Source organism: Erithacus rubecula (genome assembly GCF_903797595.1).
Source record: "Erithacus rubecula genome assembly, chromosome: 3".
NCBI classification, from domain to species: domain Eukaryota; kingdom Metazoa; phylum Chordata; class Aves; order Passeriformes; family Muscicapidae; genus Erithacus; species Erithacus rubecula.
This window is the reverse complement of record NC_136689.1, coordinates 84,316,748-84,460,926: the sequence shown is the minus strand read 5'-3', so window position 1 is coordinate 84,460,926 and position 144,179 is coordinate 84,316,748. Positions and strand designations below refer to the sequence as shown.

The window sequence follows — 144,179 nt, the reverse complement described above, 5'->3', positions numbered from 1 at the left end:
CAGGAGTGCCACTCAAGAGGTCTACTGATACCCCATTCAAAAGTGTTGTTATCTCACAGATTATCTCACAGTGAGATGCTTTTGTAGTCTTTGTGCAAGGTGGGTAAGTTATTCCTCTGCCTGCTTAGGAAATGACAGCTATTAATTAAAACAGCCCCCTTGAGAGAGGCAGGAGTTTGTTACTCTTATTTTAATACAAGTTTCCAATGTCAGTATGTTGTTTAGAGTAAAGTTTAACTTGTTTCTTTTTTTTTTTTTTTTTTTTTTTTTAAGAAAAGAGATTGACACATCTTCAAACCATCAGGAATACATCCTAATTTTGTGGTGCTGAGGCTTTGTGGCAGTGAAGTGTATTATCTGCCTGTAGAAGATAAAAACCTGATGAAAAAGGCAGCCTATAGTGTAGGAAGGACAAGGAAATGGAGAGTAAGATTTGGAAAGTTACACAGTCAAGGACTTTAATTCCAAAATCTCAGCTGACCTCGTAGAGCTGAGATAGATACCATACCACACTGCTTAAAAATAGTCTGCACAGAACAGAGGAGAAAATTTGATGCAAAATCCATTCTCAGTAAAGGGTTACCTTCAAAACTTTATTTTAAACTTGATTTCTGAGATAATTGCAAAACTAAAAGTGTCTATTTTTAATATAATTCCTCCTACCAAAGAAATCCCTAAAGAATGAGAAGTAGTACCTGTTTATAGGCAAAATTGGTGCTTATTGCAGTTATGCTGCATGCAAAAACTGCTACACAAAGCTTGCTCAAGTGTCACAAACTGATTGCTATTTGCAACACGGTGGCCTCTGAAAGTCTCCAAAGTGACACTCACCATTATAGCAGAATTACCAAAGTGTCCTCAAATTTCTTGGTATGAGAAAGAGCAAAAAATTAAATTATTCTCCACTATGTCTGACTTACAACATTTCAGATAATGGTACATGATTTTTATTATGAAGTGTTGATTGTGAGCCAATCAAGCTGCATTATGCTGTACTGGGCACCAGCATGTACAAGATACTGCAGAAAAGGTTCAGGATAAAGGAATGCAAACTGACATGCAAAAGGAAAAGAGGAACAATTATGGGGCATGGAGAAACAAAGCATATACAGCAGCAATTTCTAGAAATCTGCTGGTCTTACAGAGTTTGTAAGAGAGAACATCCTGAGCCAGTGCCTATCTCTGGGTCACACTGAAAGCTGTGGGGTTAAAAATAAGGCACTAGATGCTTCTGGTTTTTTCTATTAAGATTTACTTTTGTCAATTAAAAGAAACAAAACAACAACCTGACCTGATTTTCCTGGGCACCTGCTGTTTTCATGGACAGTGGCATCCTGGCCTGTATTGGAAACAGCATGTCCATCAGGACCAGGGAATTGATTCTTCTCCTGCACTCAGCACTCAAACCCTCTATTCAATTCTTCTTTCTTGTAGGGCCCTTCCCTACAAGAAAGATGTTAAGGTGCCAAAGCGTGTCAAAGGTGCTGAAGGGTCTGGAGCACAAGCCTGATGAGGAGTGGCTAAGGGAGTAGGGGTTGTTCAGCCTGGAGAAGAGGAAGGATTGGGGGACCTGATTGAGCTATAACTACTGGAAGAAGATTGTGGCCAAGTGGGAGTCAGTTTCTTCTCCCATATCTGAAGTGAAAGGATGAGAGGAAGTGGCCTCAAGTTGTGGCAGAGGAGGTTTAGATTAAATATTAGGGAAAAATTCTTCACAGAAGAGTTTGTCAAGCATTGGCACAGGCTGCCCAAGGAAGAGGTTGAGTCACCATCCCTGGAGGTGTTTAAAAGATGTAGATGTGGCAAAGAGGGACATGGCATAGTGACATGAACTTGGCAGAACTGGGTTGATGGTTGGACTTGATGACCTTAGAGCTCTCTTCCAAACTCAACCATTCTATTATTCCACCACACCAGGATTCACGTTGGAAGGGAATTTTATGTGGAAGGATGCCCAGCCACCTCCCAGGAGTTACTGCATGCCAGCTAAGGCAGCAGAGCAGTGAGCACCCCTGCTCCTCATCTGCTGCAGTTTGTTGCTAAAAATATGTGAACAAGCTTAAATCAGCAGTGGTTTGGGGTTTTGAACTGCTGGAGCTCTGGAAAAGTGGCACTGCCTCTGTCACTGGGACAGTAATGTCTAGTGGAAGTGCCAGCAAAGATACCAATACAGCATTAAATCACAATGACCAGAAGGCAGAACCTGAATTCTCATGTATTATACAGCACAGGCCTAAAACCCACAGAGATCATTAAAAGTGACCAAGCTGGGGATCAGGGTGTGAGAAGAACATCTCAAGGTATTATAACTAGATTGGAAACCAAAGCCCCCAGGGCAGGAACACATGGACACAAACATATACTCTCCTTGCATGATATGTGGATGTGCTGGCTTTGCCAATGAACCCTGGACAGCAAACCCATGCCCAGGGAAAGCAAGCAGACATGGCACAGGTTATCTGGATGAATGGCAAGTGCTATGCTGTTCCTGAAAGTGCCCTGCAGTCCTCCAGCAATTTACGTTCATTTTGTTCATTTATTCTGTATTATGCGACCAAAGCAGCACTGCTGCCTGTAAGCAGCTGTGTATTGCCATACAGAAAACCTCTGACTGGAGCTGGCATGGCAACAGGGAAGTCAGCAGGATACAGCCACAGCTGCAACAGACTGGGGAGGCAGAAGATAGGGAACTGCAGAAGTTTTGGGTTCTTCTCCATAGGTGTTCAAGGTAGCCACAACACTCACAGCAAATCTGGCTGTGCTGCTTGCCCTGTATTTCTCCAAAACCGCAAGCTGATTGTAAAGCCAGCACTTGGGAAACAACTTGTGGTCATGTGAGATTAAAAGGAACAGTAGTTTGTGCATTCATGAATACCAACAGTGGAGGAAATGGTGCATGCATGCCCTGAACTGTTTATTTTTCTTACAGTAACATGTATTGATCATTCCCTACTTGGAGAAACAAAGGAGCAAACTCCCCCAAACTGCAAAGCATGGCAGTTCTATAAGAATACTGTCTTCATAGATGGTCCTTGAACAACCCCTGGAGATATGCCTGAGAGAGGGAGTTCTTGCAGTATCTGAGGACAGGGTGGGAAATCTCACAAAACATGCACTGTGCTCCCTTGATCTTGATTTCATGGAGCCTCAGACCCTTATACCAGTGGGGTGGTCACAAATATTCTCATCATGAGGCTATTTGTCTGTGTAGCTGTTCTGTCTCTTAGTCAGCAGCACTGAAATACTGCTTCTGCATTCAGCTCCAAAGTGAGATCAGCAGTCTGATATGTATTGCAGCAAGATGCTTTAGCACAAACTCCTCTTTTCTGTCTTCTGAAGAGAAGAGCTGAGTGAAGTTAGCTCATGGCACATTTTTCTGAGCCAAGGATTGCCTTCAGCTTTGTTACTTTGACTTTGAGTCCTTCTCCTGTGCGAGACATTTTCCAGCAACAAACAGCTAAGTGCTCCCTATGCATGAAGATGGTAGGACTGTGCTTCTTTCAACTACAAGCCCAAATGATTTTCATTTAATGATTCTAGGTAGACATTAAAACAAAGACAATTCTAGAGGTAAAAATCAGCATACAATTGCTATTATGAAGACAGGCAAATCTCTAGCTGAATTATCTTCTCCTCCACAGAACATATCAATTTCTTGCAGCTTGATCCATCAGGGAAGAGGACTGAGGGCAGCTCATCTTAACCAGGCTGTCTTTGCCCTGGAATCAACAGAATGGTGGTAGTTCAGCTGCTGTGGTGGAAACAAAGAGTCCTTTCATAACCTGCAGAGCTTTGCACATATATCTTCTACATATGCCTGACTCTACTTTAAAGTCAGGTTTCTTTATAGTACTGCAATTTGCTTGCAGAGAACTTAAATTTCACTTTTAAGGTAGATTTGAGCTTCCAGAGAGGCCCCAGAGATTGGTAGCAGCAGGACCAAAAGCTAAATGTGACCTTCCCAGCATCTAATTTATGAGAAGCTCTCTGCCTCCAAGGAGAGATTTGCATGCCCATTCTTCCCATCTTGTTGAGTTACTAGCACTAGTTTCTAACCTGACTGGGGAGCTGCAAGTCACCTGCAATCAGCCAAATTTGCATCCTGCTGCAGCAGTCATGTCAGGCAATGCCTTAGGCACTTATCAAGGGCTACAGGGCAGAAGCTCCACCTGCCATCCAGAACATTATCATGGGGGAAGATGGCACCTTAGATCTTGTTGTTTTCTTGTTAAAGAAAACCCAGAGCAGAGGAGGAGTTTCTCACTAGCAGAGTTTTGTTTGATTTGGTACATATGTTTATTTTTGCAGCTTCTGCATAAAATCCAGTCGTAGTCTTGGGAGTTCTCATGAATTCTCAGCTGAACGCCCAGTTGACACACCAGGCATTCACATCCTCCCTGTTCTTATTAAACTCTTTTCCAGCAAGGTGGCACAGCTTCCACAGGGAGATGCAGCCTGCTGATTTCTTGTTGGAAACCATCCCTGAGAGCAGTTGTCCCACTGCAAAGACAACACTGCACCTTGGAAGGGTGCAGGGACGTGGAAACTGAGAGTGCAACAGTTGCCATCACTGTTCCAAATGCCTGTGAACAGCTGGATTTTGTTCTGTGCTCTGTCCTTCAGTCCAGCAGGCTCAGGCATTGATTACTGGAGGCGCTCACCCCTTTTCATGGGCAGAAGCATCCTCATCTCCTAAATGGTACTAAGTTTTAACAGATTGCACAATCACATAGCCCAGCTGGGAGAGGAGCACCTTACTGCATGGGATGATGCCCAGTGCATGAGCAAGTTTTCAGTCAGACACAGTGAACCTAGACACCTTCAAGGCACTGACAATCAAGCTGTGAGAGACATCCTTTTGGGTCTTGTTGGAATTTTGCTGAAGCCTAAGTCCATTTTTGTTTGTTGGATAAACTGCAAACCCAGTCACATTGAATAACCTGCAAACCCAGCCCCTGTTCCATTTCAGATAAACACGTATCAAAGCACTGTCTTGCAAGTACTCGGAATTTTGTGTGAAATATCTTCACAAAATATGAGTGGCAAACTGCATGACTATGAACCAAAGCAGTGGAAGTGCCCTGTAGGCACAGCTTAAAAAGAGCTACACCACCCCCTCCTCCCCAGTAATGGCTGAATGCACATAATCAGGTATTCTTCTTTTTCTGTTACAAGATTTCCCTGGTTTAATTTTCTCTTTGCTGTTGAAACCTATTAAAAGAAAATGATGGAGCAAGCAACTAGAACTTATAGGTGTAGTGTTCAGTTGTTTCCATAATCACAAGAAAATAAAGTCTGAAGGATCATGTAATAGGAAAATGAAGAAAATCTGAGCACCAGCTCAAGCAGTGTTTGCTTAATGAATATAAGACAGTGTTGACAACAGTATTTCTTGTTGGTGGTACTTTATCATGTGATGAGGACCACATTATGCAGCTCTAATTCTGGTTTGTGTTTTTTAATATACTTTTAATGAAGAAAAATAGATCTCAGGGCACTTAATGAGTGTGCTTTTCACTTGTAGGTAGAAGGAAGGGGAAGGAAATAGCTTTGGGAAAAAAAGAAAAAAAAAAAGAAACATCTATCAGAACAGGAAGAGAATAAGGGGGTCTTTCATGGAATGGTACATTTGGACTTCCCATGTCCTTTTCCACCAGCCATACAGATCTCTGTGTAACCAACCCAGTTTCACAAGAAAAGCGCCTCCAGTCTTGAAATCTAGTTTCAAATTCTTATTAGTGAGAACACATTTAGCAACTGTTGCTTTTCAAAAGGCACTCTTCCAGATGTTTTTACAACTGTATCATCTTTTGGTAACATTCCCACAGACCTAGGGCTCTCATGTGAATGCAGATGCCCAAGGACATTTATATGCATAAGGTATGCATATAAGCATAAGCTTCTAACTTATGCCTTTGGGCTGACATAAGTCAGAAACTGAAGCAAAAACCTTTGTTTAAATTTCTTAATAAGGTTCAGAGGGATTTTAGTAATGAATGGTATTTTGAATGCACAAACCAAAAGTTGTTCTTTTTGAGTAGCTTCTTTGTCATTGGTATGAACTTTACCACAGGGGGTAGATACGCAGAAGTGGAAAATTCATAGTACATTGCCCTCTCTGCTGGAACTATTGTTTTTCATTATATAAATAACTGAAATGAACTGTTGAAAGATTGGGTGAGTAGAGAAAGATATCTTTTTCTTTTAATGCAATTCTTTTTCTTTTAGTTCCTGTTACACATCAAAACGATGTAGGTTAAAATCCTTTCTGAACCTCTTCCCAGAAACATCAATGAGAATTTGCTTTTAAGTGCCTTGGCCAGCCCAGCTGTGGAATAAAGCAGGAGTTTGCTGCAATTCATATGCTCTAACATCTTATGCTAATTAATCCCAACCCCAAACAAAGCTAAGGGGAGAGAGAGGGGGAGAAGCAATGAGATAATAAAACTAATGCTTATGCAATTAGGAAAGAATATTCCTTGGTGGTTAGCAGGGTGAGCATTCAGCTCATTTTTATCTCCTCTGTATGTCCCTTTTTGCTTCTCTGTTTTATCTGTCTTCTCATTTCTTGCAGTAATCCTGGATGGAGGAGCAAAGCACAAGGTAAACCCTATGCTCCTATAAGAATACTTCATTATGCCCTGGTATGGGATGATGCATGCCTATATCAGTAGGAAACCCCTAGCCAGAAAGTTGTTTTGATACAAACAAATGTGTGAATGATCAAACCAAACTATATCTGTGAGTCTTCCCTGGGAAGGAAAAATGAAATTCCTGCCTTTACTGTTTTTTTCACTTTTACAGACCCAAGTGACTCTGAAGGTGAAAGCACAAAAGTTCTTACTGGAGTAGACAGCACAAACTTAGGAGATCAAAATAATGTTCCCATACCTCAAGGAGACTCCTCAACACCCTGTCTTCATGGTAATCCCATCTTGATCTCCCTCCTTCCTCCACCGTTTATGTAGGGATTTAAGGGTGTTTAGGCAGCTTATGAACACTTTCTACACTGAGATTTCTTATTGCAAACCTATCCAAGGCACCGTATCTGCAAACTTGTGTAATGTATCTTGCCTGGTTAAAAAATGTGATGACACCCTGTGTGAATGAAGGGCGACTTGTCTTAAGGATGGAGAAAACTGGATACCAGAATTTTAAATAAACCATAATAGAAGTGTGCAACACTTTGAATTCTGAGTACTACCTTTTGAATCAGATGATCCAAGAAGGTAATCTGTAGCCAGGATACACTGTGACTGGAAAGTCCCTGCCCTAAAAACCCCAATGCAGAGCCAGTGTCCTCAGCCTGGCTGTGGTGCAGGGAGCGTGGGGTCCTGCCCACAGCTGCTGGCACTGCAGCACAGCACCTAAAAACCACTTGGAGCAGGTTCCTTCTGCATAACTGCTCAGTTCTGCTGTGCCATCCCATCACAGGAACCAGGAGCTAGTGCTGAATTGAAGAAGCAAGTGGAACAGAAGAAATTTTTTGCCATGCAATTTTTGGGAACACAGAACACCTTGTTTCTCCTATCTTGCAAGCGACAGACAAGACATTTCCAAATATAATGGACTTCAAATGTCAGGTGTCATCAAGAGTGAGACTGTGAATGCAAATGAACTGTTTTCATAGGTGCAATCCAAAACCCAAAACCAAATTACAGCTTCCCTGTCCTGGCAGTTCTGCTGTGTGAGGTGAAAGCAGCACAAAGTCCTGGGATGTGAGCAGAGGATGTGCATTTTCTCACTGCACTTGGGCACAGGCACCCCTTGAGACCTGGGGGAGCAGAGGGGTGTCTTTAGGTGTGGTTAGCCAAGAAATGATGGAAAGCTGTGATGAAAGTACAGGGCAGTTGAACGGGAAATAAACAAAAAACCAAGCAATTTCCTGATGTTTTCTTTAATTACTGCTTCTGTCTTCTATCTGAAGGACAAATTGGTGGTCCAAAATCCCACAAGAGAAGGTCTGCTACAGAAGCAGGCTATCTGGTCCTTCAAATGCCATCTATTCCTTGGTACCTGCCTGTTTCTTTTTGGGCATCACCGAATTACTCAAGCTGTGATTTGGAGACCTGCCTTCTTCTCTACTACCACTTTGAAATTACTAATATTTTATTTTACTTTAGAAAGACAATCTTTCATGAGAGCTGAAATGAAGATTTTAAGATTACTCAACCACTCTATGCAAATAATAACTAATTTTTGCAATGCCCTGGTGAGGTAGGTAATTATATGTTATCCTTTCTGACAGGCAAAGACATTAGTTTGAATTGGCCCCAGACCAGAGGAGATTTTTGAACTCATTTTTCCTAGGCTGAGGAGAAATTTTGAAAAAAGCTCTAGTTTGATCAGATGCAGGTTTTCATTTTCCGTTCTGTATCCTCAAGAAACAGAGTTTGGAAGAATATCCCTTGGCTGAGTTGCCAGAATATGTTCATAAATGATTCACTTGAACCTTTTGCAGTCAAAAATGACACTGAGAGTACCATGGAAATAAATTTTTGAGAGTAGATGAGTCACCTGGGTTGCATTGCAAGTAATGACAAAAGCTGATTCTGTTACTCACATGAGTTTTATCTTCATTGCCTAAAATGCTTTTGCTACATAGTGCTCTGGCTGGATTGCTCCAGCTACCTTTGCAGTTTGGGGTCTTGTCATAGATGAGGGAGTGTGGTTTGGTTGTGCTAAAACTCTGTCAACCTGAAGTGAACAGCACCCATGTTAGGTGTAGGCCCTCAGTAATCCAAAACTGGCTTGTGGTCTGAAACAGGTTTTGTATCTCTTCCAGAATCTGCCACCTACAACAGCTCAATTATCTTACAAATGACTCACTGAGTTCTTGTGGCAGTGAGCTCCTGTCCTCATTAAAGGAACAGCCACCTGAGCTCCTTCCTTGCACAGCTTTCCTGCTCCCCTTTTATCTCCTCTCTGCCATTCTGTAACTCACTTTGCTGTGACCTGTCCCCAGCTCTGTGCCCATGCTTACCTTTCCCACTCACCACATTTACATGCTCAGCATCACTCAGAACCTCTTATGCATGAATTTAGGTCACCAGAAGGGTTCACAGAGCCCCAGAGGCAGAAATATGGGGCAACAGGGCAACAGCACTGTGAAAAAAACACCATTTCTTCTCCATAATTACAACTTGCTCAGCTCCTGATCTTTGGGCCATAGGTGGGCTCTCAGTGGAGATGTCAGACTGCACTTGCTGGTGAAGGACATCAGCCATGCTATTTGATCTCTGAGTACCCTGAGATAGCCACAGTGTTCATCCCTGAGCACATCCTACTCTGACATTAAATTACCACTACCACTATCCTCTTTAGCTTCAGAACAAAGTCATGAGGAGATATGGGAACTTCTGCAACTTTTTCTGCACAGCACAATATCTGGCTCCTGTAAAGTACTCCTAGTCCCATCCTCACAATCCAGCACAGCCTCTTGAGAGAGGCACCACATATGACAACAGAACTCATTTATCTGGTTTTGCTGCAACCACCTCAACACAATTGCTGATTTAATAAACACTCTTTGCTCCTGGTGGCTGGATTCAGTGCTCACCACAGGTATTAATTACCTCTGAAATGCATGATGACTACCAATCAGGCTCAGGGAGAGGCACATTTTTCAATAATAGATTGGTGTCTGAACACGTCAGAAGCACATGCCATACCTAAGGCTGGTAATGCTAACACTGAAAACAAAGGTTCATAAGTTCAGGACTTAGCTAAGACAAGCAGGAGCACATCAACCAAGTGCAACACTGCCATGTTAGACAAGGGTTCATTAGCTCTTGGAAGGTGTTTGTCCCCAGTAGTGCAGGTTCTTTCCATTACTCTGTTTACTCATTTTGTTTTCAGATGCATTGTCTCACATGTGCTGCCAACACCTGGGCATCCCTGTCACTGTGCACTTTCTACAGGAGCTCTCTCTGGACATGTGTCCCAGGGCCACATGTGATACTGGGAGCATCAGACGTGGGAAAAGATCATAGAGCCCTGATTCTCATTGTCAGCAGCTTTCATCCTGGCCAGACAATAAATGAAAGCAATACACAAAATTTCTGTGAGTACTGAGGAGCAGCCGAAAGTGAGATAACCCAAGTATTATGTAAGAGACAGAAATCCCATTTTAAGCACATGTATAGGTTTGATAGGTCCAGGCTTGAGCAGGGGTACATCAGCCGAACGTGTTATTCTTGCAGCTTTAGCCATTTACACAGATCTAACTTGGCTTGGGCCAGAAAACTGAGAAGATTTGCTTTTTGTTTAAAAAATTGGGAATCTGAAATCTCCATTCTGAACAGAGTGAGAAGAAAATCACCTTGCTCAGAAAAGAGAACACAGATAAGAGAGTCCAAACAATAATCTGAAAATTACTCTGTGGACAGAAATTGGCTGAATGTGATGGTCACAGGAGTAAGTCTGCCTGCATTTACCATGATTCAAGCAGTTTCTTGGACAAACAGATTTCTGAAGAAATAGCTTTATCTCCCAAATCAAACTACCATGTTTTATATCTTTAGCCAAATAATTACCAGCCTAAAAAGAGGAGGTAAGAATTTCAGTTTGTGCCTCATGCATCTCAGGAGAATGCTTTAATCATTAACTACTGGTTGGTGTGAATCTCAGTCACTTTCACCTCCTAGAATCAATCTGGGGCTTAGTAAGCCTTCTGGATCAATATACCAAGTTAATTGAACCTTTTAATGGAAAAGTTCTGTTTTACCTTACCAACATTTTCTCTTGGGAAAGACAAATAGCTCCATATCAGTGTTGCTTCATATACTGTGCATGAAAATGCTGTCTGCTTTAGCAGCCTATTTTAGTAGAGATATTTGGGTGGACAACAGTATTTTTTTCCAATTGCTTTATCTGATTTTGTTTATATTCTATACACAAGGGGTGGCTGAGAAATTATTTTTGCTATATTTCTCCTCTAGAGAGAATTTTTTCCAACTCAGAGCTGCTGCTGAATTCAGATGAGCATCAAAGCCTGGAAAACACTTAAATTTTGTCCCTAAAAGAGAAGGATCATCTACTACAAAAACCCCAGCCTGAAATATCAGAAAATCTCTCAAAACAACTATATAGTGTCCTGATGAGTGCACCTGACTTAGCACAGAATTGGAAAATGACAAGCAGGAACAGACAGTGTCATCACTCTGCCATAAGTACTACTGTATTATGAGCTCTGTTTTAGAGTGGCTTTGTCACATCAACAAACACCACACTGGATGCTTTCTAATACACAAATAAAAATAAGACAACATAAATGTGATGGTGGTCTTGAGGTGGCATTCATCAATAATATGTAGGATGCCCAAAAAGATGACTTCCACATACTCCCCACAAATTCAAAGTTTTCCACTCTATTTATGTTTTTAATTGTTGAGCCCAGAAGGCAGCTTCATTATCCTAAAGAATAGATTTGGACATAATGGAGATAATAGCTGGTGGGTGCAGGGTATAAGAAACATGATAAAGAAGAGAGGAAATAACTTTGAAAAATAGTAGAACTATTTGAGCAGTCAAAGTGCAAGTAGCCCTGGAAGAATAGTAAAAATTATAAGAACTGCAGAAATTCAGAGACATCAGCTTTGGAGTAAGCTCTAAAATCCTCTTTGTCTAAAGCAGATAAAGTGCTTGAAGATGATATTTCACAATATCTTTGCAGCTCTTGGTCTCAGATCTCAGGAGCAGAAGGAAGGCATCTATTCACATATAAAATGGATGGAGCTGAAAGGATTGTAGTAAATAAGGAACAGCCCCTCAGCCATGTGGAGGGGCTGCTGGTCAGGCAGCAAAATAAATTAAAATAGACTGTTCACCACCTATGCAATAATAGAAGTTAGGATTAAATCTTACATAGAAGTCAAGGCTCAGATATTTCAACTCTGCAGCTGTGGCAGATGATGCAGAATTAGAATGTGCTTGTAGAGAAACTAACAACAATTACCAACCTTGTCAAAGCTCTCTCTCCCCTTCTCTTTCATGAATTTTTCTTAATTAGACTACTTTTCAAATGTGGTTACTATTTAATAAGAATCTTCAAAAGAAAACAGAGCTAATTGACAAAGATTGTAAAAAAATGCCTAATTTCTTTGGGTTTAAACCTTTGTGCCAAATAAACTGTTGTTTTCTCAAATTTCATAACTTATTTTAGAAAATTTAATTGTCTGAGAATGAGTTTCTGCAGACAAACAAGAAGGCAAAGTTTGGTATAAATGCACCCATGCCCAGTCAAGCTTTCATTCTCAGCCCCTCAGAGAGAGTACATTAGTGCAGGAAAAAAAGCAAATCCTATGGTAGCCAGAGTTCATTAGTCAGTATTTATCACATGTTCCTTTATTCACACTTTCCCAAGAATGCAAGTGCAGAGCTACTTCTAACCTTGTATTTGCTGGTCTGCATTTCTATGGAAAAGATGATGCTCTTGCTCATATGAATGACTTAAATTTCTTCAAGCAGATGTGGGTTGGAGCTTTACTGACTAAAGTTCACAGAGCAGTGAAGAGAAGCCATTTCCCTTGCAGACACTTTGACCAAAGGAAGCCCATGAGATATAATGCTGAGAGTCACAGGAGAGGGACAGTTTCTGTCACAGGAATACACCCCAAGGCAAGTGGATTTACAAGAATCAGGAGAGGAAAAGGGGAAAAAAGGTAAGATACATGGCAGGAGTTAATTTTAACTGCCAATGTAAGAAATGGCAAGGAAGAGCAGGACATCTGTGAGAAGTCAGAAAAGCCCAGAACAAACATGGAGAACTGGCAAGGTAGAGAAGAAGACAAGCACAGAAACTTAATTGGATGCTTTGAAGGTATATTGAATGCTAGATAGAGAAAGGAAACTAGTCTGTGGGCCTAAAATTACTCTCAAAATGAAATGGAAAAATCAGTGATGGGAAAGGAAGCAAATCCTTGATGCAAATCCCTCAAATACCTGAGGGATAAAGCAGGGAAGTAGTAGAAAAGGCTGCAGGTTCCAAAAATGCATGTTCACCTATGTTTCTTTGGGTATATGTTTGGGTTTTTTTCTTCTTTCTAAAAATTCTAAATGGGGAGGGCTGTTACTACTTCACAGTTCAAAGTTTCTAGACTTCACCTGGCTCGGCCAAAAGTGCCAGGATCCTCCAGATTCCTGACACTGCTGAGAGCCCCACTGGTGGCACACATGGGGAGCTGATGTCACAAAACCTTGTCACATAAACCCACCAGTGACTTGCATGGCTACTGTGCAGCAGTGCAGCTGATGCAACACTCCCAGAAAACCAGAACTGCAGCCCAGCAAGCAGCAACTCCACAGCACATGTGCTGTTTTAGGTCCTCAGAGTAGTCAAGGTGGAAACTGGGATTGCTTTGATCACAAGTAAAGCAGAAGAAAAGGAGAAAGCAGGTATTGCCTCAACTGTATTTGCAGCACTCTGACACTACTGCTTATATAATAATTGGGGTAGAACCCAAAAGCATCACAGAGTGCATGTGTCTCACTGTCTGCCCCAAGTGGTGGGGCACAGTTATTAGAATTCTTTGAGGAACTCAAGATTTTGACTTGTTAACTTGGCATGCAGAGGCAGGCATTTGAGTGCAAGAGAAATTATGATGGCAAAATACAGGAAGGGAAAAATACACATTAGTCATAAGGTAAGACAAATTATGTCTGTCAACTTGATGCTTTTCTTTGCTTTCTTACATATATATATGTATACATAGATATTTAAGTAACCTCTGAAATGCTTAGTTATAATTCAACGATGTATAAGAAAGTATCTTCCCTGGTACTTTGCATGTTTTATTCCCAAGACAAGAGAAAAGAGGTGGAAACAAAACTGTTCTCAATACAAATCTGATCAGCCCCTTCAGTTTCTTTGTTATGATAATTGGTAATTACAGGGGGAAAAAAAAAAATCTTCATTTAACATGAAGATTGCTTCAAATGTCTTCCCTACACATGATCTATCACAGCCCACCTCTGGATGACATGTGTACTGAAGGTTAGGCCAGGTCACACAAACTCTCTGAACAGCCACTGCTCTCTGCTCCCCCATTCCCCAGCACCTAGAGAAACACCTAGGGCAGGACCAAGATCTGGATATTTGAAATGGGTTCCCACATGAGGCAGCTGTTTGAGATACTACATTTCCCTCCCTGTTTAGCCCAGTGGGTGGAAATTTACCTGGTGCCAGTGAAGCCATCAGGGAAGCTTTGGGGCAAAATCAGAAGCATAAAGAGAATTAACCCCATTCTGAGAAGAGTCATTGCCTAGTCATCCTCTGGTCGGGCCAGACAAATCCTTGCTCCCTGAGGATGACTGTGGCTACAGGCATCTGATGCTGGGTCACTGCACGTACCCTCATGAACTGGACCTTTCCAGCAAAAACCTACCCAGCTTCATGCCCAACTGCTGCACTACATGGGGATGCATCCCAAGTGATGACAGGTGAGTCCTGTCCTTCAAAGTCAGCTTCTGTGCATGCCACAGAATCACAGAATCACAGAACCACAGAACCAAAGAATCACAGAATCACAGAATCAGAGAACCACAGAACCACAGAATCACAGAATCACAGAGTCACAGAATCACAGAACCACAGAATTGTCTGAGCTGGAAGGGACCCACAAGGATCATTGATTCCAATGTTTAAATGAATGGCCAGCACGGGGATCAAACCCTTGATCTTGGTGTTATTAGCACCCCTAAAAGGCACTCAGTTTCCAAGGACCAGTTTTTGACCAGCTTTAGGTTGTGGCACTCACAGTAACCAGCAGATTCAGACCTGGATTTCATAACCAGTTTCTGCTTACATCCTGGCTTTAACCCTTCATCTGAGGTTCACTGTGGGCTTCCTGTCACAGGTCCTGACACTGCCCCAGCCTGGAGGTGAGTTTTCCTGGCAGTCTGTGGTAGATAAGCTGTGCTCACAGCAATGTGGGGGAACTGCTCTGACGAGTCCTCAGGGGCTCTGGTGGCAGTGGGGAGGGTGATGAGAAATGGCAAAGGGCTGACTAAGGACTGTTAGACCTATTTCCCCAGCTGCTTGATTATCCTGCCCCCTTGCCTACACACAAGCACATGTGTGGGTCTGCACACACACACACACACACACACACACAGAGCCTTTCCAAGTTCAGAGTTCTGCTGTGCACAACTTGCACTTATTTATTTTTTTTCCTGAAGCAAACACATGACATCTGTGATATGGAGATTAGATCTGGATAAATTAGATGCAGTATCAGGCAATTTTCAGAGCAGAACTGAACGTTTTTAACTGGTCCTGGAAAGGGGGAAATATTCATACTTCGGAAAAGTATTTGCTAACACTGCTGAAAGGGGTTGCAGTTTGATTCAAGGGTAGCCTTGTCTCTTTGCTTCCTTCTGAATGCTTTTGGGAGTTTGCTTTCTACTCTTGACTAGATACACGTGCTTATGTATGCCAATTTTATACTGCTGTGCTCTTGTGGATTTTTCTGAAGTATTATAAAAAAAATGAAATAGAAAAACCCACTGATGTGAAAGAAATTTCCAGCTGAATTTGGGTGCTTGACAGTGTGTACAGGTGTGCTAAAATAAATACACAGCCTATCAGAAAATGTATAACAGGCACACTTGCACAGTACACTGCAAACAAATCATTACCAACAGGTAATGAGGAAAAAATGTTGGTGATTACTGAACCTCAAACAAATATATTCCACTGTTATCCAGGGAATGTGTCAACTCAGATGTAGTCATAGATTCTACAATACAGTTTTATGGGACGTTGTCTTTATCAATAACACCTTTAAATGTAAAGGTAGAAGGAACTGACTGTGTGTATTCAGGAAAAAAATACCTAGCAATCATTCAACATCAATGGGAGACACTATTGTTTGGAACAAAGCAAAATCAGCTTCAAGCCTTGCTTCCAATAAGAAGCTGAGCAGTATTGTATATAGATAATGTGAGAAGGGCTGACAAAATCTGTTGTTGTCTGGGTTTTCTGGCTTGCAGCAAGCACTTCTTTGTTGTTTATTGGTAATTTCTCAGTGTAATGGAGTTAAACTGGAATTACATTGGTGTTATCACTAACGATTTTCAATCTGGTTTGCTTTATGAGACTTTTAAAGAGTGTTTTGGTGTTCCTATTACTTCTTTCCTTTATTGTAAAGCCAGTTTCAGGATTGCCCTGTCTCACTGTATAGATTTGGTGCATGCTGTGTTTGTGTAATATGTTTCATCAGAGCAAAGTAATGACTTGCAGTAAAGGAACTCATATGTGAACTTCTTCAAAAGTGCACTGCTCATTAAAACATACCCTCTACATTAAAAATAATGTTTATCCCACAGAAACACAGCAGTTTTCAACTCTGAGACACATGTTCCCCATTTTTTTAGCTTTTGGCCATTTGAACCCTAGATCAGAGAAACCACCACCTGTAAACCCGAGAGTTGACTCCCTCAGCACTGAACTGCCAAGGGTTTTGCTGAAGCCAAGTCATCCACTGTGGATGGGGAGCTACCAAGAAGGACATCAGTATTTTCCACAGAAAAAAACCTTAGATCTTTCAGCTGCAGTTAGGAAAGCAGGAGGAGTGTGAAGGAGCTTCCCTTGGGAGCCTCATTTCCATGTCTGTGTCCTCCCTCTGTCCAGGGTTGTACCTGATACCCTGCCATTGCTGTATTTTTGCAAAATACCAAGAGCTCAACCCTCTGAAGGGGCAGGTAGCTGTTGCTGTGCCCTGCCTGCAGAGGTCCAGAGGCACCCTCTGCCTGTGCCCATCAGCTCACAGGGCTGCTCTGGGGCATTTGGAATGCAATGAGTGGCCTTACAGCAGCCCCATTTCTGTGCCCTTGCTCCCTAGATTTGCCTGTTGCAACAGGATCCCAGTGGGCCTTGGCTGTGTTTTCTGTGCAAAGCTTTATGATGCTTTTAAGGTACAAACAAATGTCATGCATTAAATCATTACTTTTATAGACTCATTTAGTGCGAAATCACATTCACACTTCATTTACCAGATCCCAAACCTCCAGAGAAATCAGGCTCATTTGTTCCTAACCAGGCCGATATAACTGAGAACAGCAACAGAGAACAGCTGTGAGGGGTTATCCAGGTGTATCTTAAAGCCAGTTTACAGGTCAATAAATACAGGTATATTCATTATAGCTGTATCCAGAGGCTGCACAGAGATGAGTTCATGATTGCAGACCATAAAGCTTTCTAACGTTGTTCCAGAAGGATAACACTGAAATCGATGCTCCTGCCCACCATGAAGATGGGGTGTAATGAGCAGCAGAAGAAAGCCACTGCCTTTGCTCAGAGACAGCTTGCACTTTCTCAGTGGCCTCTGAGCAGGTGAAGTAAACCAGCTCATGCCAATGAGAGCAGAATTAATGCACACAACAATATTAATTTAGCTGGGGAGACTGGAACTGGAGGTGAACAAAGCAATGGCATAGTTTGATGGGAACCTGGTTATCTTTTACAAGGACAATCCTGCCATTTTATACAAGGGGGAAAATCCTTCTAAACTGGAACCAGGGTATAAGAAAATCCAAATTTTACATTACCCAGAATTTCTGGGAAATGTTGACTTGGTGCTTAATAATTTTCTCACGAGTAATATGCGAGCAATTTATTTCAACATGATAAAGACCTTTCTCTTTCTTTACATTTGTGGTTAGTTTCATTTACAGCTATGCCATATGAAATGTAATGTAAATTCCCATAAATCACTCAGTGAGAATCTCTCCTGCCTCGACATTGTGACTTGTTGCAAACAGTGTCTACTTAAGAAGTCATCACATTCCCAAAGGCTGTATAGCAAGAGTTACACTTGGGGCTTTCTGTGTAGTTTATAGTCAGAAAGGAATCCTGCACTTGTTAGATTGCAGTAGAAGGTCAGATTATTTCTCTGTTGGAGCACATCTTGGGAGAGATAGGAAAGACTTATTGGAGTGCCCTCCGTCCTCTTTATTTTCATCAGCATTAATTTGCAGCTTCCTTGGTCCCTCTTGCTTCCATATTTTTTCTTTAATGAGCATGGGGAGAACTGGTCTGTTGTGAAACACCAGTAAGCTACAGATGAAAGTATATCAATACACATAGTTTTAATCAAGACAGCAAGAAAACCTCAAGTTCTACTCCCACTCTTCCCATACCTTAAAATCATAAGAAATTTGACAGCACTGTCACTGGAACTGGAACTTGTTTCTGTAAGATGAATGAGGACAGGCTGTACATAGGGCTGGCATATCCCAATACATAAGAAATGGTCAAAAAGACCAACAAAATAATTCCTGCCACACAGCTTACAAAATCTGGGTCTCTGCTGGAAGGGCAGAGGTGCATCAGAAAATATCTCAGCAAATGTGTTTGCTATGCAGAATTCACTGTATTTCCCACTCAATTTATTTGAAGTGTCTCACAATGGATAATAGTACATTACAAAAACACATTTTATTTTTTATTTCTTTATATATATATACACAAATATATTTTTGTGTCTGTGTTTATAGAAACAAAATTCAGAGCAGTTTTGGCAATAATTCATTGCATTTTTGCCCTTCATCCTTCAAAGTTTAGATGCATGAATCTGTTGGGATTTCTCTGAGTTTCCCTTGAGTTAATTGCCTAACATGGGGCTGGGAGGCTCTTGGAGATGCTCTGTGCTCTCCCACCTGGCCTCCAGTGGCTGCCCCAGGGACCTGCCAGTGCTGTGCAAACTTCCCTGCAACCTGAGGGTGCCCAAAATGGCACTGCACACCTAAAGAACTGAATCCCACTTTGCAACCCTTTCAGTAAGAGAAATTATGGAGGGAGAGAAGCCTGAGATGCTGACATGCAAACTCATGTTTCCAACTGCTGCTGCCTACATTGCAGCTCTTGCAGGCTGGCAGCTTCTTTTAAAGAGCTGCTACAGGATGGATTTGCTGTTTCCCTCTGATTACACTGCTGTTAGAGCTGCCTGGCAGAGCTGCAGCCCTTCTGTTTCCTGACTGGGCGTGTTTGTGTGGGGATGGATTGAGTGAGGCTCCCTGTGGGAATGGCTTCTGTGTGTTCTTGGTTCCCTTCCCAGCCTGGTTTCTCTCCATGCTGCAGACACTGAGATCCAGATGCTGAGGGGTGGAATTACATGCAGTGCATCCCTGCAATCTATGCAGAGCAGGATTTGGGATGTTTAATGGGGGCAAAGAGCCCTGTCTCTCCAGCTCACCAGCAGCAGCGTGGCCTGGCAGGAAATGCTGTTCTGGTTGCCCAGAGCTCATCACTCAGGATGACTCCCCATCCTAACCCATCTCCAACACCTTGCTTTTTTCACTTGTCTCCCTTCCCATTTGCTACTCAGGATGGAGCTGCATTTTGTTCACTCAATTTGAGAAAGCCTAATGCTTTGGAAACACTTGTGTTCCAAAAGGACTTGGTCCTTTCTGTTTACTTACATGAGGTAATTAGCACTGGCTCAGGCAGAAAGGACCTCCCAAATATTTTTGGGGACAGAAACGGAGGTGTATGAACCATGGGACTTGTCAAACTGGTTATAACCTCTGCTCCCACTTCTGCCATTTCCTGAGTCCAGTGATGAGGCATTCCAGTGATGCTGGTGCTCCTTTCCAAACAGGAAAATGCATCTTAGCCTCCTCAGAAGGGGATTATTTTGTGCCCTGAAACATGAAACCTTAATTCCTCCTACAACCACATTTCATTTCTGTGAACAGTTGAGCCTTCTTCAATATTTTTTGTACCTGGAAGAAAAGGAGAATTATTAGAAGTAAAATATGTTATTAAATGAGAGCTGACATGTGTCAGGCTTATTGATGGGAACTTGCATAAAATGTGATATTACTTCATTCCTACCTTAATTGAAGATATTTTCAGCCTAAGTGATGTGTAACTGCTCGGTGATTTAGCTCTCTTTTATGAATAATTATATTACATGTATTCTCTGGGTATTTCCATTGATACATAGGATAAGTGTCTCTCAGAATAGCCTGTAAAGGGGTCAGGCAGATCTCACTTCATTGAATCCCTTTAAAAATAGCATATTTTTCCTTCTTAAAAATCAATGGTTAAATTAATAAACACAATGAGAAACCTTCCAAATGAGAGGAATATTCCCTCTGCTTATGATCTAATTCCCTGGACACCCACTTACTAAAGATTTGACAGGAGTAACATGAAGCTACAGCATTCACTATGTGGTTCGTTTTTTATCAAACAAGACAGAAAGAATGAGGCCTTGTCTGTGTTTGAAAGCTGTATCATGTTTCTGCCATTTCTTTAGGCATTCTTACAGAAACCTTTTAGTTCTCCCTTTCTCATCTACTGCAGGCTACTGTATTAGCAACAACATTTCAGTGATTAACAAAATAATGGTGATTTTTGCATGAAGCATAGGAAGAGCCTAATTCTTACCCGTGTTCTCATGAAATAGCCAATTTCAAACTGAAATGAGAACAGAAATAATTATAAACACTTCAGAAAATAAAGAAATCTTCAAGAGCTATATTTAATATTAAACACCACACAGAAAATTTCCCAGGCAACAGGCCAAGCTGAGATTAACTGGATCTTCTTTAAGAGGTGTTTGTAATGTAAATTTAAAGCCAAATAATAAAAAAACACTTTGACAAACCTTTACATCATTGCCATAATCTGCACCTAGACCCAATAAAATAATAGACAGGAAAGCTGCCAGCATCCAAGACAGGAGTATAAAAATGCCATATTCTGCAGCTCACTGATAGCAGCTGGAGAGCTGAATTTAACAGCACCACTTCAAGTCTTTCCTAGGAAATAATTGAACACTTAATGAATTTAAAGTTCCAAGATAGGTCTAATGCCATGTTTATTTAAATTAATTTACCTAGCAAATGATCAACACGTGTCTGGAAGATGCTTACCTCTGTGTGTGTGTTTGCAGCTCTGCCACAGTGGTGAGTAGAATGAGAAATGCAGTGGGAGATGCATCTTGTCCCAGGACACTGGGGTAAGCTGGATAGGAAGTTGGTTCTGGATGAGGTGAAAAATCCACCTTTCAGACCACAACATTCCTTTTATGTATTTGTTTATTTACAGCATTTATTTGCTGCCAACTGGGTCTGCTTCTAAGGCAAACTTTGCAGGGCATCTTTCAAAATGCCACAGAAGACTCAGACTTGCCTAGGGCAAAGAAGCAATGGATTTTTTTAAGGCATTTCTGTGTTATGTTGGTGTTTCAGTACCAGCTAAGTTGGCTTCTGTCAGCTTGAAGTAGAGAAGAGAGGGAGATCAACCAGCAAAGCCATGACAGGACAAGTAGAGGAACTTCTCCCTGTCCTTGTTCTCAGAGTGCTGAGGGGCGCCCCTTAAAAATGAAGAGGCAGCACACACTTAACACAGAAACAATGCTGTTCCACACCACTTCTAATTGAAATGTGGCCTTCATCACCATGGTATGTGCACCTGCATTACCTGAGGCCAAGGTTGTCATGTGTTCCTCTTGTTCCTGCTTACTTGCCACGTCCCAGGCACACTTCATTTGCACCACCTCTGGGTGCCTGTACTACATTTGGCATGATTCTCCACCTTTGCTCATTACCTCTTTTGGTCCCAAGACTTGCTGTAACCTTGTCTGCCCTTCTACAGGTCAAGCTCAAAGTATGCTGAAGGGTTACTGCAAAGTTCTTCATAGGGCCAAGGGCAAAATAGAACTTGCCTTGTGGATAAATAGGAATTTTCAGCTCTCAGGTTTCTGAATTAAAATACATGGCCTCAAAAGGCTGTGAGATAAGTTAATGAAAAGTGCTGTGTGGAAAAATGTTTAAGAGTCTTACAGCATGAAAAGGAGAAAGAGAAACTCCTACCAGCCTGGTCTTGCAACGGGTTTAATCCTTCTTTATAAATTAGCCTCTTTGTACCAATGAAACATGTTTGATCAGATTCCAAATCATGGTAGTGATTTGTGCCAGCTGGGAAGCTGAAGAGTAGAGGAATGTTGGATATTTAAATATTTTACCAGCCCTTCATCTGGGTTAATATTTTATTAGCAGCAAATACGCTTTTCTGCTAAGGAGTCTACAACTGCTGCTTGCCATGCTGAGGCGTGGGTACTTTTGCCTTGCACAAAGGCAGTATGAAAGACAAGAGTTGAGGGAAAAATTGGTGCCACTAATTTCTCTTTCCTAAGGGTGCACCAAATGCATCCATATTGATTAGTGTTTGCATTCCTGAGTCTCCCAGTTCAGCCTTTTTTCCATTCACATTGCTTTCTGCAATACATACCAGCCACTGTGTAGCTGCACCATGCAAAGCACACCAGATCCTTGGGTCCGTGTCTGCAATGATGTCTGGAAGCTGCAATGATAATTAAACCATCCATAAAAAAATCCCTGATATATTGAAATGTTGATAGAGTAAACTTTGTGGGAATTCACCTGATTTTGTAATGCTACAAAGTCTTGAAACTTTATTTTTATGCATATTGAGCTAAAAAATTACTCCCAGTCTTGCTGGTTGGTCAACTCATAGTGGACTATTTATTCTACCAAAAAATACTATAATTATTTTCTCCCAGTATTTTGGTTGAGTTATTGTGCCAGGGAATACCTGGAATTCACATTAAATTTAGTATTTTTGGAGATGATGGTAGTGACTAGGACCACCCTGCTTTGTATTCTTCATCCATTCTTTCATACTATATATTCTATTAAATTAATTAAAAAATTGGGGAGCCCTCCAGTGGCTAAAATTATAGAACCTAAATTACCAGTGTATTAAAGAGGTATCCAAGCATCTGATGGTGTCATCCAGCTTCACAAAAATCCATACAATTTTAATATAGACTTTATAAGGTGTTATCTTTCTACTGAAGGCACAATTTTTGAAAGGTCAATCCTGTTAATTACCTGTTAATTACTTGAGGAAAAATTACCCTAATTTTTTTTTTAGAAAATACCCACAAATTCAACATGTAAAATATCAACTTAGAGATTTCCTTTTAAAGATAAATGTCAGGAATTTAAGAATGTTCTGCATTTGGTAATACAATTGTTCTCCTACTCCTCCGACTTTTACTTGGTATTCTGCTTTCATTTAAAAAAAGAAAACTAAAACAAGCCAACCATCCCCTGTATGTGTTGGAAATCACAGCTCTTGACTCTGACAATCTCTATATTGATTCCTTAAAAGTCTGTATATTGCAGGTTTATCCAGAAAATGTGCCAACAAGGTGTTCTGTTAAAAGAAGAGAGAAAAGTAACCCAGGCTTACAGCCCAGCTGAGGTAAACAAAAAGTGTTGAGGGACTCTGCTCTGGATCCTCCTTGATCTCACTTCGAAAATGCTCATTGATTCCCATGAGAAGAGATTTGGACTACAAATCCATGGGGAGATGATGCCAAAAAAAAAAAAAAAAAAATTTTTTACTTGAGGCAGTAGCTATCTCCTACTACATGCTTGGGATTTCTGTTAGATCATGGAACTAAGCATAGACGGAACATAAGTAGGACTCTCATAAATGAGGAAGTTTGGCACAATTTAATGTGTATCTCATCGCAACAAATTGGAAACCTAAGGCAAAGCCCATTTAAGTCAAAAGCTTTTGGCTTGGGCTTTTGGAGAAGAATAAATGGACCAAACTAAGAAAAATGGCAGATCTCTCTTTGAGCTGGGAGAAAATCTTTGCACAGGAGGTGACTGCTGAACTGCTGGGTGGCTTTGCCACCAAGTGGGGTGGTGACACCCAGCCCAAAGCCTGAGCTCCCACTCATCTGTGGCTTGCTGCTGCTTGCTGGCAGCCATGAAGCAGAGCCAGTCTGGTCACTAGCCCAGAAAGAGACTCCTGCCCTCTAATTAGCTGTGAACTGACCTCGCTGACTTGAAACACCTCACAGTTTGTTTTTTTCTCTCTTCCTCTCAAATATTGCAACAGATCTCCATCACCTTGCATACTCTTCCACATCTGACTGGTGATCACAGCTTTGTAGGCAGTCTCTGCCAATATCCCAGAGCCTGCACAGTGGCTCTGTAACCCAGTAACTAACCCACCTTTGCACACCAGCTCTTGACACAGAGGTAGACAAAAAGTGTTGAGGGACTCTGCTCTGGATCCTCCTCAATCTCACTTCTAAAATTCTCATTGATTTCCATGAGAAGAGATTTGGACTAAAACTCTGTTGGGTGTCACAGGAGGATAGTTCCATCACACAGGCTTATCTCAGGGTACAATCACCGACCTTGGCAGTGCTGGGCTGCAGGGAATGACAGCCACTGTGAGAAAGTTGGAGCATCAGCATCAGCCTGATGGGAAACCTTGCTTCCCAAGGACGAGGATGGCCAAATTCTGCACTGCACTGTGACCACTGCCCCGGAAGCATTGGCTGATGCTGTTGGTGAAGGGCAGTCTCAAAGCCCCCTCCCGACTGCCACAGCACTACAAGTCCAAGAGAAGAAGGTGCACAGTGCAGCCATCCATCATCTGCAGAAGCACAAAAATAGCATGGGGTGCTACAAATTGAAAACGGTCTGTGTCAAGAGCTGTCAAAAGCTGTGGTTGCCACAGGGATAATTGGTTTGTGCCAGCTGTAGTTGATGGGTACCAAGCTGATGAAAGGAGACAGGATAATATGCCTTCTGTTGTTTAATTAAAGATTTTCTAAATCTGTATAAACTGAAAGCTCTGGATGTTGAACACCACCCAAATGCACCCCAATATTTGTAGCAATGCCAGAATCCTGGGGAAACAGGGTTTCTCCTAAAAAGTGCATGCACTCAAAAAATGCCATCCCTGTGCAGGAACAGGCTATTTGGTGATGCTCTTGCCCTTTATTTTCCACCAAATTGCTCCCTTCAGATTAATGCTTTTCAGAATCTTCCCTTATCACAGGGCTTGCAATCTTTACTTAATACCCTGAGGGAGGAACATCTTGGGTTATTTTGCACAGAACAAGTGATTGAAATACGACAGCAAACCGTTAACATGATCCCAAAACTACTGGCTCCTGGCCCAATATTTTTTCTACAGTCATTTCAAAGAAGGTGATTAATGGCATGTCAGAGAGCTGCTCTGTATACCAAACATTACTTGAAGGAGTGTAAATAGATAAAACTGAACAATCAACAACTGTATACTGAAATAAGGCCAGGTACCCAAAGGGTTCTGGGAATCTCAGTTGTGATTTCTACTTTTATTGTTGTAAATGGTAGGTATCAAGAGGAGATGAATAGCTCTCAAATTAAATTTGAAGCTAATCTCATAGTAGGTGGCAAAAACTCTATCATAGAGGCAGAAGCCTTATCTGGAGGATATAGTAATAAAATCCAACCTGAACAACACAAGTTAATACACCCAGAAGAAATGAAGAAACACATGTAGTTATTTGATGGGGCTGGAAGTGTTTAGAAAGAAGCAGTGCTGGAAAAGTGCTGGGTGAGATGATGTGCAGCAAATCCATGAAACTGGCTGCAAGCTCCCAGCATGGCATGGCAATTGGGCTGGACAGCCTGTAAAAGCAAAGTTCATTATTGCTGTGAGTCTGGGCAACATGAAAAGAATGACATTCATTTCACAGGACTGGCATGCTGGGGGAAAAAATACTGTTATGCCATCAAGTATTAAATTTGCGAGAAAAATGCTGGTGATCTCAGAAGTGTTTATCCTTCAAACATCTCCCTCTCTGAATTCTCTCCCTGTACCCAGATTGCCCAGTTTTGCAAGGATCTGCATCAACTCTGAATCAGGAAGAGCAGGGGTGGCACAACTGTTCCCCTCTGCCAAAAATCACTGCTGGGGGCTGGTGAGTGCCCTGTAGTCCAGCTGTGCTCTGGTTCTCTGCTGCAGAGGTGGTGGGCACCTTCAGAAGAGTGACTAGTATTGGGTAAAAGTCTGGTCCCAGCAACAGAGGTAGTGCTGGCACTTCATAAATGCAGTATTGCTCCACAAAGGGCACATCTGTCCTCATCCTAAAAGTAAGAGGACGGGAAAATATTCAGAGATGGGTTAACCAGGATATTGTGTGGAATGGCTTCTACACCAGGGGCAGCCAGAGACCAGAACTCTCCAGCCCAGGAAAGGCCATGTCCAGGCTGATGTGCTCTAGGTACACCAAGCATCATGGAAGGGTGGGTAGGGAGTAACTGTTGCTGTCCCAGGTGAGTTTGATGCCCCACCAGGGTACAGTGACACCAGAGAGCGGCTAGGGCAGAATTGGAAAAAGGAAAAAAGTTCTTCACAGAGACAGAGCAATATATTCACATTGGACCAAAAAACAACTGGGTGAATTCAAACATCCACTACAGCTTCTAAATACTGGAATAGCTTTTCTGGATTGGGAGCTGCAAATTTGCTAAGACTCGAGATTATTCTGGGGGAACAGACCTAACCGTTCTTGCACACTTGCTTGCGTGTCCACTATGACTGTGGGCAGAGACTCAATACTGGGTCAAATTGGCAAATAGTTTGACTCAGTATGGCCCTTCTGATGTCCCTGGTGATGTGTACATGCCACAGGTTTCCCTGTGTATTTCCTCTTGCCATAGCACAACAGCTGCACCAGGCCAACCCTGATGTCTCACTTCTCTGTATTTACTGTGGCAGTGGATATACGATCAAACTACACATTTCTGTGCCTTCAGTAACCATCTCTTTCAGTGGTCACTATCTTCTCCAAGGCAGGACAGGCAATAACAGAGAGGAGTATCTAAATTGGGGAAGACGGGTTTTCAAAATCCTCCTGAAGAGTGAATTTTAGGTTTGTATATTGAAGTCACTTTTACCACTTTCAGGTCTTGTCCATGCTACGTTTGGCTGTAGTTCCAACAGTCCCAGACTTCACCAGGGCAAAGCAAGCCACAGCTGGATCAGGCTTCAGGGATCTCTCTACAATTTCCAGGTGATTAGTTGCTTCAGGTCCTAGACACTCATCCTTGTCTTAAAGAAATGTCTCTTGCAGCAGCTCATCTTGTAGAAACCCCCAAACCCCCCGTCCCCAAAGCAAACATACCCTGTTTGACACTGCTACCCTGATCAGGGTATCAGGTTAATACCACTTGCCTCTCCCAGGTCCAGTAGGCTTGGAGCAACCCCTTGTTACCTTACAGGTAGAATTGGCAGCTCTCCAGAGTATGCATTGCACGTACAGCTTCTCCATTTCTGCCCTGAAATACAATCTGGCTGCTCCTGAAGACTGTAAAAGTAATCAATAATAGGTTAAGCTGCACATTTTCTCCAGGCACTGGGTCTCCTTACATGTAATAAGTGTTTATGAACTGAGAAAGGCATCCCAAATTTACAGAAATGCTTTGGTAATCCTGAAGCTAGATTTTTTTTTTTTTTTTTTTTGGTGCCTGTATACTCTGTGATACCAATTTTATTGTGCTTAGGGGATAAATTTTTACTCACTAACACAGATTTGGATGGGTTTGTTTTCATCACATTTAAAAATAGGAGGTTAGTCCGTTCCCCCCCACTTCTTACACTATTATTTTTTAATGATGTGCTTTTGTCAGTGAAGATGAGTTGGTAAAGACATGAGGATTACATTCAAATTCAGCTGTATTTGTAGTTCAAACACGCGGGAAATGAGATGAGGGGAGGAAGAGCTTATGCTAATCCAGACAAATGGAAGAGCTTGTTTTCAAATGGTTTATTTGAAGTCACATTAAATTCTGTTTGTAACAAGATGCATCTGCAAAACTGAGACTGCCAAAATACATATGCTTACCTGTTGTCATACAAGCACTCTAGGGTTTTTAATGAACTGACATGGAGATGCTTAAATCATGTGCTGCATATGCAAAGCACAGTATAATTTATTAGACAACTAATCCACAAAAGACCATCTTTTAATTAATTCAGGTGGGCAAATGAAGGCAAAAGGACAGAAATGACCAGCTTATGGCCTCACAGAAAACCTGCCCAGAGCTGGGATAACAGTATGGGAATCTGGCATTACTCTCCCAAACCCTAGCTCCTCCCAAGGCTGTAGTGAGCCTGTACCTTGCTGTCCCAAATGACTGATTAAGCAGCAGGAGCAGTGTGTCTCCCAGCTCCAAAGAAGAGCCTGTTTTACAGAGGAAAACAATGCTTCCTGGGCAGCTGAATAATCACCCCTCTCATTATTGAAAGGCAGTGTTGGCCCTTCTTCACACCACTGAAAATGTGCTCATGTGTCCCTTGGGCTTGGCTGCTTCTGGGAGATGGTGCTGGCTCCCTATGCCAACTGCTCCATCAGCCTGAGTCATAGCTCCTCCCAGGTGAATGGGATAGCTGGTCTTGGAGCCATCAAGGAGATGAAAGACACAGAGCCCCTTCACCGTGAGCCAAAGGTTTGACTTTTCTAGTGGTGAGGCTGGCCAGAGCAGTATTTCTGCAAATGGAATCGACTGATTTAAGCTAATTTCATCTTTCATGCACAAGGTAGAAGAAAACAGATAGAATAGAGGTACTAGAAGAGAGGTACTGTCAGGGTTTGGTGGGGTGTCACTCTAAATGGTGAGCTGCTTTCAGTCAGACTCCACAGATGCTGCCCAGATCTACAGAAAGAGGACATACCCTGCCTGTACAACCTTTCCAGTTGGTCTACTGATCATTTCTGTGAAGAATCAGAGAGGGCAGCTCACCACCAGCTCGCTCATGGGTGGTTTCCACTGCTCCTTGGAAAGCCACCCTGGCTCAAGACACCAAAATGACACTATGCATGTGTCCCTCATGCAGCCATTCAACCTGTGCCTGCCAAATCCTTCTTCTGAACAGAGAGTGCATCATCCTCTCCATCATCATGTGTGCTAAACTGATTGCTTCCCTAAAAAATAGAGACACATTTTGGGTTTTTGGAAACTTTTTGTGCACTTTTGTTTCTATTCCTCCCCCTTACTCCTTTAAAGTAGGTCTGATGGCCTACATTTGCAATGCTGAAGAAGGTGTTAACAACATTTCCAATGTTCAATATTTTTGTTGAAACCATCTTGAGAAAATAATATTTAATTAAACACATTTACTATTTCTCATCTCTGTGTGATCTGTCTGATTTCCTAACTCCTTAAAATGATAAAAAACATTTGTCTGTTCATAGATGCTGGCCCAAAGCCCATCACACCCACAGGCTGTAGTTTTATGATATGAAATGTTTGCCTAATTCTACGTACCATGGAATTATAACCTTAGTTTAAGGAAGAAAAAAAAATCTGTTACATAAGCAATCCCACCAGAACATGGAATTAAAGCACAAATTCCAATCTAGACAACTCAGAGGAGTGGACATGTATTTACTCTCTGAGATTACTTTTCAGCAAGTGCTAAGATACCACAGAGAGAGGTGCTTTTATAAAAAGCAAACACAGATTGCTGGAGCTAAAGCTCAACCTCTCCAGAGAATACCAGAAAATACCTCTTCCTCTGCTTTCTAGCACTTGCTCTTAGCAGGTACCCTGCACAGCAAGGGGGAAAACACCACAAAAAACAAAACAACAAAACCCAAAAAACCAAAACCCAAAGCCTCACAGTACCTTATTTTGCAAGGAGCAAAATATTTCAGGTAGATGTTAAATAACCCCAGCTCTTGATTTCAGTGAAAGCTAAACATGCTTTTCTGTGCCACCAGGCAAGGCAAGAGAAGGAGGAGGATGGCTCAGTACTTTCATCAAGAAGCTCTACACATGCCAGCTTTCTTCTCCTACGGATGGGATGAGACACAGGCAGTATTTCTTGGTGAGTTGTGTGTATTTCTGCAAATCACTTTCATCACGTTGCAGCAATTCCAGCAGATAACATGACATTTTTCTCCCCTTTTGCATGACACCTTTCTCCCCTTTCTTTTATAAAGCACTCATTTGTGTCTTGTAGGTTTAGGAATATAATCATCACTCAGTCACATGGCTCAGTACAACATTCTGTTTCTTACATCTAATAATGCTCAAACACTTCTTGGTATCACTGTATCTACTTTGTATTTACTGATACCACAAACTGCTCACAAACAATAGATGAATTGTTTTTGTAGCATCCCTCTCCCCCAAAACTGACACAGCAACTTCATTTTGAATACATCAGTATTTCCCAAACTTGCATTTTTCAGGGTTGTCACGTTCTGCTTCTCAGCATGCCCTGACATGCTCCTGCCTTGATGATGCTGAGCAGCACAAGGGCCAGTCCCTTACCACTCATCTCCCTCCCCTGGGAGTCCCAGGACAGGTGCTCCTCTGTCTGTGCCACCAGCACAGCCTGACCCAAGGGCAATGGCAAACTCCTGCCCAGGATGTGCCACAAGAGCTGGATGTCTGCAACTGCTTTCTCCAGGAACAGGGCCCTGTTTATGCTGTTCCCCTTTGCATAGGATAATAAATGCTCACTGAGGGCAAGAAAGAGCACAAGACGAATTTGCCTCTGCACAGCCATGGTTATGGGTGGTGAGTTTGGTATGGAGAGGCAGGATCTGAGATGTGCTCAAGAGGAAAGGCATGGAGTGCAGACCATCCCCTCTAACCAGGGGAATGCTGAGACCAAGCTGGCCTTGGGCTACCTGTGATCTCTACTGTCTTCCAGCTGGTGCTCAGCAATGCCATGGAAAGACAGACAGCTCCCCCAGGAGAAGCATGAGTGCCCCAATTCCACCTTCCCTTGTGTTACAGCCTGCTGAGGTGAGAGACATCGGCCTTTGTCACCTGGTACTGACATATAACACTGAAATACTTCAAAAATACCAAAGGCAGGAAAACACAAGAATTTTAGGTGTCAGTTTCCAGGTGACAGCAAGGACCTGCATGTTTTTAAGAGAGAAGTGGCTCCTGGTACTCTGCCCTGAGATGGACATGCTTAAGGGACAACCTTACCCTCAATGTGTTCTCTGGGCTGCTTACAAGCTCCTGTGCAGCTCCAGCACAGGTCAAAAAGTCAACATTTTTAATGTGAATGACCATAGCTGCCAGTCAGAGAGGATCCTAAAGTAGAGAAGAGCAGCTGACCACACAGTGACGAGCACTGGCCATGGATCCTGAGTCCATGAGGGTGGCAGCCAACACAGACAGAATAATGCTGCCTGGCTTTGGCCCACTTGTGCTGTCTCTTTTCCAGCCTGTGGTGAGCATATCTGTGACTGGGGGCCCTGCCAGCAGCACAAGCTAGGCATAGCACATAAAGAGCCCAGGAGCCATGCCATGGGATGTACCCTGCTGAAGGAGGAGACATCACTGTCTCAGGACCCTTCACCTGAGCCAGCCAGTCAGTCAGTGGTGGCTGCTTGGCCAGCAAGAAGCCAGAAGGATGCTGCTGCTGCTTTCTGGGAGAAGGGAAGCCCAAGCATGCAGCCAGCCTGGGGTGAAGAGCTGCCCTTGGCAAAGGTGTGCAGGCTAATGAGAGGCAGATCCAATTCAGCAGGTCTGGCGTGTGCCACCGAGTGCACTGCAAGATCAGGCACCTGTGCTCTGCTGATGCTGCAGCTGGCCCGAGCTGCTCCTCTCTGCTGGGCTGCTGCTGCTTGCTCCTGCTTGCTCCTGCATGGCTTCCTCCTCAAACCCTACCAAGAACATACACAGCTTATGCAGCAGGTAACCAACCAACTCCTGGGAACATGAGAATCAGCTTTTAGAAATGGCAGTAACGTCTTTCACTTGTTTCTTTTATCCGCTTGAGTAGCTGGAACAAATTAGCTATGCATGCTGCCTTAAGTCACTGATTAACTTCAAGAGAGTCCATATTTTTGTCATCTGAGGTTTGCAGGCAAAAGTAGTATTGCTAGTTAAATCAACTGGTATACTTTGAAAAGTAGCCAAAGTTTGGGACATATGGTTTCTTTTTTAGGTCTGAAGTGGAAGGAGCAGAACTAATACATTTCTTTGCAATACAAGTGAATCAAAGCAGATTCTTCTCTTGTTTTGACAAAACTTCATTTTTTTTGCACCTGATTTTCACATCAAATAAATATTGGGAAAAAACCCAACTCACAATGCTCTCAGTTTTTATTAAAAATGGAATAAACATAGTCAAAAGAAACATACACAACTACAACTCATTTTGCAATGAAGATTTTGTACTCATGACAGAAAAAGTTCATGTTCCAGACTGGAATCAGTTAATGAAATCACTTTGTTCAAAGAATATGCAGTCATACACTCATAACCATATCAAGACCTGTTGAACTATTAAAATCTACTGGCCTATTGAAATCAAAAGTGATATGTCAATAAGATCCAAATGACCTTTGAATATCTCCATTTTAAAAACAAAAGAAAACCTGGACTTATCAGAGTAAGTTTCCCCTTTCCTAGCTTGATTAACAATGATTGCAAACACTCGACTCCTTTGCATACTCTTCTTCATTGGCTTTTGCAAGGAGCACAGCAAAAGTGACCAAGAATATTAACTCTGCATTCTAGAAGTTCAAGAGATGGGTTACCAGGTACTCCAGGTTGAACTGTAAGGGCTCCAAGCAGCTCTGGAAGAGGGATCAGAAATGCAATTGATTCTCACCCACTGCTGTAAATTCATTGTTTCTCTCCTGTCAGTCACTGTCAGAGGTAGTGTAGGAGAATGACTGAGAAGCAGATGGCTCCATCTAATAAATTTTGCAGGCTCATTTTTAAACAAGTGAGGCAGTCAGCACTGACAGTGCTTCACAAAAACCCTTCTGCCTGTCCCAGTGTCAGCAGCAGCACTGAAGATGGGCTGCAGTCCCTGCTGGTTAGTAGGCTGGTCCTGCCTGTTTCTCAGCTTCCTCTGCAGTGGCACAAGCTCTCTCTCACTAGCAGAACTCTCCTGGGGGTGGGAGCTGAGTAGAAACCTGGTGGATGGGAAGAAGTTAGAATATATTCTTATATAAGGAGGATGTTTTTTACAATAGTGGTGGTGAAACACTGGAACAGGTTGCCCAGAGAGGTGGTAGGTAGCCCGTCCGTGGAAACATTTAAGGCCAGGCTGTAGCAGTGTCCTTGCTCATTGGAGGGGGCTGGACCAGGGGACTTTCAAAAGTCTCTTCCAACCCAAACAATTCTATAATTCCATTACACTATGATTATATGACTCTTCAAAGTATCAGCTTGCACTTATTTTGATGCTCACTGATACAATGGTTTATAGGATTGTCAAATCCTCTTCAGTAAGCATAAGCAAGGAGGACTAATTGGTAAATGGTGCTGGTGGTGGTGGTGTCATTCTCACTGGGGCTCTTTTTCACTTCCTCACATCTCCAGCAGCTATTCTCAGCACTAGGTCAGCTTGGCCCAAGCTAAATGCAGAATATGTCTCCAGTAGCTTTTCCCAGCAATGGAACTTTAGCATGTGTATACACTCACATATGCATTATCTGTGTAGGCAAGAATATTAGGCAGACCCTCTTTGCAGCTGCACCAAGCACCTTTTCTCTAAGGAGAGTGCAGCAAACCGATTCCTGTTGTCAGTACAATCCAAAGGAGAAAAAAAATCAGTCTTCATGGATTCCTGTAAGTGAAATGTTTAACATCTTCTGAAGCCATAAGTTAGTTTTCTCACATTTCTCCCATTTTGCGAAGAAAGTAGTAGTGCATGCATATTCATGAGTATATGAAATTGATGGGGAATAATTATGCTATTCCGGGTAGTAGTAAAAATGGTTACATTTTAGTCACTTTTAGCTTGAGAACCTCTGTGGAAATAGTCACTCAAATGTTTAGAAAATAGATTCCTAAAGAATAGAGGATTCCTGAAGTTTCTGTGTATCATAACAGTCTCCCCTTTAGGAAGGTCAGCAAAAAGTAGATTAGATTGTCAAAAGATGCTTTGTTTTATATAGAATCTAGAATTTACTCTCAATATTACAGACAGTATATTTAATTATATAATACATCTTATATATAACAGTTTATATTTTTTTGAAAAACCTGCAGTGAAGCAGGTAAATGATTATTACATTTGTTTTGCCTTAGGTCAGAAAATCCCAAGCAGTTCTGTGTTTTGGGTTACTGCAGATGTGTTGCCGTAGACTTGCCAGAATAACAAGGCAGCTCTCATGCAGGACTTCACAGTTATTCACGGGGAAAAGGAACCATTTCAAAGAACTGCTAACCAAGAAAACTGCTGCAGAGAAAAATCACTTCAAGATTTCTTTTTCAGTTCATATTGTAATTATATGAAAATTTTGATTGATATTTAACAACAGCTTCCGGACTAAATCTAAAATTCTCTTGGTTTGGTCTCTGTGTATATTCTTGTATAAAAGCAAATCATTTGGCTGAACATTCTTAAAAAGCTATTTTTGGTATGTATAACTAACCACAACTTGCAAATCTTACATATAAAAATGCACCTCAGCATTTCAAACATCATTTGAATACCATGAAACATATAATCACTTTCAGGTTGCAGAATGCTCTCATGCAATGCTAAAGGCTTTAAACGGAGAAACTTTGCTGTGAAAAACCTGGCTATTGGACACCTGATTAAAAACTCTCTGTTCAAGGACAGAAAGTCCAATTCACTGGCAGACAAAGCTACACTCTTGATACAAATATGGCATTTCTCATTTGCTTAGAGAAGCCTAGGCTGATTTAATGGCTACAGACATAATTAATGCAAATGATGCACTTCTGTCAGAAGACAGAGTTTCTAGACCACGTGTTCATTGACCTCTGCTTCTTCATGCTGCACCCATTTGGGGAAATATTAAGCATCTATTAAAAATGTCCTTTATACTATGTCATTTGTTTCTGAGTTTTCCTGTTAAAGAGCAAAGGCAGACAATACCTCTCACCTTCAAAGAGCAATGAAATAGATGGCAATTTTGGGACATGGAAAGGGAAAAGACAGAAATCACCTTTCTCAGACCTCATTTTTTGGAACCTATTACAGCGAACTGGACACTATTACAGTGTCACAGAGGTTGTTTTGTGATAGAAACCTCTATTGATAACTGACTCCCCATGTACTCTTTCCTCACACTGAAGAATCTGTAACTTCAATGACCAAAAGTGCCTAATACATCCTACATACCCCAGCACTCTGGAGTTACAGGTACAGGCACTTTCTTACACAAATCTTTTTTCCTAACTAAAAGTATTTCACCACAAATATAAATATAATGTATAACCAGAATAATTATTTTAGTAAAATAGCAGTGTTCTGTGTTCTGTGGCCCATTCTGTGTTCTCCTATTACAGTAAAAAATGCTTCCATTTTTTTTATGGAAAGATAATCAAGATATGCCACTGTGTAATCTGCTTTCTTTCAATATACATCTTAGGGACTAAGAGTTCCTTTCATTACTGGTTATGGAACAAACCTCTGGGAACTGGAACATTTCTAGCCTTATCCTAAGCAGAAGGTACAGGGATTTTCCTGATTCTTTTGTGTATTTTTCCTACAGCAGGTATTAGGTTTATGAAAATAGGGCAGGGCATGAAAACAGGCATGTGGGCCTTCTTCCAGTTTTAAGAAATTTGGTCTATTATTGTGATTTCAGCACATGCAGAATATTCAGTTATGCTCACAAAAATGCAAATACTCAATCCTGGCTCCAGAAGAAATATGCTTCAAGGTCCTGATCCAATTTATGGATCTGGGCAATTTCATCCTTGCAGGTGATTCTATTGAAATAAGGGAAAGTTTTCTGCTGATGCAGTTTTTATCAGCTGGAGATCTGCTTTTTGGATTTGGGCCCTTTAATATTATTTGAAACATCTTGTGATGCATTGACTTGTGGTGGGTTACACATTACTCTGCATGGACTCCCACTGACTTCAAGTGCCAGGACCCAGTCAGAAGTCAAAACCTGGCCTCAGGCCCAACATATATTAACTGATCAAAAATTCATTTTGAGTTCTCTTTGGGGAAAGCCCTGTGCACCCCAGTGGGTGACAGCCATCAGTGTGTTTGGTGCTGCTTTCTAGCTATCCTTAGTGCAGGAGAGAGAAAATTCACCAACTCTGAGGCTACATGAATCACCAAGTGCTCTGGCACAGCATTTCTGACTAGTCAGCATGTTTACTGCTCCCACCCTGCAGACTTTGGGGTTTCTATCAGCATGTTACCCTGCCCTTTTATGAGCATTAGTGAAGTTATTTCTGTGCTTTCAGTTCATTTTGGACTCTGGAATGAGATGCCAGGGACAGCAGAATGAACCTTCTAGCACAAATAAGATCCTCACAGCTAAATTCAGGGGAAACTCCACAATACTCTATTGATATTTTTTTCTTCTCAGTGCTTAATAAAATTTCACTTCACTCTAGAAGTGTAAAAAATGATAGGATTGCATGTCCCGTTTACCAGGATGTCATTCCTAAACATTATAGGCCTGCTTTTAAATGGACACAGGTTCTCCAGGTTCCCCTTGACCATTTTGTCCGAAGAGGGTACAAGCACAAAACCAGGTAGAATTTCTGTATTGAATTTCAGTAAAATACTAGTGGTTATATGGCTGGTTCACTGCAGAACTTTGAACACTAAGCAATGATGTTGTGTTTACAAATGAAGGAACTTCATCCTACTGAGTTATTTGTCAACTTCTGTCCAACTATAGACAGGTATTTTTCACATCAGACACTTTCATGAGGAAATCACCTGAGTGTTCAAAATAAGGGTAGCAGAAACCAAACAAAATCTTTCTGTTGGCGAGGGAGGAGAGAATAAAGGGCATGAGAATAAGACCCTCTTATTGTGTCTTAATCATCTTGGTGAGAAATAAAGGAGTGCAGTCCCATGGCTAAGACTGAGCTATAAATAATTGTCACTTTTGGCCTCGAGTAAAACATACCATATGTCTACACTGCAGCCACTGTAGGTCACATGAGCAAACCTGAGTTAGGCTTGAGCTCTCTCCCAGGCCTGACTTGGCAGCAGGGACATCCGTGCAAATTCACCTCTCTGACCAGCCAGCTTCTTTGGCAGCATCACTGGGGCACCTATGGTCTGAGCAGTGCCTGTGCCAGCTCATGGCTTTGTCTCTCTGATTCCCAGCTAGGTGCAAAAGAGTGAAAACAGGAAAAGAAAAATAAAAAAAAGGGTTGTGGGTGAAAGGAATGGTGAAAACTACAAAAGTCAATATTCTCCAGAACAATTCATGACAGCTGCCCTGCATTAACCATGGAGCCACAGAGGGAGAAAAAAGATAGTGACAGCAACCAGGAACTCAGGAGGGAGGAGTAGGCAGAGCAAGGTCCTGTATGACTCACAGTGGGGTTTCAGCACTCACCAGGAAATGTGGCCACTGATTACTACGCTTCCATTTGCAGTCTGAGGTGTAGGAGGCATGGGCCTCAATATGCATGAGCAAATGGCAGTGTCTGAAGGCTGAACCACTACAGCTCTAGCATAGTACCCCTCAGTATTGCATTCCATGGGAAGGACCCTTTCATTAACTTCCTGCCAGAAGATACTCATGGCAGAACAGCCTGGCATCACTTTTGGGACTCCTGCATCTGTTACATCCAGCTCCTCACTCTGCTCCATCAATCTCTGAGACACTCCCTGCTACATTTCTGGTGGCTGCCTGACAAAGGAATACTCATCCATGGAGTAAGTCTGACTGGAAGGTGGGTGCAGTAACTCCTGCCCACTGAGCAAAGCAAACACAGCAGAATATTTCACAGCTATGCCATACACATTTACAGGCACAACCAGATACATGTCAGGCTTACTCCAACACAGGATTATGGTGTGGTCTGTCACAACAAGCCAAATGCGATCCATGCTACTTCCCTCATTCCCATGGCACACACAGTTCCTGGCTTTGGTGTATATATAATTACTGAGTAGTGATTCAGGTGAAGTTTAGATCCTGCACTACGCATTTTGCTGCCCCCTTCCCCCAAGTCACAGAAATAAATATAAAAATATCTTCACAAGAAAATTAGTATTATGTTTCTATAAAAGACTTTCAAGAAAGTAACAGGTGACTAATATTACTGATGTAACAATAATATAATAGGTGAATTTCAGCAGTAAATCTCAATCATGTTACCTATGCCTTAGGGTATTAAGACGTGATGCAGACTTGAGAGCTTTAGAGACCTCTGATCTGTATTCTATTACAGTGACATGAAAGCACTGTCTCTTAAAAACAAGTGGGGGAAATGAAATAGCACTGGAGTTTTTAAAAAGTTGGTCTGTTTTTTCACATAAAAATAAGACATATTCTTATTATACTTCTAATGTCATCACGGGCCTTCAGCTTGAGATCTTGACACAGTGTTGCTGTACTAAAATCCATACTGAAAAGTTTCCATGGTTTCTTTTCTAAATAAATTAATTTAATTTTTTTTTTTTTTTTTTTTTTTTTTAAGGCACAGCTTTAAACAAAGGAAAAAAATTCTGGAAGTAGCCACAGGTGAAACAATGCATTACTTTCTAGGACACCAGTCCAACTGGTTCCAGCTGGATATAAGGAAAAACAAATCATCAGGAGGAAAAATTAGGCATTAGAGCAGGTCGCCCAGGGTCATTGTGCAATTTCTATCATTGGAGATTTTCAAGACACACCTGGATAAAACACTGAGTACCCTGGTCTGATTTCAGAGCTGACCCTGCTTTGATTAGGAAGCAGGACTAGAGACATCCTGAGGTGCCTTTTGACACTTTTAAGCTCAGCTGAGTAGCAAGTAATGATTCTGCTTTGCGGTGAAGCATTTTTTAACATGTAGAACGGGGGTTTTCCTTTCTTATTAGGAAAAAATGAAGCCTTCTGAATATTTACATGAAAATAGGAGGTGTAGGAGTGTCAGCTGCATACATCTGAGCTTTCTGGCTAGAGTGGTGGCTCAAAAGGTGGGGGACCCAGCTTCATATCTCTGCTGCATGACTCAGAGTAGAAGTTTGTCCCCATGCACCACTCCAGATGGGTTGCCAGTGTCACACCATTTGGATCCACGTTTGCCTCAGCTTTCCTGTAGATGTCTTGGATATGTTTGTGATCACCATTACGTTTCTGGCTCAGCAAGGCAGCATGGTTTGGGGATTAAGTCCTGAGCCCTCTGGAATCCAGCAGCGGTCAAAGGTGGTACAGTGCCTGCTGTGGCTTGGCCAGCCTCAGACTGCTCTAAGTTGTTTGTGGCCCCTCTTTGTTCACAGAGCAGCTCTCTGAGACTCCACAATAGCCCACAAAAGAAGGTCATGTTGCTGATTTTCTCCTTCTCAGCACATGACTATCGTGGCCTAGTTCTGCAAGGTAAATATGGACTAACAAAGGCCAGCACCCAGATCCCAGACCAGTCCCCTTTGTCACCTTACAGAGAGCACACGGATTGCAAAGGAGCCCGAGGGGAAGCACAATGTTTTCAACATCTCTGAGAGCCCATTCAGTGGCCTTGGAGGCTGGCTATGCTGCACAGAGCCAAAAGTTCCCAGTGGCTAATCCTGCCCCTAAAACTGTCTCTTTCTGTGCCCTCAAGCACAGCATTTCACCTCTCTGTTGCAATTTTTTCATCTGTAAAATTGGGATAATGACATTTTGCTAACTCACAGGACTGCTGTGAACTTTAATTAAGGTAGGTTTTGTAAAATGCTGTAATGAGGGAAAGCACTAAGAACAAGTAGATTATTTTGTTAAGCTGGCTGAAGTGGTGCTGACAGGCTCTCCTGAATTAACTCAGGATCTGTATGTGCACACCAGAGATTGCTATTCTGTACACCTTCAAAGATAAGCATTGCAGGGCAGTCTTGGGCAGGCAGGATTCATTTTGGGGGTGCCTCTCCTTAAGAAGACTGGTGTGCAGCACTTGCTGAGAGTGACAGAATGGGTCAGGTTGAAGGGACCACAGTGGTCATCTGGTCCAACCTCCCTGATCAAGCAGGGTCATCCTAGAGCATGTGGCACAGGACTGTTCAGATGGCTTTTCAATATCTTCAGAGAGAGGGACTCCACAGCCTCTCTGGAGAATCTTTCCCAGTGCTTGGTCAACCACATATGAAAGAGTTCCTCATGTTCAGGTGGAACTTCCTCTGTTCCACTTTCTGCCTGCTACCTCTTCTCCTATTTCTCAGAACCATTGAGAAGAGCCTGGATCTATCCCCATTACACCCTCATTTCAGATAACCAGAGACATTGATGAAATCCCATATTTACCTTTACTTCCCACCTTCTTTTTCTTTATTCTGCAGACAGCAAACAACTCTGCTTTACCAAGATCCACTTTAAAATGGAGTACAAATGCACTCAGGCTTTATGTTACTATTTTCTCTACACTGGATAGCCAGACAGCAAGCCCTTGGATACCTGGCAGCACTCAGCAGAGGGGTGGCTATCACATAAATCCATGCAAATGCCACGCATCCATACCAGTGTCTCACAGGTATGTGTCCATCTGAAGACTCTCTTTCATTGTGCACCTTATGGCATCCAGCAGGCCATGACCATCATCCTCACATCTTTCTTCCAGTTCCTTTGCTACTTCCTGGGCCAGGAAAGAATTTACTGCTGTGAGCTACACCAAACAATTGGGCATGTGAATGGAGAAAGGCAGCACCAAGACAGGGAGGACTGGGAGCCAAGCTGTGCCTCTGGTCGCTCAGAGAGCAGGAATCAGGCACTCCAAGGGACAATGCAGGGACATTGTGCCTCTCTGTGGGGATCTTTCACTGTCCTTCTACACCAGCAGAGGTAGGTGTCACCACAGCCTTGCCCAAGGAACATGGCCCTGCTCTGCTTCTTCTCACATACTGCCTGGTTGCATCCCTTGCATGAGAAAAGACCAGTCCCTCCAGTCAGTTCATCTGGAGCAGTGGTGAGGTCTGGGACTCCATATTCTTCTCTGAGGAAGATTTAATCTGTCTGGCTCTTAATACCACCCTGTTGCTCTTTGATCAAAGATTATTTAAGCTATTATTGAAATATTGTGCTCAGACTTCTATTATGGCTGGTATTCACAGAAACAATGCTCCTCACTAGCTGAACAAATAATGTTGAGCTGTTTGTTTTAGACAGAATTCCACATATTCACTTTATGTTATTTCCACACTGCTGGTCACGAACAATGACACTTTTCCAGGGCTACAAATAATTACTGGGAATCATATTTCGGCGACATTTCCAGCAAGCTTGCTTCTACAGTGAAAATTCATTTGCAGCACTTCCAAGTCCTAGGCATTTCTTTAAGAACCAGACATCAGATTGGCTTTGGGGTTTTGTATTCTGATGAGTGCCAGACTTCCTCAGTGTGATTCCGTTCTTTACATTTTAACTGTGTTTGTAAAATGTTAAACATCTAAATCAGTTTGTCTTTTGTCAGATACGGAAGATTATTGTCTGTAATGATCAGCAGCCACTAACCTGGCTGAATCCAGGCTGCTTGTTTGGTAGTTCTGCTATGGACACCTTGCTCCCAGGTTGAGGCAAGCTTCTCAGTCTTGAGCATTAGCACAGTATCTTTCTTATTACAAGGTTGTTTAGAGTAGCAAATACAGAGTCTGAGCAATGACCACAGACCAAGACTAAATGTTTGATGCTGTTGCTCAGTTTAGATACTTGACATAGCATATATGGACATGTATTTTCCAAGCAGAGTTATTTAGTCCAAATTGAAATATTAAGCTGTGGATGTGAGCTGTAGATCAAGCTTATGAAATTAGTAGATGCTATTGACAGTCCTGGAACTTTGCCAAAAAAGTTCCTGTCAATCTTTTTCTTTTTGTTGTTGTTGTTGTTGCTTCAATTTAGTTTGTTTTTTCAAGTGCTCCTGAGAATCATAGGATGGTTTGGGTTGAAAGGGATCCTAAAGATCATCTAGACCAATCCCCCTGCCATGGCAGGGACACCTTCCACTACACCTATTACCATAACAGGTGGTGGCTCAAAGCCCCATCCAAGCTGGCCTTGAACACTTTCAGAGATGGGACACCCTGCTCCCCTTTTTTGTTTGTTACTTTTTTAATAAAGATTTAATAAAGTTGTTTCCAAGCTATATTTTGGAACAATTAGTGCATTTCAACTGCTGCCCCACTTAACAGAGAGAATTTGCATTGTTGAGATTCATCATGCATTTCAAAACTGTTGTACGGCAAGTCTAATAATCCAAATTATTGTTTGCTAATCCAATTAGGCATTTTAATTAAACTGTGCAAAGTTCAGTGCTACTGTGAGGTTTTATATCTTCTTCTTGGTTCATTTTATTTTATAATTTTTAGGAGTTATCAGATGACAGAGCTCTAGCTCAGAAAAACAAAGGTGAGGTGTCTGCATATTGGCACACTGAGTGGGTAGCTCTCAAACACTCCCGTCACTCTTTCCTGAACAGTCAAGTCAGATAAAATTGCAGATCCTATCATTAGCAAAGGCATACAGTCCATTCCTCTGCCACTGGCTCACTTCTGGCTGTATATTTACTTCTGTTTCCTTGTGACCATCACCTAGATTTCAAATCTGCTCAGAATACTTTAATGGGATCTGGGCCCAAACTGATTTGTTACATAAACCAGAAAAGCACAGAAATAGACTGAGGGAGTGCACATGAACTCTGTTAACTCCACCTAAAAAAGGCAAACTAAAGTATATCTGAGCTGGAGGTGCTTTGTACTTGACAAAAGAGCCCCACTGTTTAAGCACACTCCTCATAACATGTCTTGTTACATCTCTTCTCATTCTTCTGGAACAGAAGGAAGAGGAGAACAATAACTCCTATGTGTTATGGGTTCCCAGATATGGGAATCCTTTCCCTTCATATGAGAGAGTGACCCACACAATACTCTCTTCTTCCTAAGCAAAGCTGGAGGGAGGCAGAAAACCAGCCTTCCCAAGTGGAGAGGTCTGATGAGCTGTTACATTCCAGTGTGCTGCTTCCAGCTTTGAGCTAGCAACCAACTCTGCTCCAAGAGTGCAATCTTCCCTTTTCTCTATGTACAAACAGTGCTGGTTCTGAACAAACAAAAAGTGACTGACCATCCTCTTAGGCAAGCAATATGACCATGACTACTCCTCCTCTGCTTGTAGATGGGATATCAGATCTTGCCTCCACTGGGTGAATGGAAACAAAAGCAGTACAACTCACTACAAGCACAAATCTGTTTCAGGAAGACTAGAAAAGGCCATTTTCCTGCTGTGGTGTGGGATGTTAGACAACCCTGCTGCTTGATGGGTGAAGAGCCAGTTCTGTGCTGGCAATGGGATTCTCATCAACTGCTGATTGGGATTTGTAAAATTATACACAGGCTGATAGCTGAGATCTGTAATTGTGCTATTAACTATGACTGCCAAAGGAGGCAGTAGGAAGATTCTAGCCAGCAGGCCACCACTCCTGATAGCATGATCATTAGCTCTGTCCTGCATCAGCATTTAGGATGTGCTTTACCTGGGATTGGACTCCAAGGCCACCCACTGCCACCACAGCCCAGCTACCTGTCTGTCACGATGTATTCCTGCTGTGGAAAGCTTGGTGTTGGTGTAGCACAGCTGGCAGTGTCTGCTTAGTGGCTTCACCTCATGCTAAAGGTTATTTAAATCTGAGTGTGGCTATCTCCCTTGTACCCCAGCTCCAGCAGAAGCAGCCAGGGATCTCTTCTCACCCTTTCTGTTGCATCCTCTGTCTATCAGAAATAGAGACTCTACCCCTGCACAGCCCCCAGCTCTCCCAGTTGGCTGGGCAGAACTCCAGTTTGGGATTCAGTTTGGGATTGCAGCCAGGCTTATCTTATCTGCAGAGGTTTTTGCCTGCAACCAGGCCTGAAGGGTTTTCAGTCCTCACAAATGAGGGGGATTTTTTGTCTGACTTTTTACCAGAGGAGGCTATACTGCTCTGGGTTTCATTCCTTTTAGGTAAACAACTCTCCAGTCTGTGTAGATGTGCCTCCAGGCAGGTATAGATACATTTTCGGATCTGAATAAATACCTCAGCTACACATTTGATCTTGGCAAGCAGAGAGCTATTTCACCATGCAGAATGAAGATGGCCCTTGTAACACAGGTAGATAAGAGGTAACTTTCCAGAGATACACTTCTGCTCTAACTTATACATGGCACAGTTCCTTTCTGGGCTATCTGAAGCTACTAAAGTGATTTCTTTCTATCCAATGTACTTTAAAGGTTCATAGTTTTCACCCTTAAAAACCCCAAAATTTTCATGATTGGGTCAGAAAAACAATAAAATGCATGCTTAGTTTCTGAGTTTGGGGGAAGGGTGATAAGCATGACAGTCAGAGAGAGCACATGGTGATTCCAAGCACTAGGCATGGCTGGGTAGAGTTCCATTTCTTCTGTTGCTTTTGGAAAATAAAAAGGGATCACCTTTCTCCCCATGCCTAAGCAGGTGTTTCACAGAAACTATCTGACTGGCTGAGAGGGCTGGCCATATTCATCCAAAACATAATTTTCTGAGAAGCTGGTCTTGGAAAGAATAAATGCATCAATAAGAAAGCACTTTCTCCATCTTTTTTTTTTTTTTTTTTTTTTTTTTTTTTTTTTTTTTTTTTTAAACCTGAGAGGTGAGTCCTACTCCCACAGTGAAAGCACTCGGTAAACTCCAGCTTGGGAGCCCAGCCACTCCTAATATTAGCTTGCACCATTATGCAAATGCAGGCCTGGTGTTCCCACAGTCTGGGAGAGACCCAATCCCAGCTTCCCACCGCATCCAACAGCTGCCTACAGCCCGGGCTCTGCCACCATTGAAGACTGCAGCATTTGCCTACACTTCAGTTCTGACTTGGGTTTTGCCAGCTCCTGCCACTGGGTGTACTTGTTGAAGCTCTGTGCTTGAGAGTCTCCCTCTGCTTTAGTTTTCCAATGCAATAAAACATTAATTGCTGAGAATACACAACTTCAGCTGCTAACATTTAGAAAGACAGTGAAAGCAAGATTTCAATCATAATGCTTTATCTCAATGTCTACATGTAAACCTAATCCAGTAACTTTCTGTTTACCTTTTCTGGATAACTGTATAAACCTGCTCAGCAATTTCAAAAGACATCGAAAAACCACAAAACCCTGTGGTTTTTTTTTATTTTAAAATTTAATCTCCCAAGAAGCCTGAGAAAACATTAGACCTCCTGACAAAGAGTAAGCAGTCCACACTCAGGAGCTATTCTGGTAGTGCACTGAAACTCTTTTTCACTCAGGGCAAGCAAACTATATTGATTCCATTTCTCCACTAAGTAAGATCCTACTCTGGACACAATGGAACTCTAATGTTACGGGGTTCCAAGCTGATAGCTGCAAGTGTTTGGCTCAATGGTTCTGGGATATGTTTTGAGCCCTGGATGAGATGGTAACATGCTGGTATGCCCCTGTGGAGAACCAGGTCCAGAAGAGTTGAAATCCCTTTTCATCCCACCTCTCCTCAAAAGACCCCTGGAGCACAGGAGAAGAGCAACCAGTACCCCTCACCCTATCACTGATCCTCTTGCATCAAGCAAGGCAACCTCAGTGGACAAATGTTTACAGCCCAGTCTATTCTCCCATTTAATTTTGCTCATCTATGATGGTGAGAATACTTAAATATCCAAACAGAGAATACTTATGGTTGCCTGCCTGTTAGCACAATTTTTTTTACGCCTGCCTCTAAAACTGTAAACATGGGAATCAAACATCTGTTGTGCTTTCAGCAGGAAAAGAGATTACAGTGAGGTACAACTACTAACACTATTTCTGGCTCAGATTTTTTTTTTTTTAATTGCTAAGAGTTTTAACAAAATGCTCTTATACACAATATAAAAGAACTTACTAAACAGGCTTACAATTATTTTCACTACATCTTAATAATTTGAATGACACATGCCTTACTCTTTTATGAGCTGCCAAAGTAAAAAAATCCTGTCTAGCACAGCAAAACTTTCTCTGCATGGCTTCACAGCAGTGAACAGGAAAGGAACACTCCACGAATCTCCAGTCATCATCTAAAGTTGCCCCCTGACTTTCAGGTCTGGAAGTGGTCTTATTGTCAGGGGGTAAGACAGATATCTTCTCTGCTGCAAATGCTAGAAGAGTTCATACATCCAAACTTGTAAAGGAGTCAGAATCATGGCATTGCTTTTGAAAGAAATCTGCATCCAGTCAACTGAGTTAGTGTGGCTGAAGGTACATCAAGTATTTTGGAGAAAATAACTATGGGGATTGTTATTCACATAAAAATGATGCTATGTGAATTCATTTGTTCATTTCAGGCAGAACTCTCTGTATCAGTCTTTTTTAAAATTTTTTTAGAATGACTTGATTTTTAGACAGATTTCTTCTGTACTGTAACTTGGATTACACTTAAGGGAAATAGAGCTAAACAAAGAAATATCTGTTTCCATCTCTTCAGCAATGTGTTGTAATACTGCCAAAGCTATCAAACTTTCTTGTGAAAATATAAAAACATGCCTTTATAATTAAATCATAGGATACATGAAAGGAAACTTATTATATTATTAATTTATACTTTTTTTAAACTTCTCTGGCTCAAGATGTAGTAGCCAGCACTGTGCTGTGTGTCATTATGCAGCCCGGTCTTCTAAGCAGAAGCAGCTCTTCATGTTTGTATTTTAGAGGAAACATATCTTTCTGTATCACTGCCTTTAGAAAGATGAGAAGAATAAATTTACTTCTCAGCATGTTTGGAATTCACTGTGTTTCCTCCTGATAAATTTGAAGGATACAATTTCCTCCCAGTCATATAAGGAGGATCTTTCTGTATACTCCAGCCCATCTACATGACTTAACTTTTGTTATTGGGAAAGGGCTTCTGAAAACCTGACAGAAGTTTTGTCCAGTGATTCCAACTGGAATCGCCACAGGCGTGAGAATTTCTCAAGACAAAGATGATATCAAGGCCATTTCCTACCCTTTGGCAGCATCACAACCCTTCCTGTGGTCTAAGTGTCTCTCCACCTTACACTGCTATCATCCAACAGAGGACCCAGAGACTAAAAATACCGTTAAATAAAAATGTGTTTATGTGACAAGAGAGAGAACAGACTCAGAAGAATGTTAGAGTGTTCTGATGCTGTCACTGAAAGATGGCATAGGACAGTGTGTGCACAGCACAGTGCCTGGCAATAAAGGATAAAAATGCTGGGCAAGGAGGAGCCTCTGTTGACAGTACATATATATTATTAACATTTGATGGAGAAGGGGATGGAGAGGAGAAGGATTCTGAATAGATTTCCTTCACCTGGTGCTGTAGTTCTTAGGAAATGTAAACCCCACAAACTCAGTAGGAAAGTAGCATGTCAGGAGACTTTAATGATCAAGTAGATGTTAAGTCACAAAAATCTCGAAAAGATTTTCCCCTCCAGGTCACATATTATGAAGAGACATTGCTTTCCAATCCTGTAATAGATTTTACTCTTTTTTGCTGGGATAAATTTGCATTGTGTCTGACAATCAATCTGGGAAGCTAAAGTTCATACACACACATGGGAGGACTGTACACTTCCCCCTAGTTATGCCATACAACAGAAATGAAAAGCCATGCTGTAGGGTGAGTAAGTGATTCAGTCCTCCTACTATTTTCCTCTTTTGAACACCAATGCAGTTTTACTAGTGCAGCAGATTCCTTCATTTGGAAGTAGATGGTGTTTCATTCTATACTCAGGTTATCAGTCAGACATAGATAACATTTTAATTAAGATATATTTCACATCCTAGAAGGAGCTGCTTGCTGTTTAGGAAAATGCAGTTTCTGAAAAAAAGGGTTACAGAACATTTCTACTTTATGAAACAACTTTGTAATATGTCAACAGTTTGGTTCCACATCCCTCAACAAAACCTGTGCTAGATAATACAAGATTAGAAATAAAAATTGAATTTTTTAAAGAATATTTTTGTTTAAACTATTGGCACTGATGGTTCAGTATTTCAGTTTGGATTTTTCCTTCCTGTTTTCTTGCTACTGGTAGGCACAGGACAAATAAACTGACTCAGGAGCCTTGTCAGTGCCTTCATCTTTTGTTGCTTTTCCATTATTGTTCCCTCAGAAATATTTACTTTCATTGACTCATCTCTTCATTTGTTGACTAGTTTGCCTCCAAAAAGCTCCCCCTCTTGAAGTACAGTGCCCTGGCTGCCTCCTGTTCCTGTTTCTTTCAAACAGTTCAACAAGTGATCAAGTCTCCAAATGAGGAGGGGATCTCCCTTCTGCCACCAGCCTAACATCCAGTAGATTGGAGAGGAGTGCCCAGAGTATCTGACCTATGCTTCTTTTAATTAACCAAATCTAATGTGATGCTTGCTCATTACAACCTTCACCTTTGTTTTATTGCTCAGTAGATTTTTGATATATATTGAAGGTTTCCAGCAGCTCTCATAAGTGGTTTATTGCCCCATCAGACCTACACAAGGTATCATTCAGCATTGCAGTGTCAGTCAAAGGTATTTTTGTTGCAAATTTTAGACCTTATTAATTCATGCACAGCACAAGAAGCCATGGATATCTATTTTCAGTAGAGATATAATTAAAAGATGCATAATTATGGTTAGAAAATATTCCTAGAAAACTTTATTCTTTCAGCATGTGATGTTTCCTTATAGGTAACATTCTGAGAAGTCTTCTAGGCTCACCAAAGATTAATATCAAAACAGTTCACCACTGGAAAGATGCCTCAATTTTTCAGCTGAGCATCTGTCACCTTTGCAAATTTAACAAAGCATTGTTAAATAAAAACTTTTTTCATTAATGAATCCAAATCTAATCATAATTTTGAATATAAATAATATTCAGTACTATTTATATGCACTGAAATCAGTAAAACCTGATAAAATTCTCACTAAAGGAAAGAACATATGATTAAGACATATCAAACCTGCTTATTAGATGGACGGGAGTCATTGCAAAGTGCTCACTCATCAAGAAACGTTTTCTTTTTGTAGATTTTCTAATGGAAAGGTTTTTGTTCTTCCATGTTTATGAACAAACCTCTATGGATATATACAAGGAAAGCTCTTTGAGTGGACCCATTTATTCTTCAGTAAGTTACTGTTTTATTTATTCTGACAAAAAAAAAGAAATTTCCTTTATGTATATATGGATTAACAGGAACAGCAATAGCTGCCAAAATTCATGCCTATTGAAACACTGATATTCTAAATGGAGAAATATTAATTTTTTTTTTCTTAATGGAGGACTTTTGAAACACTGTTCTACTACTTAGAGTAGAACATGATAAAGGAAAGTCCTGACTACCTATGATCATGTGGTACCTTTAACAGGAATTTATCCACCAGCTCCAGCTTTGTGGCTCTATGATTTCTGCAACTTTCTGCCTATTCAAACACATATTTCCATCACAATTGCATGACAGAGATTTTTAGTATTTTTCTCTGCTGTTAAACTGCTGCTGCCTTTCAGTGTTGGTAAAATAGTTCTACACATAATTTTCCTTTTTTTTTTTTTTTTTAATGAAAGTGCTTTGGGATCTCTCCAGCTGAAAGATGGACTAGAAATGCAAATTATCCTTAGCCACGTAACTCAGAATTACCTTTGCATTTTATTCTAAATGTGTATCTGGATATATAAAAACCCTGAAAACCAGTGGCATTAGACCTGCTCATATAACTGACATGCTTTTGGGGAAATAAAACTGACAGAACTGCCAGCTGCTGCATGAACATTGTAATGGAATGAATGCTAATGCTGAAAAGTATCTCCTTTAATAAAATTTTTAATAAAAAATTAAATTTAATTTACGTGTTTAGAAAAAAAGCCCCAGAAAATTAATATCCAAAAGCTTGAGTGAATTTATGTCGTAACATCTCAAGTTTCTTTTTCCCCACAGTTTTATTAACATAGACATTTGGGTTTGCACCAAAACTCTTTGTTTATGTAAGTTTCCTCCAAGTAATGACTGGAACAAAACATACTCTGGCAGAACCTTGCAAAATATAAGCCTGTTTAAGTTACTTGGGTAAAGATAACATTTCTTTAAAAATGCAGAAAAAGAAACTCTAGCTGCATGTAAATTAAATTTAGAACACTCCTTTGCATAGAGTGAAAGTCTGTCAGGCCAGGAAAAATCCACAAATGTGATTGCAGTGACAGAAGGTAAACCAAGAAAGAGGACTCTGATGTCCAGGCAGCACATGCATGCCCTGTGCAGAAGTCTCTTCACAGAACTGTCAATGGCTTTGCTCCCCCATCCCCATGACATGGTTGCCTCCCTTTCCAAGCTTTCCAAAAGTTTCCAAGCAAGATTTGAACAAAACCAAAACACTGAAGGAAAGAGCAAGAATAAAGTGCCCATCAAAATTTTATGCAGTTATTCAGCTACAAGCAGCAACAGGGGCTCCAACAGTTAGAGATTCCCCAACTTGCTGCTGCTCCACCAATGTCAGGAAGGATTTTGGTAAATGCTCAGCACCATGGCAAAGCCATAGGTAAGACTGGTCACTTGCTACCAGAATTTTGATATGGGTTAGGAAAAGTGGCTTGCCTAGGTCACCACCTTTCCAGTGGTGGCAGAAATCAAATCATGGCTTCCAGTGGAGACTGGAGTATTCCATGGCAGGTCAATGCTGCAGTGGAAGGCTATTTTGATAGAGATTTAAAGGAAATGCCCTTAACTGCAGTACAGGTGAGGACCATGGCAGTTTTGGCTTCTGTCTCTCACTGGAAAGCAAGCAAGTAGCAGGTAGTCTGAGGAAGGGCTGCAGGACAGGTGCCAGCAAACCAAACCCCTTCAGGGCTTGTCCATCTGAAAATGGAGAGAGGAAGTAGATGGATAAAACATACATGGACAAATCTGAATATAAATGCTAGCTAAATACTTCTCAAGGCATCCTCAGTACCACTGCTGCTCAAGGGTTTTGTTTCACGGCTAAAGATAGCTCTGCTGGTAACATGAGACAAAATAACGGTGGAATTGTTTTACTCCAAGAGAAGCTGGGTACTAAGAAACCAGCTTTATTTCCTCCCACCAGCAGCTTCTTCTAAAAGATCCTTTACTGTGAGCATTATCTTGTATTTCTTAACATGAGCCTTAATGGGACCCCAGCATCCCTATGGCAGTTCTGTAAGGGCAGGACTGACTGCCTCTGGATGCAGCCATTGGCCTGTATCAGGTGTGCTGCTAATGTAAGTCAAGCAAGCCTACGTTTATGCATTTTAAAACACCAGACTTCTGTTTCCATGACAGAAGTTGAAAGAGACAAAGGCCTGAAATCTCACAGCTTCAGAGTAAAAAAGATTTTCAGCATGGAAAAAGATTTGCTCGGTTTTCTGCCAGTCCAGTCCCAAGTGATGCAAGACCTCTCTTCCACCCCACTCTACTTTGCTCCAGAATTGCTGTAGCTCCCTCAAGAGACAAGAGTATTTCTGCTGAATTTCCAACTCTTCAGGTAATTTGTGCTGCTTGTGGCATGCAAACGAGCTTTATGAGACTGAGATCATCACTGTGTTTAAAGCAGTGAAAGAACCCCAAGGTACGCTGCACCATTCAGGATCTGAAAGAAAATTGAAATTCTGCTCCCAGTTCAAGGAAAAAAAACTGAAAAAAGACTCCATAATCTGTAATAAGTGTCTGCTTTTGATTATGAACATTAGCAGGCAGAGATTAGCACCTTTCCACTCTGTTTCTATAAAAACTCTTTTCTTTTAAGCAGCCATAAAGTGCAGAAGGGCTGCGGGCAGATCTCTGCCAAAGATCATGCAGTTTAGTGACGGCCTTGGCTGATGAGACACTTCAAGACCTGATCCAGGGCATTGAAGGAACATGGGAAAGGATGCAGAAGCAGCAGGCAGTTACCTAATACTATCAAGTCTCAATAAAAAATGACAAGCTGAGACATCTTGGCAGGCTTTTTGAATACCAAATAGGACAATGCTTGTGCAAACGGGCCTGGAAGTGAGGTTAAGAGAAATTCACAGCAGAAAAAAAAAACCCCAAAGCCACACTTAAGAAGCAGCAAATTATTTCAGTTCAAAGCTCTTCAGATCACATCTGACCATAGGGCGACAGAATTATCCTCACTGCAAGCCGTGATTCACGTCCAGTATTTTATACGTAGCAATCGAGTAAAAACGCTCCCACCCGAACCAGAATGCATTTTCAGCAGAGCGACCGTGAGAGTATTTGTACCTATGGATTTGCTGTGACAGATAAACAAACCCCTACTCCTTCCTCACAGCTACAGAAGCGATAGGCAGCAGAACCCCAGGACGTCGGGAGGGTCTGTTTTTTCCACGGGCCAAGTTCTCAGAGCGGCTTCCTTAAACCAGCAGACCGCGCCGATGGCAAAGGCAAACGCGGGGCATTCCCACGCACCGGGCAGACGGGCGTGTGCGCAGGGATGGAGGCGGCGGGAGAGGCGGTGCGGAGCCCTCCTCCTCCTCCTCCTCCCGGCCCGATCCGCCGCTTCGGCCACCTCCAGCACAGCCGAGACCCGTCCTTCTGCCCGCGTCCAGTTCTCCATCCTCCCCTTGTCTTTTTCTATTTCTAACTAACTTCGCCCGTCCCCTCTCCCGCCCGTCCGAAGGGGCGGAAGCGGGAGGGACGCGGAGCGGGCAGCGCGGAGAGCTCGGCACGGAGCCGGGTCCACCCGGGCAAAGAAGCACCCCTGCTCTGCCCTGCCCTGCCCGGGGTGGGTGACGAGCGGCTGCCGGGGCAGTTTTTGGAGGCGAGGAGCAGCGCGGCCCGGCTCGGCTCGGCTCTTCCCCAGCCGCGCCGCGGGGCGCTCGGCCCGGCCTCCCCCACAGGTGCCGGCCGCCCGCCTCAGCAGCTCCCCCTGCCCGCCGGTGCCGGCGGCGGGAGGGGCCGCGTCCCGGCCCGCCCCGCCCCGCCGTGCCGCTGCCGGGCGGCGCTGCAGAGGGCGGAGCGGGCGGCGGGGCGGTGCGGCCGGCGCCCGGCGCGGGCTGGCTCCCGGCGGGCGGCGCTGCTGCGTTGCTCTGGGAGGCGCCGCGGGGCCGGGCGCGGAGCTGCGGGCTCGGGGGTGTGAGCGGCCGGGCAGGGCGCCCCCAGGATGCTGCGGTTCCTGCGCAGGACCTTTGGCCGGCGGTCGATGCAGCGCTACGGGCGAGGAGCCGGGCGCGGTGGGCTCGGCGGCGAGGGGGACGAGCGGGACGGGGGGCTGCGAGGAGCGGCCGCCGCCGCCGTCGGCTCGGGAGGCTTCCCCTCTTCGCCGCTCCCCGGAGGGGTCGTGCACAGCGCCGGAGCGCCCGTCCACATCCCGGCGGCCGGCGGCAGCAAGCCGGTGCTGCAGTGCCGCGTCCTTCTCCTGGACGGCACCGAAGTCAACGTGGAGCTGCCGGTGAGTAGCGTGCGCTTACCTCCGCCGCCTGCAGAACGGCGCCTGCAGCTACCCTCTCCCCTCCTCCGCATCGTCCCCCCCCTCCCTGGCGACGGGCACCTGCGAGTGCCCCCCCCCGGCCGCACAACAGGCGCCGTTCGCCGGAGAAACCTCGCTAGTTTCGTCTTTTCCTCCGCGGGCGCCCTGGCCGCCGTCCCCGCCTGCATGCACCTGCTGCCAGGTGCGCGGCGCGCCTCCCCGCCATGACCGCCGCCCGCCCCCGTCCTGCCTGCCAGAGCCGTCTGCGCCCTTCTTCCCTCTCCGCGGAGCCGGCGGGGAGGTGGGCACCGCTCTCCTCCTCCCCTGCGCCGCCGAAAACAGCCCCTCGCAGCGCTGCCTTCCGCGGCGCCTCTCCCGCCGGGAGGGGCCGCCCCGCGGTGCGGGCGCTACCTGTGCCTTTCCCCGGCTGCTGCGGGGGGCTGAGCCCGCCCGACGGCACCGCCGGCCGTGGGGGCATCCCGGTGTGCCAGGCGGGGGGAACGGAGCCTCTGCGGGGCGGCGGTGCCTTTGCCTCGCTGCCCCGTGGCTTGCAGCCTCCGGCTCCGAGCACCTGTGGCGGCGCGGGGAGGGCGAGGCGCGGCCGCGCTGCCCCCGCCGCGGCGCGGTCTCCGGGGGTCGCCGCCTCCTGCTTCTCCTCTGTTCGTGTTTCTTACCGCCCCCGCTGCCGGCTAAAGCCCTTCCAGGATGCCCGGGGCGCTCTGCCCGTCCCGTGGCGCCCGGGTGCGGGGCCGGGGCCGGGGGTGAGGCCGGGCGGCTCCGGGGTGCAGCCCGAGCCGGGCCGCGGGTGTACGGACGGTGCCGGCGCTGAACTTTCTCCCCTCGGCCGCTGTACAGGAGGAATGAGGAAGGGATGGTGCTGGCCTGCGGGGCTGTGCTGTGTTGTTTGTGCCTGCTCGCTGGGGTTGGGCCGCCTTTGTAGGTGTTTCAGCATCCCCAAAGCCCGTTTTGTGTCCTTCTGTCCCTCTTAGAGGCAGTTGCACGGTGTGGATCGGTGACTTGTAGTTTTGGTTTTTTCATTCCTCACAGCGCCTAAATAACGCTCATCCTCTTTTACTGACCTTTTCTGTTCGTTTTGAAACCCAGGTTTCCCATGAACTAGTCTGGAAGTTTATTGTGTTTGAAAAACATTTAATCTTCTTTCCATTTCAACTCAAATGGTCACTAGCCAAAAACAGGTGGGAGAAGTTAGTGAGTGTAACAACCTGAGAAATTGTGCCCTGCTTTCATCTCCAGTAGTATAAAAGAGAAGATTTCTTTCAGAGTAACTTTAGACTCTTGTTAGGTGCCTTTCATATTAGCTGTCATCTGTATATATTGGCATCATTTCACTAAAACATGGAATTTGGCAACTGTTTTGGCAATTGTTTCTGCTTAAAAGAAACAGAAGAGATTGAGTAAGACTCTTACAAGTGAGCACAGAAGTATGTGAACGGAGCCACCTAGAGATACTTGCTGCAGCATTATCAGGCCTCCCTTGCCTACGGACTACATCGCACATTTCCAGATATTTGAAATGCTAATATATTTCCTCTCCTCACATCTTCTTCACAACTTGCTGCACTCCTCCTAGCATCTCAGCACAAATCTTTTATGAAGTAGACTTGATGATTGTTATCAGCGTGCTAAGGGTTTACTTATAGAGGTCTATGTCAATAAGCTTGGTAAATATTTTGTTTAAGGTTATATGCTGATTTATCAAAGGTCAGATATTTCTGTTAAGCCCATTTAAGATGGTCTGAGGATTTGTAGGATCAGAAGGTGAGTTAATGACACTCTTAGTCCTTGAGTGCTGAAAACATATGAACATACCTGCTTGCCCTAGTAAAGAAGCTGTGGAGCACTCTTCTTGAACTGATCTGCAAATGAAGCTTAGACTTCCCAGTGCTCTCAGAATGTGAGCTGCACATGTTCTGGTTGTAGCTCAGCTGTCCAAAGACAGAGTAATAAGTTGGCTTTTTTTTTTCCCAAAGTCCCTAGACTGATGGAGGACTTTGGAGCATATAATAGCTGTCAGTGTTTTGAGGATTAAAAACTGTTCTGTTGAATTACATATCTGTTCCTCATGTTTTTTTTCCATTCTTTCACAGAAAGTAACACCCACACTGAGAGTTACAAAAACTGCAAGAGGCATTGCACCATTTATAGAAGTTGATCAGTAAAGTTTTTTTGAGCTTTGCAGGTCTAGATTTTATGGGAATAGAGCATGAAACAAAGTGCTTTAATACTCAGGAGATGAGGTATGGGACTGGTTAAGCTGAATGAATTGAGTAGCATCTTTTAAAAAAAGTGTATGGTGCTTTCTTTCATTTCAGCTCAAATTTTATCAAAAGGAGGGAGTGTGGGCTTCATCACCAATCAGCAGCTTACTCATGAAGTCAAGTACAGAGATGATTGCAGAGGGTTTCGCTGTGGTGCTGATTGTGTTTGCAGACACTTATTTCAGGAGATACTGGTATCTATAAAATGTGTTATTCCTGCTGGCATTGCACCCCTCTTGCCTTTCTAGTTGAAAAAGGAACTTAGAACACAATACTCTTGCAAGTACAACTTTTTAGGCTATCTCTTAGACTTTGTTTAGAAGTAATTGAAAGGTTTATTAGATTTCAAAGACTACAGGGTTTATTTGCTTGTGTGGAGGAATGATAGTAAAGACATGACTGGAGGAGTCACTAGCTATTACACAGAAAAAAAGGTTCAGCATTGCTGCTAGCTATTACACAAAAAAAAAAAAGGTTCAGGTTTGTTTGTTTTTTTTCAGTTATTGTTTCATTTTTTAAAAAAAATTCCAATAAAACTGAAATTTTTGTCCAAGTTAAATGTGCCATGTTCTGCCACAGTGTTTTCTTGTAGGTGGGGACTGTTAGAAAAATAAATTCTGCATCAGTAAGTTGATTACTGTCTGTGTGGTTAATGTTATAATTTGTGTGTCTGCATCAGAAAGTACATGTCTTGTAAACCCTTGTCAGTTTATGATGGTAACAGAAGCAGAGATCTACTCTGATCTCCAAGTTCTTCCTTAGCTCGTTCTTCTCTAGGCTGTATAGCAGTAGTGAACTTGAGTAATCTTTATCTGTGCTTCCACACCCTCTTTCTACTGGAACATTTGCACTTTATTCTTTTTACTGGATGTGCTCTGCCCTTGGACTGCCCCTTCTGCTGACCTGCCCTTCTATGTGCTGTGTATTCTTTCATTTGTAGGTGTTCTCTGGCTTTCACAAACTTGTTTCATACCCAGCTGCCCCCACACAAATGTCAACATGAGATTATTCTAAGCACTGCAGATACCCCTGGATAATGGTTTCTATACTCGGCTTCTTGCATGAAATTTCAAGGATTGTTTAATGATGCTGGCTTTTTTCTTCACTCTTAAGGCAAGAATCATGTACTTTAAAAGTATTCTTTCCAAACAGAATAATGCATTGGATGGCTTTTTAAACCCACAAGCTCCTCGGGGCCCTGTATTGAATGTGAGATGCTATTAAGGTTGGATCTGTTGTACAGGAGTGAGTGGCATTTGACCAGTTCTGTTGCTGTGGGGTGATTTCCCATGGAAAGGGAAACATAAATCGTGTCATTACTTCTTCTTGACCTGACACCACGTGTCTGTACATCTGAAATCCAGTGATGAGAACTGATTCAAGAAGAAAAACACTTCCATTAGAAGCCATCCCTCCTTTTCACACATGGTCTCTGTATTTCTTTTTACCATTGGGACCCTGCTCAGTGTTGCACTTTCACTTACACTGGAGGCTATTAGCTGGTCAGAGTTTGCAACTTGGTTGTAGGTAGGTGGAAGGCCCACTTGCTCACTGTTGCCAAAACAGTCCTGCCTCTGTTTTTCTGGAAGACTCGTGACTTTAATGAAAGAAAAACTGGTTGTAGGTAATGCTGTGTTCTTGCAGAAAGAATGCAAGGAGAGAGCATTGACATTTAGGTAGTGATGGTGCCTGCCAGGTAGTACATAGATGGCTCTCAGATAAAGCCAAAAGCCAAATTTTTCTTAACTCTAAGGCATGATGGCTGACATTTCTAAAAACGGAGCCTTTGATTTTTAATTAGGTGCATCTTATGAAAGCTTAAAGGGCAGATATGAAAGATACCTATTCAGTAGGACTGTCCAGAGTAGCAGGAATTAATGTCACTTAATGGTGTTGAAAACAGTATTTTCTGATAAATTGTGGGAGGGCAGGAGGAGAATGAACATGTGTAGATTGTTCTTGGCTTTCTGTAGTCTTAAGTGGGATAAAAGAAGCAGCAAATGGTAAGCTTCCTCCACTATGAAAATCCTCATCCTACAAAGCAGATCTAAGATACCTTATGTTTTCTGTGATGTGAATCCACAGCAGTCAACATGCTGTTATAAATACTTCTCTCTAAAAATCTTGTTGCTCTGATAAATTCCTCTGCTGCTGTGAGCACCATTACACAGACTTGTGTGATGTATTAGAAAGTATGTAATGTTCAAGGGTTAAATTAATCAACAACTCAAGATGAATAGCTTTCATATTATTTCTTTGGCTTCCTTTTGGTGTATCTGTTTTAATAATTGTTTTGGCTGCTATGGAAACACTTCAGGATAGGAATAGTAAATGTTCTTCAATACTGTTTTTAATCTCTGATCTGCTACATGTTGTATTCTTATTGGGACAACATGAACATAGCAGAAATTGCTGTCTAGCCTCTATGCTTACATAAAATATAAATGTTAATTTAACTCTTGAGTAGTCATCTCAGTTTTATTGATTAGTGTGTTTTTCTTGATAAAGTTATAAATATCAGAAGAGAAGTGCAACTCAGTTTTTCTTTCTTTCATATCACTCATGACTTCCAAATAATGTTTCATGAATATTAACTCTAGAGAAATGCAGTAATATCCATGTAGACAGTTGGATTCAGGTCATACACCCCCTCCAACAGATATATTACATCACTTGGATGATGGGATTTTTAATAAATTTTTTAAAGCTTTTATCAGTTATAAAATTGGTAATATGCCTTCTTTATGCAGAAGTTTCCTTTCAACAACATAAAACTAGAGTACTTGCTGGAAAATGTTAAAAGCATATTTGCAACACCAGAAAGGCCTCTCACATTCATGAGCTCCTGTGGGCACCAGCAGCAGTAATTTCCTTCATAAACTGATCAGGCTCTGTTGGTAGAAGAGATTGGATATTTTTGCTTCTTCAGTTCACGTTGAAATGCCTTTTGAGTACCTTACAGCTCTGATTAAGCAGCTGTAGCTAGAACTCAATGTGTTGTCTGCTGGTAATAACCTTTAATTATGTTATCCCTGTTCCATATGCTTTGATGCATTGCTGCAGTGTTTACTGAAGGTGTGTGAAAGGCATTCACAGTACAATCACATACAGGATCAGGAACATACACAGCCCCAGAGAGAGAGAAATGAGATGGGATGTACACACATGACTGCAGCCATGCTTCAGAAATGCAGGATGTTAGGCTCTTGAGAGAGAAGAGGGGATTTTTGGCCCTTGATGTGCTTGCCAAACATCCCCAATAAATCTACAGTAGATGAAAGAAACATAGTAGAAAAAGGAGTACATAGTAGAAAAAGGAGACAAAAGCAGTGTTTTGTTTTGGCAAATGTAAGAGAAATTCTGCTTGTGAGTTCCATTAGTTATTAATGAAAATCAATACCATTTTTCAATGTAATACAGCTAAACAGGATGACAGGAGTGCTGCTGCAAGGAGCTGACAACCAGGGAGGGGGAGAAATCACTGCCAGTGATAAGAGCTGTGTAATGCAAAAGCAAGAGCACCTGATACTAATTTTGATGGAGAGCTTATGTGTTTGGGGAGATGGGGAGAAGATAAGGTTGTTGTATGCACTCGGTCAGAAGCTTTTTTGCAGTGGACTAGAAGACAGCTATGCTTAGAAGAGTAACCATGTGAAATGTCAGTGTGGCTCTTGTTTATTAGCACAAAAATGCATTTCATAGCAGATGTTTGCACTGGGCTTACCTATAGCAAACCTTGGAGAAACTTTGGAGACCTCCATGGATTTGAAGGGGGAGGATCGGTAAGAAGGAAACTTACAGAACAGTTTGGTAATGCAGGAACTTTCTTGTCAACAGTATACATCTAATATGTTTTTGGGGTTTTGTTCCAGTTATTCTGCTGTAGCCTAAAGTGCTGGTTGGCAAGCCTGTAGCTTCAGGCTCTTAGTAGGAGTCCTGAAGAGGAGAAGGAACATCTGGGTTCCTATGAGGCAAGAAATTGGAGGAAAGAGACTTTGGAAGTGCGGTACATATATAAGAGGAAGCAGAGGGCTAGTTTTGTTTACATTGCAGACAATGGTCCAGGAAGAAAAAACCTGAAGAGACTATAAATATAACTGTACAGCTCTATATAAAGGGTTGTATTGTTCATCTGTTTCTTTTCTGAAACCAGAAGGGGACAGCTATCTCCTGCTTCTCTGCACCTGCTTGTCTTTATGCACTTCCTTGTGCTCCTATTTGTAGTGCCTCTGTAAATACCCTTTTTATATAACTTTCTCCAGGAGGCTGGTCTTGTTTAGTGTCTCACCTTCTTCAGGCATCAGTCCATTTTGCAATTCAAGGCTTCTGTTGTTAAATTTCCAGGTATTTCAACTCTCCCTTTTCATTTACAGTCTCCTCCTTGAGCAATTATCTATACTTTCTCTGTGTGGGTATGATCTGTATTACTAACATGATACCTAATGAATTTTCTTTTCAATAAGAGCAGATTTCTTTTAATTTTATGGGTTTTCCTTTACTTGAGTCTGTTTTCCTAGTCTGTAAAAGTAGTTTTATATTCCTCCCTGGAGTAGCTAGCTACACAAGCTGTGAGGGATCTCTCCTGGGAGGCACTTTAAAGAACATTAGAGACCTGCTTCCTTCTGGTTTGGAGCTTAAGCATAGTTCTCTGTCCTATTCCCACTTAGTATTTAGAAAACATCTTTGGTTTTCTGCAGTTGTCAGAAATTGGAAACGCTTCTCAGTCCTGTTGCTTCCCTAGGAAAATTCAATTTCCTGGCTGTGGCCATGAGTCTCTGGCTGGCTTGGCAGCTCATCCAGCCAGCTTGACTTCCCTAAGTGCCCTGTCTGCCAGGACACAAATGGTGCAGGCTGAGGACAGCTCGTTGTGAACCTTGCAGAGCTGACATTAGGGAAACACTGGTAGGTATCAGTGAAATAATTAATTCAAAGGTTAAGCCTCCATGCTTAAAAAATGTACGGTTTCATGATGGAAGTAAAAAAGGAACTGAAAACTCAATTGATGTGGGCAGAAGGTGGAGAGAAGAGGGGAGAGCATACACATCATTGAGTTTGCAGGGTCTTTGCAAAAAAAATAGAAGGATAAGGATAAGTACAGATAATTTCCTTTTTTGTTAGAAAGAGGAACTCAACAGCTGCTACCAGTATGTACAGTGTTTTTGGGTTAGTATTTTAAATACTTGAGAAATGGGGCTTTTAGTGCTTGTTTTCCAGTGTAGACTATGGTAAATGTTCTTTTTTCTGCATTAGAAATAAATGAGTTGGAGGGCAATGAAGTGTTTAGAGTGACCATCTGTTCTTCATTTGACTTACTATTTCCATTTATTTCTATGCATCAGTTTCAGTGTGTCCTGGACCATTAACTATATTGTGATGAGATTATTTTGAAATATTTGTTGAAGTTACAGACTCAGGCTCTGGCTATGAAGTATGAAAAATATTAAGAGTTAATTTATGTTGGCTGTTTGGTTTTGATCTGTACAGATGCAGATTGTTTCCTTTCCTTGTTGTTATGGAACCACAGATAGTTTATCTAAACAAATACCAAATGTTGTCTTTTCTTTTTCTTTTCCCCTTCCCTTTTTTTCTTTAAGTATGCCAACAAACACATGGAATTTATTCTACATTTCCTTATCTTAATATGTGTGGTGTAGTTTGTATTATAAGAGACGACTGGAAATCCTAATAGAAGAGCCAGTTTATTGTTTGGGAAATATTACAAATAACTCTACACATATATGTAGAGAATGGTACTTTCTTTTGAAGAACTTCACTTTATATGAACATTGTGCTATCAAATATACATCTTAGAAAAACAGTGTCACCATTCATGGATTGTGACCTGTAATTAAATTATTCTAGCCTGCAGCATTATTTCGAAGGAGAACTTACATGAGGATTAATTCTTTTGTGGCTGTTTCAAAATAATGATTTTCTCAGTAGTTCTTTGTAGCACTAGTAATTGATTCTATGTATTATTTTCATTGGAATGTTATATATATATGTATATTTTTTAAATAAATGTAGATTTGAGAGGATTTTTGTAATTTAGTGGTCTTGACTGGGAAAACACCTGTTTCTTTTTTGTCCTCAACTGAGACTAAACAAGGATAGTGCTTCCCATTTTTAAGTTTAAAATTCTCTATTTTGCGAGGTCCTGTATATTATATATTGGATGATAAATAATTTCAGTTTTCTTTGTTAAATTATCCTGGGTTTTGAACAAGTTCTCACTTTAATTTTCTTCAATGATATTAACAGCCTAACTCTATGACATCTCTCTTGTTTCTATGAGGTCCAAAGGTTACCTGCTTTAAGTGTACAAGTAAATATTTTCCAAAATTTCTGAGAAAAGAAGCAGTCCTATGAAATTTTTTCCTTCTTCTCCCTTGTTTCCATCCAGAACTGGTCAAGGCTGATTTTTGTCATTTAAACAAATCTCTCTCCTATCTTGTAAATGGTTCCTGGATCTGTGATACTGGTATGATTTTAAATTAAGAGCTTACATCTATGTAAAAAGACCAAACTCAAGAACTTCCATTTTCATAAGCAGGTCTGAGCACACCAGTGTTCAGTGCAATCATTGTGTTGCAATAAAGATCACTATTCAGTAGAGATGCTGATCTCAGTGTGGAGGTTTTATATTCAAGCTACTTACTGAGTAGAAATTCTTCCCGAATAATGAACCTTCCATGAGTGCTTTGCTTTGAGAGATGATGAATGATGAGTCTGTTATCTCTTTGAATTAAGCAAATAAGTGAAGAGTGGTGGTATTCTTCAAAGTAGGTCGTATCGCTAGGAAAGGCAGCACCCTGCAAGTGTAAAGTCCAGTGGGCAGTATCCACTTCTCTCTCATTTTTTGGTCTTTGGATGCCGATGTAAATTGCTATGAATTCAGACATCCTGCTGTAGCTCTGTGGAGGAATGAACTGCTTTAATAGTGTAACAATATAACTCTGTTGTGCAAAAGACTTGATTTCTTTTCCTCCCTCTTCCCCGTTTCATGTTACTGGCTTGGGTTTAGTTTCTTTCCCTGCTGTTCAGGAGTGAAGAGAGGGTGGCAGGAAATGTTCTTTTTTGTGGCTGGCATCCTCTTTCCCTGAGGAGGAGCATTTCCAGCCCTGCTCCTGTCCCAGGTGGGGCAGGGGTCTCATGTGCCAAGGCCGGGCTGTGAGCACCCAGCTGCAGGGTGGGTGTCCGTGTGCCCAGCATCTCTGGCACTGCTGATTCTGCATGCTCTCTGCAGCACACTGCTGTTTGCTTCTTGACTGCCAGTTAATTAAGATGTTAGTTTCTATGGGTTTTCTTTTTAATGGGGGAACTTGCTTGCTAAGACAGCAGAGACCCCTGGTTCCTTTTACAGAGGCAGTGAAGCCATTGAATGTTGGCTGTAACACTTTTCTGTTTCTTCTTTAAGCTGGTTGCTTAAGCTGTTATCAGCCTATATGTGTGTTCTGTCTCCCTTCATTCCCATCTTCTCATATAATATTTCACATTTTACTTTTTTTCTGCTCTATGAGCTGTTTCAAAACTTATAAAATCAACCCCCTTGTTTTTAGATGTGAAAATCGGGGAGCCTTTGGGGCATCAAAACTCAAACTCTTGCAAACAGTAGGCACTTGGATATGAATTTTTCTTTTAATTGAAGAGATTTAGTTCGTGAAAGCTGTGTAATATATTTTGGAAGGTCAATCTATGAGGAAATAATCTCAACAAGAAATGTTTTATACAGTGTTTTTAAACTTAGAATGGAAAACAAGATAAGGTTATTTACCTATTATGCCTTCATGTTTTCCCTTGAATTCTCCAAGCCATCCCCTCTTTTGTTGGTATTGCATACAATTGAGTTTTGGGTTTTTTTCTGTGTAGCAGAAAATGTTGATGCATTATAATTTGTCCTATAGTAAAACTTTCCTGATGTGTCATTTCTAGCTTTAGAAAATAAAGACATTTACTTTAAAGAGGGAAAAAATGAGGAAGGAGTTGAAGCATTCGTCTGTATATTAGCAAAATAATAGGCCTAAGTTGATGACTGCATTTCTCAGAAGGGAGTGGGAATAGAAAAATTCAGTGCTGTGAAACAAAAACAAGTGGGTTTTGTTTGCTGCTATTGAAATTTGCCAACAAATATTCTCATTTTACAGTTCATAAGCTTGGATTTTGATGTATTTTCGCGTTATACACCCTGACTATTTTGGTCTGTGATTTGATCATAAAATATATCTTGTAAAAAAAAAAGTTAATCTGTTTCAGCAAAGGTTTTGCTTTAACAACATTGTTATGGTCAGGAAAGCGGACCATGATTTCATCCCCCTATATGATATTATATTAGCTACAGATAGAATGGTTTCTTCTTGAAGAATTTCATCTCACTTTGACAGAGCAAAACAGATCATCTGATAGCATTTCCAGTGTGATCTGAATCTTGAAAAATTGTTGAACAAAGCAGAAAGATATGCTCTTACATAAATAGAAAATACTGTTCATCCAAATTCTGTTTCAGAAAGCAGATTTTTCCCTGTAAAAGCTGCCAGTTTCTCAGCATTTGTGTAATGCCAGGAGAGGAGAACTTTCCCAGCTGTTTCAGTAAGCTGCGTGCTGGAAGCTTTCTAGGAAGAGGAAATAGTCTGAAGAACCTCTGTGTGACACCTCTCTGTGAGCTTGCTGTGACTTTCAGCAGCTGTTGAGAGTGGGAAAGCTGCAGTGCAAGTGCTGGCTTGAAGGATAGCACTCAAAATGAACTTTGTTTCTTTTGCATTCTGTAAGGCACCTTAACTGTTTACTGAAATCAAAAATTACTTCTTAATTTAAGGCAGAGCTTTTATTACATAATACTAAAATCTTCAGTAAGGTGTTTGGAAAAGTCATTTCTTGCAAGCTACAGGGCAGGTGACGGGTTAGGTTGTGAGCGAGGGAAACATTTAAAGAATATGAATTCCTCTTTATTGCATATGCACTAACCTCATTAGCAAGATAAGGCTTTCAAGGCTGGGGCAGCATTAAATGACTTGTGGGAGCCAGCAAATATAGATCCTGTGAAAAGCCTCAGGCCTGAGGAGCTCTTCCTACAGACAGCAGCTCACTGAGCAGCACTGCCTGCTTTCCTTGCACACATTTTGGATTAGACTCCAAGACCCTGGGAAGGTCTGCATGGGGAGGAAGATTTTCTATCAGTTTTCCTTTTGGGTCTTGGAAAACTACAAATTCTTTTGTACTGCTTTCTTAAATGGTGCAGTTGTCTGTCTGCATTGCAGAGCTGATACAGGTGAGGTGGAGGGTGAAGTTCTTTTGTTTCTGTTGTCTTCTGCATGATGTGGAAGTGCTCACTTTAAACAGCAGATAGTTGGCTGACCCTGTGTGATCCAACTCTAGCTTGTGGTGCTGAAGAAAAGTCTCTGGAAGCAAAACATGAATTCAGTGCAGTTCTGGAGGGACAAAATGTCACCACTTCCTCTGCTTCCGAGACTGTTGTCTGCTTTGCTTGGAAAGTATCTTCTGTGAAATGCCAAACTTGGGTAATCTCTGCCTCTGCACAGATGGCAGTGGAAGCTCCCTGAGAGGCGGACCAGGGCGTGGGAGGCTGGATGCAGGGCTGATGTTCTAGGAGATTCAGGGGGGACCCTACAGCTCCACAGCTGCCTGAAAGGAGGGTGCAGTTGGGGGTCAGTCTATTCTTCCAGGTAACAAGCTATAGGACAAGAGGAAATGGCCTCAAGCTGTGCCAGGAAATGTTTAGATTTGATGTTAGGAAATATCTTCACTGAAAGGGTTGTCAAGCATTGTAGTGGGCTGCCCGGGGAAGTGGTGCAATCACATCCCAGATGTGATGCTTAGATATGTGTTTTAGTGATGGACCTGGCAGTGTTAGGTTAGTGTTTGGACTTGATCTCAGAGATCTTTTCCAACCTTAATGACTCTGTGGTTCTACAATGAAAATGTATGCTTGGTGTTCCTGTCTTGTACATGGACATAACCCGCAGTACTAATGAATTTGGGGTGCTAAAGGATGGCACCAAAGACAAGCCTGCAGCTTTGGTTTCAGATCTAAATGAATTTGTGGTGTTACTTAGAGTGCCTTTTGTATCTCAAAAGCCACTGTGAGGCTGTTGGTTCCTGATGGCAGTAAGAATTGGAATTTATGTTTGAGGTAGCTGTGATTAATGATGCACATTTTCCTTTTGTGTTGAAACAGGGTGGAGGGCAATGTTCTTAAGGCCTGACTAAATGAATATAAACTTACATATACTGACAAAACTTCTTGTTTTTACAAATAATTATTTTTCAAAGGGAGTTATTAGGATGAAATATGTGCAAAAAATCACTGATTGTTGTTACCTGCTTTTATTTCCATCCCGCTCAACCCAAAAAACTGTCTACTTCACTGCTACTGCATTTGCTAAGAAAATTTACTTTGCATTAGTGGTAAACAGATGTTCCAGCTCTCTGTGTTCCATTTTTTTCCTCCTTTTAACATGTTTTGTTCAGGTGCTTAGGATGATGTTAAATTGAAGTCAACTGACCATTCTCCTAGACATAATTTCTTCTATCACTCTTTATATTGGAGAGAGTCATATGGATGGCTTGTAAATAAATAGGATCTGAGCGGTCGATTTGTTTCAGGTCAGAAAGGGTCATTGTGAACACAATCTGTGCCACTTCCCTGATCAGTCTCTAGAACTTCTTGCAAGACTTTTAAGCGTGTCACTTTTTTTACCATCAGTGCTCTCCTTGGATCTCATTAATTTATCTGTCTTTAAGAGTCTTTAATGAGAAGCAGTTACTTATTCATGTTGTGTGTAGCCTTAGCAGTATAATAATTTGTCTTTTATTGTATCTGATATTTTTATGGTCCCTGTTGTCCCCTGTCTTGGTACTTGAGCAAGAAGGCAACAAAAAGTCATGGAACTATGGGGAAAAATATTCTCCACATGCAGGTAGTGAAATTTATAAACATGCCACCCTTAGTCTTGTCTATGACTAAGTAGATAAAAAAATATTTACAGATGCTTTTCAGGCTCAGAAATATTGTTTATAGTTTTTTTCTGACTTTGTGAATAATGTGCAGACATTTGAGCTGGGCACAGCAATGTAGTGTTATAATGGTTTGCTGAATGTTATATGAAATGACATTGCTTCTTGCTTAATGCTCCCTTGTTTGTTTTCTTGGCTGTAACATTATACTGAGAGGTCACAGCCCATTGTTTTTCTCTTGTTTTCTATACCAAGGTTCTTTCAGTGCTGCTGAAAGTCAGGGCACTGTCTTTGACCTAGTGAGTGTGAGTGAAACTCACATTCCTCTCTGTGTGACGTATGATTTCACTGAATTCAACATGTTGATGAAGTTCTGCATCCCCAGGATTTGCAAATCAGTATGTTCAATCAACAAGACCCATCATCTGCTACTGTGACAGTTTTGTTCAGCAGGAGTAATTTTTTTAGCTCCCTCTCAGGGAAAACTAGTGAGTGACTGTGAGAAGAACACTTTGGGGTTGCACTGACAGTGCTTTTTGCTGGCTGCTCTCCTCCTTTCCCTTCGTGATTATTTTTTTTTTTTAATCTGCCTCTTGTGAACTACACACATCTATTTTAGGAATGCTTATACTTGCTTCTGTCAGACTCATCAGCTGTGTTTTGAGAATATGGGTGTTTTGTGGTCAGTTTAATTTGAAACAGTTCTTGGCTTCTCATCTCATCGTGGTGCTGTAGACAGACACCTGTGCTTTCAGCTGTTTGTGCTGAAAGCCAGGTCAGGGATCAAACCCAGGGATATTTCAAAAATAAAGGAAATAAAACAAAAAGCATTTGCAGCATTGAATGTCAGAAATTTTTTAAAAGTGTGGCATAAGTAAAGGGCCAAGCAGTAGACAGAGGGCACAGGAGCTCTTTAAAATTGAAGTTCTGCAGCAGCCTGTGTTGTTGGGTTGGGCCATGAGGCTCTAAGCAATCACTTTAGGAATGGATTGATTCATGTACTTGGTGCTCTCATAGCTTGGTCATGTGAGTGCTTCTGGTCTGCCCCACCAAAGACAGGTTAGTGTGGAGAAGAAATAAGTGCTTGGTTGCTGCAGTCACATTGTTCAGTGACAGAAATGGTGGAAAATAGCTGAAGCTAGATCTGCAAGAACTGGTCTGCTCCAAAGTCAGAGGTCTTGCAGAAATTTACCTAAGGTTTGTTATGGCTGGAATCAAATAATAGTGTAGTTTTATGGAGGAAGAATTTAGACTTGTTTTATGAGACAATTTTCCTGAGATCATGATGAGTGGTACAATTTATGCTGCTGTTATCTAATCCATTGCTGACTGGACCCAGCTGTCTCTAGTTTTTATTTTCAGAATCTAACAGGGAGCTAGAGTTGATAAGAATAACAAAGCTGATACTGAATTTGGAAAGACAGTAGGAATTTTAAAGAAAGTCACCTTTGTCTAGGCTTCATCAGTGGAGTTTCAAATGGAACCAGGACTGAAAAGGTGGTCTAAGAGTTGTTACTTGATCTGGATATCCTGTGATGGAGTGCATCCCTGGTCTCTTTAAGGCTGGCTGCAGGTGAGGTGGAGGGAAATTCTGCTCTTCAGGGAAAATGACTGCTGCATTGAGCAGAGCCTGGGTTCCTAATCTATTAGGAATCCATAAAATTCAAGTGGTCTGAGTTTAATTTTAGATCTCAATTTGTAGATATTACAGAAATGGGTCTTGCTACTACAAATTCAGTAATTCTTGATTGTGAATAAATGTCAATTAAATTTTATCTTTCCGTTTCTAATACCTCAATTATTTTATGTTTAGTCTCTCACTTGGAAAGTAGACTATGGATGAATTTGACTTCATGTTACATTTTCCAAATTAGGCTTTTAAGGTTTACTATTAAATTACTGCATTTATGGAAGGAAGCTTTGTTTAAGAGCATGATCTAAATCAATTTTAAGAAGCAGGTGGAAGATTAGTCTTGAAAGAACAAATGGATGGCTCTGAATCATGCTGAAAATGTTCCAATAGAAAATATGCTTTTACTTCCAAATACACAAGTTACATTAGAATGACAAGTTTCTACTAAAATGACAACTATTTTAAACATTTGAATAAACATACTTTTTTTTTTTTGTAAAGGGAAAATCACAGAAAAGAAGTTTTGCTTCAGGATTTTCTTTCTTATGACTAAGTAGTTGTGTTCTTTTGATGGCTTGTGGGATAAATCCTGTTTTCAAAATGCTAAAGAAAAAACAGAGTTCCCAGGCCATCTGGTGCTTCTTTGTGTACATGCATGCCTGCATCCATTTACAGTCAGGGCTGCTGTGCTGCAGCTTTGGGGTGAGGGAGGATCTGGGAAACTTAAGGGATGATGCCAACCAGTGCTGGGAAGTGTTGGTTTTAGTGTTCATGGGGTGAAGGTTTCCAATTTAATTGTTTAAAATCATTATTTATTTATTTTAAGGTGCAGGCATTTGCTACTCCTCTTATGATATTCCTAAAGCATCTTTGGAGGTGTTATACTGTCTGGGTAGTAAGGTGACAATGTCTGTTATCCCCATCTGGACAGGAGACTTGAGACTGCAGGAAGGATTAGCAGAGATTGTCTAAGATATTATGGCCTTCAGCTGTCTTGCTCTGACTGAGCTGTCAGAAGGGTCTGCTGAACAACCAGATATGAGTGTAAACGATGAGAGACTGAGCTGCAGTGAGATAAAGGTGTTGTGCAGGAATCTCTGGCAGAGTAATAGGTTTGGTAGAGTACCGATGTATTCAACAGCTTTGCTAAGGTTGCCCTGTCAGGCTTCTTGGTATGGTTCTGGATTGCTCTTCTGTACCCACAGTATTCTGTACAGATTTTTGTTTGAAAAGCCCTGCAAACTATTGCCACTGTACTTTGGGAGTAAATTTTTGAATTCTGCACTGGCCAAAGGAGGATCTGAAACACTGCTGGAGAGAGAAATGACATTGTTATATTCTGAGTACTTAAGAGATATTCTGTAAATGCAATGCCCCTTCACTCTGTGAGACTGAGGAAACAGGTTTAGCTGTAGTGCCTCTTTATCTGGACTTTGTTCTAGAAGCAAAATTTCACCTTACACAAATAGTGGGAGCTGACTAAAGGTATTGCAGTGTTACAGTACAAAGTTCTTTTTGCTTTGACAGTCTTTGTTGAATTGAGGTGACTGTCTTGTGATAACCTTGCAGGGTAGAAGATATGAACTTTATTTGTAGAACACCCAATAAGCCTAAATTAAACGCACCTCTTTTTGCATGAAACTGAAAATAAAGAATTTGGTTAAGAGCAGTGATAAAGCATAAAGCTGATAATTTGCTAAAATACAAATCTGTCTGTGCTACAGCTAATCTAGATAGATTATAAGGATTATAATTATTTATTAGTGACTTGTTAGATAGTTGAAATCATAGAAAAAGTATGTGTTCATCATAAGCTTTTCAAATTACTGAAGAAAATTTGTTTTGAAGTTCCCCCAGCCCTAGTACTTTTGATTAACAGGGTGGAAGAGAGAGGTTGAAGAGGCAGTTTCAAATTTATGAAGCTAAGACCTCTGATTTCTTTTGAGACTTTTGTTAAATAGGTCTCCTGATTCTGAGAGGGAGAGAGAACCGATTTGCCTGTTAAAAATGTATCAGAATAGAACTTGAGATTTTGAACATGTTACCTGTTAGACTTTTCTTACATAATTTTATGACTTGTCTAAACACACAAATTACTAGTTCACTGTCAGTGTAAAACAAATCAAAACCAGTTAAGTTTAAACATGATACTCTTACCTTGTGCATCATCTAAAATCCAAGCTAGCAGACTTCTGTTAAATTGTTTTCATTCTGCGAGATTCATGGTTTTCTTAGTGTCTCTAGTTGGTGGGTTTTTTTTTCCCATGTGTTCCTGACCAGTACTTAAAAGATGTGGATGTTCTATTCTTTTGGTAGGTAAATGTCTAAGAATCTGCCTGGTGACCACTGCAGTTTCTCTGAACTTCATGCTGCTGATACCAAGGGCATCTATTTTACCATTGTAGTCCTTTCCCATCTGATTCAATTGCCTCGGCCAATGTATCAAAAATTGCCATGAATGTGACTGGTGCTGTAGCTGAATTTTTTTGTGTTACTATGCCCAATGATTTTCCTTCTCAGGCCACTTCTGTTCACTTTGTTTCATTCTCTGAATCTGAAATACTCTGTTCTGGTGTGCCAGGCTCATAGCATATTGTTTTTCAGCCTGGTGGACAGCATGTATACTTCCATAAGTGCTGTGGGTCATGAGTTAAAGATAATTATCTCTTAATGTCTGCAGGAGCCTACTCTTTCCTCTTGATGTTGTGTCTTGAACTTCATCTTTTGCTAGAAGTTTCAAGGCTAGAATTTGTTCATTATGACATGAAGTATGGTTTTGGTACTTGATGAGAATATGTTGAAGTCTTTACTGCTTATGTCTTAATTTCATCTAGATTTTGACAAGTGTGTCTCCTTCAAAAAGTAAAACAATGGTGGAAATCTCATTTCTTTGGAAGGCATACCTAGTGGCTATTTGTAAAAGTGTGTCTTAAGAATAAGGCAGGAGAGTGATGCTGCCAACCTCAGACTGCTAATGCAATTTTAGACAATAAGCGAAGTAGGACTACTGTATTTGTTTTGATTAGGTGAGGACTAATGTTGTAAACTGGCTTTTATGGAGGCTTTGCAAAGGAAGTATTCCTCAGGCAGTCAAGTAGGGTGCTCTGGAGTTTGCTGCTTCAGTGGGCAAAAGATTTGACAAGTTGTTCTGCTTAGGCCTTCTAGTGACCTACAAGACCATGTCTTGTAGCTCAGTAAAAAAATAACAGTCAAAAGATGGGTTAAACTGGCTCTTAGAACCTTAGTGATATTTGGATTTAGTTAAATGGAATGTTAAGCATTAACACATGAAAAGATTATTGGCAAAATTCTGAAGTTAGAAACTGAAGAGCTTATAGCAATCCATTCAAAGTGCATTTTTCTAAACAATTATAAACTCTTATATTTTTGTGTTAAAGGAGAAATTGCATTAACTACTGCAAGCTTGTGTAATTTATCATAATTTGTTTATAACAGGAAGAAGGAATGTAACAAACCATGCAACTCAGCGTAATCATTCTTCCTTTTGACATGCTGAATTTGCATGCTCACATAAGTTTTGACAGAAATAACGTGTCTTCAGTTTGCTGCACATTTTTAAGGAAAAAAAATCAACCTGAGATTGTCAAGTATGGGTATACCATCCTTCATAATTTGAAAGTTTTTGTTAACTTGCATAGAAATAGGTGCAAATATGAAATGATGTTAGTTGAGAAAAGGCCAGGGGGTTTTAAATGCATAAACACTTGGTATATTTGAATAAAATCTACTGCATTCCTCAGTGATCTTATGCTCATAGAACGTAGTAACTTGGTGGTTTTGCTCTAATAATGCTAAAGTGCACCTGGTTGTTCAAATAAACTTCATTATGTATGCTTTGTGATTCTAATGATCTTTGTTTTGAGTAGCTGTGACTCATCTGGGGATGGTTTGTGGTGACAAACTCATGCACTTAACAACTTTCAGGTTTTGCTTCCTGAAACTGTTGTGTTCTTCACATGAATTTTGGATGATTGTTGCCTGACTTCCTATTTTAATTGTATGTTGGTTCACTCTGCACTTGCTTTGGGCAAAGGAAACTCAAAATACAGCTCTGGGACCCAAAGATCTAGCAAGTGATAAAAGCTTATAAATCAGTAGATAAATTAACTGGCAGCAGGACTTGGCACAGTGTTGGAGAAACTGTCATCTTGATATAAAAGCAAACCTGAACTTGGGAAGATAAATAATGAGTTTACCAAGAAAATAAGAAAAATACCTGTTGCCTTTGTTCTTCCAGCATTGAGGATGTTCTTGTTTAGTTTGAGGAGAGAAGTGGAGGAATGAAGAAGAAGTTTGTGGGTAAAGTCAGACTTGTATTCCTCTAGAAAATGATTCTTTGATAGAATAGGGGAAGACTTACCTACTGTCATTAGGATAATCATCTTCTATAGTCAGGTAGTAGTTAAATGATTTCTGGTTATTACAGAGTTTCTGTCATAGTGAGCCAAAGGATCTTTTCTTTGTATAAATTAGGTTGAACTGTCATGCTTGCATTTTCTGGTGTTGGATTTCTTTTCCTTAAAATTTTTATGCTGACATAGTTTTTAAATCAGGGTTAACATAAGGTTTCTGGAAACTAATGAGACTAGAACCTCTTCTGTGGAAGGTGTGGTGTAAAGGTTGAGAACCTTGTGTTAATTCAAAATGTCACATGAATAGAAGTAGAATAGAGAGGAAGGGCAAAGGCAGTAAGAATGTGACTTTGTTGTTGACTGGGTCATGTGCACACCTTGAGCCGTTGCAGATCACAAACTCTCTTTTTTGATAGTCATCACCTCCACATGTCTGCCAGTCACTGAATGGAGTAGGACTCTTGCTTCCTCACTAAACACACTCAATGTTTGTGCACTTTGCTAATAACAAATGCAGGCAAGGGACACATCTGTAACATACTCCAATCCTAATTCTTCTTGCTTCCTCCCTCATGCACTCAATGTTCTTTATAGTAATAAATGTTTTACCATCCCTTTGTGCAATTTAAAGGTCTAGGCAAGATAAAGTACAGATTATGATGTTATTTTGTTGAGAAATTGAGATGACTGTGCCATCTTTCTTTTGAAATTAAGAATTCTGGCAGCCTGAGATGAGCAAGAAGTATTCAGTAGGATGAAATATATGAGAAAGATCCTTACTTAAAAAATACAGTTCTCTAAGAGTAATTTGGAAAAGTAGAGGAGCTTATCCAGCAAACAACAATCACTAAATGCTGTTATTTATGTTGTCCATTTAGCATGAGTGCCAATTTTCAGATAAAGGAAGTTGATGGGAACAGATTCAGGTCAACAGAGTTGGTACTATTCCTGTTGTTTAAGGGATTATGTTTTTTAGTTCATGTTATTAGAAGCTTTTTGCCAGAAAAATGCATGAAAGACGAAATTAATCAACAGTATGAACTCTATTCAGTAGCTGAAACATCCTTGGCCACAATATTTATGTATTAAAGTTGAATGCTTGTCTACTTTGCACAGGTCTTTCAAAGTAATTAACATGTATATATTGCTACATAGTAATTTGAACAACAGTAATTTAAAAGGCTTCATTAAAGCTAAAAAATGCCAGGCTCGAGGAAGCCATGTGTATGTGTGGTTACTGGAGTGATTTGTCATTTGACTTGAGAATGAAGCCCCTATTTAAAGCAAATGAACTAGGAATGAACTGATCCAACTGTATTGTAAATGAGCCTTAGAAATGAGTATAAGACCAGTGTTTATTCATACTGAAAAATGTAAGATAGCTGCCTGTCACACTGGAAGGATGTTTAACTGTTGCAGGATGATTTTATTTTCCCTATGGTTGTGATGTAAGGAGGTGGGAGGTGTTTGTGGCAGGGAGCAAAGCACTGAAGGAAAGGTTGTAGTGTGTCTCCTTAATTAAGGGCTCTGAGGAAGCTGATAAGGTGACATACTATCAGTCTTGGTACTAAATGTGAACTGTCTTAGTACTTATTTAAATAGGGGCTTGTGCTGAAAGTATGTCACTGGTAATATCAGTGAATTCTAGTAATTTGTAACTGAGTATTTTTACCTGTATGGATCCATTATTTTATGATGTACACTTTGGGCATACTGAGATTGTATTATTTTTGTCCAGTAACATCACAGATATAGCCTATATGCTCTTTCATTTCCCTCCTTGAAGCCATGTTTCAGGTCCTGTTTCACTCTAGATCTTTGTCTCAGAGAGCCATTTGACTCCACAACACTGTACTCGAAACTCAGGAAGGCACAACTACAGTTTTTTTTTGAAAGAACCAGAGCAAGATGAGTATTTCTCAGCTTATTGTAGTGCCAGCAAGCTGGGACCTGCTTATACCAGTGCTCCACCCTTGTCAGGAGACAATTAGGCAGTGCAAACAGTGATATCTCAATAGTCCTTTCACCTGCCCAGAACAAACACTGCTCTGGTAGACACTCTTTGGAGATGATGAATTCGTCTTTCCTAGTTCAGATTTGGTGTAGATCTGTTTTTCTGTACAGAAAATATCATGCTTTGAAGCAGTTGTCAAGCTTCAGACTGCCTTTTTTCCTCTATATTCTCTATGCTTGCTTCTTTCTAAGTATGGTTTTCAGGGTGGGGATTTGAGAAAGCAGAGGTTTGAAGGAAATCTAGCAGTCAACAGCATTTAGATACCCCTCAGATGTGCTGTCTTCCATTTAAGAAAGTGGTTTTCTTAAGAAAATAGGACTGGTCCATCATGTATCAGAAACCTTTTGCAAGACTGTGTTATTGCTAAAAGTAAGTGTTTTCCACTGGAGCTCATCTCTTGCATTTCATTATTAAAAAATTCTAGTGGTGTGTTTTATGTTAGCCCTAGTTCCCATGTATTCAGCAATTTTGCCTTTCCAGTGTTACAGTGTATCATAAGCCATTTTTGAGCCCTGATAATGTGCTTGTTTTCAGATGCTGATTCTTGAAGCTTACCCCCTGGAACAATTTAGTCTGAATACCTATGTCAGCCCAGCTCTGTCTGCTTTAGTTAACTTGAGCTAAGGTGCTGCTGTGGTCCTCCTACCTACTTTTCCTATTCCTGCTGCTTAGCATGTTGGGTTTTTTCAGTTAAACTGGAATATTAGTTCCACTCATTTTTCCCAAAATCACTTTTACACCTGGAAGATCTTTAGGTCCATTAGTTTTGCTGGTGGGGAAAAAGTGAGGACTTTATTCCTGGTTTGCCCAAGGAAACCTCTAGCTAACAGAGATGCTTTTTTCCACTTCAAAAAAAAAGTCATGGCAGCTTCTGTCTGTGTGGAAAAGTATTTGTGTATTGGATGTCTGTAGGACTGTTGCTTCATCCTGGGTGTACCTTTCCCCGAAATAATTCAGCAGGAGCCCAGTTCTTTTGTTCTTGTTTAGGTGGCTAAATGTAGCTAAGACTCAGATTCTTATCTTGCAGACTTTGAGGATTTACTTTTTTGTTGCCACAAGTGGGATGAGAGCAGGCAGAATGTGAGGAAATTGAGGGAGCAGATTATACACAACTTGTGGTTGTTTGGACTCTGTGCCAGTCTTACTTGAGTTGCATTCCTCCTCAGCCCCCTTCGTTGATGATGAGACATTAGCCAGGAAAGTGGTACAGCAGAGGCTAAGCTGACTTTCTCTAGAAACTGCACACATCTGGGGTTATTGGGAAATTCCAGAGTCTGTGCACTGCATAGATGAGCAGTCTCCATGCACTGTGCCAGTTGGATGCACTCTGAAAAATTTGAGATGCTTGCCTGGGAGATCTGGAATCCACAGGGATATGTTTTCTTTATAGAGACCCAGTTACTGAATCACAGAACCATTTAGGTTTGAAAAGAGCTTTAAAGAGAAATAATGCTGGAGAGCTTTTTTCCTTTGTGCAAACTGGGACCGTATTCTGGCCTTCTCAAGAGTGAGAGAGGGCAGAGGAGAAGCTCAGAAAAGAGGAATGTTTCTGGGCACTGAATGAAAATGAGGGTATAATTTCCTTGTCTCCTGCCTGCCTTCTGATAAACATAGAAATTGCAGTGAAATTTTGCAGTTCTAACCTCTGGTATATGGCTTTTCTTGTTGTATTGTAATCTACTATTGTATGATAATTAGCTATCCAGAAGATAACAGAAGCCCATAATGATGTCTATGCTAATTCTCCTGTAGGCCTAATTTTATTTTCTGATTAACTGTATAGTTACATTACCTATGTAACATGCCATGAATAATATCTCTTAGGAAGAGGAAAAGAAGAAAATCAGCAGCACCATCCACACAAATTGATACATTGATTGCAGATGTCTTTACAACCCTGCCTGGTCATCCCAAAAGACCTCTGGCAAGAACTTTTGTAATTTGCCCAGTTACCATGCTTGCCTGTGCTAGTGAGATAGTTTCAGAACCTGCATGTGCAGGGAGGATTTTGCTCTTTTTCAAGCTAAGCCAGAGATTTCTAGTGGTGTTCTATTTCTGTTGTACTCTGACAAGGCTCCTGTATGTTTGCTGTGCACTTGTACTGTGAGCTACTTAAAGGAGCTAATAGTACTAACATTTATGTCCTTTTTTAATCTATTGTCATATAAAGAAAATTTTGCTGAAAGAATCCAAAAATGTTTTTGTTTCCTTTTGTGAATGCATGCCTCAATCTTGTTCTGTATTACAGATATGTATGTCTTGTTGTTCATTTGCTGAATGAAAAGGTAGAAGAATTAACATTCCCTTGGAGAGATAATCAGTTTTCTTGGAATAGCTGCTTGAATAAATGAAATACTGTGTTTTACCCTTTCTTCCTTTCAAAAAAAGGCTGAATTAACAGATGTTTTCAAAACAGCCTTTAGGTACTCTGAATCTTAATTTAAATGTGAATGAGGCTGGAATGTTGTTTGTTCTTGTGTATGTGTGTGCAATTTGAAAAAGACATTTATGCTACAGCTTTTACTATGGACATCTGTTTTGACTGTTCTCTTTTTCTAGTCTTAAATGACATACATGCTAAAAAGAATTGCTTAATTTTTTTACATAACTTAGAAGAAAACTCAGATTAATTTCTTGTTGTACTTCTCCTCCAAGATGTTAAGGTATTACACCCTTAGAATAAAGGACCCTTAATCGTATTGCACAGAAACATTTACATGCCAGTTGATTTTCTGAATAAAGTAAATATTTTCCTGAAAGCTGCTAACATTTAAAAAATAAAATAAAACTCAGGTTCTTTTGGTTGTTTGTTTTTTTTTTTTTTTTTTTATGTTTTCTGTTTTTGGGGGTTTTTTGGTGTTGTGTTTTTTGTGGGTGGTTTTTTTTTTTTTTGTTTTTGTTCACATATGAGAATGGATTAATGAGACAATTAGAGCCATGGGAATAATGACAGTAAATACTTTTTTTTCCCCATTTTTTTCCCCAAGAGCAAACTGTTAGGGCATGGAACACTTTTCTGCCAGTAAAGATGAAAAAATCCCAGATAGGAGAGAATTTCTAAGTTTCAGTAAGTTAAAGCATTTTGAGTATGCAGAAACCAGCCTAATTGTTTGCAATAAAGCAGCAGTGCTTCAGGTGAAAGCTGAACCTGCGTTCCTGGATTATCTGATGTGTAGTATCAAGAAGTGTTCCTCATATGTTGGAGGAAATATGAACTCAGTGCTATTAAATAGCCTGGAATAAAGCAAGCTTCTGCCAGTCATAGCTTGCTTGTTGCAGAGTGCAATTCAGAGGAGAAACTTATGTAGAAAGAATCATTAGAGACCATCTCTCCATCTGAGTTTTGGGTGTTGAAATAGCTGACTGGTAAGTGAGGGTTTGCTTCTGTACTTTGAAGCAGACAAGTGCACAATGACTCTGAGTAGAACACTCTTATTCACAATATTGTTTGGAACAAATTTCGTTTTTTATAAACTATGTTTCCAATTAAATTACTTGGACTTTGTGCAGGCTTAATTTAAAGCAATATCATCCTTTGCTTATGTCTCAAAACTTCAAAGACATCTGTTTAACAAATTGAAGAAACAAGGGACTGGAGCACTAACAAAATCTAAGGAAGTCTGCCTCCCAGCGCTGAGTTATTTCTGTTGGTTACTGCCTTGATTGGTTTGATTTTTTTTAAACTTATTTGTTCTTCATTTGAACCTGAAGTATAGCTGAAGGTTATGTGCCTTGGAGGGTGGTGCAGTGGGCCTGAATTTCATTTCATTTTAGTTGGGTGCACACTCCTTTGGGCTGCTTTGTAAATACAAACCTCTGTGTATGTGTGTTTCTTCTTAATCTTGATGGCATTTGTTTTGTTCTGTTTGATCTTGGCATGCATATATATTAGCCCCTGGTGGAGATGAGTCACATCTGAGACATGGTACATGTGCAGTGCTGTTTATCAAGCAATAATTTCAGAGTTCATTTAAATATATTTCGTTTAGCTTGAAGGTGTGTGCGCCCTGAAGAACAGGCTTGACAAGATCTTGAAGTGTAAGTAGTAGCAAGGCAAATGGGATCTGTAAGGAGCTTATAGCTCTGAATAGTTGTCAAAATGTTGCAGGGAACAGAAGAAAGATTTGGTAGAAGATGGAAAAATATGAAAGAATACAGGGAATAGAGAGAGTATGAAATAAGTTGGTTGGGAAACAGGTTGCTTGAACCGGTCTTGAAAGGAAGGATTGAAATCTTACTTTTACATTCCTGTCCCTTAGTGAAGGTAAGTACCAAGTGCTGCACCAAGGGAGGAGCAAACCCAGGCACCAGCAGATGCTGGGTTGGAGGAAAGCTGCTTTGCACAAAAAGGCCCTGGGGGTCCTGGTGGGCAGCAAGTGGCACCTGAGCCAGCAGTGTGCCCTTGTCACAGAGGAGGAGACTGCCACCCTGGACCATGCTGGATGGAGTGTCACCAGCAGGCTGAGGGTGGTGGTCCCTGCCTTCTGCTCTGCATTGCTGATGCCACAGCTGGAGTGCTGGGCCCAGTTCTGAGCTCCTGGTTTTGGAGAGACACGGAGAGAGCTGAATGAAGGGCTGCTAAAGTCATTGAGGGGCTGGAGCATTTCATAGGAGCAAAGGCTGAGGGAGCTGGGGCTGTTTAGCCTGTACGGTGTGGAGAGACACACGGATGACACACACAGCTTATCAGTGTGTTTAAATACCTGAAGTGTGGGTGCAGAGACAGAGACAGGCTCTGTTCAGTGGCACCGAGTGACAGGACAGGATTAATGGGCACAGACTGAAACACAGGAGGCTCCATCTGAATATCAGGAAAAGTTTTACTGTGAGAATGACCAGGCATTGGAATAGGTTGTTCAGAGAGGTCATGGAGTCTCCATCCATGGATGGTGAAGCAGTTTGGACACAGTCCAGGACAGAGTTCTCTAGCTGACCCTGTTGGAGCAGGGTAGTTGGATGAGCCCTTCAGAGGTCGCTTCCTACCTCAACCGTTCTGATTTCCATTTCTAGCATGGGCAGTTGTTAAATTAAAGAACAGATCTGTTCTGAAGATATCATGGATCTAGTACTGCAAAGTCACTTGCACCACAGAAATGCAAGTGCTATTGTTCATTTCCCCAGGATACTGGGGCAGACTTAAGTCTCTTTGGAGTATTTGTCAGTTTAGTTCTTGCAAATCATCAGAGGCAAGAGGTCTCCCAACACCCCTGAGTATCCTGCTCCTTTGTTTTAATGTTCTAACTATTAAAACTTATTTCTAGTCCAAATAAGCTCAGCTGCAATATAAAACTTTCTCTTCCATAAAGAACATCACCGATTGCTGTCCTCTTCATAAAACAATTGTGTGTATCGAAGAAGTGAATATGTGGTTGGGCTGTATTCTGAGAAGGTAGCATTTTTGAGAGAAACATCCAAGCAGCCTTGTTTTATTTTGTTCTATATGATCCACATTTGTTAAAACTATTGCCTTTGCAGTTCTCTCTTGGGTGCTTTCTCTTCTGTCAGCAGTTTTAAACATGGTGCTCCAAACTGAGTATGGGATTCCAGTTGTGATTTGTCATTAGCACAGAGGAACTGCAATTGTTTTCCAGAGACCTCACTGACAACACTCCTAGGAGGATAACACTCCTGCTGGAAATCAGACCTACATCTTTGGCCAGCAGTCTGATATTGACTGCATGCAGTTTTTAATCCACTGTGAGCACCCCATTCTCTCTTCTCCACTGCTTTCTTGATTTTAACTTCTTTGTATGGTATCTCATGTCTAAGGGATTTTATTTTATTTTTTTTAAATGTTGAAACTTCTCTTGGTTGATGCCTTCTTTACTAGTGCTGCTTTGATTTTCCTGGTTTAATCTTTAAAAAAAAGTCTTGGTACAGAATTGTTTATTTTGGACACTTTCACCTAATTTGACCTATGCCTTGATAACATCTATACATTTTAAAAGCATACCTGTTCTGTCATCCAAGTGAACAATTAAAGCTGTTGGAAAGAATCACATCCAGGAAATAATTCAAAATGTCAATTTCCTGGTTATTTAGCTGCTGTCTTGTGAGTACAGTATCAAGGATGTGAGTCCCCCACATCATTGTACTTTAGCTTGCATTTCTCTAACTTGTTGAGGACTATATTTAGGAAAATTTATGTCTTGAGAACACATTAAAATAGACTGATACTTCACCTGTAGTTTTCCTTTCAATCTTTGGGTTAATTGCTCTGCTGGAATAGAGTGGGGAAGGTTTGCCATTACATAATATCTGTCTTAGTCCTCCTCTCAGATACATCTTCTGTACTCTGACTCTTAAGTAGGAGACCTGGATCCCTGTGGAAAATTTGAAAGTAATATGTCCTATGAAAACACTTAAAATGCCCTTGTCTGAGGGAAAGGAAAAAAACAAGAAAGTAGTGCAGCATCTCCTCCTGTGAAGAGAAGCCAAATATTTCACACTGAATCCTGAAATACTGAGAATTTGCTAAAACAGCATGTTCTAACTGTAAAGAAAGGGCAGTCCTCTCCTATTCTGATAAAGGCCACAAGCTGGAGAAAGCGTAGCCCAAGAGTAATTGACTTTTTATTTAAGTAGTAGGATTGAAGAAATAGTATATCAATTGGAACCTTGCTTGTAAATGCATTTTACTTCATAATATTTGCTGTGCCATTTTCTAGAGAAATAACCACCCTCTAAGGTATACTGAGGAAAAATACATAAATTTTAAAAATGTTTCTCCAGGACTTTTTTTCTATGTGAATGTGGTATCTGAATTGTGTATCAGAAGGATTTTTATTTTTAATGTGAATTGTCTTGCTTGTAATTAGTAGAGCGAGGATCCAGTAGTGTGGAAGAGCTTACTTAAACTGCTTTCTTGGGGTGGACTTTTATATTTTGGGAGTTTTTCCCTTTGTATTTATCTCACTGAAGTGCCACTGTGTTATGAGGATTTATTTTCCACTTCAGTGGTAACTTATCTCATATAATGATTGGTTATGAAAGCAGCTTTGCTTTTCTGGTATATCTTGACAAGAGAAAATAAATAAATAACTTTTCCATTTTAAAAGTAGAAGTTTTGGCAGGGGAAAATGCACATGGAAAATTGGTTGGCATCAGCAGTGCAAAGCTTCTTTCTGACTGCAGTCTGCTTGACAGTGGGGCTGTGCAGGTTCAGGGTCCCAGAGCAATCTGCACCTCTGCAAGGAAAAAGCCAGCTGGCATTTTTGGGCTTGTGGTGTAGTTATACCTCAGCATGTAGATCCCTCCATTTGTAATACAGCAGAAAGATTCCTACCTTGCCCCTTCAGGACAGAAGTATAGACACAGTAAAACAGATGCTTCATGGCCTGTCTGCAAATTGAGATACCTCGTGAATTGTTCATTGTTGTTTTGAAATCAGTTATTCCAGCCTTCTGCAGAAAAGGCTGTTCCTTCTTTCACCAGAAAATGCCATCTACCTCAGAGATCTCTGAGCATTGTTCTGTTTACTGCTGGTCAGTGCAGCATTTTTATTAGCCTTTCAACTCTTGTCAGAAGGGATCAGGAATTGAAAGAGTGCTCCCCCCTCTCTTAAGGGAGGAGAGATACTGTGGTCTGTGTTCTCGTGTTATTGTATTGCAACATACTGACTGTTATTTCTGTACTTTTCAATATAGAAATACTTTTAAAATGTTGGAAATACCTTCAGATGCCTTCTTCTACCAGTGTATAAACATATCTATTCTGATTTTTTTCACAGATAAACCTTGAAGTATCTTAATATTGAGGTGTTTTTCTTCCCTCTTTGAATTCAGTTTTTCTTTGGTGTAATGTTAGATTTAGAGACCACAATGAATCATCATAAGGTGATACTTTGTAGGCTACTGAACTGTAAAAGCCTGAACTGTAAAACCAGTTGGAATTCTCTAGTGGAAAACAAAACTGTGTGATATGTAAAGAGGGAAAGTTGCTGTCCAAAGATTGTCTTCATGGGAACTTGAACAGAAAAATGCTTAGAACTAGAGAGTATTCTTGTTGTTAAAGATCTTTCTAGATGCCTTTAGTTCAAAGTCATGTGGGTTGTTCCAATTTCTTACTCAAAGCAGAGTCAAAACTGAATTTATACATTTTATTTGAATTCAGGTTGAGAGTAACGTCTTGTCATGAAAGCAGTGTTGAACATGCTGCAATTTCTCTGGACAGCCCTAAGAGAAAAGGCTTTTAGGACATCTAATTGGAACCTTTTCTGTTTTGATTTTTGTCTTGTTATCTTACCATGCACCTCAGCAGAGATCCTGGCTCTCTCTTTGCTCTTCTGTTTTCCAAACCTTCTTTTTTCTGGGCTAAACAATCCCAGCTCCTTCAGCTGTTCTTCAGGGGAAGGTGCTGCACTTTGCAGAACGCACTCCAGTCATCCATGTCGTTCTTGTCCTTGTCCTAAATCTGGCTGCCTTCTCCCAGGTGTGATCTAAGAAACTTCGAGCAAAGAGGAATAGTGAGTTCACTCAGTTTACTTGTAATGCTCCTGTTGCTACAATCCAGTGTGTTTGTTGCCTTTCTTGATACCAGGGCATGTTCCTGGTTTGCCTCTGAGTGTAAAGTCCTTTCCAGCTGAGCTGCTCCCAACTAATCAGATCCCAGCCTGTACCACTGCAGGGGGTTAGTCTGTCCCAAGCACAGAATTTCTGAGATTTCTATTTGCCCGTGTTGAATTTTAATGAGAAATGTTCCTCTTGGCCCATTCTGCCAGCCTGTCTAGGTTACGTTGAGTGGCTGCCCTGCGCTTGAGTGTGACTAGATCCTCAGCTCACTGTGCTCCAAAATCTCTGTGAGGATGCATTCTGGTTGAGGAACTCTACTTGTGACTGCCATCTAGGTATAGTATGGACTGCTCCTTTTTGAGCCAAATGATCCAGCCAGTGTTTCATCCCCCTGGAGTCTAGATGTGTTACCTGGCAATACATTGACCTGGATTCAAGGGTGCTGTCAGATAGGATGTTGAAAATTCTTAAGTAAAAGAGCAACTTTGATCGCTCCCTTCTTCAGATTTAGTCCCTTCATCATAGTGGTCAGTTGTGTTGATCAAGCAGATTTATCCTTGGTAAATATATGCTAGTATTTTTCTCCATCATCTGCTTTGCATGCCTTATAATATTGTGGTTAATGCTTTGTGAAAATGACTAGAGGTCTTTTGCCCATTGTCATCACAGAGGCTTTCAGCCATCCAGATATCTGCTAAGGTCTCAAAATTTTGGGCAGATGATGTTGGAAGTTCCTAGAAGTTGTAGCTGATAAATTCCTAGCAGATGGGGCTAATGCTCTGTTTGCCCTATTATACAACAAAGACAAAAGAGTCTGGTAGATCTTGAGTGATCATGAGATGACTGAGTTCAGGATTTGGAGTAAGCTGGAAAGCTGGACAGTAAAATTAGGCCTGTGAACTGGACTGTTGCTTATCTGAGAAGTTGTTAAATTAGGATTCCCCAGGGTAGGTGCTTAATACAGGACTTAGCGAAGGAAAATTAAAAATCTGAGCTGTTGAACAGCTAAAGAAAACACCATCTAATTTTCCAGAAATATCAGGACTTTGAACAGAAAGGTCCACTTGATTGAACAAGAGACTTCTTTATGAACAAAACCACAGGAAAAGGATGTATGGGAAGTGGAAATATGGACCAACAACAAGAGCATGAAAGCATTACTTAGGTATTTAAGGATGAAAAATTAAAGGTCAAAGCCCAGCAGAGTTTGGACTAATGAAGATTAACAAGAAGGGTTTCTACATGCATAGTAGTAGACAAGGGAAAATGTATGGGAAAAGGCTAAATCGTATGCTCATCTGCAAAAAAGCTATGGCCAACCTCTGAAAGTACTAGGCTAGTCAGCTTTATTTTCATCCCTGGAAGGCTTGTTTCCACATCAGTTAAGTTTCAAAATATATGATCAAGAATTTACTACTTATTAGTGTGCATTTAACAAGAGTGTGCTCACTCAATCTCATTGCCCTCTGTGGCAAAATGGCTGTTGGAACTAAAAAAGTGTCACTTTCTGGGTTTACTAAGGTTTTGAAAGATGCCACCAACTGCATTTGTATTTAGAAGTCTAAGGAAGTACGGGCTGGTTGAATAAGCTGCTTAATGGTTTGAAAATCAGCTGCACTATTATCAGTAGCTCAGCATCCAGCTGGCAGCTGACTGAGTGCAGTATGCCAAGGTTTGGTTCTGGGGTCCATATTTTTCAATGTGCAGTGATTTGGATGATGACATATATTTGCAAATTACACTAAATTAGTGGGAGTGGCTGACATGACATATGGCCAAACATAGATCCCAAGGGATCCTGAAAGACTTAATGCTTGGGCCATCAAAAGCTTCATGAAGTACAACACAAAGTGCAAAGTTGTGCACCTGATGCATAACAATACCATGAATCAGTACAGCTGGGAAGTGATGGGCCTAGTGGCACCTCTGCTCAAAAGAACTGGGGATTATGGTTTTGAAAGCAAGTTAAATATGAACCAGTCGTGTTCCATGATTTTCAATACATTATGAGTACAGCCAGCAGATTATGGGAAATCATTGTTGCTTGGCACTGAGGATCCTCTACTAAGAACATTCCTTTTGGGCCCACTAGAAAAGTAAATGTCATGACACTGCAGCTGTTTCAGTGGATGGTTGTCAGCGTGGTCTGCAAGGGGAGGCTGAGGGGAGTGAGCCTTGTCTGGTGTAGAGTGAGCTAATAACAGTCTGCAGCTGTTTGAAGGGTAGTTACAAAGATGATGGAGCCAAGCTTGTCTTGGTAGTGACAGATGATATAACAACACCAATGACCTGTTTTCATCTTGAGAAGTTTACAGTGAACATTATGAAAAATTACTCCACTGGGAAGGTAGTGTAGCACTAGTGAAGGTTATCCAGAGAAACCATGAGATCTCTCTCCATAGAAGTTTTAAGGAGCTGGTGGATAGATATCCATCCGTCTGTCCTTATTGTGTTTAAATATGCAAGGCAAGGGATATATTGAAGCCTCCTGCCCTTTGATAGTTTTAAGTTCTCATTTTGTTTTTTATTTTTCTGGGGAGTGCAGTTATAGATGTGAAATCTCTCTGAATTCAGTGGAGATGCTATAACATGCCCTAGCAGCAAGTTTTGCAGTTATTGAATGTACCTCTAGTGTGTAGGGAAAGAGATGGGAAAAGAAAGAGCCACAGTTGTGTCCCTTCAAACAAGAATACTTTGTTCAGCATTGGCACTAGTAGTCTCTTGGGCTTTGTCCTAGGGAAATGTGGTAATATTTCAGACTTCAGGATTGTAGTCTGGCTTTTCTTCCTAGAGTGTGGGAAGTCTAGGCAGAGTTCTACTAGACAAGTTTTGTTGGTTTTTATTTTTATCTTTGTTATTATCATGAGACATTCCCTCCGACTAGTGGAATTCTAATAAAGCTTTTGGGGAACCCTTAGTGTCCTTGTAGGCTTTGTTGGTTCTGATCAGCCTCTTGACTGAAATGGGGCTGAGAAAGTGGGATCTTAAGTGTGCTTGGGTATCTTCATACGTACACCCCTGCTCACATTTGTCTACTTTGGGGAGCTGGGAGTTTCCCAGAAGCAGTTTGTTCTTGAGCTCCTTGTACTTCACTAAATCAACATATCTTCCACAAGGGCTTTCTCTGTCACTGATGGATGGCAATTCAAGTTCAGCATAGCAGGAAGCAAGAAACTGGTAAGCAGTAGAGAGCTGGAGAATTCTTAGATGTTTAGTAATCCCTGTCTGTGGCTTCAAGAGTTAGTAAAGACTAGGTGTATTCACACCAGAAGACTGAGTTTACTCTGTGAGAATAAACATTGACTTGCCACAGCAACATAGTCTAAACCTATGCTTAATATGTTTAATGGGAAATAATCCTCTATTCTCACTAGGACAACACTGATTATCCCCCTACCTTCATCATAGTCGCTGCTGGTTGGCTTTCAGAAGTAGGGTGCCATACCTCTGCACTTGATACTGGTGTCTGGAACTGACAGTAATTTTATAATAATCTTTAAGTCTAGCTCTTCTGTAGTGGGCAGATGTGGTGAACTGAAGGCATAATATCTGAGTGAGTTGGTCATGAGTTTGTGTTTCAAAGCTGTAGCATGGAAGTGGGTTGTGTGAGAGCTGTGCTTCCTTTCTCCTAATTTGAGGCACTGCACTTCAGAGTTTGTTGCACAATTTTCTGGAGCTGTTTGGGCAATATGTTGCTTGGGCAATCCTAGGCTGTTGATTCAGGGCTTTCTGCCAGCTTATTACCCAATTTTTTTCCCTCCTGTACCTTGATTCTTGCATTGTAGTAATTATTTGCACATGCAATAATTTTGTTGGTTTTGGAAAAATTGTTAGTTTATCTTTTCTGCTTAACTTTTCTAATGCTATCCACTTCCCCCTCTGGGCCCTTCAGTTTCAGTTTTTACATTTGTTTTTGTAATTGAAGAAATTCTTAAGTAGCTTGAACTTAAAATAACTGTGTTGAGCAAAAAGTAAACAGAAAGTCTCCTTGCAAGTCTTGTAGCTGTGCAAGTCATAAAGATGAGCATCTAGATCTTGTTAATGGTGCCCAACCAGGCCTAATTAAGGCAGGGTTGTGCTGGGCATTGCAGGATCATGCAGCAAGATAATTTTATGACCTCAAATTGGTCTTGTAAGGCTCAGTATGTATACCATCTAAAAGAGAATAGTGTTTTTTGTTGTATTAGTGCTGGTAATCTCTATGGGTTCCAGGTTAGTAGATGACCACCAGCTGGTCTCCTGTCTTCTTCTACATTTTCTCTTCTTGAGGTTAAATTTTTCAATTCTGCCTCATCTATTTCAAAATACTTCTGCATCTGTGGTTCTTGTTCCATTCTTTTTCATTTTATTTCTGTCTTTTCTTGACTCTTCAATGGTGTACATAGTTGCATCCTTCACTTTTTTCAATCCAAGTTTTTCTCCTCTGCTTCACTGAAACGACTTTGATCCTTTGGTTTCTGGATCAGTAGTGTACGAGTTGTTAGATGTGCACTCCTTGTATTGCATGCTTTCTTTGTCAGCTAGCCTACCATGTTTATTACAGAACACCCCACTCCTTTTTATTAATATTGTGATATTATATGAATAAAATATTTCTTGACTCCACTAACCCCTACCATGTCTGAAAACATCAAAGTAAGATTTCATCTGTTTATAGAGATGCTGCAAAAAGAATTCAGGATCTATAGCTGGGCTGCTGTGAAGTACAAAAATATAGATACCATCTTAAGCTGTTGAGAAAAATTAAGATTTTAGTGCATGATACAAGTATGGTATGTGATGTCTGTTCCATTACGTAGTGTTCCATGTACACCACTTGTTCTGACATGTAAATAAGGCAGTTCTGGTTTCCTTGTGAAGCTTTGTAAATAGTGCAGTATACCTGCTGATATCTTCCAAAGGGAGGAAGACATTTGCAATTTCTGCAAATCCTCATGTCTAAGTACAATGCAAATATTATGAGTGAAAAACACCACTAAGTACATATTACACTGAGTTCTTTCACATCTTGATGGGTTATGTTCAGAACTACTTGTAGTTGTTTAGGAGTTTTTTTAGGGATTTTTTTTTTTTAATTATTATTTCAAGCAATGTCTTTGGTTTGCCTTGTAAGCCTTTTTTAGTTTTTGGTGAGTCAGTCTCACTATGCACTGGAAAATTATAAGTTTTTAGTATTAAGATTTAAGCAACTTAGCCATAGTAGTTCTAGCAGAGGTGTTCTGCTGTAGTTACCTTGCAGACTTCCTATTCCGAAATGGGTGCTGAGCTTACTGAAGTGCAGAAGTTACTCCAGAGCAAATTGCTTGTGGCACAATCTCTCCATGAGGAGAGTGGAGTCTCAAGTTAACTTACTGACCACAAAAGCATCCACCTGTATCCAGATGATAAACAAGCTGTATCCCTTCTAGAGTCTTGAAGACTACTGGTGACTTTCTGGAAGATGATGTTTTAAGCATTGACTGTGTTGATTTACAGCAAATTGATTGGACATGTATACTTCTGAAAATTGTTGTTTGATCTTGTGTCCTGGGAAACAGATGCATTGCGCCAATGTTGTTGTTATTGTTTTTAATATGCCTATTTTGGGTAGTTTGGCTTCCATTTTTCATGCAGTTATACTTGACTAAGTGGGTGCTTCAGCGGAGAGTAACAAAGATAATTGAGTTTAGATATCTAGCCTTATCTTGTGCATCATCAAATCTTGCGATTTAATATTCACCCTAGATCATGGTTTATCCTGAAAATTCAAAACAGCTTTAACAGTGATGAAAACTAGGAGGCAACTGGAACATAACATGAGAAAATGCTTTGCTTCTAAATGCTACATGTAAACAAAATGGCATTAATTCAGTATGAGTTACACACAACATCAGGAAAGGCTTGTTACCAACAAACTGTCAATCTTACGTCTGTTCATTTGCAGGAAACCTAAAATAGAGGGTGGGGGAAAGTGGGAACATTTATGACTCACATGGATTGGGAGATAATAAATCTAAACCTATGTTTACATTTAAAATAACATAAAACTTTAAAAATGTTTCAAACTGTTAAATATTTGTCGTATTTTAGTTTGTAAGTTTTCTGTCTTCGTGATTCACTGGGCAAAATTAATTCACTGGGTGTGAGAGAATAGCACAGGCTGAAGAAGGATGGTTTCCAGCACATGAGATTTCACAGCCCCTGGATGTTGTGAAAATGAAGCTGGAAAGCATTTGGCTTTGCTTGCAGGCAGGTGTGCGCTCCCCACTGACTCCCTGTGGCCCATGGAGTCTTGGCACTTCCCTTTGCATGGAATGTCTGAGCAGAAAGGAGAGTGCTCTCACATCAAAATAAGCTGTGTTTTGTTGGTTGATCGTGTTTGTAGCAGTAAATATATTTTAGTTGGCTTTTAATTTGGTGGCCAGAATTATTGAATAACAAGTATGGAATCACTTCCTCCTCTGAAAGTTGGGAGGGAAGATGAGAGGGAGAAAAGAGACAGCCTAGTTCTCAGTGCCTGAAAGAGTTTTTATCCCTTGTCGAGGATGTGAGTTCAGTGACATTGTCTATAGAGAGAGTATTGCCTTTCAGTAACCATGAGTATGGCAGATGTAAGATAACCTTGTCTTGAGTTAGTACAGCAAGACTCTCTACCCTCCCCTGAACCCTGGCTATTTTGAATTTCATGCTGATGGCCCAGTAATCTGTGATGTATGAGAAGCCTACATACCAAGGTCAAGACAGTGGAGCCTGCAAAAGGCTGTAAACATATGTATTGGATTTGTATGGCAGAGTTTGGTAGCAGGGAGGCTTCAGGGATGACTTGTGTGAGAAGATGCTGAAGCTGGCCTCATGTCAGATGGAGCCAGTTCCAGCAAGTTTCAAGATGGAATTGTCACTGGCTAAATCTGAGTCCATCAGCAATGTTGGAGCACTTCTGTTACGTTTAAGAAGGTGAGAAAAGCTCTACACAGCAGCTGTGAGGGGAGCAAAAAAACTGTGAAAGAGTCCTGCAGACACCAAGGTCACTGGAGAAGGAGGGGCAGGAGGTGTTTCAGGTGCTGGGGCACAAATTCCCCTGCAGCCTGTGGTGAAGAGCAGGTTGAAGCCGGTCCATGGCTGTCTTACAGCCCATGGATACCCACAGGGGAGCAGAAATCCACCTTCAGTCCCTGGAGGACCCAAAACAGAAGCAGATGGATGTCCAAAGCAGATTGTGCCGCTGTGGAGAGAGGAGTCCCTGCTGGTGAAGGCTGTTCTGAAAGTCTCTGCTCTATGGACTGATCCCATGCTGGAGCCAGTCCTGAAGAACTGTAGACCATGAGAAAATTGTACTCTGGAGAAGTCAGTGAAGGACTGTATCCCATGGGCTTGGACCCTATCCTGGAACAGGGGAGGGAAGGAGCAGAGAAGAGACACTACCCATTTTCCCCAGTGCCACTCAGTGAGGGAGGAGGTAGAGGAGTCTGGGGTGAAGTTAAACCTGGGAAGAAAGTGGGGGGGAAAGTGTGTTTAGTTCTGATTTTGTTTCTCACTATCCTGCTGTTATTAATTGACAGTGAGATAAATAAATCTCCTCCAAGATGAATTTGTTTTGCCCATCACAGTAGTGATCTTTCTGTACTTCTGTCAACCTGATAGGGTATATGATCCAGTATTGTAACACTGATGTAGCTCTTCCCCTAATGTCTGGCTTTTCCGTGTCCTTGGGTACTATTTTCACACAGGTCACCTGAACGCCCCAGCTTGATGTCTTCTGAAAAGTGATGTGTCCCATCTCTTCTTCCATATGCAGATGTTTAACAAGGTGGGTTGCAGGATAGATGACTGAGGGAATTCCCATTACAGCATGTCTCCAAGTAGTGTTCAAACCACTACCCACTTCCCTTTGAGACCAGTGATCTAGACATCAGTAATCAACCTATCTAGACTGCAATGCCTCAGTGTAGATGTGGGGATGTTGTGGGAGACCATGCTGAAAACCCAACAATCGAGAAAACAACTTTTATTGGTCTCTCATCTAAGATGATAAAAAGGCATAGTTAAAGATCTACTGTGTGTGTGATTGGTGAGTGAGCATTCAGCTTATCACTCTCCTCATCTAAATTGCTTGTTTTCCTCCAACATATGGTATTTTCTATACAGGGAGATGAAAGACAAGTCTCTCTTAGTCTACAGACTCTCTGGCTGTATCAACAGTCATATGTGCTTTGTTGCTCAGCCTGAATAAACTTCACGCCGTGCTGTCTCTTTCAGAATAGGCATAGCTGAACAAGTTTGACACTTGTTCTTCCTGCATCATTGCAGTGGTGTTGTATTTGGTTGCACTTAAAGGCTCTCCTGGCTACATATGTATGACTTTGAAGTCATCTGAGTTGCTGGTGGCATCTAAAAGCTGTCAGGCAGCAAAGCTGTCCCTGCAGCCAGAGTTGGGCATGCAGAACTCTGTTCCAACAGAAGAACCTGAGTTTGCTCTTGACTCTGTCCAAGTCTGTATGTCTGGTAATGAGAAACATTATTCATATTAATAATGTCTCCAGGATAGTGATGAATTCCCCAACATTGGACACTTTAAGATTGACCTGGACAAAGTGCTTGTTTAGACTGTGATTTTGCCAAGGAAGGTTGGACCAGATGACCCTTGAGGTCCCTTCCAGCCTTGTATGCTATGATTCTAGGAGTCGTGGTAGAAAATAGAATTAGGGAAACAAAATATGGTCCTCCAATGACTTAGTGACTTTTCGGACTGCCAGAGTGCTTGGTATTAATGCTGGTAGTTGTTCTGTTGGATTCTCTTCCATACTTCTCTTGAAGTATTGTGAATCTGTGGGAGTTCTTCACTCTTGCGTTCTCCTTCATTGTGAAATAAAATTCTTACGAGACAAAGGGACTGTTACCAATTTTGTTTCCTTTATAAATGAAGATTTTTGTTAATGTCCGCAAAGAATTGGTGGTACAGTCTTTGCTGGAGCTATCAAAGAGTGGTTTAACTTTTAAGTAGTTCATTATCCATCTAAAATCTATTCTGTGAAGTGGCTTTGTGTTAAAATGACGTTTGGATATGGACTTCAATGTATTCATACTATGAGTAAGGCCTTAGTGACATTTTTTTCCCCCTGAAACATAAAAAAAGTTAAAGTTTCACTTAAAAATCAAGTTGTTATTTTAAACAACTGGGGTGGTAGCAGCTCAGCCATGTGTGACTGGCCAGTTTGGAGTGTTAGGTCTGATCGGTCTTTAGGTTCAGACTCTTACGCAAAAAAATTTTGCAAAAGTTGTCAAGCATAGAAGAACTTATGTTGAGGTAGAATGCCCTGGTGAGAAGAACCAGCCACAAGGAATGGCCCATTAGCCTGTCACAGTAAACTGGGAGTGTCACCAGTTTAATGAGTTCTGCTGAGTCTCTGGCAGTCACTACAGCAATAGCAGTTTCCCTATGTTTGTGTGGTGGTCTGAATTAAACTTGCAAGTTCCTATTGAGGTGTTGTTAAAACACATGTATAATTAGTCAACTGAAAAGCTGATACTATATTTTTTAGTCCTTTATGGTGCTTGAGCTTAATTTCCACTTGAGTTTTTTTGATTCTGTGTCATTTCCTCTTGACCTGCAAATGTCCAGAATCCATTTCATGGCATGGAGCAGGCAGGGTTAGCTAACCTTCAAAGTGAAGGACAAACTCAAACCTTCCTGCAAAACTACTAAAAGCTGCAGCTTGCTGCAAATGGATTTTCAAATCAAACCATTTGTGGGGCAGCTTTCTAGCTATTGAAAATCTGTCTATACTCACTGGAATGTATGTACATGTACCTTTGATCACGTGTTTTCATCTATATTTTTGCCTTAAAATTAATGAAGGGTATCTTTTAAAGTACATCCAGGGGAAGTGCTGGCACACAACACTCTGTCCAAATGGGCAGCAAAAACTGCAGCATGCAGGGAACCTGACAGGGAAGAAGCCTGATACTTGTGCAGATTAGTGGTTCTTCTTTTCTCTCTTCTTCAAAAACATTACTTTTCCAGATTCTGATGAATAATGACTCTGGGGTCAGAGATTTTATTAATATTGAGACCCTTTTATCTTCTCAGCCTCTTACCTAAAAGGATTGGGTGACCTGTTGGTTGACATGAAATATTAACAAATCATTTGTAGCTAAAACCCAGCGTTTCTGCTCTTCATACTAGCCCTCAGAACTTCTAAGTTTATTTAGTAAAAAACCTCAGACGAGTCCTTGTTCATCTTTTAGAATGAGGATAAACAGAACATTGTGCTGCCATACCTATTTCAGTACAATAAGGTGTTCACCTGTCCATCCAATCTGAATGTTTCTAAAAGAGCAAGAAGTTAAATACTATAGCATGATCAGAATTTTTCTCATATAATTGTTTTGCAGCAGCTAGAAGATTAGAGTGCTAAACTTCATTATAATAAACCTAGGTCTGCCGTTGGTTTTAACTGAGCAGTAGCATCATGTGAGAGAGGTATTTTCTATCAGCTTAAACTGTTATTATTTTTTAGAATTCTTCTAATGAAGTTTTTAAATAAAAGCCACTTGGCTTTTACTCTTGCATATTCTGTCTTGAAAGAAATGTAATTTGTAGTCATCGTCTTTAATTGCATATACTTGTCTAATTAGGGTTGTGTTTAAAAATAATTACGTCTTTTTGGCTGTCCACTAAATAGTTTTACTGGCAAGCTTCCCTGGTCTTCCTCTGTTTTTAAATCTGCTGATTATAAACCTGCAGTTTAAGAGGGTTTATTGATTTTTCTGGATTTCTGGCTCCCTTCAGATAGACCATATAATTGAGGTTGATTCTTTGTAGAGGTCCTATCCTATGACTTACTGTATGAAAGAACAAAGAGTGAATAGTTCTGAAGTCAGTTGGCTGTCTGAATAAATAGCTTCAGAAAATTTCTTTGCATTTTTAAATCCGTAGAGCTTCTGAGAAGAAGACCACATTAGAGCTTTGTCCTCAAGTTCCAAACTTCCTTTTTGGCCACTGCTTCTGTTTCACATCTTTGAACTTCTTTTACTGGCTGTAACTGTCAGGGTGATTAATAATAAATATGATTTATATGGAAGGTTTAGCACATTATAAAGTAATTAATATAGGTAATTAATGCTAATGCTAGCATGCATGTGGAATTAATTTTGTGCTGTGAAAAGTGCCACAAATAATATATGTTATTTAAGTTATTAAAAGGACATAGAAATAATTGACTATGAATTATGCGGGCATTAACAGGGTGCAATTTTATGCTGGAGGAGAGGAGTGCTCTAAGGAACTTCTTGTTTTATCCAGACATAAATAAAAGTGAATTCAGGCAGCATGCAGGATGTGATGCTGCTAAAGGAATCTGCACCTTTTTGCTTTTACAAGTCAGCAGGCAGTGGTGGTGATTCTGTTCTATCCACCCAAAGGCCGTGCTCTATAGGGCACTGTGTAAGATCCAGTCCGAGCCGCTGCCCTAGGTTTTGCTTTCCAGCCACAGCACAGCTTTGTGGCCTCCTCCTTGCCTGGATACCAGCGTTTGGAAGCAGCTTTTGGCATAGCAGGCCCTTGCTAGGCTGTGCTGTGTGGTCAGTGTATGTGGGGAAGGGGTTTGAAAGCACTGTTAGCTTGAATTAGGTGTGTTGTTTACTGGTGTAATTTCCTCCTGTAGCCAGTTCTTTGCAAGGCGTTGAGCTGCCCTCTTGGGTAGGAGTCAGGAAGGGAACCTGGGACTTGTCTGGCTGGGAGAGAAAGGACCCTGCAGCCTTAATTTATGTCAAGTGCAACTACTTGTGTTGCTTGTGTGCCTGACTGGCCATTACTGCAGGTCAGAGCTACATTTATGCTGAAGCAAGGTTGCCAGTAGAGCCTTATTGGTAAACTGCTTTATTGTAGACAGTCATAAATGTGCCCTATTTAAAAAAACAAGTTTAAAAAATTGGAAATAGTTGAGTCAAGTACCCATACATGTGAATTGTATATGAAGGATGTGTCTATATGGAAAATTCTGTTTGTGCAATTACATCTGTTTAAAACTATTTCTACTCCTGGAGCATTCGAATGCAAGTGTATAAGAAAGCAAAGATGCCATTTGAAACTTTGGTAGTGCATTAGCATAAGAAAGTGCAGAGTCTTTGCTAAACTCTCCTGGGATTCTCTTGTGATAGCACTTGCCTATTTCTCCTTGTTCTTTTTAATGCCATCTTATGCTAGTGTTCTGTGTTATTTCTCAAATACAGTTTAAATTCATGACCTAGAATTTTCTCTAGCTCTCCAGCAAAATGGCACCTCTATCCCATCATGATTTGTGCAGGAAGGCAACGGGCAAGGAAAGCCTAAAGCATAACATTGTATTGTGTTTGATGGTACCATCTCAAAGAGGTGGCTTCCACTTCAATGCCTGTAGCTTAGCTTTATCAAATAATGCCTCTTCCTCTGGGAATGCAGAACTGTGAATTATATTTTGAGTGAAATAATGTAGGTTAAGGAGTCTCAGCATAGTTATTTGTTCTCATCCTAGCTACTTCGTATTTCCTCTGCTTTGTGTTTGAGGGGCATGTAATATTTCAAGTGGGTCAGGAGAGGGAGCTGCCATTCTAGGGGTGAAAAAGAATCTACTTAAATGTAATCCTTTTTTTTTAATTGTGCCTCTGAGTGTATTATTGTGATGGGGTAACCTGTCTGTTTCTGAAACAACAGGAGTCCAGACCAACTTCCAGAACATAAAGTTGCAAGTAAGGATTTTTTTTTTTTTTTTTTTTTTTTTACTGCTTTGTTCTGTGGCTCATGGTTGCTTTTATCTGTTGCCTGAGGATCTCATTTAGAAGTGCTGACAGTGCTTTTCTCTTGGAAAGAGGTCTGTGTTGCCAGTAGTACATGTAAGTGATAGGGACAATGAGCAGAACATCACCCTCATCTGAGTCCAATAAAACAAAAATGTCCCTGCTGGTAATAATGTTGACAATAGTAATTGCACATATAGGGCACCCACCATGGTAGTACCTGCCTGCCCTTCATGTGACTTTTGGAGAGATTAAAGGCTTTTGAAAGGCAGCATGCCCTTTAGATGACTGATAGAAATGTGAAATTGCCCTGCACAAGGATTTCCCCAGTGCAGTGAGTTAGTCTTAGCCATCAGCCAGGCTCCTACCCAGCCCCCTCATTCAGCAGGATGGGGGCAGAAAATATGGAGGAAAAAAAGGGAATTAAAAGGCTCCTGGGCAAGATAAATCTGACTCTTTCTCTGACTCAAATCCACTCCTTGACTCCTGTACCCAATTCCTGCCCCCCACCACCAGTGGTCAGTGGGTCTGCTGTGGAGATGACTGAAACCAGATGTGTACAACCTGGTACAGTCCCATTTTCTCTGAACAAACTAAGCAAGGGATGAAATTATCCCTTCCAGATAATGTAGGTCTTGAGACATGGCAGTTTCTTGCTCCTTTTTCAGCAACAAAACAGGCTTCTGTTCCTCTGGATATGCTGCTGTAATCAGTTTTTGAAGGTCTGTACTGTAAAACTCAGCTAGTGAAAGTGCCTGTTTCCTGGATCTGCTTTATGTTTGTGTTACTGTACATAGGAATCGCTCCAGTGGCTTACTTGGCATGGTTTTGGACTCTAGAGATTGTTTGCATCTCAGGTAGTTCCCTCTCTGCTGTATTTTCTTTATATTCTCTATAATGCTGTGCTGCCAGTTCAATCTTTGATTCATCTTAATGAGTTTTTGTGTTATGAATAATGAAAAATCTTTTCTTTTCTCCTATTGCACAGCTTGAAAATAGCATATTATCCTTCCCCAACCTCAGTTGCTTGTAGTTTAAGTTCTTTGGTTTTGTTTGCTTTGTTTAGTTGTTTTTATTGTTACTTTTTTGTTGTTGGGTCGTTCTTTTAATTTGTTTTCTTTTTTTTTGAGAAGTGACTGCCCTTATATATCAGGTAGAAAGCATAAGCCAGTGCAAGAGACTTTTCCAGTGGCACACTAGCAGGGTAAATGTACTGTGATCTGAATAGAACCCAGTGCAATATGGGTTTATATAGAGACTTGGTACATATAAAATATGGTGATCTATTTATTTGTCCTTGTTCAGGCTTCTCCTCAGTGAACACGGATTCTTCTTGCTAGTAGCTGGTGGAGAGATGAAAGTTTGGGGCTGTTAAGAAATGCTGCTGTGCAGCAATAGTGAGATTTACTATAGCCACTGTTAGGGGATTTTTTTCCTTAATGACTCTACAAATTCTCATTGGCATCCTGGTTGCAGGAACCCAGCTTGCTTGCTGTGTTGGCCGGTCTGCCCCCAGAGGGACTATCAAGTGGTTGTGTGCTTATCTGAGGTTCCCTCTATCCCTTTGATGGGATGTGACTTGTGAAAGTCCTAGTTTTTGAGACTTTTATCATAGGCTTAGAGAGTAATTTGAAGGAAGCAGCCTGGTTTGTTGGTTTGGTTTATAATATTTGTGGGAGTTTTGGGTTCTTTTTGCTTTGGTATTCTGTCATTTTTCAAGGGGTTCTTTAACTTTGCCTCTAAGCCACTTACGCTCAGGAAATAGCAATTTTTGTTTGGGGGCCTTGACAGAAATGACTGGGAGCAAAATGTTCTTTCAAGGTTATAATAAGTAAATACCATTCATGGGATGTTTTTGTCTGCTGATGAAGGGCTGAGGGCTTGGTGGTGTGTGTGTGTATGCATTTGGCATTTTCTGTTGGTTTGAGTTTTTTATGCAGGGGAAAGTTAAGGGGATTTTGGACTCTTATTTTCAGCTAATTTCTCAAAGGAACTAAAATGAATTTTGTTCTCCTTCAGATAAAAGTTCACATGCGTCATCACTTGCATTTTCTTCTGGGCACATTCAGCAAAGCTCTTTGCTTCTATGGTCTGCACATTTAAACATCATTTGCATGCAGTAGCAGGCTCTGAAGCAGTACTGCTGTTACTGCCATGACAGGGTGAGAGGCTTAATGGTTATTTGAACAGTGTCACATTTTCAAGTGAGCTTGTAGCCAGAACTAAAAACTTAAGTCAATGGTTGGCTGGTAAGAAAATAACCTGGCATTGCAATGACGACTCAGCTTGAGCAAGTTAGCCAGCCTCATGGAAGTATGATGTGTTAGTAAATAACTTGCTTTTCTTCAAATAGCACTGCTTTTATGAAAATAAAGCAGTATTTGCATGATTTTGAGCAGAAAAGATGCAGTCTTAGGCATCCCTACTCCTTCAAATCCTCTCATCAGGTGCCTGGAGGAGGGTGGGGCAGGCACCAAGGTCAAGGCTGGTTTGCAGCATGTCCTCTCTGCATGGCAGCATGCAAATTTGAGAACAAGAGACTTTGGCATTACTGCCTATAGCAGCAGTGCTGGGATGGGTAGCATGGTTTTCAGTGCAGCTTTTGCCATGGCCTCCAACATGTATTTGGCTGAAACTGTTCACCTTGATAAGAATGTATTGCATTTTTATGCTTGAAATTATGGAGCTACTGCTTGCTTTCAGTACAGCTGAGTGTGTTTGAGCAACTTTCTTCTCTCCAGAAGAGAGCAAGTTAAAGGACAGATGATAACTGAGCACCAGGAGTCAAGGCTAATTAGAAGCACAGATGGCTTTTATGCATGTTTAGCCTGTCTGAAACTCTTGGAGACAGCACTGCCAGTGACTGCTAAATGGCAAAGTGAAGTCTCACTGCTAAGCAGTTTGGCCAACAGATAAAGCCTTAGGTTTGAAAATGAGCCTTAGGTTTGAAAATGGTGTTGGTAACAGTTCAGGTGTAAGAAGACTGAGCAGAACATACTGAGCTGCTCTTTTCAGGAAATGCCAAAGGAGAGGAGATGCTGGTGCCATCAGAGCAGGGCAGTATCAGGCCTGTGGAGGTGAGACTTGCTAGCTGCAAAGGTGCCTTTAAGAATTTACTAGAAGCTCAGACTGCCATGAGGCCATAGTCACCCACTCTGCAAAAATATTTAATATATTGCAGACTACGTAATCTTGTGTTTTCTTTCAGAACAGAAGCAAAGTCTGCCCTACCTACCCATTGCTGTTGTTACTCACTATTCAGTTTGGGACACATTGGCTTTGATTGCAAAGTTAATTGGCTTTGATTTTCTCTTGGTAACAGCTTATTTTCCTTAATTTTGGTTGTCATTTTGTCAGCTGGCAGAATATTTCATGTATCTCTTGGCCTATTTGACAAGCTGTTTTCCCAAGCAGTGCTTCAACTATTTCTGAAATCTGTTAATAGTTTGGTTGTAGCCCTGTAGTCTGAGCTCTCTAACATGACTCAATAATTTCAGCCTCTCCACTTGGATTCTAGTAACTGTACTCAAGTTTGGGGAAGGTGTGGGAAGCTCTCCAGCTTTGCTTGTATGTGCTCTGTGAGTGATCAGTGGCATCCTTGCACTGTATCTGCACTAAAATGGGACTTTTCTGGCTTGTATGTCCACTTTTCATGCCCTTTGGCAAAAACCTTTTAAAGAGCTCTGGAACAGTTAAAATCAACACTAACCAGCTTGTTTAGACAGGGCCAGTTGATATAAAATGTCGCTGGCTGATCAATTTTCTCTTTCCTTCATGTCTATCAGAAGCACATTAAAGCCTCTTGCCTATTTTCATGTCAAGTCTGGAAGAGTTTCTAATTAGAGAAGTTAATCTTTGTTTTGTCATGTTTTAGCTGATAAGAGTTTCCATAGATTCCCTGAAACTGGGAACTCTCTGGCAGCCAAAAATGTAGTGTACTTGAAATGTGGGCCATACAGCTGTCACTGTTATTGTGCAAGGTGCTTTGTACCCATCCCAACTGGAGTCCTTGCAGGATTTGTAGTGAGTCTTTTCCATAAGAATTCTCTCTGAATGTGATTCATGATTCCAAGGATTATATGGGGGTTAATTGAGAATGGCTTTAATGAAACAGAGTGGACAAAACTCACATAACTGTTAGGTGGAACAGGTGAGATGAGTAAATGTATTCCTTTCTCTCAGTGATTGCTCATTATCCTAGTCTGTGAGTGCAATTCAGTCTTCGTGTTTCATCAAGTGCCTGCCTCATGCTAATTCAATCTTGCCTTAGGTTGCAGCTTTAGTTTTGTTTGTAAGCTGAACATGTCATGCCCACCTCCCAGTCCTTGCCTGTGAGGTTTCATGGTGCTCACACAAGTTCTTCTGAGATCCAAGGAACACTCCACCAGAAACTGGCAGTGCTTTAATTGATGTTTCAAAACAAAACAAAACAAAAAAAATCCAAACAAACAAAAACCAACCTCACAAACCAAACAGAAAACCCTACCAAAACAGAAAGCAAAGACAAAAAAAATCAAAACAAAAACAAACAAAAGCCCAAGCCAACTCAAAGTTTTGCAACATTTTACATCGCTGTTCCCAATTATAGTAACTTCCATACCAACAAAATAGAAACTCTATATAATAGTATATGCATACTCTTTGTTGCCATGTACTTCATTTTATGAGATGTAAGTTATGCAGGCCATTTGCATCTGATACTTCTGAACCATCTGTCTAGCAAGGTATGACTATAAAATATTTTTAGTTTATGGTTGGGGCTTTTAACTGTATCTTCAGATACAAGTTGAAGGTCTGTAGAGAGAGTGTGATTTATTGAATTTCAGATTATTAGATCTACTATGAAAGTTTTACTGTACAAAATCGTTTTCCTGTCTTTATATGGTACCAGATTTTGAAAGAGGAAATACGTTTTTTAGTTACTGTTTCATTAAGAAGAAAAAAAAGATGGTGAAAATCACAAGTTTATTGTAATAAAGACAATTTTTTGCTTTAGAGACCACTGCCATATATATAATGCTTAAGGAAAAAGCCTATTTTCCCTATTCCACCCATTTCATTCAGTGCACATTAATCAGTCCACAATCTGACCTGCTGGATTGTCAGTCAGTGATGAGGAAGAATAAAGAAGAACAGGTCATCCTTTACTGTTAGTAGAGGCAAGGAATTAGTTGCTTTTATCTCCCCCTGTAGTGCAACATCTCAAAAAAAGTTTGTTGTCTGCAATTTGTTGGCTGCAGCAGCTTTATCATTTAAGAAGTACAACTTGCTGGGAAAGCTCGTTTAGTGACAAGTTAAATGTTACAATCTCCTGTAACCTATGTATGTAATACAGCATTTTATGGTCTGGCTGTGAAGTGCAGAGCTATTCTGCATGTAACACATGTTAAACATTAACTACTGTTTGGGTACAGAAGATGGAGTGTTCTCTCTTTGGTTTCTATTGGGTGTGTGGCAGTGGAAGATAAACATACACTGGTAGATAATGCCATAAAGCAGGCAAGCGTGAGCAGAGTGGGCATCAAGTGCATTTTTCCTTTTTGAATTTTTTATGTTCTGCTGTTTCTCTTTTTGTTGCTTTTGAGGGTTTTCTCCTCCCTCACTTAAGCAAAATCTGTTTAAATTTTGTTGTGCTTTGGTTTGACTTCTTTTAGCAAGTGCTGATTTTGCTCCATATGAGAAAATATGTTCTGGGTACTTTTTGTTCAGTTTATAATGATTATTGTACAAGTAAAGATGACTTCTTAGCAGTGTGCTGTTCTGAGAAGCCATTGTATTCTCATCTGCCTTTAATAGAATGTTGAACTTTGGTTAAGAATGTCTATTATCCACATCTTGCCCCCCTCAAAATAATGAAACAATATCTTAACAGTGACAATTTAATGTTGGTATTAAGCTTTTATGCATCTTGTTTTAATGGAGTTCCTAATTCCACTCTTGATATTTGATATGATTCAATTTCTGTGCTTCTGTTTTGTTAGTTAAAAAAAAAAACATGAAAAAAACATCAACTTAAATAAAATTTGCTACCTATACCTGAGCTTCTAGCTATACCTTGCTTGACCTTGGAAAAACAGAGGTATAACTCATTATATATTGTCCATTGCTGAACAAAACTGATTTTAGACAACTTATAACCCTGAGCAGGAGTTCTCTATGTTATGATTGATGCTGCCTTTGTGCAGAAAACCAAACTAAAGGAACTGAATGCATAACTGTGAATTTTGCTACATTTTGGGGTAAAGTGGAAATGCCCAATATGTTAGTTTTAAAAAATAAAAATAAAAAAAAATCCTTAAATTTATAAGAGGGGCAGCAGTCACAGAAGTGGATCCTTCTCAGTACTTCCCTGTGTAAGGTACAGCTGTAGCTTCAGTCTCTTACTCAGTTTTATGTTCATCTCATGTATTTTTTGGCTGGGGTGTTTTTACTCAAGCACTTGAAAACTTTCTTCCCCGAGTAACTCAACAGGATTTGCATGAAAAATTGGTTTATTATTGCCTTTTCCTTCTACCCATCTATAATCTTCAAAATTTGATTTTCTAGTGTTGAAGACTGAGTATCTAAATTCTTGCCTTGACCTCAAAGCAAGTACCCAGGCCAGTGCAGCCTACCTTTAAGATCTGCTAAGTTTTCTACCCTTTCCTGTAGTCCACAGTTGGGGTTTTAGTTGTTAATTTTATTTCCATGCATGCATGTTTCAAGTAAGATTTACAGCTTTTTTGGCCCTTGTTTGTTTCTCCACTTCAAGGCTGTAAATATGATGGCAATTGGCAACATAAATGAAAGATTCTTATCAATACCCATTAATTTTCTTCACAGTGCTTTTCAGGTATTCAGGCTGTTCAGAATTTATTTTGCAGCTTCAGTGGTGGTGTGGCACTGCATGATTGCAGTTGTTGATAGCCAGCAGATTTCAGGCAGTGTGTTAAGTGAGCTTTTCCTGGAGAATCTGATTTCCTGGGGTACGAAATGATGGCCCGTGACTTAGGACACTTGTAGGGCATAAGCCTTCCCTTTCTCTTGAACTTTGAAAGTTTTGAGAGTGCAATCTGATGCTGCTGGAATAAATGCAGACAAGAATAGCATGCCACTGTCTATTTCCTGAGGAAAATAAAAAGAAATGTCAATGCAATTCTTCAGAATGAATAGATATTTTGATATTATTTTCCTTTGTTGATGTCTTCTCACACATCTGAACTTGAAAATAAACACACCTAAACAAACCTACACTGACCAGTTTTAAAAAAAGTATTTTCTTTTCTGTTACAGAAAAATGCAAAGGGACAGGAGTTGTTTGACCAGATTGTGTATCATTTGGACCTTGTAGAAACGGATTACTTTGGCCTGCAATTCATGGATGCTTCCCAGATTACAGTGAGTATAACTTAAGCTGATTTTTTTGTTTTGTGGTAGTTTGTGTTGCCTATTACAATTGTGTTGCTGGTACAGTTCCATGGAGGGATGTCAGCACTGGGGGATGTACTGCTGAAATAAGTGATGCCATGTTTGGTTCTTGCACCTAAAGCTACATCCTCTGGATGAGTCCTGTGTCATTTTATGTGAGGTGCATGTGAGTCAATTGCAGACAAGTTAAAAAAAATGGCTTGATAGTTAGCAGACACACAGTATTCAAAATGTATGGCAAGCAAAGATTTCTTGTAAATTTTTTCTCTTTGCTGTTCCGTCCATACATTGTGTTGCTTTGTAGGTTTAGGTTCATTTTCATTAGCTAAAAAGTTCTCCTTCTCTTCCTTATTATAAGGACTTCCAGCACCTACAGCTAAAATAAATAAAAAAATATTTTTGCAGATCTAAATAGATATATTAATAGGATAAGGCTACAGCATAGTGGTTACACTGTATTGAGATACATTTAATCTTTTCCTTTTTCTGTTCACTCTGTATGAAGTGAAGCTTGAAAGAAACCTGCACTGTGGATAGAAAATATGTGTGTTTGGAAAATAAGTGTTTCTTTTAGTGCTCTCTGGTCAATTTGTAAATGTTTTTTCCATGAAGCAACAGATGATGTCTTCTCTGGGATAATATAATAAAATAATGGGAAAAATGTAGCTGCAGTATTGACATCCTGGGAAGTGTAGGTTGTAAGTTTATCATCCCAGAATTTTCAGCTTTACTCTCTGACAAGCTTGGGTAGAAGGATGGATCAGTATTTAAGCAGTTGCATTATTATCTGTGTTTTACCAGTCACTTTAAACAACAAACAGGAAACCTATCCAGGTACTGTAATGACTTGATACTGGAAGAAGGAAATCTGCAGGTTTGGGGAGAAGCAGTATTTTTATATATTTAAACATTATCCTGATGTCTAAATTAATTTAAGTTAATATCACTGAAAAACTGATGTTTTGAATGAAGTATGTCCATAATGGGTTTGGGATTTTTAGGTAGTTTAGTGTGTGTGTGCTCCTGATAAAATTTTTAATGCATAAATTTATGATGGATCTGATTATAGGGACACAACTAATGGCACAGAGCCTGCTTGTTATGGGAGAAACACATTATATTGTCACTGATTGTCAAATTATCCAACTGGGAATTTGATAGCTGGCAGTAGTTACCTAGCAAGGAGTTCCATAATGTTTTGAAAGAAAGGAAGCAGAAACAGAGAGTGAAATATCCTTTTTCAGCAAGAATGAGGGCAGATCAGCTGAAAGCTGGGAAGTCTTGTTCTTCTGTGTTTGCAAGGCTCTTGGCTGGTAAGAAAAATGCAGATGTGAGTAGCTATGTCTTCTGTAAGTAGCTCTCTGACTGGTGTTGAGGGCAGAGTGTGCCTGTACATGCAAGTGTTTTAACTTGCTTTGTGTGCTATTTCTTTGTTCTTTTAAAGATCCATCTATATGATGCATCTACAATTACAAAAGGGATGAGGGCTGTGAACAGCTGATAAGGGGGGTCTGAAAAAAGCCAGCCCTGGTTGCAAGGCCTTGGTGGTAGGGTTGTAGTTTCCTGAATTAAGAGGAGTGTTGAGGGCAAAGTTCTTTACCTTCACTGAAGTGCAAGGCCAAAAGCTTTTACTTGGCTATTGTTTTTTTTATCTGGCTCAAGCTGGGCAGAGCTGGAGCTTAGAGAACTTCCAGGCACAAGCTTTTATCTTGCCCAGCACCCTGTGCCAAAAGGTTCTGTGCTTTAACAGCCTTCCTTGGGCTGTTTTGAACTTGTGACCTCCTCTTTTCGTTTGCACAGCAATTAATGCATAGCCTCCGTGGGCTTCTGCTCAGTGCCAGCCCAGACACACAAAGGCAAGTGGGGGACTGGGAGATTCAAGTTGTGTAAACCCCTTTGAGGCTCTAAGCCTTTGTCTTTAGTATGTATTGTTAAGGACTAAGCATCTTTAAGCCACCATTACAAGTAAGAGAGCACAAAATAGTCTTTGAATAGTGGAGATTGCTTGTGTATGCTCCAAGGCCAGCAGCTTTTGAGTGCACTGCAGTCCTGTAACTTTGCCAAAGAGTTGGGACAAGCAGTGTTGATAGCTGTGATTTAGAAAACAAAATCATGATTAGAGTTTATCTGCTTTGAAAGAGAAAAAACTTTAATTATTTGAACAGCTTATTTTTAATCCAACCCCCTATAAAGCTGTAAAAAGCAAGATGTCAACAGTAATGCAGAAAATACTGTAATGTCTATTCAGTGTGCTCTACATTAGTTTGTATCTTGTAGTCTTTGAAGATACTCAGCAGAAGAATGTAGCAGGATGCAGAAGAATAGAAAGATGTAGATAATCATCTAATAGTTAGTCGAAAACAAATCATAGTGTACTGTTGTGTTTTGAGTTAGTTGCTATTAACTCTAGAAGCAGAAATAGTCTAATACAAGAAAACAATTTCTTATTCTGACTGTTACAGAACTTCAACAGAGATGTAGTGCCTGGGGTGATAGAAGGTGTCACTCTGATATAGGAGGTCTCTGCAGTAGTTTAGAGAAAATGCAAAGCTTTTTGGGTTTTTAGTTACTTTTACTACAGTTGGTGTTTTCTAGCAAAGCAGAAAGCCTTGAAAGCTTTAGTTGAGGTTGGGAATAGCAATAATAAAGTCTTGGGAGACCATACTATTGAAGTTCACTGCCATGAAAAAGTGTTTAATTGCTCATTGTAGAAACTGGTTGCATGCAATGTATTCTGTGTTTAGTTTGGTTATTTGACACTTACTTATCAATGGCCAGAAATAATGCTTATTCATTTTCTATCCAGGAGTGTTCTTTCTTTGTCTGTTATGCTAAACCCTCTTAATAAAAAAAGGTTTTCTGGTGTTGACAACTCCTTGTGAGCTCTGTATTTTATAGGGTCTCTCAAGATTTAGATATCTCCATCTCTACCATTGCATTCTTAGTTCCAATTTTCTGTCCTGTGATGCAAAAACATGGATACCTCCCGGCCCCTCCTGTGTTTTACAAGAGTTCATAACTGAAGGATTGCCACATTTATTAGCTTGGAATTTGCTTGCTTCCACTGTGATTTTGTTTCTGTTCACAAGAACAATTGCAGAGTAATTGAGGGGGAAGAATTTTAAAGATAAATCTTTGAATTATTTTTTTCTTTTTTTTAAGTTTGTGCAAATGAGTTGCTGTCATCCCTGGGCATGGATGGGATCAAAAGAAGTAAAGTGTCCCTTTTCTCTCGTGTCATTTAAGTCCTTTATGTCTGACCTCTAATGTCACAAAGACCTCTTAGCCTAAAGAAGGTCTGTATGGAGCAGCCTTTCCCAGCTGTGCTCTGCAGCCAGTTGAACCATTCTGAGGATGTGTGGTTGCACCCAGTGTACCTGGCACATTGGGAAAGACTGGATTTAGAGTGTCTGTGTCCAGCAAGACTGATGTGTGGGGACACCCTGTGCCAGGTGCCCATGGCTGTGGTGGGGACCAGCGTTCCCTGGGAAGGGAATGCCAGGACCAGCTTACAGTGAATTGTCCTGATAAACCTCATTGGCATCTGAATTTCTCAGTGTTGACCAGTTTCTAAATTGGGGTTGTGATGCAAGAGGTGGGAAGACATGGAGAAGATTCTGCAGAAGTGAAATAGGCTTTCATGAAAGCAATTGCTCCAAGTACAAAACAAGAGGGAAAAACATGGCCAGAGCTGGCCTGATCATCAGCAGAGTGTCAGGATGCACTAATTCTGACATTGAGATCCTCACCTCTGTGAAGGGCAGCCTTCTGGCCAGGTTTTTCTGGGAGAGTCAGGATCATGTATGGCTCATGACAAAGGATTTCAGCAGTGCTGAAAGTAGGAAGCGAGCTGGACAGCAGATAATATAAGTACCTTTGTTTCCTCTGCACATCAAGAACTAGATTCCTGGATGTTCCAGCAGGTCAGGCAGGGACTTGAACCAGGCAGGACCTTGGTTCATTATGACTGCCTCTGCTGTATCTATCTGGATTTTCTTTTAAGGGCTCATTGATCAGATCTTTTCAGCTGCTGCTTTTGGTATTACTGCCGTGACTTCTTAAGATGTGAGGGATAGGGAAAAATGAGCAGTTCAAACCACTCAATTAGCTACACTATGAGTAGTGTGATATCTGGGAGTCTTCCCTTTGTACTTTAACAAATTTTCATGAAGCAGAAGAAAATAGGGACTAGCCTTGTTTTTAATACACTGGATGTGGGAAAGAAGGGAGACTGGTAAATATTTTGATAATACTGTGTTTCCTTTTCTGTTACTGTTAGAAACATAATATTTTCCCCATGAATAATCTGTGACATTCCTCTGTGACTTAGTTTCCTCTCCCTGAATCTCTCTTGTTCCTCTGGATGATGAGCACCTTGAGACTGTGGTTGTTGCAGGACGTATATCTGTGAATTTTCAGAGGAAAAAATACCAGTCACAGATAGAGGGTCCCAAAATCTGTAGAACATCCTGCAGCACTTGATGCTTCAGTTTCTAATAGTGGCAGTGATAGGAATGCCAGTTCAGTAGCTGGACAAAGGCAGTGTGGCTGACTCCACAGTGATGCAGAACACCTGATGAATGTGGAACACTTCTATCTGTGGTTGTCCAGGTGTGTATTGTGGTTTTTGAGCACTTGGTGGAAGACTCCAAAACACTAACAAATTGCAGTATTTAGTCTTCCAGTAGCACCTGCTGTTTTGGGAAGACAATTTTCTGAAACAGAGAGGCAGGTGTGCAGGGCAGGTATTTGTGATACTGTCTGTCAGTGATGCTTCTGCACCTCTCTCCTGACTCTAAAGAATTCTCTTCAGGACAGCAGTTTGTGCTGGTTTATTTTGTTTTGTGTGTGGTTGGAATGTAAGCTGAAGTGGTTTTCTCAGTTTTCTTCCACAGATTTAATCAGGTTTCTTGCCTACTTGTTACAAATCTGTTCAGTTTGTTTTTGAATGCTTGGACGCAGGCATCAAAATTAAAAGTAAATTGCTAGAATTGATCTGGAGTGGTATCAACTTTCATTGTCTGTAGAGTAAATTGAATGAGAAATTTACTAGACCAGGCAGGTTTTTAATATCATTTTTATATAATTCTGTGTTTTACTACTGTCACATCAAGTCTGCAAATCAAAATATTCTTTGATTTTCACATGGATATGAATTAAAATCGGCTGATGGACTTGAAGGATGTCCCTGTATCTTTCTATTATTTTTGGTTAATTTATCTGGTCTGCAGTTAAACCACACCATTCATCAGGATGCTTCTGAGATGGTTGTGTGCTGACTCAGACTGGGACAGGCCAGACTTCCATGAATGCCACACAATACATGGAGGTCTCAGGGCTGGTAAAGACCCATTAAGGCTTTCAGGTGCCCTCATGGCTCTGGAGTTAGCACCTGTGGCCTTGTCCTTCCCAGGATCACAATCCAGAGCTCTGTCACAGCTCCATCTGCCCTTCTGCTGCTGGACAGCATTACTTGCACCCTGCACTGCCTGCTGTGTCTCACTGTGCCTGACTTGTGCAAGGTGGCAGCCCTCTTCACAGAGAAGGAGAAAACCTGGCATGGGAGCTGCAGAATGGTGTCAGTTGAAGGGGGCAGCTGGTCTGACTTGTTCAGGCCAGAGACAGCTTAGAAAACTGATAAACTTTGCACCTGGATCAGGTTGGTCCTCACACCTCCCAGCAGTGTTGATGTGGTGCTGTGCCATGTGACCTGAAGGTGTTCTTCATGCATTTTAAACTAGCAAAGAAAGCAAACCAAAAAAAAAAAAAAAAGGGTCAAATGCAATATATTTTCCTTTCCAGGTTACCTTTGAGGGCTGTATAAATCAAGACAAGGAATTTTCATTCTTTTAGGAAGCGAGTAGAGAGGCAGTGGAATTTGCAAAGCTCAGGTGTGTGATGGGATTGTGTCAGCCTGTGGAAATCCTCCTTTCAGTCTTCATTTGGCACTCACGTGGTACTTACAGGTTGACTGCTTTAGCAGCTATAGTTTATCTGTTGTATCTCAACTCAAATATGTCTTTCCCATGCTGTATATCTATTTTGAGAAAATATTGGCTGCTACTGTTAGGACATATTGAGGTAATTGTTTTTTTCCCTTTTCACATTGATAAAGCGAGCGATTAACAGGAGACCATGCTGAGATAAATACATGCTTCCATTATTTTAAGAAATTGGTTTTTTAAGTGCTGCTTCTTTCATGTGGAATGAATTGGTGTTTGTTTTCAAAACATGAATCTCAGTCAATGGCTATTGTTTTGTGTGGCTACTGCTACTATAGGAAGCATTATTCATTTGATAGGGCAAAGAAATTTTGCTGAGATTAAAGAGGAATAAAGGGAAGTTAATCTAGCATTTGACCTTCCAGTTTAACTGACAAAATTAAAGGAGGGACCACAGTGGTCTCTGCAGCTGATGATGGGAAGTGGAGAGGGAGGTTCTGTGCTCTTCTCCTTGGTATCCAGTGAAAGGATGCATGGGAATGGTTCAAAGCTGCTTCAGGGGAGGTTCAGTATGGACCTTGGGAAGCATTTCTTTACCAACAGTGTTGTCAAGCACTGGAACAGACTTCCTAGAGAGGTAATTGATGTCCCAAACCTGCCAGTCTTGAGATGTTTGTACAATTCCCTTAATAACATGAAGAGCTCGGATAGTGGGACTAGATGGTCCTTGTAGGTCCCTTCCAGCTGAACTGCTCTGTTCTGGGATAGTCACAGAATTCTGATTACCTGCAGTTTGATTAGGTTTGGGTTTTTCTTCCCTTATTACGGGTAAAGTAGCTTAGACACTGTCTTCCTATCATAACACAGTCCTAAAGCAATTAATCCCTTTCCTCCTTGTTCTGCACTGATATTTCTGATTCCAAACAGGATACAGGGATTATCATAGTGTACAGTTGAAATGAATCTGATCAGTCTTGGTCCTACACTGTGAGATCCAGAGTTTAGTTTCTTTGGTGAGTCCAGACCCTGAAATGGTGTTTGGTTTTTTTGCCATAGCACAAGACAGGCAGAGCTGCAGTGTTAGGTTCTGAAAGAGCAAGGCTCCTCTGGTTTTATTCAGCTTCCTAGTGAGACTTCTAAATTCATGGCTTTCACTTCCCTCTAATTGAGTCAGCAAGCCAAGGTTTGTAGCCGAGCCCAAACCTATTTTAGTCCTAAGCTAGAATGCTAGAATGCTTTGATTTTTTTTTTTTTTTTTTTTTTTTTTTTTTTTTTTTTTTTTTCAGCTCAGAGGGACATTTGGAAAGCTGGTGTGGTACACAGTGTGAAGAAGCCCTCTGACATTATCTGAGGCAAAGAAGTGTTAAAATTCAGCCTGATTTTCACAGAAAATTTTACAAAATATCAGACTTTGAAATTGGAGTTGGTTCATAAATCTGCATGAAAACTTCTAGTTCTGGGAGCTCTGGGTTGATAATACTATCAGTCCATGCCCTACCTCCATCTTTGTATATATGATCTGTGTGTGGCACATCACACACTTGATGCACAGCGTAGGATGGGGATAAAACAGCAACTCACTGTTGCCTCTGAAGAGAGGTGACTTTAAAGCTTTACTGTGCTTTATCTCCTGGAGCTGTCTGCCTCTGCCTGCTCTGGTACAGAGTGATGAATTTCCTGTCTAAGCTGTAGTCTCAATTAATGGTTTGCACAAGTAGTTCCTAAGGTCTTGTTAGGTTTTTTTTTTTGGCCATTATTTGAAGCATTCACACTTGCAAATAATCAGTTTGAAACTTACTCTTGTTTGAGCTTTAATGTACCTTAGAGACCACATGCCAAGAAAGAGACTATCAGCTGTTTTTTCATTGGAAATTATTGTAGTTCAGGTTCTGCAGTGCTTGTTCCAGAACCTGGTGCTAGCACAAGTTTTTGGCATATGTTACTGATTTTTTCACGTTAAGCTAAACTTTTCTTTTAATGCATTCATTATATTTGTCTTTGAGGGGCTTTTCTTTAGCCAAAATAAATATTAAATAGACATTTTCATAGCTAGGTATTTGAAGAATAAAAAATTAATCTGCCCTGGAGCTGTAAAAGTAACAGACTTACATAATTTCAGTTTAAAAGAAGGCAAAGTTTCAATGTTGATATTTTTTTCCTCATCAAAAATTTGAGATTTCACAAAGCTGTAATTTTTCATAAGAGAGCAAAATAGAGACAAAGTAATTTACTTGCAGCTCTAAGGAATGTATTTATATGAGCTACTGTAATGTTTTATTTCCATTCTGGTAGAAATTTCTACCACATTGGGGAGTATAAGAATGGATTTCTTGGCAGCCTCACCTGAGGGAGTCTTGCAAGTCTCCTGCAAATAAAATCACCTTCAGAATCATTGTTCCATTTCTCTTTCTACCTCTTGTGAGATTTATTTACCTTAAGGGTGTTAAGCTGTCAGATTTTGATCTGTAAACATTTATATCTAAATTCTTGCCTTGATTTAAAACATACTTAGTAAATAAATAGCAATATTACTAGACAACAAATAGTTTTGCACATTTATTTAGCCATAGTAGCATGGCATTGGTGTAGTGATAAGTAGTCATTGAGAGATTGCCCTTATTATGAAAACATTAATGCTTTAATAGGAAAGAAGGAAGAGGGGTTTTTTCTTAAGATTTTGTTTCCTAGGACCTAGTTTACAATTTTAATATATATATATATAAAGATAGAAAAATATTTATTTCAAAGAAATAATTTAAAAACCCTCTCTCATCACTTTGTATGGCAGAAGCATTTACATGGAGTTGCTTCAAATTGCAGCCTTCTATAGGACATTGAGCAGAGACTGTCAAAGATTTAAGCTAAATTTATAGCAGATTGTGTTTATTGCTGCCTTTCTGTAGATGTAACTTAAACTGACAAGAGAGTGCCTGGGAACTTTGCTGGGAATCATATGTTTTTGTCATCATTGTTGTACTATTCCAGATCTTCTGCCTTAGTTCAAAAGGGAAGGGGTGGGGTATACACCAATGTTTCCCAAATGCTTTCAGTGGGGTTAAGTCTCCATCTTTACCTTGAAAAAACTTGGCTATGGGGCAGTAGAAAGCAGGACAGTACAGGATCTGGAGGGTCTCCATCAAATAGAGGTTTAAAGGAGGCTGAAACTCAGGATTTTGGGGCAAACACGTGCCTTCCTCAACTGCTTTGTGGCCTTGGATTTTGAAGTTTCTTCTCTGGAAGACTGTCTTCCCTGGCAGTACTGATGAATTTAAAAATCAAGCTTTTGCATGTGGAAGAAGGAAACGTATTAAATATGCCAATAAGTACTTTTACCAATGTGTAGAAGTTCAGAAAATAAATGTGGTAATATTTCCTTATAAGTGATTTTTATCTGTTAAATTTTATTTTAATCAGTTTATGGACTCAACAAAATCTTGAAATGGAATTGCTTTTAAGTGTGGATTTTCTTTTTTAGCACTGGTTGGACCATTCAAAATTCATTAAGAAGCAAATAAAAAGTAAGTACTATGTCTGTGCCTGTTTGTTTTGTTACTTCCTAATAACTTTGAATTTAGTGTATTAGAGCATGATAGAGAATGTTTAAATATGGCCTTTAATGGAATAAATATTTCTTAGAAGATAATTTTAATTGAATGAGTAATTGGCTGACTGTATCATATCTAAAGGCAAGAGCAGTAATTGAGCAGCAGCCCAGCCTTAAGAAGCCCTTGCTAAACCTGTGCTGTTTCTGAAGCAGGGTAGGTTGCCAGGTAGTTTCAGTCTGATCTTTGAAATTAGGTTGCCTGGACACAGATCGTGGTTCCTGTTACTGCTCCTGATCCAGAACAGATATCCTGCAATTTCTTTCAGAGAGTGAAGGAAAATACTTTGTTGTGTAATGATTAATTCATTTTTCTTTTCCGGATTATTATTTTAGACGTAATAATAGCAGAAATGCCTGCTGTTTTGTCAAATGTAGTTTTGGATTGAGGGGTTGGATTGGGAGACTGAGTTTTCTCAGTGAAAATTGTCTAAAGCAGGATATTTGATAATCTGGTTGCAGGCTTGGGTAGAGTGCAAGCATTGGAATTAACATGTTTTGCTACAATTCTGCAGTCCTCATGGGCCATGAGGACATAGTTTCTGTGAGATGAAAAGGTGTTTTTCAAGAAAATTGTTGAGCCCCTTCCAGGACCTCACAGAGACAGGTCCTGATTGCTTCAATGGAGCTTTGCCTTTCTTTTTGATGGGTGCTCAAGTATCTGGATGATTTTTGTAAGCAGTGGAGTTCTTCAAAGGCCTTTAGGATAGTTTGCTGTCACCCCATGGTGTGTGGGTGTCAGCCTGCTAGAATCATGGTGAAGATAGCTGCAATGGGTAAGGTTTGTGCTCTTTGGTTTTCTCTCCCCTTTTCATCACATCACAGACTACTTTACCTTAGGTGACTAGCTGATTTCAGGTGCACTTTCTCTAATAGCTTTGTCCTAGAAAATCAGTGATTCTGTAACACCTTCAGTCAGTTTACTTGCATTTTTTGTCTGTTTTTAATGCGTGAAGGGTTTGTTTTAAAAAGAATTTGGGCCGTCCTGGCTCTGAGGAATGCTGAAGAGGGATGCTGAAGTTGTAAAAGTCTGCCTCACAACAGGTTACTTGCTTTTACCTTGAATTCAGCAGATGCTTTGTGAAGAGTTCCTCTTTCATGATGGATACTGCTGTCTTTTCCAAGTCCTTATCTCACCTATGCAGGCCTCACCAGTGGTGCCAAACTGTGAGCTCAGGGTGCTATAACCTGAGTTACTGGAGCTGTACATGGAGACAGAATCAAAGCTCTAATTATTTGACTCTTAGCTGCATATCATTCAGTAGAGGGATCATTAATAGGCACGTTTACTTGTTGGTGTGCTGTTACAGAAGACCTTAGAAAAGTGAGGGGAAAGTAATTTTTCCATCAATTAATACATCAGCAGGCAGCTGGTTGAAAGATAAGGGTTAGGCAGATAAGGAGGCATTGGTCACAGTTTCATGGTAGCTGGATAACTTCCTATTATCTGTGTTGCATGCAAAGGCCAATGTAGCATTCAGCTGCTGACATTAGGAAACAGTTCTTGCAACCCCATAGAATTTTTTGGTTTTCTGTGTTCATGGACACCTTCTAGAGTCTTCTCCAGCACTTTTCAGTCTGTTTATCTTACCTTTTCTCATTCATGTGTTTCAGCTGAAAGCTGATCTGTTGTGTAGGGGTTTTTTTGGAGTAGTGTTTGTGCCTGGTAAGAAGGAGCATCACCCTCTCCTTCCATTTCCCCCTGGGCCCAGCAACAGGGAGTGTACCTGGAACTTGCTGTCATTCATAGCTTGCTGTGAGGCACCCCTTTTTGGGTGTTTGCCAAATGGACTATTGCCTTGATAAATTTGAATTAATGAGTATAAAAAAGTATGGTAATAATCTATTTTTGTTTATTGCACACATTTTTAAATTTAAAAGAAAAAGGAAATATTTTCTTTGAGGAATTTGAAAAATGTAATTAATTGTGGGTTGCTTGGGTTGTGGGGAGGTGTGATGACTGTTCTGCCTTAGCAGGGCTGCAATGAGTATAAACCATTTTCCCTGTTCAAAATCTGTGCATGTGCAGTTGGACCTCCGTACACGTTGCATTTTCGGATTAAGTACTATTCGTCAGAACCGAACAACCTTCACGAAGAGTTTACAAGGTAGGAACTGAGCCTGGCTGGGGAGGGCATTAAGACATCTAAGTCATGTGGGGGCATGCAAGCAGGTGATGTGAGCTTGCTTTTTAAGAGTGGTCATTTTGTCTGCCTTCTTAGGTGTTTTACTAAGATGTCAGAGAAATATCTTGTTTTTATTTGCTGCCATGGGCATTCATGGCCTGTCCAAGTGTGGTGATGTGTAGGAGATGCTGTATTTTGGTGCTTTGAAGTTGGCAAAACAGGCAGTGTTAGGTGGGGAGAGCTGCAGCTGATACCTGCCATCCTCTGAAAGGATTTTCCATTATGTCCTGCTAAAATGCCAGTGCCCTGCTTTGTTCCTCCTTCCCTGAAACTTGGGGATGATTTAAGAATGGCTCCAAGGGTAGAGAATTGTGGGAATAGCCGCCTCGAGCTCTGGGTTAACAGTTGATTGAATTGCTTCTGCTCCTCTGTGATTATCTGTGAAGCAAAAGCCTCCATTGTATAAAGTCACTACAAGTATCTGGAAGTCTTTTCTTTCAATCTGCTGGGTTGTTTTCTGTGGACTTGTACCTTGCTGGGTCTGTAGCACCTTGGTTCAGAGGGTATTCTGAAAGCTGGGAAAGGAGCAGCTGTAGGAAAGAGTTTATCCATCCTTTCTATCTGCTTGCTCTGTGTCTTCTTTGTATAGTAGTCATTCTATCTTAATGTTATTTTCTTTCCTTTTGTTCTGCCTCTCACCGTAGGGCACTTTCTGTGTCTTCTAATTTGCTTGGCAATAATCAGTGTACTCCCCATCAGCCTAAGGTGTTCAAAGATGGTTGATTGTTGTAGTTCATGTGCATGTCATGTTTACATTAAATTTATGCCTGCAGGCAAATGATTACTGTCTCCTTTGCTGTCTGCTGGGATTTTCTCACTGCCTAAAACAAGATTAAAGGACTAATTGTCACCACCTCATGATATAGACATAGGGTCTTTAATATCCATTATCAATTTAGTCCAGCAGTGCTAATTCAATAAAAGGGCATATTCCTATAGAATGTATAATTAACTTCTAGAAATCACTGCCACTTACGTAGCTGAGTATAAGGTCTTAAGAGAATCCAAATATCTGGATGATTTATGGACATCTTTAATGAGAAAATGCAGTTAAATTAGTAGGAATAATATGTGTTTTCTGGAAATTTATGTAAGTCTTCATACATCAGGGTGCATGTCTGACAAGTATTACATTTCCCCTATGGTCACACTATTGCATTACTGTCTACCACAAGATTTCTTGCTTAATGCTCTGAAGCATATGATCCTAGTCACTGTGAGATTGGCTTTCTGAGCTATGTGATCTTTGCTGTGATCGAGTAAGACATTTTGTCTCAAAGTATTAACCTCTGATGCCTTGTGATCTAATTATTGCTGAAAGGTGACATTTTAGAAGACTGTTTTAATTAGAAAAGCATTTCAGTCAGCTAAATATTCAGTGTTGTGAACAATTTTGTTTAATTATAAGCTTGACAGAAGACCATTGTGAAACTGTAAGAAAATTGGGGCACCTTTTATTCTTTTAGGGAAAGTAATTTTGAATTTAAGAATTTTACAGTTCTTGTATTTTTAATTAATTTATGGAGGGGTTTTTTAAGAGCCTTTATGCTAGTTGGATCACATTTTCCATGTAGCATGTTGAGTGAAAAGTGAAGATTAATAACTGTGTATTCAAAATCATTCCAAATAGAAGAAAAATCATCATTAACAGTAACTATGAACGTTCCAGGTAGGGGTATTTAAAATTCCTTCTGGAGATGTACTTCCTAGTAGACTTCAATTTCTAGTGAAGCTACAAACATCACATTCTCATCATTCACACAGTATTGGGAAGCACTAAAACCCTTCACCCACTCTGTCTTTTTTCAGTTTAAAAGCGCAGTTGAAATGCAGTGCATTTTGGAAGACATCTGTGACTTGGGTGTGACCTGATTAGTTAGTTTAGTTAGAAGAACAACAGAGGAGCATGTCTGTACTTGTGTGTTGTGGAGAATTTTCGGAGGGATTTTGCTGATTTGGAGTATCAGCAGTTGAGATGCCAGTGTTTGTCAGGCTGTGCACAGAGAAGGAGCAAGAGTAGCCATGCTCTCCAGGGCAGGGCTGCAGCACTGCACAAGCCACCTGGCACTGATAGGAGCACTGCCCAGAGTCTTCTTGCCAGTTTGGAAGATTGATGGGATTGTGAATCATCTGGGCTGTCAATAAGAAGAGGAAGTATACTTGTCTATCCTTAATCTACACGTGCAAATACCCAGATTTGATTGGCAAGTTAGATATTAGCCAAGTATGTGAATCAGAGGTGTAACAAACAGCTAACATGGATAAAGCTGATTCTGCTCTAGTGTTATCGTGAGAAATCTTAATCTTCCTTTTCATTTCTGTTGCACTGTCTGATTCTGACTACTTGTCCATCACCACATTCACTGCATGTCCTCTGTGACGAGCAAAACCCCACTTTGTCTTTCTAGCTTCTTTTGTAAAGACAGGAGAGGTTTATATTTGCATTTACTGGGCTCTCCAGGAGTGCTTCATGCTTTCTTCTCTTGAGTCACTCATCTGTGCAAGCTCACCCACGGTGTCCTGAGCAGTGCAGAGCCTGCCTGTGCTCTACACACCCCTTGCATGGCCCAGGGCACTTGTGCATGCCTCAGAGCCCAGCTCTGAGTGGTTTCAGTGAAGCAGGCCTGGAACTGAAGATTAGCAAAGCAGCAGCTTAAAATACTTCAACAGTTTGAGGGCTGTGAATTCCTGCTTGGCTTAAATAAATGTGTGAGTTCTATGGAATTCTTCTATTCAGAACCTCACTGCTATTTTTAAGTGACATTTGGGTATGAACCTTTCCTTTTGCCCAATTTGGACTTTTTCCCTGTTCTATATTTGTGTTTGAGAAGGCAGCCCTGAAGCCTGCATGCCTTTATCTGTGTTTTGTTTCTAGATACTGTAGTTTGATTCCTGCCTAAATTAGCTAAGACCCAAGTTTAGGAGAACAGTGGAGTGTTAGTAACATTTAGGTTTCTGTGGTGTATGCTCAGAGCACATCCTAAACATCAAGACTTTGGAAAATGTCCTGAACACGACCAGTGGATAAAAAATGTTCTTCTCTTTAATTTTAGTGAAAGCTGTGGGAGCTTTGAAGCTTGCAGGGTATATCTCTGTGGTCCTAAAGGCCCTTTTTTTGTAAAGAGCAAGTTCAAATTGCTGTTAACTCTTCAATGAATTGGGGTATTCTTCCAGACAGTGGAAGTAGAAGGATGCCACTAATTACTTTTGACTTTCTGAATTTTTATTTGTCAGGTACCTGTTTGTATTACAGCTCCGGCAAGACATTCTGTCAGGGAAGTAAGTACCTTCTTACACTTGCAGCAGTAATTTAAAGAATTTATAATAATTAATCTCCTAGTGAATTTTGTTTTTCTTTAGAATATAGACATATAAGACTTTGTGTGTATCATGACTATATTGTTGACAAATAGAATGGGTAAAGATTTTGATGGATTGATCAGGTGATGGAAATCTTTAAAGAAAGAGAAAACTGCCCTGGGTTTTATGACTTAAAAAAGTAACATGGGATTGCCACATTTTATCAGTATTGAGGGTGAAATAGAGGATGAGAAAGTTGAAGTGCAACACTTCTTGTTCAGGTCAACTCTGCAAAAATGTTTTGTGTTTTTTTAGTCTTACCATTACTAATATTCATTCACACCTGCACTATTTTTTTTAAAGTTACAGAAACAAAAAACCCTCAAATCCATATATTTTAAAATACAGTGTTAAAGTAAAAATGGTTCCTTAGTTGATTTAGCGTTTTCTCTGTTTGTTCAAACTTGTTTAATGGTGAAGTGCATCATGTTTTATGCCAATCAGAATGTACCAACTTAGGAAATAATCATTTACAAGTAAAAATTAATTGTAGATGTTTCATAGCATTAGTAGCTTGTTGAAGTTAATGTTTCTGGGTTTTATTTCAAGCTTCTTTTTAGTTTTATTACAAGAGGAATTCACTGGCAAGAGACATTAATTTTATAGTTTCATTTTTTGTTTTGTTTTTAAGACTGAAATGCCCATACGAAACTGCTGTTGAACTAGCAGCTCTGTGTCTACAAGGTATGCAATCTTCTGAAAGTGGTTTGTCCTAATTTATTAAAAAAACTCACCTACTGGTTTATTTTTCTTTGTTATTAATGCATTCTCACTGATCCTATATGAATGCCATTCTTTGACCCAAGGTGAAGGATTTTAGGGAGATCACTTTCCTGACTTGCCTCCGTTCATAACTTCTGAACTACAGTATCACACTTGATATGGGGAGGGAGACCCTGAAGCATGTCTAGACAAAAACTTCATGGAAGCCCAGGGCTGATCAGGGAAAAGGACCCAAAATAGCTCCCTATTGAGGGAGAAGCTGTGGTGCCTGCACAAGTGCTGCCACTTGAGCCTGAAGAGCCAGCTGGCCCTTCACACAGTTTGTGGGAGGTGGGTGCCTGTGAATTTGGGCTTCCTGCTGCCCCAACAGTGCCTGGGAGAGGAAGCCTCCACGGTGAGTGACTCAGGAGGTGGTTACAGGACAGCAGGAGGGGAGTGGCAGGTGCTGGAGAGGAGAGAATTACATGGGAGGGTGAGAACTAAGATGACTTCTGTGGCAGCAGTAAGGATTTCACTGTGTAAAAGCAATTCCAAACACTGGGTTTCATTATGTTATTGTAGGACAATGTGGTTTTTTTTGTCGCTGCAAGCATGTTAATACAAATATTTGTTCCATTTTGGGCAATTCGTTCTGCAGATGGGAAGGAAGTTTTTGTAATGAAGCTCAAATCAAGTTCATTTTTTTCTAAAAGAAAGAGCAATGAGCTGGACAATTCTAGACATATCAGCAGAAAAATTAATTGAAGTGAAAGATTCTCTTCCTGTTTCACTGGAAGTTGCACCATGGCACACAGAGAGCTTAGGCAGAGTAACTTAATTTAATAGAGCAGCGGAGGGAAGTCAGTGATTCTAGATGGACTTCACAGACAGAACTGGGAATCAATTCCAAGCAGCAACAGGTGTAAATCCTAAAGCAGTGGATGGTTTTAGTGCATCAGTTGGCACAACTGTGATTGTCAGGTGTGCCAAGAACTGCTGCAGGCAGACTGCCTTTGTCTTTTTGAGGTGGCAGAGCCCAAATTTGATTTGTTGCTTACATTTCCACAGATAAAAACTCCAGTAACCTCACACCTGGTCCAAGCAAGGAGGACCAAGCAAAGAATAATAGGTTAATGCCTCAACATTTTGGGTAGTAGCTGACACCTGTGATTGCTGTGTAAATGCAATACAATAGCTGTCCATCATGTTTATGATGTGTCCAGCTATCTACCAAAACTAATACTCTTGGATGCTGTCTGTGGGAGCATGCTTTTATACTTTCTTGCTGTCTTTTTTTTTTTTTTCAGTTTCAGTTTTTCACTATTTTGACAACTTTGCAAGAAGTTTGTCCAAAATTACTTCATTATTGCAACTAATTCATTCTCTTTGCTGCCCTACGTAATAATAAGCATTTTTGGTGTAAATTTTGCTACATTTTATTGACATTGGAGACATCATTAAGCAGAAAAGTATAAAGAAATGTCAATTATTCCCTCCTCAGTGGGTTACATTTACTCTGTAAAATGCAGTCTTGCTCCTTATTATACCTTTCCTAAGAGTGAGGGAAAAGCTATGAATTGCTATTTAGGCAATAGTAGTCTGAGCCTGCTGAAAGACAAGTCTTTTCACAGATAAGCTTTAGATTTCATACTTGTCCTTTTTTTTAATCAAGGGAGTTTTATGTTACAGTAATTTTTGGTTTCCAATAGCAGTTTCCAAGGCTTTTTTTTTTGTGAATCATCTTTCAAATGTGTGTTGATTTGTTGCCAGTCCTATAAGGAAGTTCTGTAGGGAATAACATTGGTTTATGGTATGGAGTAACATATGAAGCAGATACATAACATTATCCTTCACATAGGGATTATCTGCAGAAATGTCATCAAACTTGAGTGCTCACTGTTACAGTTAGTTTTTAACTGCCTCATTAGTGTTATATGGTGTTAGTGTTGAACCAGATATACTTTTGAAGCTGCTAATTAAATTGAAAAGGAAAACATTTTCTCACATCTCCAGTTTTCATTTCTAATTATAAGACATCTTATGCATGGGATATACTGCAAGCTTTTTTTCCCTCTGTATAAAAGAATCAACCATATATTTAAAAATAAATATATTTTTGGAGTATTCAAAAACTTTCTAGAAGTCACCCTTTTGAAAATGTTTCCCTAGTAATTTTTTGAAGAACACAGATGATATGTATACACATGTTATGTAATGCTTTCCCCAGCTTCCACCCCCTAGAAAAAAGGGCAGAGAAGGGGAATGCCAAAGCATGTCATGAAGACACAAATTAGGAGATGGGTCCTTGCATTGCAGAATATTGGTGCTGCTGAGCCATTCAGGGAGTGCAGTTCCACCCCAGCAGAGACAGTGTGCTCACAGAGAGTCTGTGACAGCCCCTTCTTCCTCTGCCCTCCAGCCCTGCACAGGGAGCTGCCAGGTCTCTTACTGCCTCTTAAGCTGAAGACCTATTTCTCAGAGATCTAAAAGATAACACAGTTTGTTCACCTGAAAATGAATAAGCAGTGAGTGCAGCTGTGGAGAAACAAGGGTGATATTTTTCTCCTACCTAATAGTAGTGCCTTAGCTTCTCTGTGTGTCTTGTGTCCTAACAGCTCATGATTCTTCTCATCCCTACACATCCTCTTTACAGCACAGCCAGCCTTCGTTGCCCGCCTTCTCTCTCAGTTAAGTAGTAGAGAAATCTCCCATGTTTTTCCTACATGGTTGGCAGCACATCAAACTTCAGATCCTTACATTTTTCTCTCCCCTTGAAGTCCTCCTTGCTAATGTATTTGCTGTGGCTCCCTCTTGTACTCTGAAGACTGGACTGCCAGTAATTCTTAATATCTGTGTTAAATAACTTCAAACTTGGAGCTGAGATATCTGTGTATCATTTTCTTTAACGGAGATAAGAATGCTGGAGCACACTATGGAAGATTACTGTTGAGAGAAAAAAAATGTGTGAGACAGTAATTAAAAATTAAGACCATTGAACTCAATCTGTTTAATATCCTCAGGACTGCTAAATGTTTCAGCAAAGCTCAAGTTCTCAAAACCACCTAGTAGGTGTTATCAGCCAACAGATTGGATTTTAAATGTAACTTCCTATCTACTGATGGATCCTGCTAGGTATTTTTGAAGTCTGGCTGTGAGTAAAATTTTTGCAGCTGTTAAGTGTAAAAGTGCCCTGAAGGAATGAAACTGTTTTCTTCAACGGATTTAGTTTTCCTTCTATGCTTTTTCATTTTTATTTTTATTTGTTTTGGTAGTAGTAGTGAGAGTAGTAAACAGTTAAGAAATGCTGACTGACAGAGGCCTGGTTGGGAATCCCATCATATGTCAGGTGCACATGGAATTGCTGAAGAGTGCATTTTCCACTGATGTTTGCCACACAGTCTTGAGGCAGTGACGCTGCAGCCTCTTAGTTCTGCTGAGAGGCTCAGGCAGCAAAGCTGTCACAGACACAAGGCAGCTAAAGGTGTCAGTCACTGAAATGCTCAGCACTTGCATCTCCTGCTGAGCTCAGTGGAGTTGGAAAGTGTTCTGCTCCTAGAAAAGGAAACACCAGAGCCTAAGTAGAAAGTGACACCTTAATTATGTTAATGTTTCAGCATTTTTTTCCTTAACAATTACTTAATCTGAATATTACACCACCACTGTGATTTTAAAAAAACACACAGTTTTATCACTGGTTTCGTGAGACTAGGTATTTCCTTTGTGCTTTGACATGAACAGAAGCAATAACTCCTAAATTTGTCCTAAACCAGGACACAACAAAGCATGCAGTGGAATGGGAAGTGTTAGGGAATGGAAAGTATGCAGTGAGAGGAAGTTTCAAAGTAACCTCTTCTAAAACAGAAGATGCATTGATGATTGTTTTTAATAGAAAATTTATTTCAGAAGTGCTTTAAAATGCAGAGTAGCAGCTTTAGTTGAGCTGGTTCAGTCATAACATTCCTGAATGTCAGCATTCTGTACCACAGTGTTACTCTGCTCCTGCCATTTATCTGACTTCTGCTGTAAAACCTGGTTTGAATTTACTGGGACCAGGAGTGGGGGGATGTGGTGTTAACTTAAAGCATTGGCACAAATGCACTCTGCAAGCTCCTAAGCACGTTGCAAACTATCCTTGTCTTTGTAGGATAATGGAATTAAATATTTCTGGTAATCCCAAGGTCTTTATCTTTTTAATTTCTCAATTGGTTGATTTCAGCTGAGTTGGGAGAGTGTGAGCACCCTGAGCACACACCAGAGCTCGTGTCTGAATTCAGGTTTGCACCAAACCAGACTGAAGCAATGGAATTTGACATTTTTCAGAAATGGAAGGAGTGCAGGTAGAGTACCTGTGTGGGAGTGGGGTCTCTAGCAACTGGTTTTCTTCTCTTCCAAAGTCAAATCCTTTCAACAGGAATGAAATGGGGATTATGTTTGTTGGTGGAAAAGTACTGTAAAAAGGCTTTGAGCCCTCACCTTCCCTAGAACTGGCAGGCAGTAATTTAGGGAAGGTTGGTGATGTGAGTTTTAATTTTTTATTGGTTTTTCTTTAGATTATTTTGTAATAATTTAAGGACCCGGGTCTTTTTCCCGTTTATGTTGGAAATAAATCTATTTCTCTCCTTCTTTCATTCAAACATAAATTTTATGTTCAGGGTGGTAGCAAACTCATGTCATTTTGTTTTATCATGAGCAACATGTTCTCTCATGTTATCTTTTATTAATAAATATGGTACATTTCAGGGACATTCTTTTACCTGAACTTTCATCCTTATTGGCTATTTTAGACCTTTTTGCATTTTCAATCTACTGTTTTATTTTCATTTGGAGGGAAGAGGGTAAAAACATAAACTAAACTTGAAATAACGTTTAGTGTCATTAAGATTGAGGACACAAAGAAAAGGGGTTAGGGGAATGAATCTGAAAGCATTTTAAGCAGACAGAAATGTTTTTACCATGAAGTAAGATTTTTTTGTTCATAGGGGAAAGAGCCCAGCTCAGGCTGAATTGTGCTACTTGAACAAAGCTAAATGGCTAGAAATGTACGGTGTAGATATGCATGTGGTTAAGGTAAGATCCATGTGATGTTTTATTTTATGATGTGAGGTTCCCTGCCTTGGTGTGAGTCAGTCCCTGAGGAGTGTCCCTGTCTGGGTTGTCCCATGAGCCATGGTCCCTTTGAGGCCATTCCCACCTGCAGCACTCCTCCCAAGGCTGCTTCTCTGTGCTCCCACAGTATCCCTTTCCACATGCCTTTCCTGTGTCCCTCAGTTTTTCCTGCTGTGTCTCCTTCCCCTGGCAGGAGCTGCCTGCTGTTAAACAGGTGAGGTGAGGTGTGGGTTCCCCTGGATACAGTGTTGGTGTGGCTCCATCTCCATGGATCTCAGAGCCACTTGGGGCAGCACGTGGCCTCCTCCCCAAAGGGCACCCTGCAGCCTCCTGTTCCCAAAATATGCCACTTTGCACCCAATACAGATCCATATTCTTCTGCTCTGTAATGTTAAGGGAATATGGCAACCTTATTGTTTTGTTTAAGATCTATGAATTTTTGCAATACTATGGTATTAAGATTTACACAATTCATGGTAGATTGATTATTTATTCTGTACTTGCTTGCAGGGAAGGGATGGTTGTGAATATGCTCTTGGACTGACACCAACAGGCATATTGATCTTTGAAGGAGCCAACAAAATAGGCTTATTCTTTTGGTAATCTGATTTTGCGTTATATTCCTTTTTGTTAAAATACTGAAATCTTTCTCCTTTGCATAATGGGATCTTAATTGCATTTAATAATTTTTAATTGGATCTACAAAGTTTAAAGTCTGGAGGTTAAATCTGAATGTAGATTGGCCTGGTTAGAAATAGCACTCTCAAATTTGAAATAACTGTTGAAATAAAATTATTTTCATATTCCTTTAATTCTGTTCTTTTCGATTCTTGTGTTTAGGCCTAAAATCACAAAAATGGACTTTAAAAAGAGCAAACTAACGCTCGTGGTTGTAGAAGATGATGAACAGGTAACTTCTTTCCCTTACTTGGGCCTGATCCAACAAAGTGTGGTGTGTGCTCAGGCTGGTAAGAACACAAGGGAGGCTCAGCACACTGTTGGCCCAGGCTGTGTTTCTCCTACCAAGGACAATAACTAATATCATGCATGCCAACTTCCAAAGCTTTTGTTTCTGCATTTAGGGCAGAGAGCAAGAGCACACATTTGTTTTCCGGTTAGACAGTGCCAAAACGTGCAAACATTTGTGGAAGTGTGCGGTGGAGCACCACGCTTTCTTCAGACTGAGAGCCCCAGCAAACAGTAAATCTAGCAGATCTGACTTCATAAGGCTGGGATCACGCTTCAGATTCAGGTACTTAGTGAAGTAACAGCAATACATTTCTCTCTGTACAAAGGAGCAGGTACAGCTTCCCTCAGAAGGCGGTAGTTTACTTTGTTTATTTCTGTGTTTTCAGTGGGAGGACAGAATATCAAGCAACACACGGGACAAGATTACGTAGGACTAGTACATTTGAAAGAAGGCCCAGCAAGAGATACCCTTCTCGGAGGCATTCCACTTACAAGGGTGAGTGTTTTTATATTTTGGACATCTGGGCACTGAATTGGTCATGCAGGTGCCCCTGCTAAATCCTATAAATGTCTCATTACAATCATATGTGCCACATTATAAAAAGAATATGTCAGATCTGAAAAAGCAAAATGTGCATGGAGTTTTTTTTGCCAGAGTTTCTTGTTTCCATCTTCTGTTTTTAATCTCTATCTACAATTAATTCTTCCACCCCCACCTATGGAGGAGGTACCAATGGTTTCTCTTTGTTGCTCTATTGAGGAAGAAAGAAAAGTTGCAGAAAACCCACTAAGGGAAAGCGTGTGAAGTGTTTTTGAAGAATTGCTCATGTCATGTGGGGTGGAGCAGTGTCCAGAAGCCTCACTGACTTGCTTATCTAGCCAGACAATTTTAGGGTTGTTCAGTAGTCTCATTATGCAGTTGTGGCTTTCCTGACTGTAATGACATTTTATTCACCTATCCAGATTAACTGGCTTGCCCTGGGAATTGAGATGTGCTGAATTTAAATGGAATGACAAGGAATTTATTCCCCTTGTGAGCTGGTAATTTGTTCTTAAAAACTTAAACTTTTTGTACTGTGTAGAAAAACCTAGATAGGAGCACTGCAAGATAACCCTTTGCCAATTCTGTATTACTTGAGCCTGTAGGTATAGTTTCCATATGGAGCAAGGCTGCTGTACAGAGCAGGGAGAGATGAAATTCTCTTGGAATGTCTTTGTACTCATTGGAAGGCATTCCACAGTTCCATGAACAGCCCTTGTGGTATTATGGGGACATTTTTCTGTCTCATTTTTAGTGGGGGAAGAAAGGGTGGCAAGAATACATGCTTTCTAAAGACTGTAACTCTGTCTCCTGCTTCCTTCCCTAGTCCATGGAAGGAGTTTGTTTAACTGAAATGCAAGTTTAATAAATCTGTGCAATGCTGTTATGTGAGACATGAGAGTCAACTATATAGTGTGGGTTATTTTATAAGAGGGAGAAACAGTTCTTTAAATTTTATTGTTGCCAGAACAGGGTCTGACAGACCTGCAGATTTTGCCTTGAGTCTCAGTGCTTCTGTACTTACATCTGTAAGATAGAGGGAGAAGAGAGAAAGCATGGCTTGTGCTTGTAGGTTCCCCATCCATTGCAGCTACTCAGAACTTCTTTCACCCAAGTGAAAGATCTTCTTCTAGAGAGTTCAACATCATGTTAGTTAAGTTAATGCAAAAATCCTTGTGGGTTATTATCTTTCATGCATCTTTTAAGCCCTGTACCTAAATGCAGCCCACAAGGGCTGGATTCTCTCCTAGCTCTGTTGCTTTTGAGACTCCTGCAGTGTGTCATCAGCTTCCTGCATCAGCAGTCAGTTGGATTTTCACTTTATCACTGAGAAGTTTTTCAGTTCTCTTGAAACACCCAGTCATGAAAAAGAGATGGTACACTCCAGTTATTCAGCTGTACCTTCAGCATTCTTTCCAGCCTGTCCAGAGCACAGGCCTGCTCCTCAGGATTACTCAGTGCCTCCCAGGATTCCCAGCTGGTGGGCTATTTTGGCTACCATTGTTCCCTGTTACTAGACACAGGCCATTACCAGCTTTGTGAACATTCTGATTTCTATAAGAATGTGAAAATTTCTGCAAGGGGTGGTTCCTGGTTTCCAATGGACTTGATGGTATTGGCATGGTGCTACAGTCAGGTGAGAAAAAAAGTGTTCTGGTTGTGCAGAGCTGTCTGCTGTCCTCTCCAAAGGGCTTTCACTCTTGCAGGACCAGAGGGAGATTTGTGTCTTTCTCATTCACACTTTATGGTGTCCCACAGGATTGCTAGAAAGCACAGGGCTGCACTTGAAATTCAGACACTTCTGTTCAAATATGTCTGTATGAGGATTCATTTTAGCCATAGTGTAACAGCCAACAACAAGAGCTGCAAAATGGCTGATATTTCACTTGTCTTAAGATTTTATGTTTATTTCTTTTTAAGCAAACAATCCTGTGAAAGCAGCACAACTGTGGTAAGTGACTGCCCAAGTTCTCTCTACCTCTCAGTTGTTGTTCTCGGGCTAAAAGGCTTCTGAAGACAGTATCTGCTTTAGGATTTGTAGAAACAGATTCTCTGGTGTGGATGAATTGCTTTGGCATGTCTCGTTACGCATCACCAGATTCTTCTTGGGGCCTGCCTGTTTCCTTTGTTTAATCTATTTTTTAAAATTATTTTTATATATGAAATCAGACTGAAGTGTAACATACTTCCTTATTACTCATTGCTCTTATTCTAGCTTATCAAGCATAATTTGTTCATGTTTTTTAAATCTAAAGCAGAGAAAATAATTTTATACCCCCCCTTTCACATGTTAGCTGCTGTGATGTATCTCTTGAATAAAATAATGATGTCCTTAAGAATATGAATTTTACTTCTCTATAGTGCTTCCCTAAATTAAAAAACATGGTGGTGTAGATGTATTGATTGCATAAAAACAATTTTTTTCTCTCTCTTAGTGCTAAAAATACTCCTGAAGTCCATAATTATCAGGTAAGAGCATACCAGAGGAAACATTACAGAAAAAAATGTGGTCGCTTTCATATTTTGTGGTAAATATTTTTGCTCTTTATAATTTGTACAGCTGTTTTGCTTCCCATTCCTTGCTCTGGGGTGAGATTTTCTGATGTGTCAGAAATAAACAGCACTGCATTGGGCTTATGGAGAAGGTAGAGGGAACACTTCCTCTTTTTTCGCCTGTGTTCTTGGATGCTCTGCAAGCTGAGCAAGATTTGCCATCTTCTTTCCCTTCCTTTGCTTTCAGTGAAAGTTAAAGCCCTTTGGGACTGTGAATGTGATGGGCCCCAGGAGACTGCTCTGTGAGCAAGCTTTTGTCTAGAGCAGCCTCTCACAGTGGATGATCGTGACAATTTCAAAGTTGCAATTACCTCCCTCATCACAACACTTACAGAGTTCACTGCTGGTCAAATGCTTGTTGGGGTTTTTTTAATGCACTCCAGGGAAAACATTACCTGGTTGTCATCTGTGCTACTGACAGTCAGTGAGTACTGAGAGAAAGCAAGCTTCCAAACACTCTATGTGCATGAGAACTTAGTCTTAAGACTTTTTATTAAAAACTCTCACCAGTGATTTTGTTTTACTGTTTCTCTTCAAGATCTTGTGGATATGAGAGGGAAGTGCTGTCACTAAAGACAGGAGACCTTCTGAAGCCTGCTCTTATAACCTTTCTTACTCTTGATCTTTGATCCAAGTTGACTTTCTTTTTAATGTGCTTTCTACGAGAAGCACTAGATGTACCAGGTTCTCTGCCAAACAGGAGAGCAATCTTTTCATTGTCCCATGAGTGTGTCCTAATAAGCAGGTTCATCACCAAGAGGCTTCATGTATGTGCTCACTGACATGGGGAGAAGGTCTGAAGCATTAGGGTTTCTAGGGTTCACCTTACATGTATTCCTCATTAATAGGGAGCTTTTTGTGTGATTTCATTAACCAAGTTCAATGTTTCCAATTGCAGCCACAGTATCATCCTAATATACATCCTGCTCAGCCCCTCTGGCATCCACACACACCTGTGAATGTAAGGTAAGCAATCTTCCCTTTGTGAAAAAAAGATGATTGCTTCTTTCTTTCTGTTGCAGTTGCTCAGTATGAAGCTTTGGTGGGTTTATTGAGCAATTTTCTGCATATGAAAAGCAAACAGAATTTACAAGTATGGAATATAAAGACAGTATTAAATAACTTCTAAGTTTTGCTTTGGAATGCAGTTTTTTTTTTTTTTAGTTGATTTCCAATTGAAAATTCAAAATAGAATGTTAGTGATTTCCTGTAAGGCAGTATGTTGGCTAGGGAGCTGCTCTGTAGCTTAATTGCAAATTGATCAGTATTTGTTTGCATTTAATTTCCTAAAACAGAAGAAACTCATTTTGGTGTAAAGTTCAGTTATTAATAATTATATTCTTGCAGTGGAGCAACTGTTTTCATCTTATGCAGAAGTGTATATGGGAAAATGACAAGTACATGGAACAATTTATCAAGAACTTTACAGATAATGAGTAAAATTATAGCACTGAGTTTTTGAGAACTGTCTCACAAAAATATTCCTGCATGTGCTGTCGTGCTATCTTCTTCGCATACTTTTTTTGTTTGTAGCTAGTGATGAGAGACAATGAGTGGAAAGAAATTTTGGAAGAAATTCAGTGCAATTGAAACCCACTTGGTGAAATGCTTGATGAAGGCATGCACCTGCTGGTGGATATATATCTATATGAGTACACATGATTAAAAAAGCCACTTTTTTATCCTAATAGAAAATAAAGTTTTTAGATGAGTCAGTTTTTTAGACAAATAATTACTGTCTTCAGTGAAAAATTCCAATACTCTAATCTTTCTTTCTCCTTATCTAACCCTTATATTCTTACACCACAATAGGTAGACTTTGGTTTTAGTGTGGGCAGGCTCTGGGGATAAGGCTGAGCTTACAATGAATGAAAAGACAATTTGGTGTGAATTTGAGTCTGAGAATGTAGGGAGAAGACAAGGATGTTATTAGAAATACTAGCCAGAGAAACAGACAGACACTGTCATCTCAGAATTCCTAGTGCAGGATAGTAAAGCAGATACTAAATTTGTGTTAGACAGGAGACTTGAAGTTGTGTAATGAGCTGTGCCTGTATTTCAGGCTCAGGAGTCTTCCTCATTTTAGGGTTTCTTTACTGTGTATTCTGAGCACTTTAAAATGTGCAATTTCACATTATGAAAGAGTGGTTGCCATGAGAGCCTAATGATTTTATAAATCATTTGAGGCTTTGCTGAAATTTTTCTAAAAATTTCATCACTTACAATACCAGTCTGTGACATTTTAAAGCCAAGTAGTTCACCCTGGAGAAGAGTGATATTGAAATAAGCACAATAATGTACTGTTGTGTGTGTAGACAACCTCCCCCTTCAGCCCCTCCACTGCCTGGCCAAAGGCTAAGGTCAGTGAAATATGAACAATGGCTGTTTTATAGCAAGGCTAGTAAGGCTGAAAAAAAACCAACCCATACTTAAAAGTTCAGTCATAGAAGCTTGGTAGAAAAGGTGCTCAAAATTTTTGCCCCATTCACGTAGAAGTATTTAAATGTGTGGTTAAAGTGGAAGTTTCAGGTTATTCTAACTTGGAGTCAAAGTGAAAGAATTGGATATTTAAGAGCTTGAATAGCTTGATTTGAAAAAGCTTATTTCGTTCGACTGAGAACTTGAGATCACGACTACAGATGAATAAAATTCTTTCTGCTGGGCATGAAAGTCTGGAATGGGCATGGGCTGAAATGAAATTACCTGTGTAATATATGTTATATATGGAGCTTTGCTTGAATAATTTTTTTAATAGTATGTGGAATTGTGTCTCTGTTTTCTTAGTAAGATTCCTTCACTGAAATTGTTTGCAGATTCTTTCAGTGAAATTGTTTGCAGTTAGCTTAATATTTAACCTTCTGAAAAAACAATTTCAATTAGCAGCTGTCATTATATAACTTTAGAATATATTAAAAAAAAAAAAAAAGTAGAATCTAAACCTTGCCTGTGTTTCTGCTACTATAAAAAAAACTTACCAGAATTGTAGAATGTCTTGGGTTGGAAGAGACCTTAAAGACCATCTGGTTCCAACCCCCTGCCATGGGCAGGGACACCTTCCACTAGACCAGGTGGCCCAAAGCCCCATCCAACCTGGCTTTGAACACTTCCAGGGATGGAGCACCCACAGCTTCTCTGTGCAACCTGTTTCAGTGCCTCACCACCCTCACAGAAAAGAATTTCTTCCGTATATATAATAATTGCAACTTCAATTTGGTAATAAGGTAATGTTAAATGTTGTGGCTTCCTACATAGTGTTCAAAATTGTTGTTTTATTTATTCCCCACTCCACTGCAGTGATTCAGGGGTCACTTTAGGAATGGTTGAAGTTAGTATCTCTAAGCAGCAATAAGTAATGAACAAGTAAGGAAAAATATATTTTCCTTGTAGTACTTTTGCAAGTCTCGGAGAATAGACCTGTACTAGCTGTAGAGTGAGGGTGTTCTTAAGAAATTCAGCTCTGTAAATTGCAGGCTGCTTTAGTGTTAATCAACTGCACAAGAGCCAAAGGAATGACAACAACTACAGAAGAGCAATTTTCATTCATAATAGGATTGCCTTTCTTAACCCTTTGCATTATAAGGATGTACTTTCATGAGCTCAGCGTTTTGCATGATATGTTTTATTTTACTATTTAGTTGTACAAATTTAGTTTTACTGTAGACTCCTCTTGCCTCTTCCCCACCACTCCTTTGGAATTCTGGAGCATTGATGTAATACACTTGTCTATAACATTGCAGACAGAGAGGGTTTTTAATGATTGAGCTCTGATTGAAAGCCTTTTGAAATCAGCTGAAAGTTTCCCAGTTGCTTCAGCAGCTTCAGCATCAGACCTGTAGGTCTGTTCCCGTTTCCTTCCCGTGCTGTAGCTCCGTGTGCATGCTTAGCACTTGCAGGATGAGCTCATGTTGTTGTGTAGCACTCCTAGGTTGACTTAATTCCTCACTAACCAATAACTGTGCAAATGGTACAGGCCACCCTATCATGATGACAGGCCCTATTGGAAACCCCCCACAAGTGGAGAGGACAGCAATTTACGGTATATCCAGGAACAGAACCAGAAGAATTTAGGAGGAGTCCAAAGCATGGTGTACCAAGATAAACTCATGACGACTCTCTGAAAAAGAGCCATCTTCATTTCACCTGCCATCTTAGACATCATTGCATTCCATGGTCCTTGTCTGTCTGCAGTATGTTCAAAGTGTATTGTGCATAAAGTGTGTGTCTTTGTATGTACATCCATCTTTGTTTAGTGTTCGTGGACATTCTTGGGAAAAGTGTTTTCCATGTCTTCGTTAAAAAAAAAAAAAAAAATCTTGAAAAACCTGTTTTGAATTCTGGTAAGAATTTTCAGTGCCCCAAGACCAGAAATACTTCTGGGAGTTTTCATTCTACCCTAGTTTCAAATCTGTGACCCTCTGCCTGCTGTTGAAGATCAGACATTTGTGCCTTAGTTATTTTTATTACCTTTATTCTTTTGAGTCAAATTGATAGATGAAGTTTGAGAACTTTATTTTTTACTTGGCATGCAAATAGGAGATAGGAGGGAGGAAAAAACACAATTCATACTAGCAATCAAATTGGCTTGTGGGCCACCAACAAAGGGAGCCTACTGAGGCAGTCATAGGTTTGGATGTCATTTTTTTTCTAATTTTTGTGTTCTGCAGAAGAAAATAGAGGTGCTTACCTAACTTTGAAAACAGGTATAGGGAAAGAACACTGTAATAAATTTCACAGAGTATGTATATCTTTTTTTTTTTTGTACTTACTGATTATATTGATAGCATTCCCCAATACCATACCTGCTGCTATAAAGGCAAGAATGTTAAAAAGTAATCCTTGCTAAAAGGGTGCTGCTGTCATCTTATTTTAATGTGATTATGAAAGTGAACTTTATAATTACATGAAACTACCTAGTAATAACTTTTCTCTGAGTGGGTTCGAAAACACAGCATTTAATCAGTACATTAAAAAATGAGCACATTCCAGTGGAATAGCTCTGTCTTTTTAAAGTTAGACATTTATGAAGTTGAATGTATATTTTACAGACCTAGAACTTTGAATTGGACTGGCTGGTATTTTGATCACTTGCAGACTTTTTTGTTATCTTTAAACCAAAAATCTCAGTGCCATCTTCACTTGTGCATTTATTTTAGTTAGGCCTTACATCTGTGGTCTCTCTGAAGTGTTGGAATGAATGAATCTTCATTTGGGATGTTTTGAAAATGAAGTAGTTTTTTAACTTGATTTTGATAAAAACACATTTATAAATGGCTATAACGAATTTTTTCAGAGCAAATTTGATAGTTTATTACTTTTTGTGAAATACATTTGTTTACAAATGCTATCTTTTATTATTTGTTTTGATCTTTCCTGTATGTGCTAAGTACAAATAAATAATGTCAATCTTGTTGATCTGGTTATGATGCATTATTTATTTTTGAAAGATTCGGGGGGAGGGTGGGTAGATATTCTTGTACCAGATTTCCCTTGTAGTTGCTAATGCTGTGGTGGATCAATGTTTCCAGTACAGAGAGGAGAAACAATAAAGCAATTGTGCACTGAGATGTGGAAATGCCAGAGTAAGCCTAAGGTGTGTAATCTCAGAGGCTGACTTCAGTTTCCCCAGACTAGTCTTCCTCTGTTTCTGCAGCATTTTATTTAAGAAAGGAAGAAAGAGAAACTTTGTTGGAGCAACTGGAACAAAAGTCTAGTTTAGCAGCTGCTCTGAAAGCATTCTGGATGAGGGTTTTTTGAATACTCACTTTAAAGTGTGGGGCAATGATGCTTTATTATTTACACACCTACATTCATTATACAGTATCATTCTTGTCATGTAACCTTGTCAGCTTCCACGTGGTTTGTTGCCAGTGTTCCACCTCATCCTGTGTTATGTGTGCTGTGGTTTGTTGCTGAAGGTGCACTGAAGGAGGGATCCATTCCCTGACAGACTGCAAGAAAAGCCAGCCCAAGGCCCAGCTGGTCCTGTAAGTGTTACAAAGCCTCAGGCACACTGGTGAAGAACAGCCTTGTGTGTTCTGCAGCTTGTGTGTGTCACCTCGAGGGAAGCTCTTGTCATTCTGCTTCTCTGGAGAAGGAGCCCACACATTCTGCACTCATTTCCACTTGTTCATCCCTCACCTTCCCTGCTGTCTGCAGAAATCTGAACCAGCCGAGTCATGGAATGATCAGCTAGGTAAGAAGGGATCAGTGTGTCCATCCTTCCTTCCTCTAGACATAGTTGGGAAGAGGGAGCAGGTCTGCCTCTTTTATCTCTGACTGCTGCTCACCTGTGCAGCTTAGAACCTGAACAAAGGTGGATATGGGTGGTATCTTATTGAACAGGGTAGCATAAAAGAGTTACTTTAAATATTTAAAAGCTCATTGGCAGGTTCTTTTCCTAAAATTAGCACAGTTGTAACTCACAAATTTGTTTTTAACAAGTAATAGGGGTCTTGTGATGCTAAGATTACAATTTTTTGTTTGAAGCAGCAGAGAACACTGTAGCTGAAACCAGATTACATGCAGAGAGGGGAGAGAAGAAAACTGGAAAATGTTTGGTTAAGTCTATTAAACTCAGTGGCAATTTTTATTTAAAATATTGGGGAAGCTCTGTCAAAGAGAAATCAATACTACATCTTAATTTTGTGGTGCCACAGGAATCTTCTGGTAGTTCATAGGCACAAGCTCAATATAGGAGCTTGGTGGCCCTAGTATGGGAGTGTTTATACACTAAATGACTGAATTACTTTACCTAAGAGTTCCTCATGAGGAAATGCTGCACAGTTTTTACCAAAGAGCATGTTACAGTCATTCTAAGTCTGCTCGTTTTAAATGTGTTCTAAATATACACAGGGAAGTTTGTTGGTTGTTGTTTTTTTTTTTAAGCCTTGAAAGTTTCTTAAAGGAAGTAACACCTTTTTAATCCAAATGAAGCATGTTCTCTGGGGTACCATTGAACTGTATGTGCAAACTTTCTCCACCCTGTTCTGAAGTGTGTTTATTGTCTGAAACCTTCTCTTGACAAGCCCAGCATATACTTTAAAGCTTCTGTAATTTGATTACAGGTGATAAAACACTATCCTTGCATCAACTTGGGGGGGGGGGGGTTGGAGGAGGAGTTTGAATATAGTGAGAGGTGTTGGAGAGATTACACTGATCTGAAGTCCAGCATGGAATCATGTCTTCGATGTGCTGGAGAATTAATTGATACAAGCTGGCTGAGGGTATCTTTTGATCACCTCTCTGCACACCTTCCTCCTGTGCTTAATAAAGCTGGAAACCAGGTTTTCCCTAGCAGGGCTCAGGCCTGGCTCTATGCTCTGTGTGTTTGGATTTGCAGGGGATTACCTTTGCCTTGTAATAACCATAATCCCATGTCCTCTCCCCCCAGGAACTGCTGGGGGAATTGAAAAGCTGATGCCACCACATCTGTAACACAAGCTGAAATATATCACTTTTCAGCCCCAGACAGGCCCTGGCATGCAAACTAATGACTAATATTGAATACTGAAATATGATACTTGAAATACAATACTGAAACTGTTGTCATTTTTTAAATATTGTTTTAGTGTGGGCTTTTTCTTCAAACTTTCATTTTCAGCTATTTTTCTCTAGTTGATGTGAGTCACAGGCAAAGTGAACAAAGGGATCAGGTTGTATAATGCATTTCTAAAGCTGGCAGTCAGGGGTTTGCATACATAAAGGAAAGAATTAAGTCCTTCTGGACCCTGTTACCATTAAACCCATGTGCAAATTGACCAAGAGGAGGATTGTTTTCTCACATTGTGGATGGCAGCAAAGCATCTATTATGGTCTGATGGTGTAAAATGTGATTTTCTATTCCTCTGGATGAGCACTGCAGAAGATGTCTCTTCAGCCTGTGAGAGGAGTGTCAGAGCTTGCAAGTAATTTTGAAAATGGAACTTTGGGAGCTGGCAAGGAATGAGCTGGGGAACATCAAAGGCGGCAGGGGAAAAATGGATGGGAATGAAGGCGAGTATATCACCTGCTTCTCAGGATCAAAGCTGGAGAGATGGGGCTCTCTGAAAGAGAGGACAGTTCAGCACTGCAATCCTCTCTTTCAGAGGATGAATCTCTCCAGTTTGTTTATCAAGCAGGCAGGCTTCTACCTACCTCAAAGGAGGAGTTGTGATGTACATCCCTCTCACCAAACATGCCAGATCTCTGGAAAGACTGTTGGCAATGGGAGGTTTTCCTATTATTCTGCAATGGACAACCAAGGAAAACAGACTTGTAGGGAGATGCTGTCATTGCAGCATTGCTAATTGCAGCTAAAGACACTGCTGATGCCAGACTTGCTACAGACCAGCATTAATGGACATAAATTAGGAAATGTGTTTTTTTAATTGGCCTCAGACTTTGTGTGTTGTGCTTTGGAAGGGCACTGATCAACCAGGACTAGCTTCTTTTGTTAAGACAGTAGTTTCATGTGTCAGCCATGAAGCCTTGAGCCAGCTTGAACTAACTGCACCCCAACTAGACTTTTGTTACATTGTGAGGATGGAGATCTTTGAACTGTTTCAGTATAAACACATTTCCCCATGTTATGGTCAAAGTGCACATGCTTGGTAAATCACAGTACTCTTATGCTGTCTCCCAAATTTTGTGTCTAAGAGCCTGCAGGAAAATCAATCCGCCTTCCCAGCAGGCACGTAGAAGGATGCAGCTTTTGGAAAAAAGCAATCCTAGTCAAATCAGATCAGAAGAAACATGTAATGAGGTGGACCCCACTTTTCTGTCTATCTCCTGCAGTACATGGCAAAGTAGCATGTGGTGATCATGAAGACCTTGTTCAGCTTTCCTTGTTTTCTACCTACTGTTGTACCATGAAGTGACTGGCCAGAGTTTCCCTTCCTCAGTGCATGTCCTGTTGTCCTTATTGCCACTGCATTACTAGAAGGAGCTACAACAAACAAACAAAAACCTAAACCCCAGCAGATAATTCAGTTGGAGTTCTTCCATTGGTATGAATCATTTCCAGTAATAAAGCTACAGAGTAAATGCTGTTCTCAAGCACTTACTAATGACTGTTTCATGACTGTGCTTTAAAGCAAAACAACTTACTTTCACAGAGCTGGTTTCACAAGTGTTAATCTGAATTTAATTGTGAAGTTCACATGTCAGGCCTCCCTGTGTGCTGTCCCCTGAGATATGAGTATCTTGCTACAGAAAGTACAAGCATGTCTGAGATAACTTGCATATTGCTTTTAATTTATGCATGTAATAGACTTTCAGTTTTGAACAGGAAAAAGAGATTTTTTTAAAAAAACGCCTTTATCTTCCATCCAGCTTCTCTAAAGATGATTTTTTTTTTCCCCCTTCAGTTAGAATCTTGGCAGACTTGGCACACAGATTGGTGGAGATATGAAGTTCCACCAGCCTGACCCAATGTTACTTCTTTGTTTTGTGGTTTTTTGCATAGCAGCTTTCTAATGGTTGTGGGATACTCCTTTGGATTTGGTGGCACCTTGTCTTCTGTGATCTGTTGCCTGTACCTCTTCAGAAGAAATCTAGTTTGTCACTAGCCAAAGCATTTATGATGACCACCTTAATCATCACACCCTCTCAGAACTGAGGGATCTGCCAGGTTAAAATTAAGATAAATGTTGAGCTCTAGCTATGAGAACCAGTGGAAGTTCCCTAGGGTTCTGTTTTCAGATTGCCACCACAATTTTATTTCTGCCATGAATGTATTATCTTTGTAATGTGCTTGATTTTTTTTTTCTTTTTCATTTTCATCCTTCTTTTTCTCTTCCCTTTCATAGCACTAGTACTATGACCTTTTTCTTTAAACTATTGAATGGCAAAATCTGCAGCTCATCATGGGAAAATGATGCTTTGGATTACACAAGAACAGATGTTTCATACAGAAACAGTTTCGAAAACCTCCTGGCTTATCAATGTCTTATGCTGTTGGATTATAAAAAACACCCATTTTTTTTTTAACTGAGAAAATGAAAAACATCTACTTTCCGAGTCAAACGAGAATGAAAGAATTGGCCACACCTAATGAGAAGTAGGAAGTTCTGATCTAATGCAATTAAACTCCGGATAAGAAGCTAATTATTTATGAGTTACTCTTTCCTCCCTAAACTCATAACACTCTGTGCTGGAGTTATAATCACAGTAGCTTACCTGCCATTACCAATTTCTGTAATTTTGTTTTCTTTAGAGAAGTGGAAATACAAATCATTAATGAATCTCCAGTGCTCTTTTAATTGTGTAATTGCATAGTATTGAACTCAATACTACCTAAACAGATGACAGAGGGGCTGATTCTTTTCATCTCCAGGGGGCAATATTCAGAATATTCAGACCTGGATGGTGTGCAGCAGAGCCAGCATCACAATGCCTCTGAGCAGAGTCTTCCTCATCAGTAGGAATATAGGAGTCAAACAGGAAGGAAGAACTCGGGAAGAAAATGGGTCAGCCAAACAAAAAGCTCAAGTAAAGGGTTTAGGAGAAGCAGAGTTTTACAGTGTTAAGTGCAAAAGAAAGGAACCAGAAAATGCAAAGCAATGGATTCTGCTAGAATCTCTGAGAATGGAGAAGAGGAATGAAAGCAGCAAGGGAGCTTTGTGATTTCAGCATCTATGTCTTCAGTACCTGGGGCTCTCTGAATCAGTAGCAAGGCTGATTTGAAGCAAACTTCAAGGAACTTGAATGTAAAATTGGAGGCTGCTTCTGTATCAAAATTTCGAGCCCAGGAGGCCTTTGTTTGTTATTATTCATTTTCAGTTTCAATGGTTGCATTTAATATGTGAGTCTCATTCTCAATTTCTGACTTAAAAAACAACTGTGAAAAGGGTTTTAAAGGTAAAATGAGCAGTTTCCTGCTGTAAAGTCAGATGAGTTGCCCAAGTATTGAAGTGAGAACCTGCCCAGAGATAGGGCAGAGGTTGCAAGTATGTAATTAAGAGAGGCCTTGCTGTGCTTAGTGGTTTTGTACTACTTTTACCTGTTAATACTGTCTCTTAAAAAAAAAAAAAATCTATAACCTAAAAAGAAGTCATTTGTGTGACAATGCAGTCGATTGTGTTCATGCTGGACTTTAAAGTTATGGCAAATTAGTGAAAGTTCACAAGACAGCATATTTTTTGTAAAGCATTAGCAGAATTCACAATCAGAATAATTTAGAAATATGAAAATTATACAGCTTGGTTAATTTCTTTTAAAACAAGTTTGTTTTTTTTTTCCCCAAGGAATTTCAGCTTAGTAAGAATGGAGACAGAAAGGAGATTTTGTAAGGTGGGAACATATTGTTAAGGGAAGCCAAATCCAGTGGATTGGCTTCAAGGCTAAAGGGATTACACTTTTCTAATCTGCTAGATACAAGGCTGTTGTGGTTCCTGGCTTCACAGCCCAGGATGAGAAGCTGAGTATTCATTCCAGAGATGCAGATGCTCAGTGAGCACCTGCTCAGCCGAGGAGCAGAGGAGGCGAAGGGCAGCACCTGGAGCAGCACCTGCATTCACCAACAGCAGCTCAAAAAGCTGGGGCAGCACAGAGGGCTCCATCCTCCGTGCATGCACCTCCACAAAAAATAGGACTACAGTTCAGAAGATGCCCTGGGCTGTGGTGATCAGAGCTTGGCCAGCCAAGCTGAGTGACCAGCAGCTTGCTTACATGGGGCTGGTCACATGTCTCACCTTTCTCATGTGCATCCTGAATGAAATCCATCCTGCACATGCATTCACTTCTTCCCTTTCTCTTGTCTCCTCGTGGTTACCCCTGCTTTTTCCTGGCATTGCTCCTGGTTTTGCTGAGTCCATACTCAAAAGTTCCAAGTCTACCATGGTAGTTTGGACCTTACACAGAGTTACTGGTACAGTTTCCTAGACAGTGCTGGCCTTGCAAGGTTGTCCTCACCCAAGATACCCTGATTCTTCCCCTTGAGAGCTCTGTGATGTTTGGCTATTGCTCATGTATCCCTACCATAGGTACCTGTGAATTCCAGCAATCCTTCTGGGCTCTATAGCATTTTTTTATGCTTCTGCCATCACCTTTTATGTCCAGCAACTTCTGTCACATCCTGTGATTTCTCGTGTCCTCCTCTCTTAGCTAAGTTCAGGCCTATGCCTGCTTTCTCTCCATCCTTTGGCAGCAGTGTGATACTGAGCACAGTAGAGATGAGACAGGGATGTGCTTTACTCAGAAGACTTGAGTTATTTAATGGGTTATTTAAGTGGTGGGAAGAGCTGTACCATGGCTAGATCAGCTTCAGGCTGCCTCAGAGGCCAGAGTTCCTTCTTGGCTTTGCTCCTGTTTTAACCTTGCTTGGATTTGCCACTCCGAGTTGTTTTATTTCCTAAGGACAAGGATACATTGCCTCTGTCTGAAAGGGGAAGGCAACAGACTTGAGGGAGGATCTTGTTGGTCTTAGAACATTTTATGTCTGCTTTTCAGAGTTTTCTCATCTACAAGGACATCTGGGACAAGGATTTTTTTTTTTTTTTGACAGGTGATTAAATATCATTAGCTACTGTTAGTGTTAATTAAAGCAATTGTAAATGAAGAGAAGCACACTTAGTTCCCCAATGGCCTTATTTTGCATGACAGTTTTGCAAGACAGTATTTTTTTAATGATCTTTATGCAGATAAGGTGAAATCTATGAGGACAGTGTCTTCATCAAGTCAAGATTTGTTCCTTGGTATTTTATTAGAACATGCTTTGCTGCAGGCTTTATTCTTCTTGTGAATAATTCCAGATTAGTATTGCTTCAAAACTTGGTTCAGCATCTTGTGTCCTACAGCAGGCTTCTATCACCATTTATTAATATACTTTTTCCTTACTGTAATTTTCCTTTTATTTCAAGATTGTCTGGGAGAAGGCTGCTGGCTGCCTGCTCTGCTTTCTGAGGTGTCTCTAGGATTGGATGGGGACTGTGCATCATCCCTGGCAGTAGGGAAAGAAATCTGCAACACAATTTTCCTTGGTTCCCTGAAGGAAGCAAATGGGCCAGCTGTGCTCTCCTGGTGTCAGAGCAGAGCATTGAAGTGTAACTGCACTGTTAGCTTTAGTTACACTTGACACAGCTCATGAAGCCAGTTCTGGCCAGCAAAGAGATCTTGGTTACATGGTGCAGAAAGAAAAACCAACATAGGTTTGGTTTTAGTTTTTCTTTACTTAGGAATACTCATTGCTTTTATATGTCCCAGTCCTTGGATGCAAACTCGAATTTCCCCCTCTCTCATATTTCAGTTGTCCTGCTATGGTCTGTGTTCCCTTCCCATGTAATGCTTCCCATGTAATGTAAGTCTTTTGCTTCTGTCCAATAGCCCTGGCCATTAAGTGACACTCACATGTACTGCCTTCTTCCTATCCTCTCATTTCCTCTCCTTTCCTCTCCACAGGGACATTTTCAGAGAATGCAAAATCCCTTCTCTCTCTGTGCCACTTGCCATGCTTTAGCAAAACAAGTAGTATGTGAGATTCTAAATAGGATTAAAGGAAGTTTAGCTAAAAGTTGATTGTGGTTTATTTTTTTAAACTGCTTTTGAAGCATGGGCAGGGAATTAACCCAGTGTCTACCCTCCTTCCTCCCAAAAAGGGAGATACTAAACCCAAAAATGAATGTTTGGCTTAGCACAGCTGTTAAGTCTCCTCCTCTGGTTGCCACACTGAAGTTTCACATGCAATGACTGCTTTCATTACACACACATTAATACACATATATGTTAACAGGCACTGCAGCACTTCCCCTGGCTGCCATTTGCAGCACATATAAAGCCCATTTTGATATTGGAGAAGGTATTTTAATTATACAGTAATGGGTGATGCATCTCCCAGCACATTCAGCACAATTCCAGCAGTGTGAATTTTTGCTGCCAAAACCTGAGTAAATCAGCACCGGGCTTGCTCCAAGCTACAGACGGGCGAGGATTGAGAGCTGTTCTAAAGATGTTTGTGGAAAGTTTGAGGAGTTTTAAATACTGGAAAATTGCAGTGGTTTGGTTGGTGCAGGAGGAATGTTCAAAGCAAATAGAGCTGGGTGTGGTAATTGTTGAAGCTTATTTATCACAACCTGACCTAGAAGCCTGGGATTTTTTGAAACTGCTGTTTAGCTATAGTAGGGAAGGACTAAACTGTTAGAGTCATCCATGAGGTACAATAGTTTGCTTTCTGCCTTCTGCTGTTGCCTCTCCAGCCTCCCCATGGAGAGGAGAGAAGAAAGCCCCACCATTTATTATTATCCAAATGTAACTTCAGACAGATGGAAGATGCCTAGAGGGGAAAGAGGGGCATGGGCAGGGTGCAGGAGTGAGCCTGCTCTGGGACACAGTGGAAGATGTTTTTGCAGGGGTACACGGTTATGTTCTACAGGGGACTGAGGATGGCAGCTGGGAGGGTGACATGGAAAGGCAATTATGTTTTTTTTAAAAAAAGCCTGGTCACTCACAGGTTATACCAAAATGGTAGTCCTTGCATACTTGGCTTGTCATGGATGAGAGAAGAGTCCTGATCAGGTATTGATCTTAGCACATCAGAAAGATTAAGGCAAAGCTCAGGAGGAATGCTTGTGCTGTTAGGTAAGAGTAATGTGTCACAGCTGAGGTTGTGGGGCTGGAAACCTGGCCAGCTTAGGATCTGATGTTCTTGAGCATCACAAGTTAAACGCGAGTCAACATCCCAGGCTATGTAGAAAAATGTCATGTTCTGATGTATAAACAGGAGTAGATCCTGTAGGACATGTGAAGCACCCCTTCCTCTTTGAAATGTGTTTGCAAGGCCTCACCTGGAATGGGGTGTCCAGTTCTGAGCATCCCATGTTGGAAGCAGAGCAGGGGGCAGCTGGGTGGACAGGAATGGCAAGATGTCTCAGAGCTGTAGGGAATGTGTGACCTGTGAGTGGCAGCTGAGGAATTCATGGCTCTTCAGATTCTGAGGGGAGATTTAAAGGGACATTTTCAAAAACACAGGCTTCTGTAGCAAGAAATAACCTTCTCCCTGTGTCTGTGATGGATGGAAGATAAAATAGTGGCTTAAATTTCAGTAAAGGAGACAATAAACAGGAGGGTCACGGAGTCTGTGCTAGTGGAGGTGTTGGAGGTTCACTTCAGGTAACACAGGCCTATGTACTTTGGTTTTGAAGGCTTTCAAAAACTTTTCTGTTCCACATTTTCCTATGTCCTCTTAACACTGTTGTGTGTGTGGATTGTACACTAGAGACAATTTGGTAAAGCAGTAGGTGACTGGAGCACATGAAATCTAGGAATGTGAACTGAAAATAGCTTTTTGGGTGAAGTGTGAGTAGAGTAAAACTGAGACAGAGGACTATTAATTTAAATGAAAATTGTAAAATAGAAAAGGAAATTAGTAGATATGTGTTATTTGCCTTGTTCCCAATGTTCTGCCTTTTTGGTCAGAAGGAAATAATTAATGTGAATTTGAGGCCAAAGGCAGTACTAACCTTCTTGTGAACACTGAGGGCAGTTTTGAAAGTTCAGCCTCCAGAAACCAAATCCTCAGAAGTGCTTTTCCCTGATTGAAGGACAAAGAAGAAAGAAATGTTTACTTCCTTTGCACACTTGCCTGTAGGGCCCTGCCTCATTTTCCTTGAAGGACAGGAGCTGTTTGTATAGGAAACAGCTGGAACTTGTTGAGAAAGCCACACAGGTAAATAACAGCAGAGAAAGAGGAAACCTGCAGGACAGCCAACTGATCTTTAAAAAGTAAACCAAAGGTGTGACATTGGCATTCCAGGATGGCCAGAAGGCAGGTGCAAGAGAAAGGATGAAGACCACTGTCCACATAATGCACATGGTCTGAGAGCATTGCTTGATGTCTGGACAGCAAGTATCAATTCCTGAAGGTCAGGAGTACGAATACTTTAGAATATGGTCCAAAAGTCAGTTCACTGAAAGTAGTGATTTATTTATATCAATAGATTGGGAAGGATATATGAATATGTTTTCTATTTAGGTAAGCCAGATAGAAGCAAGCAATAGAAAGCAAAGTTAGCAACAAAAGCAATGAATGGGAAAGTGTCAAGTCACTATATTTAAGATAGTGGAAGAACAGGAAAGTGAAAAACATGTGATATAAGATAGTAATAATGATGGTACCTTGTAGAAACTGCAGTAAGATACTTAATATGCCCCTAAAATATATATGAGAGAGTGCACAGAAAAGGGATGTAGACTTCTTATGGTATTTTTGTTTGGTACTGTCAGCTTTTGTGGTTGG

The 144,179-nt window shown here is 40.7% G+C and overlaps 1 protein-coding gene across 1 annotated transcript; it reads left to right on the top strand.

Moving 5' to 3' along the window:
* Positions 1-52,609: 52,609 nt before the first annotated feature.
* On the top strand, positions 52,610-133,384 carry LOC306799379 (band 4.1-like protein 4B). The gene is made up of 16 exons (XM_079300320.1): positions 52,610-53,054; positions 102,878-102,982; positions 112,430-112,472; positions 114,585-114,663; positions 117,976-118,020; positions 118,733-118,785; positions 123,020-123,140; positions 123,783-123,870; positions 124,420-124,508; positions 124,750-124,819; positions 124,992-125,161; positions 125,265-125,374; positions 127,340-127,370; positions 127,855-127,888; positions 128,871-128,938; positions 131,943-133,384. Exons 1-16 carry the CDS (start codon positions 52,767-52,769, stop codon positions 132,088-132,090), a joined length of 1,542 nt encoding a protein of 513 aa, XP_079156446.1. The 5' UTR covers positions 52,610-52,766; the 3' UTR covers positions 132,091-133,384.
* Positions 133,385-144,179: the final 10,795 nt, after the last annotated feature.

Coding starts and splice junctions, on each gene's coding strand:
- LOC306799379 (XM_079300320.1), top strand. CDS start 52,767: ATGCTGCGGTTCCTGCGCAGGACCTTTGGCCGGCGGTCGATGCAGCGC. Junction 53,055..102,877: donor AAGTCAACGTGGAGCTGCCG/GTGAGTAGCGTG, acceptor TTTCTGTTACAG/AAAAATGCAAAGGGACAGGA. Junction 124,509..124,749: donor AAAATAGGCTTATTCTTTTG/GTAATCTGATTT, acceptor TCTTGTGTTTAG/GCCTAAAATCACAAAAATGG.